The sequence below is a fragment of the Leptodactylus fuscus genome, chromosome 1 (genome assembly GCF_031893055.1).
Source record: "Leptodactylus fuscus isolate aLepFus1 chromosome 1, aLepFus1.hap2, whole genome shotgun sequence".
NCBI classification, from domain to species: domain Eukaryota; kingdom Metazoa; phylum Chordata; class Amphibia; order Anura; family Leptodactylidae; genus Leptodactylus; species Leptodactylus fuscus.
In genome coordinates this window covers 269776554-269920732 of record NC_134265.1, presented here as the reverse complement: position 1 = coordinate 269920732, position 144179 = coordinate 269776554, and positions in this window count along the sequence as shown.

Sequence of the window (144179 nt, the reverse complement as noted above, 5' to 3'; positions counted from 1 at the left end):
TGACCAAATACTTATTGTCCACCATAATTTGCAAAGAAATTCTTACAAAATCAGACAATGTGACTTTCTGGATTTGTTTTCTCATTTTGTCTCTCATAGTTGAGGTCTACCTATGATGTAAATTACAGACGCCTCTCATCTTTTTAAGTGGTGGAACTTGCACTATTGGTGACTGACTAAATACTTTTTTGCCCCACTGTATATAAAATCTACTCTGTCTGTCTATCTATCTATCTATCTATCTATCTATCTATCTATCTATCTATCTATCTATCTATCTATCTATCTATCTATCTATCTTTGCACACACACACATACACATATGGGTGAGTGTGTTATCCACATTAACATACTTTATGCCTTAGAATATTCTGGCGCCATATTTTTGAATACACATTAGAGATGAGCGAACACTAAAATGTTCGAGGTTCGAAATTCGATTCGAACAGCCGCTCACTGTTCGAGTGTTCGAATGGGTTTCGAACCCCATTATAGTCTATGGGGAACATAAACTCGTTAAGGGGGAAACCCAAATTCGTGTCTGGAGGGTCACCAAGTCCACTATGACACCCCAGGAAATGATACCAACACCCTGGAATGACACTGGGACAGCAGGGGAAGCATGTCTGGGGGCATAAAAGTCACTTTATTTCATGGAAATCCCTGTCAGTTTGCGATTTTCGCAAGCTAACTTTTCCCCATAGAAATGCATTGGCCAGTGCTGATTGGCCAGAGTACGGAACTCGACCAATCAGCGCTGGCTCTGCTGGAGGAGGCGGAGTCTAAGATAGCTCCACACCAGCCTCCATTCAGGTCCGACCTTAGACTCCGCCTCCTCCGGCAGAGCCAGCGCTGATTGGCCGAAGGCTGGCCAATGCATTCCTATGCGAATGCAGACTTAGCAGTGCTGAGTCAGTTTTGCTCAACTACACATCTGATGCACACTCGGCACTGCTACATCAGATGTAGCAATCTGATGTAGCAGAGCCGAGGGTGCACTAGAACCCCTGTGCAAACTCAGTTCACGCTAATAGAATGCATTGGCCAGCGCTGATTGGCCAATGCATTCTATTAGCCCGATGAAGTAGAGCTGAATGTGTGTGCTAAGCACACACATTCAGCACTGCTTCATCAAGCCAATACAATGCATTAGCCAGTGCTGATTGGCCAGAGTACGGAATTCGGCCAATCAGCGCTGGCTCTGCTGGAGGAGGCGGAGTCTAAGATCGCTCCACACCAGTCTCCATTCAGGTCCGACCTTAGACTCCGCCTCCTCCGGCAGAGCCAGCGCTGATTGGCCGAAGGCTGGCCAATGCATTCCTATGCGAATGCAGACTTAGCAGTGCTGAGTCAGTTTTGCTCAACTACACATCTGATGCACACTCGGCACTGCTACATCAGATGTAGCAATCTGATGTAGCAGAGCCGAGGGTGCACTAGAACCCCTGTGCAAACTCAGTTCACGCTAATAGAATGCATTGGCCAGCGCTGATTGGCCAATGCATTCTATTAGCCCGATGAAGTAGAGCTGAATGTGTGTGCTAAGCACACACATTCAGCACTGCTTCATCAAGCCAATACAATGCATTAGCCAGTGCTGATTGGCCAGAGTACGGAATTCGGCCAATCAGCGCTGGCCAATGCATTCTATTAGCCCGATGAAGTAGAGCTGAATGTGTGTGCTAAGCACACACATTCAGCACTGCTTCATCAAGCCAATACAATGCATTAGCCAGTGCTGATTGGCCAGAGTACGGAATTCGGCCAATCAGCGCTGGCTCTGCTGGAGGAGGCGGAGTCTAAGATCGCTCCACACCAGTCTCCATTCAGGTCCGATCTTAGACTCCGCCTCCTCCGGCAGAGCCAGCGCTGATTGGCCGAATTCCGTACTCTGGCCAATCAGCCAATCAGCGCTTAGCACACACATTCAGCTCTACTTCATCGGGCTAATAGAATGCATTGGCCAGCGCTGATTGGCCGAATTCCGTACTCTGGCCAATCAGTGCTGGCCAATGCATTCTATTAGCTTGATGAAGCAGAGTGTGCACAAGGGTTCAAGCGCACCCTCGGCTCTGATGTAGCAGAGCCGAGGCTGCACTTGAACCCTTGTGCAGCCTCGGCTCTGCTACATCAGAGCCGAGGGTGCGCTTGAACCCTTGTGCACACTCTGCTTCATCAAGCTAATAGAATGCATTGGCCAGCGCTGATTGGCCAATGTATTCTATTAGCCTGATGAAGTAGAGCTGAATGTGTGTGCTAAGCACACACATTCAGCTCTACTTCATCGGGCTAATAGAATGCATTGGCCAGCGCTGATTGGCCAGAGTACGGAACTCGACCAATCAGCGCTGGCTCTGCTGGAGGAGGCGGAGTCTAAGATCGCTCCACACCAGTCTCCATTCAGGTCCGACCTTAGACTCCGCCTCCTCCAGCAGAGCCAGCGCTGATTGGCCGAATTCCGTACTCTGGCCAATCAGCACTGGCTAATGCATTGTATTGGCGTGATGAAGCAGTGCTGAATGTGTGTGCTTAGCACACACATTCAGCTCTACTTCATCGGGCTAATAGAATGCATTGGCCAATCAGCGCTGGCCAATGCATTCTATTAGCGTGAACTGAGTTTGCACAGGGGTTCTAGTGCACCCTCGGCTCTGCTACATCAGATTGCTACATCTGATGTAGCAGTGCCGAGTGTGCATCAGATGTGTAGTTGAGCAAAACTGACTCAGCACTGCTAAGTCTCTGCATTCGCATAGGAATGCATTGGCCAGCCTTCGGCCAATCAGCGCTGGCTCTGCCGGAGGAGGCGGAGTCTAAGGTCGGACCTGAATGGAGACTGGTGTGGAGCGATCTTAGACTCCGCCTCCTCCAGCAGAGCCAGCGCTGATTGGTCGAGTTCCGTACTCTGGCCAATCAGCGCTGGCCAATGCATTCTATTAGCCCGATGAAGTAGAGCTGAATGTGTGTGCTTAGCACACACATTCAGCTCTACTTCATCAGGCTAATAGAATACATTGGCCAATCAGCGCTGGCCAATGCATTCTATTAGCTTGATGAAGCAGAGTGTGCACAAGGGTTCAAGCGCACCCTCGGCTCTGATGTAGCAGAGCTGAGGGTGCACAAGGGTTCAAGTGCACCCTCGGCTCTCCTACATCAGAGCCGAGGGTGCGCTTGAACCCTTGTGCAGCCTCGGCTCTGCTACATCAGAGCCGAGGGTGCGCTTGAACCCTTGTGCACACTCTGCTTCATCAAGCTAATAGAATGCATTGGCCAGCACTGATTGGCCAGAGTACGGAATTCGGCCAATCAGCGCTGGCCAATGCATCCCTATGGGAAAAAGTTTATCTCACAAAAATCACAATTACACACCCGATAGAGCCCCAAAAAGTTATTTTTAATAACATTCCCCCCTAAATAAAGGTTATCCCTAGCTATCCCTGCCTGTACAGCTATCCCTGTCTCATAGTCACAAAGTTCACATTCTCATATGACCCGGATTTGAAATCCACTATTCGTCTAAAATGGAGGTCACCTGATTTCGGCAGCCAATGACTTTTTCCAATTTTTTTCAATGCCCCCAGTGTCGTAGTTCCTGTCCCACCTCCCCTGCGCTGTTATTGGTGCAAAAAAGGCGCCAGGGAAGGTGGGAGGGGAATCGAATTTTGGCGCACTTTACCACGTGGTGTTCGATTCGATTCGAACATGGCGAACACCCTGATATCCGATCGAACATGTGTTCGATAGAACACTGTTCGCTCATCTCTAATACACATAAACACCCTAGCCAGGCTTCTTTATTGAGGATATTGAGATAACTAACAGAACCAGTTCTCTGGCCGAGCGTTTTCCAGACTAGGTCAGAGAGAGGTTACATGAATGTGATTCAGACATTGCACATGAAATCCCAACACAATTCATACAGTAAAACAGCTGCTGCTGGATTTGGGGATAAGATGCACTGAGGCAGCAGGAATGTATGTAAGTCACTGGAAATCTTTTCTGGGATGACGGAGATTAATTTCCCATTATCAAGCATTTTTTAAAATTTAAATTAAAGTTATATATAATATTAGAGTTCTATTTATTTTGATGTTGCAGAAAACAATAGTAAATCATGGATGCGCTGTCAGTGATTTCCATTTCCATGTGATCCTCTGGTATGTATTTTCAATCAATATGTATTATTAATATTTAATTACATTCCCTGACACTAGGATTTAATATCACCTTACAGTGAAATAGACTGCAATACATAAAAATGCAAATACACAACAGCTTCATTTCTTCAGAATCTTGGAGGTATTGTAACTGAAATTAAAATTATTTATGTCCCATTAACATTGATACATGTAACTCTGGTGATGGGGAGATTGTACTACAATGTAGAAGAAAAATGATATTGTTCACTGTGGTGGACTATTAGACCCCATGCACATGACTGAGTATGCTTATGATGTGGGGCTGAGTTTGTAGCAGAATGCACTCAGACAACACTGAAAGTGACATCCAAGTATCATCCAAATGTATTCTGTTGTGCATTCATGTCTATGGGGGCTTCTGATCCATTCCATTCCGAAGACACAGATGATAGCAAATCCTATCCTGCTCTGCAGCATTGGAACAGAATGAACTGAAGTCCCCATAGATGTGAATACATAATAGAATGAGAGTGTGATCTGAGTGGATTCTGCTGCAAACTTGGTCCCACATTAGATGCACGCCCCTGGGGTCTTAGTAGTTTCCAGAATTAGAAAATGCAAAATTTACCAATTTACAGAAACCAGTGTCACATAATAATGACTGCATTAGTGCAAAAATAAAAACTGCTATAACTGGTTTTGTGAATGAAATAAAGAGGGCTGGGATGTTAAGGGTGAATTTTATGCTTTGTGTTAAAGGAGTATTATGGTTTCAGCAAGATCAATGCATGGAGTCAATAAAAGGAAATGTCAGTGGATCAAACTCTGTCCTGATCATGTCTCGGACACAAAGGTGCCTGTCTCATTACAAGACACTATGATACAGCTACTGTAATGTAACTAGTTTTGTACCTGTGTTTCCATCACATAACCAGGACAGGTTTATTCTTTCCCTGGAAGTACAGTGAACAGAACAACGACTGTAAGTCAAGAGGAAATCTTGAGGAATCAATACAGAAATTACTGTAAATAGATATAGATCCTTCACCTAACCATTATATGCAGAATGAAGAAAACAGTAAAAAAAAATCCAGCATGCCCAAAAATTTGAAAAATAAAAAATAACTTTTACTTCAAATCATTAAAAACGAACAAAGCTCAATAGAGCATGGATCCAGGATAAAATCAACCGCCTACGCGTTTCGAGACCGATGTCATGGTCTCTTAATCATGGTACAAAAGACACAAACTTAGGAACACTTTTAAACCTTCAGGGGATAAACCCCTCCTTTCACCTTCAAATCAACCTAATAGATCACACCTGGGCGACTGGTTTAAAGTATTAACCCATGTGTGATACAAATGTAAACAGAGAATGAAAAAGCATAATGAATACAAAAATGCATGCAAATCAGAATTAAATATAAGGAAACACATAAAACATGTATATAAATTATGAATATCTGGTAATATGCACACAAACAAATTACTTAAACCACCAGGGACAAATAATATAATACAAGCAAGTACCGTATGTAAAACGTCCCAATCTGAACATCCAGCAATCAAAGGCAATGATACATTGATATGATACATGATTGGATTTCCTTTTTGAACTTTATTATATGCAGAAAGCTGGAATATCCTATAAATGGTCACCAACTTTTCATACAAAGTACTCTCATCTAATAGGACACATGATGCTGGATCAATGTGTTACTGTTCTGTTCCTTCTGGTTTCCATATCTTTTTCGTGGGTAGAATAACAGAAATTACTAAAAAAATGGAAAAATGACGAACTGGTCATAAGTCAATAAAAACTCATTGGATCCATGACTATGATTATAAAACCGTAGCTATATTTAAAAACTATAACAATGGGCTTTGTTTTCAGTCTTTATGTTTTTGTGAGGTCTTGGTTGACTTTGGTATTTTGTTCTGCATGGTTCTGAAATGAGAGTGTAGTGTTGTGGTCACATTCATTGCTGGGGAGCCCTGACTTTCTCATGAGGTAGACGTTACGGGAATATTGTGAGGTTGTATACGGTGATTAGATCAGTGGATATCCAAAGAGCATGAATATACACAGTGATAGATGACTTTCTTCCACAGGCATGTTGCTGACAGATGATAGAATTATGTACTCATGGAGAATCAGACACGTTTTATGTCTAGCAATGACCAAACTTCTTACTATTCCAAGGCACATTAAAATGTAGTCGTTTTCAGCCTTCAGTCTTTGTTACCCTCCTACAAAGTGATGTAATATTACTTTTTGAAAGTGAGCAGATTTTCTAAAAGTTGAGCACTTTTAAATATGATACATTTTAGATAGTATAAAACTTTATTAGATCCATGAATTTCTAAAGGTCAGCAATGGCCATGAAATTATAAACTTCATTTTATCCTTGCTAACATTTTCCAGTGCACTTTCAATGTTCTTCTCCATAAAAAGTCTCCTACCCCCAGAACTGTTTCTTCACCCTTTGCTGTATATGATGGCTTGTGCATGTAGACAAACAGATCATTTGCTTAGGGGTTAAAAGTTGTTTTTTTCTGGCAGAAGGTCCACTATGCTACTAACTACCCCCCATTAATTGCCCCTTTAAGAATCCATTCTAAACAGCTTTGATTTCTTTTTTGCTGGTGATATAAGCAAAGGTTGGCATTGTGCAGAGTGCAGGTTATCTTTGCTCCATTGAAATCTGAGTTATACCATACATACATCTGACTAGAAAAAGTGCCCTATCACTCTGCGGACTTTCTAGCCAGGGTTCGGTAACAGTCGAGCAATGCAGTGCCAAATCAAAGTCCAAAAGAATAGTCAATAGGGAAAGCCAAGGTCAGGATAAAGAATACAAGTAAATAAACAGCAAGAGAAACGCCAGCAAGCACGAGGCAATAGCAAGCACCAGTGTGAATGTAAGTCAAGCATAAATAGGGAGGAAGAACCCGCCCTGGAGTTAATAGGTAGACAGGCTGTCAATCACATGGCAAGAACAGAATTAATCACTTCATGAACAGCGGCAAACAAGGGCAGAAGACGGGTGTGGTGAAAATTCAATCACAGAACTAGAGCCAAGTTCACACAGTGCAGCCATAGACTTTAAGCAAGGAACCAAACTGCACACACCTCCTGCACCGCCGCATGTGAGCAGAGGGTGGTGCAGTGACCCGAACAGGCAGAGATGTTACACACCCTTTGTAAAAAATAACTGAAATCAATGGCTTCCTATAACCATTAATAAGCTTCTTACACCTCCCAACTGGAAATGTTGTCCACTCTTCTTTGGCAAACTACTCCAGGTCTCTCATATTTGAAGGCTGCCTTCTCATCTCCCAACAGCAATTTCAGATCTCTCCACAGGTGTTTAATGGGATTTAGAAATGGACTCATTGCTGGCCACTTCAGAAGTCTCCAGCGCTTTGTTTCCATCCATTTCTGGGTGCTGTTTGAAGTGTGGTTGGGGTCATTGTCCTGCGGGGAGAGAGATGACCTAGGATGCAAACTCAGCTTTGTGACACTGGGATCTACATTGTGACACAAATTCCTTTGCAAACAGTCAAGGCAGCGAGTGAGAGAAGGAACAAAACAATCCCAAAACATATTTGAACCTCCACCATATTTTATTGTTAGTACTGTGTTCTTTTCTTTGAAGGTCTCATTCTATTTTTCATAAACAGAAGAATTATGTGCTTTACCGTAGAGCTCTTGGCCTCAACTGTCCACAAGACATTATCCCAGAAGGATTTTGGCTTACTCACGTACATTTTGGCAAACTGCAGTCTAGCTTTATGTCTCTGTTTCAGCAGTGGGGTCCTCCTTGGTCTCCTGCCTTAGTGTTTCGTTTCATTCTCGCTGAAACTGATGTATCCTGAGCCTGCAAGACAGCTCGAATTTCTTTGTAACTTGATTGGGGCTGCCTATCCATCATCCGGACTATCCTGCGTTGCAATCTTTCAACATTTTTTCTCTTCCGTCCACATGCATGAAGATTAGCTACAGTCCTATGGGTTGTAAACTTCTTGACAAAGAAACATCAAGATCTCTGAAGATCCACTTGTAATCCTTAGATTGTTGATAATTTTCCACAATTTTAGTTCTCAAGTTCTCAGACAGTTCTCTTCTCCTTGATCTGTTCTCCATGCTTAGTGTGGCACACAGACACACAATGCAAAAATTGAGTTAAGGGTGAGTTTACACAGAGGAAAGTGGAGCGCAATCTGGCACGTATACACGTGTCAGCAGATTACGCTCGCAAAAACATCCCATTCATTTCAATGGGAGTTAGGATCGTATATGCCGAGTTATTTTGCGGCCGTGATTTTACGGCCGCAAAATAACGCGGCGTATACGATCCTAACTCCCATTGAAATTAATGGGAGCTTTTACATCGCGCAAACTCTGACACGCCGTATACGTGCCAGATCACGCTGCTCATTGAGCAGCAGTTTATTTAAACTTTTCCCTTTAGAGACATTCATTGCCTGAACTTTAGGGTATGTTTACACCGTGGAATCTGCTGTTGGTTTTGTGGCAGATTTTGTTCTAAATAGAGATGAGCGAGTAGTATTCGATTGAGTAGGTATTCGATCAAATACTACGGTATTCGAAATACTCATACTCGATCGAGTACCACTCGCTATTCGAATGGAAAAGTTCGATGCAGAACCAGCATTGCTTGGCCGAATGCTATACAGTCGGCCAATCAACGCTGGTTCTTCTCCTATCTTTAGAAGTCTTCTCCGTGCAGCTTCCCCGCGGCATCTTCCGGCTCTGAATTCACTCTGCCAGGCATCAGGCCTGGGCAGAGCCAACTGCGCATGCCCGCGCTACAAGAAAATGGCCGCTTTGACTGTAAGTGGCCATTTTCTTGTAGTGCGGACATGCACAGTCGTCTCTGCCCAGGCCCGATGCCTGGCAGAGTGAATTCAGAGCCGGAAGATGCCGCGGGGACGCTGCACGGAGAAGACTTCTCAGAGGATCCAGCCCGACCCTCACTCGTGGACTTGGTAGCTGTAATTTGATCGAATGTTGCCTACCCCTAAAACGAGCATTTTCCCCCCATTTTCCCCCCATAGACTATAATAGGATTCGATATTCGATTCGAGTAGTCGAATATTGAGCGGCTACTCGAAACAAATATTGAACATCGAACATTTTACTGTTCACTCATCTCTGATCTCTGATCTCAGATTCTGTCCTAATACTGCCTCACATTGTATTCAAAAGGAGGCAGAGATCAAAACAGCAGGCAGCTTTAGTGGCAGAGTCCGCAGCTTGAGCCTTCGCAATGATTAGGCCCAGTCAACTGGGCCCAATTAGCTGCGGAAAATCCTTGGTGGAATATCGATGATCTGCTTCGGCATGTCACACTGGAGAGCCAGAAAGGCGGAAAATGAAAATGAATCGCAGTTGGATGTCCACCTCAAATTCCTCTTTGTTTTCTGCTATGTGAACTTATCCTCATTGTTCTTTGGTTTGACTGTCCTTGGATTAGTACGCTTTTCCAACAGTCTGTGTGATGTCCATTCTTATCGTTATTTTGACTTACCTTTGGTTTGTCTTCTTAGTACAACTTTTAGCTGCAGCTCTTGGTCTGGTCTCAACGCATCTTTTGGTCACAACTTTGGTCCATTCTGGGCCACCTTAGTTCACAATGGCCAGTTGATTCCAGCCGGCTTCCCAGTTTCCAAGTAATAATTCTACCATTTTCACAGATGCCATTGAAGATTATGTCAGTGAATGAGCTACTTCTTTATCATTCCCTTTACACTTTATATTTGCTGAATTGGTGGCTGGAACAATGTTAATTTGACTGTTAATGCCGCTATTATCTTAGATCTATAAGGCAACCAAGGTCAATACCAACGGCTATTGAAGCTTTTGCAATGGGTGTGGTATGGAATATGAACCTCCATCTGTTTTTAAGCTTCAGCTTTTAGACTTAGAATCAGATGCGTAGTTTATTACTGTTGTGTTTGGTCTCCATGTCATTTATTTATTAAGCAATATACTACAATCCTGCAATGAAAAAGTATTTCTTAGCAGCTACTGGAAAGCTAAAGCCTTTAATTTTTGTGTGGGAGAGCGATCCGGGTCCAGCCCTTTCATCCTACCTCTTCGAAGCAATGTGTTTAATTAATCACAGCTGATTTCTGCCTAAGAATATCAAACATTTTCCATTCTCCTTTCCTATCTGGAACCTCAGAAGGTAGCCTCACACTTGGCCATAGTTCCAGTTCACATTTCATTTGCAGGTCTGGCTTTCATCTATCTGGTATGTACATTGCACAGAGCTGTCTCAGTGATGCTTCCTGCTCAGATAATTCAGTGTCAAACATATATACGTGGAGCAACGTTACTGCTTTTTTTTTCAGTGTTTCCATTACAGAACCAGTGAATGCTAATAATACATTTGGTGAGCATTGTTCCATATACCATACTAACCTCTATATCACAATGCATCTCTGTGCAGGGCTTCACTGATGAAAAGCATTACTAATTTTATTTTGGATAAATATGGCCATGCTATGATGGCATTGTTATATGCTATTAGAGGAATTAAACTGATTTTTGCCTGGGAAATCTTCAATCAAACACCTTCCAGCAGTGGACACTATAGGGAAAATGTTGCATATCATGGTGTAGTATTACAGTATATGTGAGACATGGACAGCTCAAGTCTTCCAGGACAGGATCAGCAGATCAATTACAGAATGTCTGGCCTTACTCATAGTGGGGGCAACTAAAGCAACTTCAATTATATGTATTATTTAATCATGTATATTGGGGTATGCTACATATTTAACAAAATTGAATGAAAATGTCCCCACAGAACAACATTTCCGTCACTGCCTAAACATTTAAGAATCCTCAGTCTTAGAGATAAAGCAAGTTTCAAATGGGTATATTGACTGTTAAAGGTGGAATGCAATATCTCAGGGCGAAAATATGGGCATCACCCATCAGTTAAGAGAGAACTACAAATTCCAGTTGTAGCATACAGGGGGAGACTGCAAATGAATGCAAAAAGTTATATATTGACCAGATATAGTGCTACTCCTCTTGAACACACATATAGCAACAATTACACTGAAACGACAAGCCCACTTTAATAAGAAAGTAACTGTTATTTTATGAAAACTTGGATGGTCTCCCTTGATAAGTTTTAATATGGGCTCTGTGGAACACAGTCCTAGACATAAAGGGGTATTTCCATCTCAAGGATCTTACCTATACAAGGATTTGAGTTTTCTAGATTGTGCTAGCTTCCAGAGCTGTTATGTACAGCTCTGCTGTCAGGACAATTAGGTCAGCTCTAGTAATCATGATAAAGGCACTGTCTACTGTATATCTACTGAGGTGCTTCATAATGTCCTGTCCATCAAACAGTCCAAACCTGCCCACCAGCTTGTGAAATAATACAGGAAGTGAGAAAAGGAGACAGCAGACAAAGAGGCTGAGAGAGGGAGACAGGAAAACCCCTTTAACTTAAAGAATACTTAGGATTTTGTGTATGAGGCACTGTGGCCCACATGAAAATGCAGAGATGTGGGTACACTATGCTTTGGTGTTCCAAAGGTTGGTTACTAAGTACATATATTTAATGATTGTACTGGGGGCTAAATGCATGACTTATCTTGACTGAGCAATTTCCCACTTTGAGGCAAGCAAGGAGAAGTACTAACATAGAATTTGAGATACAGAGTCTACATTCTAGCTACACTAGTTGCAGACAAATTAAATGGCGGTGCTGTTGTAATTGAGATGACTCCCAGACCATAGCTGGACAGCAATAAATCCATAGAGCTTGTAATGGGCTCAGAATTTGGACTGTAAATAGGGAAAGCATGCTAGGTGCCCACTATGGTTGTAAAAGACAGGAGCATTTGTAGAGTAATCCAAGCAGGTGGAAAGATTTGAGATACTCCTAACAATTTGAGCCACCCACTGTTATACATAGTTAGTTTTTGGAACAGTGCTGTTATGTATGTATGTATGTATGTATGTATGTATGTGTATTGCCATCTATTGAATATATATATATATATATATATATATATATATATATATATATACGGTATGGTGGCCATATTATAATCCTGATTACTAAATAAATAAACCATCAATGGGTAATTTAAAAAATTGCTACATTTGCTTATGGTACTAAAATTCTATTGACCTCATTAACATTTGCCTCAATGGTATAAACATTGAAGATGGTGAATGAACCATAATTCAGGATTCATGCTATATATTTATATAATCATATGTAAAAATGTAACTTTTATGGGCAATTTACAGAAGTATGTAGAAGTATGACATAATATGATAGTTTTTTTTGCCACAACACATGTATATACTGTATGTCTAACAAAAATTCCCAGGGACAGAAAGAATTCATCTAAACAGAAAATATGAGGACCCATATTTCTGAGATTTCATGAACTGGTTATTCCAAACTTTTAACCTTCATTTTTCATTGACCTCATATAAATGCATTTGTTGAAACCATGACTATCCGTTGAAATGGCGACTTTTTCTTCTCACAACTAAAACTTACGTATTACAAACTGCTCAATGTGCAAGGTTTAATCCGTGCAGAAATGAAAAGCTCCCATTTATTTTATTTTTAGAAATGATGACAAAATTCTTTGCTGTAGTTCAATATCCCCTATAAAACCAACATTTATCATTTGCATTCTGAAAGCTCTTACTTTACTCGACTTTCAGTGTAGCAGTTAAAAAAATGACTTTTCCGCTTGTGCATGCCTTGGAGTTCAGCCGTATGAAACTACTTTTTAAAATTCAGTTTTATATGTTGGTTTTTAAGATCTAAGCTGTTCCAACCATATGTCATTCTGTAAGACAAAGATTGTTGTGTGTGGGTATGTTATTAATGCACGTAAATGGAGGACATTATGCGGTCCTAATCTACGTGGCAAATTAAAGTAACAAATGTGATCATTATGTTTAGTATAACATCATTGGGAAAGAAATTACTTTTCATGAGATTAAACCGCTTATTCCAGCTTCTTCAACAATATAGAGACAGTTTCTGCTTTCCGTAGTCCAAAGCATATTGGATGTCAATTAAAATGTCACGCTCCATGAAAGTTGTGACTATACTTTAAATTGCTTTGAGTGAATCTTAAATGTTAATATTTTTCTTGACTGAAGCACTGTAAAAGGAAATGGCTAGCACACAAAAATAAGATGAAGTCAAGAGTGATGCATTAAAATAAAGTGGGAACAGCAAGTCACTTGCACAGCGATATAAAGGAAGAATTGAACTCTGCAATAATTTCTTTGGAAGTTTTCAGAACGTTCTGCTGTTCAGGTTATAGGAATTGTTAGGAGCAGGGAGAAAAAATTTATAGTTGATAAATGTCAGTAATTTTACTAGCAATTTATTAAGGGATTCCAATTTTACCAGGTTCTGTAGCGAAATTAATGTCCGTGGGGTTTTCCAACCATAACCTAACAGCAGATATTGTAGGAAAGAAGGATCAGACATGTTTTATTCCAGAATACCCAATTGTTCCCATGGGATTTAAGCTGCAGTCAGAAGTACCTGGCCTTAGTTTATTCCTCTCTTCTCAATGAATGTGCAGTTATGTATGTTTTTTTTACAGTACAGATAAAGGAGCAATAGCTAGTACTGATACTCATTTGACTAATTCTTATCTCTTGTGTATGGTCAAATTTACAGTTTATGCTTTAAAACTGAAGAATAACAGTATTGTCAGGTTAATACAGGGGTGCACATGTAGACTTCACAAACTATGTTACCCTGTTTCCCCGAAAATAACACATGTTCTTATAATTAATTATCTAATGAAATATATGACCTTTCTTATTTTCGGGGGATGTTTTATGCAGCGGCTGGAGCGGGGAACAATCGGCAAACAAAGCGGGGAACAATTAGCGGAGTGTCGGCATGACTGCCGGTTGTATGTGATCCAGAAGGTGAAGGGGGGGGGGGAGGGGTGTGTCTTATTTTCGGGGAAACAGGGTAGGAAACCAACTTGATAAAAAGAGAGTCTTGTAAAGAAACTTACTATTTATCAGTAAAATAGTCCATAGTCTAAACAATAACTTTATCACTTTAAACTCCTTAGCTTCCTCTACTGGTGCCTGCAAGCAGCTTTTAGTTTATTATTAGAGATGAGTGAGTAGGTATTCAACTGAATACCACGGTATTCGAAATACTCGTACTCGATCGAATACTACTAGCTGTTTGAAGTTAAGAGTCGATGCAGAACCAGTGTTGATTGGCAGAATTCTATACATTGCCAATCAACGCTGGTTCTTCTCTTACCTTTAGAAGTCTTCTCCCTGCGCAGCATTCCCGCGTCCTCTGTAAGTGGCCATTTTCTTGTAGTGCGGGCATGCTCAGTCGGCTCTGCCTAGGCCCAATGCCTAGCAGAGTGAATTCAAGGCCGGAAGAGAACTTGTATGGACTGTATGGGGATAGGCAGCCATGAGGCAGTTGTTCGGCCTCTATGGCCATGGTGGCAGGGCAATCTTGTCCCTAAACCACCAAGATGTCATGATAGCTATTGATCACAACATCTGAGGAGGACAGATGGACATCTTCATGAGATTGCTCCTTTCAACCTGACATCATACAAAAGAACTAGTATATTCATAGATTTTTGATTCCTAAATGTAGTTTGAATTTTGGATTCATGAACAAATTATTAAGGTTTTGACATTAGTTTTCAATTTTGAGGACCCAAGAAGGAAAGGAAGGATTTTTTTTGTATTGGACCCTAATAGATTTACCTTGTGGTCTGTTCTGTTTTTGTCACTGTGCATAATAGTTCAGTAGGATTGTTATAATGTCCTTCTAGGACAACCATGAATCTTACCCATGACATAGGTTCAACTGACAGTTTTACTTTTTTTTTGCTATGTTAATCCAGAGGAAGGCAATATAAAACCTAATGAGGTATATGCCGGGTAAGAAGAAAAATCTTTCCGATTGTGGCAATCAGAATAAATCCCCAGATCAACTACCCAAATCAAAGCAATGTAATGTTGTAATGCTGATATCATTTTCTTCAGTAATTTGTGAGCATTTCTCTGTATCCAGTTCCCTAGATTGGATAACACATTTTATGGCTTGTATCAGCAATACACAGTGAGGTCATAGAATTCAATTATTCTGCCACAGTGGGTTAAAGGGCAGAGCAGCTCTTGCCTCATGGTGTTTGTCATCTCACTTCACTGTATGATATTGATGGTATGAACAAAAAGCAATTCAATGATCCATTCTTCTGTACATTGATTTTATGCAAACTCTAGACAGATATGGAGACAATTTAAGGGTTAATATTTAGAAGTAAGGAGATAAATGTATAGTAGTAGAAAATGAGATGGCTTAGATGGTTATTAATGACTTTAAGGGGTGATAATGTTTAGTAGATCTCTTTGTTTTAGTGATTCTCTCATTGTGAAAACAAGGATCTTGATTACTATCATATGCTTTCAGTGACCTCGTTGCAGTCTTAGCTCTGTCTTCACACACATGAGTAATGCATAACTTATTTTTAGTTTACATTCTTTATAGCCCAATGATGGACAATTATTTGATTGGGTATTTTCTTTGTACTTTTTCCAAAGATATTACTTTTGAGGTACAGTGATGGGTGCAACATTTATACAATATGTAATGTTAATAAGCATATATTGTTATGTGAGATTTTATTTGGCATTTATTCTATTTGTTTTTCAGGCAGATGTGGGGTTTTTGTTACAAATGAAATGGTCTGGTATGGATATGGTCATATGAGATGACATGACAGGACGCTCAACATACAGCAAATACAATGTTTCAGATAGCCCTTGTCAGTGCTTGATGTACTACTTCCAGATACTGTGTCCTCATAACAGAAAAGGCGAGGGTCAAGTTTTGAAAAGGGGAGAGTCTTAAAGGGTACCTGAGTTTTCATGAAGAGTTGACATATGTGCATGGTCTTGCTGGGCAATATTTTCTATGACTATATAAGCTTTCATACATAGTTTCATCAGTTTTTCTGCTGCTAATGTTCCCATTTTAGCTGAAGCACATGTTGCATTTTGCTTTAAGGGTGTAGGGGTGTACAATAAGGAGCAGTCTCCCCCCCCTCCTCTTACATGCTTACATGTAATTCTGCTAGGAGTAACTGTACAACAGCAAAGAAATAGCTGAAAAAAGCCCAAGCCACCATCATATAAGGGATCAAGGAACATTGAACAGCAAATACAAGGCAAATACATGCAGGAAGCCACTCCATTCTAGCATCTATAATGCAGGCATGACACAGGAAAAAATCTACGAGCACAGTCAGAAAAGCTGCTGCTGTTTGTGAATAATATCCCTTCTGTAACCAAACAAGCAGCCATAAGTGTTATGGTTAGATGCAAGACCACAATAAATGCTTTAACAAGTAATCGACTGATAACCGCGAGCAGTAGAGAGAGCTATCTACAACCAGCACACCTCTGCAAGCCAAGACAGACCCCCCCAGATGCCTTCACCAGAGCTTTCTGCAAGGGAAGATGCGCTTTGCTGAATCTGGAGATCTGAATTGTCACCAAACAGATAAATGTTCCAACAGTAAGTGCACTGCTGCAGAAACCAAGACAAGGACCACTGAGACTTACAAAGTGGTGTGGACAGAAGAGAAAAACAGATATGTCTATTTTTGCCACACCAAGAAAAAATTCCATAGTGGCCACTGTATAATGTCCCGTAGTGACCCCTCCACACAGTATTATGTCCTACAGTGGCCCTTTCAAACAGAATTATGTCCCATAGTGACCCCTACAGTAATCCTTGCAAATATTGCAAAAATTTCAAGTTTGGCAGAATCCAAAATTTTTGGGGTTCACAACCCACAATCTATTATTATAATGGGGGGTCTTTTCAGTCTCTCAAGTATAATGATTGGAGGCAAAGGGGTGGTGACAAACATAAAAAAAAGTCACTTACCTCTCCTGGGTTTCGGTGCAACTCTCAGCTCAGTCATCAGTCCTCTTCAATGACATCACAACATTGGGTTACACCTGGAGAGTAACACTGGTTTGTATGTTTGACCATCTTCCCTGAGCCTCCGAACATTATACTGTGGAGTCTGAAGAGACACAAAATATAATAATAGCAGTTTCGGTTTGGATATATTTGGTCTGAGCAAAACCGCCAGGAGATCCAGGTCTTACTTACTGATCCCCGCTTCTGCCCATGTAATAGCCTATTTAAAAAAAACAGCCGCACTCAGCACGCCAGTCCTGATTGTCACCAACTTCTGATAGGCTGAATTTCATTGGAACTCATCCTCATTGTCTGGACACCTATCAGAAAGTGCTATCAAAATACAAAATGTGCTCTGTTTGCAATTTTGAGGCCAACTCCTGTAATTTATTTATTCTCCTACTTTTATAGCATCAACATATTCCACATCACTTTACTGACTTTGACGATCATTTTCACATATAAGGCTCAGATCTACATGTCTGTTTGTCTACTTTTTAAGTTATTCTTTTCTGTTTCAAAATTAATGGGATCCTTTTCTTCCATTGTGCCATATAATCTCATTCTGATCTGCTTTAACCATAGGGCTGTTCTGGGCAGTGGCTCAGGGCCATCCCAATTCCAATGAGTTGAATACAATGGGAGTCATTCAGTGCATTGAATACAATGGAAGCTGTCTCCTCCCTGCTATAACAATTGGCTTTTACCTCTTACTCCTGGTGTCTTGGCAGCAATAGGTGTGATGTAGTGATATCACCCACAGGAGGGATCATGAAACTGTGAGGGTAACTGGAAAGAAACATGAAACTATGGGGGAAATTAGGAGGGGGATATGAAATTGTCGGGGCAACTAGAGGAGGAATTATACCGTGAAGGGAACTGGAGGAGGAAACTATAATATAATGTCTGGGGGACCACTGGGAGGGACAACTTAATGAGTATGGACCATTATATTGTATGGGGCCTCTAAGGAGACATTATGCTGTGTGAGGGCCACTAAGGAGCATTATACTATGTGGGAACCAATGAGGGGGCATTATAATTTGTGTGGGTCAGGTATGTCTAAGTGGTAGTGATGGTAGGAGCCCACCTATGAAACCTTTACACTAGGCCCATCAATGTTTTGACCCTGATTATTTGTCTTTTTTATCTTTCCAAAAGTCCCAATCTCATTTCCTCTTTGATGAAGTTGCATTGACTGTTCTATACAGGTTCTCTGCAGGCTCTCCCAGTACCTAACGACAAAAGCCTCACTTCCTTCATCCCAACCCTGCAATGAGGTGCATCTATAATGGGCATGACAAGACAAAATACCTACACTGAGCTTTAAATTTCGGTCGGATGTAGATAGCTTTTAGTTTTCCTATTGAGTTGTCAATGCACAGGAATTAGGGCTCTCACAGGTGACTTTTGGGACTGCCCTTGTAAGACCATTCAAGAAAAAAATAGGGTGCAAGGCAAAGCAGAGTATAGGACTCTTGGTGATATCTTGGCGGACTATGTACTGAAACTATCTAAGGAAGCTAAAGTCTGTGCAAACTAATAAAATCTTAATGGAAAAACTAATTGGTGTAGAGAAATATTCAAGGATGTACTATGTTAGATGTCTGAGATTCCCAAAGGAGGTACAGGAAGCCAATGTGGTCAAGTTCATAAAGACTGGCTGGTGCAGACTTTTGGAGAGGAAAATGTTCTGTCTGTAAACTTTGTGGATAGACCACATAGAATTCCACCGACACAGCCGCCATCAGGAAGTAAACCAAGACTATTATTGCAAAGTGTTTGTCTTCAGAGGACAGCGACTACATTTTACTTAAGTCTAGAGAACTCAGTGAATTGTCTTTTAATGGCTCCAAAATGATGTTCTTTCCAGACTTCAAGAAAGAAATGCAAAAGAAATGTTCTGGGTTTATTAATGTCAAATCTAATCTAGGAAAATGCAGATTACAATGTGCAATACTGTTCCCCTCAAAGATAAAATTCATAGAGCAGGGAATGTATTTTTTTTTTATTCTCCAGAGGTGGCATCCTGGTGAGAATTAACAGTGAAATTGCCGGCATAGACTAAAATTTTATATTGCTCTATGGGCAGGAGTATTTTTTGTTCTCTTTGACTGTTTGGAATGCACAAGGTTGTGTTGGCTATGAGACTTTAAGGTGAAAGTTTTAAGTGGAGAGAGTATCAAGGTGGAGAGAGTCTCAAGAGGAATATGTGTTTTTGTTGTTTATTCATATTTTATATAATATGATATGTAATTCGGAAAACCTCTTTTTGCTGCCTCTAGGACAGCCCCCTTAAATAGCAGGCATGGCTTTTCCAGACAGCCTTTTATCATGATGCTGGATTATTGCAAAACTATTATATCTATTCCAAAAGGAACAGACTCCCAACTGTGGACAGTGCTGTTACAATCTGGTTGGATCTCATCAGCACAGCATAGGGAAACTAGTTTGGCTGGGTGAGAGACTATAGACCAGGGTCAGGGACTAAGAAAGCTCCTTAAGGAGAGTGCCATTTGCAGGCATATGGAGACTTACAAGCCATTGATGCTCCACAGGGACATTCTGGGGAATATGCACATTTGTTTTCCATGATGTAATTAGGAAAACCTCTTTTTGCTGCCTCTAGGACAGCCCTCTTAAACATCAGGCATGATGGCAAGAATATGTATGGAGAAGTGACAAAATTATGTCATTTTTTTTCAAACTACACTCTTTAGGATCCAAAAAATGTATACAAAATGAATTTAAAATACTTTAAACATAAGATGGTCATCTTTTGTGGCAATTTCCTAAATTTTACCTATGATGGACAAAAGTGATAGATGAATGTATGCACAAAAAGTAGGCCAACATTCTGAAGAATTCCAGGTACAGTATGTAATAGTTGTTTCTTACTTTGGTTGTGTAGGGTACAAGCAGCAGCATTAGAGGTTTCTATAAAATTTATATTATAAATGAATAAATGTTTTATCAATTTTAATTTAAAAACTTTTCTTTAAGTTTAAGTGGACCTATCATTTAGGTACATGGAAGTACTTTAGAATGAGATACATGACAGGCCGCATTGTACTGAATTGCACTTACAGTATTATACTACCGCTATAAGATATACAGAACCTACTCATGATTGGATCTTTACAAAATTATTTTTTACCTGGATATCGTAAGGAATATATTGAGCGTTTCTACCTAAATTATAGCTTTGCCATTAGTTATGTGAATTTCTTTTCAGTATCCTCAAGTGTCAATTTAGCTTTTCACTTACTGCAATAATCTATAGACAGACAACTTGTATAGTTTTAAGATGTATTAAATCAGACTTCAAAAACATGCCATGATTGTCTACTGAGCTTTATAGATTTTCATGATGTCCCTTGGGCGCAGTATTCTGCTGCTAACACACAAATAACACCAGAGGAATCTTTGTGGAATTTTGCAATTTGACATAAACAATCCAGGTTTACAATACCAGTCTTGTAGCACATTCAGTGAAATAGAAATGACAACCTAGGGATAACTGAGAAATGTTCAGCATGTGTCAGAGCTGTTTGGATGAAATGATACGACGCATGGTTTAATAGACTACTTGTATAATTTCGTACGATATGTAAATATCAGAACGTTCAAAGAGATCTTTGGCTGTACAGTCACAACAAGTCATTACTTAGGACCCCCATGATTTAGAGTTCTGCCTTTCATTATTATAATACCGTTGATGGTTGGAATATTTTCTTTTTACTTAATTTTATCTTTTAAAAGGATCCTATCGGAATCCTAGCCTTAAGAAAGGCTACTCTTCTCCTACCTTTCATTGTCTTCTCCGTGCCGCCATTCGCCTACAATCCCGGTTCTTGTCAACATGTAAATTAGCTCTCTCGCAGCACTGGGGCCCACCCCAGCACTCAGACAGCACTGGGGGTGGCCCCAATGTTGAGAGAGAACTCTCTCCAGCGCTGCCTCCATCTTTGTCAGGAACGTCCTCTTCATTCTCTTCTTCCGGCGGTGTCTTCTTACTTCTAGGCCTCGGGCAGAGCAGATTGCTCATGCCAACAAGCCCCGAGAAAAAGGCCACTTATAATACTATGCAAGTGGCCATTTTCTTGTGGCCTATGGGCATGCGCAGTCTGCTCTACTCAAGGCCGGAACCCTTAGAAGTTACAAGACACCGCCGGAAGAAGAGGCTGAAGATGACGCTGCTGAAGAAGAGAAGCGGTGCTGGAGAGAGTTCTCTCGCAGAACTGGGGATGCCCCCAGTGCTGTCTGAGCTCTGGGGCCTGCCCCCAGTGCTGCAAGAGAGCTAATTTACATACCAACAAGAACCGGGATTGTAGGCGAATGGCGGCACGGAGAAGACAACGAAAGGTAGGAGAATAGCCTTTCTTAAGGCTATTGCGACGTGGTACTTAGAAAAAATGTCATCTGAATGATAGGATCCCTTTAAGCTCCTGCTTAATGTTTGCAGGACAAATTGTTTTTTTTAATAACGATACCATTTATTATTCTGTACAATGTACTTGGAAGCTGGAAAAAATTGCAGAATGGGGTAGAATTGGAGAAAAAGTACATTTGTGAAACTTTCTTATAGTCTTTGTTTTTACAGCATTCAATCTGCAGCCAAAATGACATGTGGCCTGTATTCTATGTTTGGTACGGTTCTGAGGATACCAAATTTATATATATGAGTACTACTGTACATGACTATGGAAAACAGACATGTGAAGAACTTTTTATCAACAACTGTGACATGTCCTTTTTGACAGCACATTGTATTCAATGTGTCTATTTACATGTCTGTTTTTTGACAGTCTGTTTTTCACAATCCTGAAATGCACTATCTTTGTCCGTGAAAACGTATATAGATAGGAGCATGTGAACATACCCATTGAAAATCATGAGTTCTGTAATGACCATGTAACAGCTGATTAAGAAATGGCCATCAAATGGCCATTATTTACTGCCATGTCAGTGCATGTGTGCAAGTACACTAACAAGCTCACATTTGGTAGGTAGTATGGTTAGATATCTACACACTTTTGATCATGAAGAGTACTTACCCTGAATATAGAAATGAATGAGAGATTTTTTTTAATTTTTTTTCTCTGTTTTAGTACATAGTTTAGCTCTCACTGTGGTTTCAGAATTTTATGTGCTGGTTTACGTATGTTTGGTGCTATGCTCAAAAACTCTTGTATTTTACGCTATATTCAATTTTGGGTGGGAAATATTACCATTTCTAATTGTCATTTGTTTGGTTAGAAAACTGTATTTATTAAGTAGAATTAGATGTCTCTTTCTTGTTGCCTACATTTCCTAAATGCTTTCCCTTCTGCTAATTAGAGATGAGCGAACAGTGAAATATTCGATATTCGTTATTTGATTCGAATAGCCGCTCAATATTCGACTATTCGAACGAATATCGAACCCCATTATAGTCTATGGGGAAAAATGCTTTGTTTCAGGGGAACCCACAATTCGACTCAGGAGGGTCACCAAGTCCACTATGACACCTCAGCAAATGATGACAACACCTCTGGAATGCAACTGGGACAGCAGGGGAAGCATGCCTGGGGGCATCTAACAAGCTCAAGTCACAGTTTTACCCCACCATCACAGCCTATCAACTACACACTTTCCACACTCAAAAAAAAAACTCTATCAAAGTGGGAAAATACCTGGAAACCTTCTTTCCTCCCCAATTGGATGGACAGAAACCCAAATTTTACTCTAATGAAACCTTAACAAGCACCACTTTACATCACGTTGCCCATGACAACCACAGATGGAATAGGCAATGGGAAATCCAACAGTACCCACCCTGAACTGTCATTGTGTATGTGTGTGTGTGTGAGATGTGGTAAGACCTTCCAAAATTCACTTTTCTGGCCCTTAACATGAACCCTTCCAAATTAAGTTAGAGGCCCATAAGCTGAGCTACCAGAGATTGGGTCCCTTTAGGTGACTTCAGCTTCTTACCAGCAGAAGTTTTAGACCCTTTAACTTAGTTCAGCCTTGCACCAGCAAAGTTTTTTGCCCTTTGGATGAGTTGAGCCTTGCATCAGCAGAGTGTTAGCCCCTTTAAAATTGTTAGCTCCTAAAACGGTGGTTCCAGAACCATCACTCTCATTGTGTGGGATTGATGCAGTGGATTGGACTGAGGACCCAGACATTGACCTTGATTATGATTGGGAAATTGATAACATTTTGGCATCAAGTCCTGAGGGTAACTTTTATTTAGAGGACCACAAAGGTGGAGAATTGGCTGCAACCACTACTACCGGTAATGGTCCTTTAATATTGGACTCTACATTACCTTTACAGGGTTCTGATCAGGTGTTAATAGTCCAAACAACATGCTCCAGTACTTTAGATGTAGATCAGTAACCACTTTCCCTTCTGACACCAGATTTAACCAAGCTTCTTCTTCATCATCATCATCATCATCATCATCCTGCTGAGATGGAGCCACTAAAGCAGGGGTAGGGAACCTTCGGCTCTCCAGCTGCTGTGAAACTACAACTCCCAGCATGCTCCATTCATTTCCATGGGAGTTCCAAGAACAGCAGAGCAAGTATGCATGCTGGGAGTTGTAGTCTTGCAACATCTGGAGAGCCGTACGTTCCCTACCCCTGCACTAAAGGAAACCTTACCTTCCAAGGCATGTTTTGGAGCTGTGACTGAGCCAAATCTAAACACAGAGTCCTTTGGAACTGAACAAAATTCACCAGCAGTGTTTTTGACCCTTAGGGTGAGTTGAGCCTTGCACCAGCACGTGTCCCGTAACACGTAACATCAGGTGTAAGTTCTGCACTTTGCACAAAGTTCCACTTGACCACCGACACATGGACAAGTGCATGCGGCCAGGGACGCTACATCTCAATCACGGCACACTGGCTGAATGTAGTTGAGGCTGGGACCGGGTCGCAAACTGTGGCGGCCTGGCTTGTCTCCGCGCCCAATATTCTTGGCAGGAGTGCTGAAACACCACCCTCCTCCTCCTCCGCCATTAAATTGACCCCAGCTACAAGCTGGAAATGCTGCAACACTGGGGTGGGGAGACGTCAGCAGGCCGTGCTGAAGCTCATCAGCTTGGAGGACAGGCAGCACACTGCCTCCAAGGTGAGGGATGCCATCCTGGATGATATGGCAATGTGTTTTTCCCCACTGCAACTGGGGCCAGGCATTTTTGTCGTGTGTGATAATGAACCGAACCTGGTAGCCGCTCTGGAGCTTGCCAGCCTCCAACACGGTCCATGCCTGGCCCACATTTTCAACTGCGCCCTACACTTATTGGGTCTTCAGGTTGGATTTGTGGCTGGAGCTTGCGCTATACGCCTTGGAGGTCCTTTCCTGCCCTGATGCCAGCGTGCTATCGGAAAGTGTCTTCAGCGCAGCCAGTGGCATCATTACGGATAAGCACAGCCAGCTGTCAGCTGACAGTGCTGACCGGCTGACTTGCATCAAAATGAACAGCCAATGAATAGACCCATCATTTACATGTCAGTTACATGACAAATTTAGTGCGGTTTGCACACTTTGCAAGTCTAAACTGAGTAGGGGCTCTGAAAAGAGTAACCTTACCACCTCTTGCATGTGCTGTCATTTGGAAGGCAAGCCCTGGGCTCAGTGGGAGAGAGCAAATGCAGGACAATCGTCGCCCGGCGTTGCCGACACTGCCTCTTCCACTCTTTACAGTGCTGGTGCTGCAGTCCAGACAACCAGCCTGGACACCTACACATCTGTCTCTGACACTTTGGGGAGTTCACCCCCATCTGCCCTTTTTGCCTGCACCATCATGTGCTTCTTCCCAGCCGCTCCCCATCTCCCAGGCGTTTCATTGCAGGGAGAAGTACAGCGCAAGCCACCCACATGCCCAAGCCTTCAACGGCCTCATCTAAAAACTGCTGGCCCTGGAGATGTTGGCGTTTATGCTTCTGGATACTCAGGCCTTCCGTCACCAGATGGCAACTGTGGCACCTCGCTATGCTGGGCCTAGCCGTTACTACTTCTCTTGGTGTGCTGTCCCCACCTTGCGCCTGCACGTGTCCCATAACATCAGTTATGGTCACTTGACCACCAACGCATGAACAAGCTACTGCGGTCAGGGATGCTGCTTCTCTGTAATGACAGGTCGTGTGAATGTAGTGGTGTCTGGGCCCGGGGTGCAAACTGGGGTGGCCTATCTCCTCACCCAGCCCAAAATTCATGCTTGGGTTCTCTAAAAAGCCTACTCCTGCGCTACAACCTCAACACCAGCTACGAGCTGGAAATACTGTAATACTGGCGTGGGGAGATGTCAGCAGGCCGTGCTGAAGCTCATCAGCTTGGGGGACAGACAGCACACTGCCTCCGAGGTGAGGGATGCCATCCTGGATGATATGGCAATATGGTTTTCCCCGCTGCACCTGGGCCCAGGCATGTTTGCGTATGTGATAATGGCCAGAACCTGGTAGAAGATCTGGAGCTTGCCAGACTCAAACATGGTCCACACATGGCCCACGTTTTCAACTTGTTGGTGCAAAGGTTCTTTGAAACCTACACCATTGTGCCTGATATACTGGTCAAAGTGTGGCCATTTTTGTAAGTGAAAAGTAGCCTCTGCTAGGCTGAAAACATTCAGAGCACACTCCTGTCATCTTCGCACCATTGGCTGGCAGAGGAAGATGAGGGGGATGAAGTGGCATTTCATGTCACTGTCCCACACAAGGCTTGAGGAGAAGTTCAGTGCATCCCATTGCTTCAGCACGGATGGTGTGAAGGAGAGTGGAAAATGGAGGAAATGGAGAGTGACCCTTAAAGTTGGGGGCAGTGAAGTCATGCCAAGTAACACACTGTTGGGTTGCTTTTCAAGAGACAAAGGCATAGTTCACATCATGGAGAGCAAACAATACTGGATTGAATAAAAACCTGGATTGAGTTTATATAGCCTGACTGAATTGCTGTGTATCTCAGTTAGCTTTTGAGGGGTACAGCATTAAAAACTGGATTGAGCTTATATAGCGTGACTGATTTGCTGTGTATCACACTTAGCTTTTGGGGGTACAGCATAAGTAAAATTGGATTGAGCTTATATAGCGTGACTGAATTGCTGTGTATCACACTTAGCTTTTGGGGGTACAGCATAAGTAAAATTGGATTGAGCTTATATAGCGTGACTGAATTGCTGTGTATCACACTTAGCTTTTGGGGAGTAGACCCTTAAAAATTGGACTGACCATACATGGACTGAATGAACAGCTGTCTCCCATTTAGCTTTGGGGGGGGTACAGCATTAAAAACAGGTTTGACCATAAATGGACTGAATGAACGGCTGTCTCCCACTTAGTTTTGGGGGTACAGCATGGGAAAGTTGGATGTTGCGTATCTAGACTGACTGAATTGCTGTGCATCCCACTTAGCTTTGGGGGGTTGACACTTAAAAATTGGATTGAGCATACATAGCCTGACTGAATTTCTGTGCATCCCACTTAGGTTTTGGGGGTACACACCGTGGATATCTGGATTGAGCGTACATAGCCTGACTGTATTTCTGTGTATCCCACTTAGGTTTTGGGGGTACACACCTGGCATATCTGGATTAAGCTTACATAGCCGGACCTAATTGCTCTGTATCCCTGTTAGGTGTTTGGGGGACACTGCCTGGAAAGCTGGGTTGAGCGTATAGAACTGGACTGAATGCTCTGCATCCCTGTTTTCGGGGGACACCGCCTGCAAAGCTCAGTTGAGCGTATAGAACTGGACTGAATTGCTCTGTATCCCTGTTTTGGGGGGACACCGCCTGAAAAGCTGGGTTGAGCGTATAGAACTGGACTGAATTGCTCTGTATCCCTGCTAGATGTTTGGGGGGACACTGCCTGCAAAGCTGGGTTGAGCTTATATATCTGGACTGAATTGCTCTGTTTCTCTGTTTTGGGAGGACACCCCATGGAAAATTTGACTCCTCTCCCTGCAGTATATAGCTCTGAAAAGAGCTGTTGTTTTTTTTTTCCATTTTTCCCTGCCTACTAGAAGCTAATACCTATCTAGCCCTCAGCAGATCTCTTTCTCTCCCTATCTCTCACCACAAATGTCACGAAGATGGCGGCCGATGTTCTTATAATTCAGAGGTCACATGTTTTCGACAACCAGTGTTTTTTTTTTCAATTTTTTTCAATGCCTCCATTGTCGTAGTTCCTGTTCCACCTCCCCTGCACAGTTATTGGTGCAAAAAATGCGCCAGGGAAAGTGGGAGGGGATACGAATTTTTAGTGCATTTGCCGCGTGGTATTTGATTGGAAACGAATGCCTCGAACGGCCTGATATTCAATCAAACACCTATTCGATCGAACGGCGTACTGCTAATAAATCAATAGAATCTAGGAAATTAAAATGATTGATATGGCTTAGAGGTCCTCTACAGTTCTATCCTTCCAACTGCGATCAGGCTGTATAATCTACATCAGACCAAGCAAAGATCACTCCGCACAGAAAAGTAAATGATTATGATTATGAAGCCTTCCTTCTTTCTCTTCTGTTCCTTAGCTGCTATGGACTCCTAGTTAGAGATGAGCGAACAGTGTTCTATCGAACTCATGTTCGATCGGATATTAGGCTGTTCGGCATGTTCGAATCGAATCGAACACCGCGTGGTAAAGTGCGCCATTACTCGATTCCCCTCCCACCTTCCCTGGCGCCTTTTTTGCTCCAATAACAGCGTAGGGTAGGTGGGACAGGAACTACGACACCGGTGACGTTGAAAAAAGTAGGAAAAACCCATTGGCTGCCGAAAACATGTGACCTCTAATTTAAAAGAACAGCGCCGCCCAGGTTCGCGTCATTCTGAGCTTGCAATTCACCAGGGACGGAGGTTTCCGTCCAGTTAGCTAGGGCTTATATTCTGGGTAGGCAGAGACAGGCTAGGATAGGAAGGAGAAGACAACCAACAGCTCTTATAAGAACTAAATTCCAGGGAGAAGCTTGTCAGTGTAACGTGGCACTGACGGGCTCAATCGCCGCAACCCAGCTTTCCCAGGATCCTGAATGGAATACACTGACAGTGTATTCCCGTATACCCTATATATACACCCCCGATCCCCGTTCCAACGGTGTGCCCCCCCACCTTCACCCCAGAAATACCCAGCAAGTCCCCTAGCAATAGAATTGGGGCTATATACACCCACTATTTTTACTACTGCCATATAGTGCCATTGTCTGACTGGGAATTCAAAGAATATATTGGGGTTACATATAACTTCAATTCCAGGGAGAAGCTTGTCAGTGTAACGTGGCACTGACGGGCTCAATCGCCGCAACCCAGCTTTCCCAGGATCCTGAATGGAATACACTGACAGTATATTCCCGTATACCCTACATATACCCCCGATCCCCGTTCCAACGGTGTGCCCCCCCACCTTCACCCCAGAAATACCCTGCAAGTCCCCTAGCAATAGAATTGGGGCTATATACACCCACTATTTGTGCTACTGCCATATAGTGCCATTGTCTGACTGGGAATTCAAAGAATATATTGGGGTTACAAATACCTTCAAGTCCTGCCACTGCCATATAGTGCCATTGTCTGATTGGGAATGCAAAGAATATATTGGGGTTACAAATACCTTCAAGTCCTGCCACTGCCATATAGTGCCATTGTCTGACTGGGAATGCAAAGAATATATTGGGGTTACAAATACCTTCAAGTCTTGCCACTGCCATATAGTGCCAGTTTTTCACTGGGAATTCAAAGAATATATTGGGGTTACAAATACCTTCAAGTCCTGCCACTGACATATAGTGCCAGTTTTTCACTGGGAATTCAAAGAATATATTGGGGTTACAAATACCTTCAAGTCTTGCCACTGCCATATAGTGCCATTGTCTGACTGGGAATGCAAAGAATATATTGGTGTTACAAATACCTTCAAGTCCTGCCACCGCCATATAGTGCCAGTTTCTGACTGGGAATTCAAAGAATATATTGGGGTTACAAATACACTCAAGTCCTGCCACTGCCATATAGTGCCATTGTCTGACTGGGAATTCAAAGAATATATTGGGGTTACGTGCACCCACAATTTTTGCTACTGGTATATAGTGCCAGTTTCTGAGTGGAAATTCCCCAAATAATTTGGGGATTCATTCACTCTACATCTCAGGCTCTTGCCATATTCACCCAGGTTGTCAGTGCTGCACCAGCTCGTTCCCAGACAGCTCGGCCCGAAAAACACATTACCTATATAGAGGATTTGGACAATGAAGACAACATGTTCTAAATCTAATGTCTGCACCTTCTCCAGAATTAAAATAAAGGCAGCGTTTAACTTTCAAATAGCACTGCACAAAGGAAGATCTTATCAGCTTGTCTCATGACATGCTACTAAAAAGTGTCATTTGTGTATCTTAATGTAAATATAGTTGTATAAGCTTTTTGGGTTTTAGGCACTGCCAAGTTATTTATTACCACCCGCTCCCTTATAATGATGATGACGCCAAAGTCACTGTGGGTGTTCAGAGCTCACAGCTTTGGTTGACATTTGTCTTGCTCTCTGTTGGTACCAGCTGTCTTTTTGGATACCGTAAAGTTATGTTGACTTTATTAACAGCTATAGAAGCTTTAGCCAGGTTGTGACGGTGTGTAACCCTAACAACACTAAGTGGGATACACATTAATAGTCAGTCTATGTACGCTAAACGTATCACTGAAGTAATTTTTTTTCCCTCTCCCCTAATATAAGAAAGGAACAGACATTAGACCTAGACCGGGGTTCGAGGCTTGTAAAAATCCAGTATTATTTGTTCTTCATGATGTGAAATATGTGTTGAAAAGCAACCCAAGATGAAGTCAGCCATGTGTGCCAGTGTGTTACTTGGCATGCCTTTGCTGGCCCCAACTGTAAGGGTCACTCTCCATTTCCTCCATTTTCCACTCCCCTTCACACCATTTGTGGTGAAGCAATGGGATGCACTGAAGTGCACCCTCTAGCCTCGTGTGGGACAGGGACATCAGATGCCACTCCAACCCCCTCGTCTTCCTCCGCCAGCCAACGGTGCGAAGATGAGAGGAGTGTGCTCTGAATGTTTTCTACCTAGCAGAGGCTAGTTCTCACTTACGAAAATGGCCCCACTTTGACCTGTATATCAGGCACAATGGTGTAGGTTTCAAAGAAACATGGCACCAACAAGTTGAAAAACCATGCTACCAGATCTGCTACCAGGTTCCAGCCATTATCACAGGCGTAAAAATGCCAGGCCCCAGGTGTAGCAGGGAAAAAAAAATGCCATCTCAGCCAGGATGGCATCCCTGACCTCGGAGGCACTGTGCTGTCTGTCACCCAAGCTGATCAGCTTCAGCACGGCCTGCTGACATCTCCCCACGCCAGTGTTACAGCGTTTGCCGCTAGTAGCTGGGGTGGAGGTTGCAGCATTGTAGGGTTTCAGTCTACTCCTGCCATGAATTTTGGCCTGGGAGAGGAGATAGGCCACCCCAGTTTGCACCCGGGGACCAGACTCCACCACATTCACCCTGCCTGTCATTAAAGATAAGCACTGCAGCATCCCTGACCATAGGCGCTTGTCCATGTGTCGGTGGTCAAGTGGACCTTGCAGCAAAGCGCAGAGCTCTGGGCCCGACTGATGTTATGGGACACATGCAGGCGCAAGGCAGGGACAGCACACCAAGAGAAGTAGTAACGGCTAGGCCCAGCATAGGGAGGTGCCCCAGCTGCCATCTGCTGACGGAAGGCCTGGGTATCCAGAAGCATAAACAAACACCAACATCTCCAGGGCCAGCAGTTTATCGATGAGGCTGTTAAAGGCTTGGGCATGGGGGTGGGTTGTGTTGTACTTCTGCATGCAATGAAAAGCTTGGGAGATGTGGAGTGGCTGGGAAGAGGCGCATGATGGTGCAGGCCAAAAGGGCGCATGAGGGTGAACTCCCCAATGTGTCAGAGATGGGTGTGTAGGTGTCCTTGCATCATATACTTGCACCATACTTGGCTTTGGAAGTTAATTTTGTGCCAAAAAGTGGTTAAGACAGCGATACCTCAGCTACTCCCGTTACACTGTCTATTGACAACTCCAGCACTGAAATTACCACCTTTGGAAGTGGACCACCACTTCTAAGATCCCAAAGGAAGTAGGCAAGAGATGTGCAGTGCAGAAAAAAAGATGAAAAAATAAGTGTAGGCAGTAGAGCACAGAGGGATCGGAAAGGACAGAGCTGGTGTCGGCCAGGTATTCCCACAACATGCGCCTATACTTGTCCCTCCTGGTGACACTAGGCTCCTGAGTGGCAGTAATTTGTCCAGGGGGGGCCATTAACGTGTTCCAGACCTAGGAATAAGTCTTCCAACAGGGTAGAGTTTTGCATGCCTTTGTTTCTACCCACTGTTTTTGCTGCTTAGCTTCCCTCCACATCTACACTGCTTTAGCCCCTAAACATCACCCCAGTTTATGCCTTTGCTTCTACCCTGTTTTTTTGTTGAATTAGCTTCCCTCCACATCTACACTGCTTTAGCCCCTAGACATCACCCCTGTCCATGTGGGGTCGGTGGCCTCGTCATCCACCAACTCCTCTTCCAATTGCGCACTGCCCCCTTACTGCAAACCGCACATGACCACAGCTTGCCCTGATGGCAACTGTGTCTCATGATCCCCACTGAGGTCCAGACAAGTCGGTGGTGGGTCCAAAACCCCAAAATTGGAAGGAAATGGCGGATGCTGCAGTATTTCTAACACCTGTTCCTGGTGCTCGGGCCTGGTCTGTGTTGTACCCTGCACCCTGCTTAACGCAGCTGCCATATCCGGAGTTGTGCTGAGCGCATGCTAATGTTTCGTGTCCAGTGCAATGGATGGGATGGGATTTCACATAAGTCTGCCACCCATGGCCACTCATGGTTGAGCAACTGAGGGAGTTGACTTTGACGAACCCGAGGGTTTTGGAGTTGGAACTACATCAAAGGTCTGTGCTGCTCACACACTCTGCTCAACATATGATATGTTTAGTGCCAGCAGTGTGGAGATGTCGCACAACAGCCATTGTTCCAGCAGGTACAGGCGTTGTAGGAGTGCATAGAGGCTAGCAGCGGCAACTATAGACTTTAAAAACTATCCGCACAAGCGCCACACTTTCACCAGTAGCTCAGGAACATTGGGGTACCTTTTTAAAAAGATTAGCAGCAATGAGTTAAAAACGTGGCCCAGGCATGGAATATGTTGCAGGCTGCCAAGCTACAGAGCCGATCCCAGGTTACGGCCATTATCACACATGACAACATGCCTGGGCCCAGGTGCAGTGGCAAAAACCACATTGCCGTCTCATCGAGGATGGCATGACTCACTTTTGTAGGCAGTGTGCTGTCTGGCCCCCAAGCTGATGAGCTTCAGCACGGCCCGCTGACGTCTCCCCACACCAGTGTTGCAGCGTTTCCAGCTCGTAGCTGGGGTCAATCTAACAGCGGAGGAGGGTGGTGTTTCAGCCCTCCTCCCAGGAATGTTTTGTGGGGAGACAAGTCAGGAAAATTCTTGAAACAGGGGAGAGTTTTGCATCTTTGCCCTTGCTGCCTATGGACATCCTTTTGCCTCTAGCCACCATTTTCCCTGCTTTGCTTGCCTCCACATCCACACTGCTTTTGCCCCTAGACATCACCCCTGTCCATGCCTCTGCTTTTACCCCCAGTTTTTTATGCTTAGCTTCCCTCCACATCAACAATGCTTGCGCCCCTAAACATCACCCCAGTTTCTGCCTGTGCTTTTCCCCAGCTTTTTTTGTCGATTTAGCTTCCCTCCACATGCACACTGCTTTTGCCCCTAGACATCACCCCAGTCCATGCCTCTGCTTTTACCCCCAGTTTTTTATGCTTAGCTTGCCTCCACATCCACACTGCTTTTGCCCCTAGACATCATCCCTATCCATGCCTCTGCCCCTAGCCATAACTCTGCCACCCCTGGAAACTCATGGTGCAGAAACTTTGGGAGCTGACTTTGAGGAACCCTTGGGTTTTGTAGATGGAACTCCATCAAAGGTCTGTGCAGCTCACACACCCTGCTCAAGATATGGTATTGTAGGGTTTCAGCGTGTGTGAATGACGGACAACAGCCTGTGTTTGGACAGATGTAGGCCTTGCTAGAGTGTTTTTAGGCTAGCAGCGACTCCTGTACACTTGCAAAAGTGGGCGCACAAGCGCCGCATTTTCAACAGTAGCTTCGGTACATTTGGGTATGTTTTCAAAAAACGTTGCACCACTAGGTTAGACGTGGGCCAAACATGGAACGTGTTGGAGGCTGGCAAGCTCCAGAGCCGCTACCAGGTTCCAGCCATTATCACAGGCGTAAAAATGCCAGGCCCCAGGTGTAGCAGGAAAAAAAAAAATGCCATCTCAGCCAGGATGGCATCCCTGACCTCGGAGGCACTGTGCTGTCTGTCCCCCAAGCTGATGAGCTTCAGCACCGCCTGCTGACGTCTCCCCACACCAGTGTTTTAGCGTTTGCCGCTAGTAGCTGGGGTGGAGGTTGCAGCGTCGTAGGGTTTCAGTCTACTCCTGCCATGAATTTTGGCCTGGGAGAGGAGATAGGGTACCTCAGTTTGCACCCCGGGACCAGACTCCACCACATTCACCCTGCCTGTCCTTAAAGATAAGCAGCATCCCTGACCACAGGCGCTTGTCCAAGTGTCGGTGGTCAAGTGGACCTTGCAGCAAAGCGCGGAACTAAGGGCCCACCTGATGTTGAGTGACACGTGCTGGTGCAAGGCGGGGACGCCACACCGGGAGAAGTTGTGACAGCTAGGGACGGCATAGTGAGGTGCCACAGTTGCCATCAGGTCCGGGAAGGCGGGAGTTTCAACAAGCCGGAACGCCAACATCTCCTGGGCCAGCAGTTTAGCGATGTTGGCGTTCTAGGCTTGCGTGGGTGGGTGGTTAGCGGTGTATTTCTGCCGGCGCTCCAATGTCTGAGAGATGGTGGGTTGTTGTAAAGAAGTGCCTGATGGTGCCTTTGATGGTGCAGGAGAAGGAGATAAGACAGAAACAGGGGAGGATGAGGGAGAAGTCAACAAAGTGGCGGAGGCAGATGAAGTGATGTCCTGGCTCGTCCTCTGGAGTGCATCGCCAGCACTGTGAGCAGAGGCAGTGGCATGAACGGCGGGCGACGTTTGTCCTGCCGTTGCTGCCTGCCACTGATTCCAGTGCTTGGATTCCAAATGACGGTGCATTGAAGTGGTGGACAGGTTGCTCTTCTCAGGGCCCCTACTCGATTTCGAGAGGCAAATTGTGTAGACGACACTATATCTGTCCTCGGCGCATTCCTTGAAAAAACTCTACACCTTCGAGAAACGTGCCCTCGATGGGAGAGTTTTTCTGGGCTGGGTACAAAAGGGAACATCTTCGGACATTCCGGGTCTGGCCTGGCTTCGGCAAAGCAGCTGACCTCTGCCTCTGGACATGTCTCTGCCTCTAGCTACCCTTTTTGGTGCTGCACCTGCCTCAACATCCACACTACTTTCCCAGCTTGATATCCGCCTTGTCCAGGTGGGGTCGGTGTCCTCGTCGCCCACCACCTCCTCTTCCAACTCCTGTCTCGCCTCCTCCTCCTGCACAATGCGCATGTCAACTGGCTGCCCTGACAGCAACTGCGTCTCATCGTCGTCGATGAGGGTGGGTTGCTGGTCATCCGCCACCAAATCGACCGGAGATGGAATGGAGGAGACTCTAGTGTTTGACCATCTGGACACAGATACTCGTCTGTTAGGTCCGTGGAATCGCGAAATGGAGGGGCAGGTTGCGGTACAGTCAAAGGAAGGGAGAACAGCTCTGGGGAGCAGGGACAGTTGGGGTTATTGTTCTGGGAAGATTGGGAATTTTGGGTGGAAGGACGACAAGACTGTTGGGTAAGAGGAGGTAGAGGCTGACTGGCTGGTGGACAATGTGCTTTAAGCGTTATCCGACAGCCATTGCAAGACCTGTTCCTGGTTCTCGGGCCTACTAAGGTTTGTACCATTCAGCCTAGTTAATGTGGAACTTTTGTGCAAAGCGCAGAACTTAGGGCCCGCCTGATGTTAAGGGACACACCCTGGTACAAGGCTCAACTCACCCTAAGTGCCAAAAACACTGCTGGTGCAAGGCTCTACTCATGCCAAGGGCCTCAATCTCTGCTGGTAGCTCAGCTTAAGGTCCTGTAACTTTGTTTGGAAGGGCTCATGTTAAGGGCTAGAAAAGTGAATTTTGGAAGGTCTTACCACATCACACACACACACACTCAAAATGACAGTTAAGGGTGAGGGCTTTTGGATTTCCCATTGTCTATTCCATCCGTGGTTGTCATGGGGAACATGATTTAAAGGGGTGGTTGTTACTGTTTGTTGAGCTTAAATTGGGGTTTGTGTCCATCCATTTGGGGAGTAAAGAAGGTTTCCAGGTATTTTCCCACTTTGATAGAGGTTTTTTGGAATGTGGAAAGTGTGTAGTTGTTAGGCTGTGATAGTGGGGTAATAGAAGGTCTTTGGGGTGTTAGATGCCCCCAGACATGCTTCCCCTGCTGTCCCAGTGTCATTCCAGAGGTGTTGGCATCATTTCCTGGGGTGTCATAGTGGACTTGGTGACCCTCCAGACACGGATTTGGGTTTCCCCCTTAACGAGTATCTGTTCCCCATAGACTATAATGGGGTTCGAAACCCATTCGAACACACGAATAGTGTGCGGCCGTTCGATTTGAATTTCGAACCTCGAACATTTTAGTGTTCGCTCATCTCTACTCCTAGTACATCTACTCTTCTCAGCATGTGTGTGTCTACTTCCGTAAGATTTTACTGTGTATTATCCTGTATCTGTATTACTATGCTGCTGTAACATGCTGAAATTTCCCCACTGTGGGACTATTAAAGAATTATGATTATTAAAAAAAATATGACTTAGGCAAATCAAAACATAGAATTCCTCTCTCCAAAAATACGGAAACATGGTTTGTTTTTTCCACGTGCACTTACTCGTACCTACCTAGTTTCTAATATATATATATATATATATATATATATATATATATATATATATATATACACACATATTCTATTTGTAACAAAATATAACAGTAAGGAATCTCCTTCACAGTATTTTCTAATGATGTACAGTACTGAACTATACTGTATATCTAAGCAGATATATTAAGTGTGAAATGAACGAGTACATTAAAGGCGTGCTTTTTGAGTTAAATCTATAAGAAGTTCAGTATGCTTATATTTTCATATCCAATTAATTTAATAGATTGAAGTACAGTGGAGCATACATAATTTTAATTTCCTGAAAGTATAAAATGTTGGATTCCTGACCTGTTTCACTACCCGTACAGATACCTCACAACTCATGAGATAGACTAGTTTCGAAAAGACTGCAACACCTGCTAAATATGAAATAAAAATAACTCTAAAGTTAATATTCATTTTTCTTACAAAGAATAAAAATAATTATAGGTTTTTTTTTCTTTGTGGGAAAGCTTCTGTTTCTTTTCTTTTTTTTTTTTTTTAAGAAAAGCATCAGTGACATGTATCATTCATATATACAACTCATCATACAACATTGAGTAATTATCTGTACTGTATAAATTATGTACTGTGGATACTGTAATTTGAATTGGTGGCTTACACTGGGCAACTCTTTCCATATAACCTATCAGAGAAAACCTGGTTAATTGAGGGCCATCTCCTAATTGGATCGTCTATTGGATGGAGAGCTAGAACTGTTTTTGTAAAGTAGTCCTCACACTGGAGCATCAGGCCTAGAGAAGCTAGGCATAGTGAAGGCCTAGTACCATAGTAAAGAGGAGTTGGCGGTTAGCAGCACAGGATGGGTCAAGGGAGGATTTCTTCAGTAGTGGTGTTATAACAGCTTGTTTGAAAGAGGAGGCAAAAGATTCCAGAAGAGAGAGAGCGTAAATATTTTAGTAAGGTAGGTAGTGACGGCAGGAGATAGAGACGGGAGAAGAGTCACTACTGCAGATCATAGGGCGAGAAGAAGAAAGGAGGTGGGAGATTTCCTTCTTCTGTAACCAATTCAAAAAGATGAGAATGAACAGGATAGTTGTGTGGTAGGTGAGGGGATCAATGCTGCCTGGGGGCTGAGCAATTATTTCCTGTTGGATATTCTCAGTTTTGTTATGGAAATAAGTGGCCAGGTCCTCTACACAGAAGAATGTGAATGGCAGCTGCACCTTGGAAATGAGTAAGTAGTGAAAGGTTTCAAAGAGTCTTTTAGGATTACTGGAGAGAAAAGACAAGATGGGAGCGGTGAAATAGGCTTGTTTGACAGGTGAAGGGCAGAGCTACAGGTTTTAAGTATAAACTTAAAGTGGAGAAAGTCTGAAGATTCTCGCCATTTTCTCCACAAATGTTCAGCACATCTAGAGCACCGCTGAAGAAAACACGTCTGTGGTGTATGCCATGGTTACTGCTCCTACATTGACATTTTTGAGTGGAGGAGGGAGTTGTCTCGTCAAGTGAACTTTTAAGGGGTTCATTATAGTCACTGGTGGCCATATTAGGACAGGAGAATGTAGAGATGGGGACAGTGAGGACTGTAGAGAGTCTGAGAGGTGCTGGATGTTAAGAGCATGTAAACTCCTATATGTATGATGAGTAGATGTGTCCTGTGATTTTGAGAGACAGAAGGTTATGATTAGAGAGGGCAGAGAAGAGTTAGTAAATTTAGAAACGGCAAGGAATTGGAGGAAGACAAGATCAGTTGTTTTGACGTCTTCATGTGTGGAGGAAGAGGAAGGTTGTGAAAGACCAAAAGAAGTGGTTATTGAGATAAACTGTGAGACAGCTGAGGAGACAGGGATGTCAATGGGGATGTTAAAGTCACCCATAATGAGCGTAGGAATTTTACAGGTTAAAAAGAGGGGAAACCAAGAAGCAAAGTGATCCAGAAATTTGTATGATGAGCCAGGTGGATGGTAGATCATGGCTACACATAAGGAGAGCAGGTGGGAATGTCTGCTGGTGTGGACCTCAAATGATGAGAAGGCGAGTGAGGTTACTGGGGGAATGACCTGAAAAGTATACTGCAGCGATAGATGTTTACCTACTCCTCCACCCTGCCTGTTGTTTAGGCCTAGAAGTGTGTGAGAAATGTAGACCGCCATGAGAGAGCTGCAGGGGAGGCAACAACTGACTGCTGCATCCAGGAAAGATTTACTGTGCAGTAGGTCATTAATATATTCTCATTTGTTACATGCTGAGTGGGTGATCCAGACAGAACAGTTAAAGGGGACAGGAGAAAGATAAGGAGAGAGAACCCGGTGAATATTGATGAGGTTAGTGGGACTTCTATGTGAGCAGGAAGAGAAAAAGTTTCGAAAGAAGGAGAACCTGGGCTAGGAGAGATGTCCCCAGCAGCTAGTAGGAGCAAAATAGGCAGAGGCATAAGGTGGTTCAGTGATTTATGTGGGCGCTTCTGTTTAGTTTCACTGATAAAAGAAGTATATGGATTAGGGTGGTTAAAGAAAGTGAAAAGTGTGTGATAGCGGCCAATCTTTTGTTAATAGCGTTTATCCCTTGACGTTTTATGTTCACTGGTTGATGATTTTATCTTATGAAAATTAAGTTATGGTTTTGCTACAGTATATTTTTTCAGTTGAACAACATAGCAATGTATTTAAGTTTAATCTTGGAACACCATAACTAATTGAGCGTTGTCTCTATGAGTGCTCTCTTCTACCATCTGATATACCACTGGCACATAGCAAGATTAGAAATATGTTACTGTCTGGTTTGTAATGATGTGTCACAACAGGGCCTTCATATTACATTGTTTATGATATTCTGATTAAGAAGGAATATGCTAATAGAGGACAGACCGCTACGACTGGCTGACTATATGAATGGAGCCACAAAAGCAACATAAACCACATGCAGACAGTCTTCTTACACTGTGCATCTGGTCTTAGACATAAAACCATTCCCGTCACATTGTGCTTCCCAGATGATAATCTAGGACTTGAAGGCAGTTGATATGTTTCCATGTTTACTTTTCAGCCCCATAACTGGAGCATCTTTAACTTTCATCTCTTTCTGGCCATAGAGATGCAGGCTAGGAGCCCAAGGCTGTTCAGCTACATGATATATTTTTACAATTCATGGCAACAGTTGATACATAACATTGAACATGTTACTCATAGGATGCCATCACTGTTATGAGAAATTTTCTCTCTGGTTTGGCTGCCCCTAGTGGTATTTAGGGATGGTGCCTACTAGCATATTTGTCCCTCTTGCTTGGACAACTACTTCTCATTTTGCAAGGCCCTTGCCAAAAGCTGATTGCAGAGTCTCTAACTACTGATAGTAGTCTGTGCAATCTGTTGGTGAACCACAGTCTATATGTTTGCTTCTTAAAGGGGTATTCCCATGTACATAGTTTTTTTTAAATTTGTAGATAATTAAAAGTTAAACATTTTTGCATATATAAGTATTTAAACATTTTGCAGAGTTTTAAAGATTTTCTCTATATATCTTGTGGTCACAGTCTGTTATCTTGATCGGTTGCCAGTGGATGCGACTACGAATGCAGGAACTTTCTAAGGTCAGAAAATCAGCCATGATTTCTTTACTGTGGCCGGGATATCTTCTGATACATGTAGTGTCCCTGCCTGATGATCCTGGTACAATAAGAAAATCATAGCTGGGTTCCTGACAAGTCCCAGACCATAGAAAGTTTCTACATTAGTGGTCATATCCACTGGCAACTGATCAAGATAACAGACTGTCATCACTAAGAAAGTTAAAGAAAATCTTTAAAACTTTGCACAATTTTTAATTACTTATATGTGCAAAAATGTTTAACTTTTAATTATCTACAAATATAGATATGATTATGTACATGGGAATACCCCTTTAGGTACTGCTGATACAGAGATAGCAAGACTGAGCTAACTGAAATGGAACAATGATGTTATTGGATCAAAAGAAAGATGCTTTATACTGGGCCCATATTAGAAATATAGATAAATGGTTGATAAAAACGTGACAAGCTAGCAGTGAGAACACAAAACAGCTTATTGCGGAATTCCAAAATAAAGAACAAAAGGTGTTCTAAGATAATTGAAATCCATGTGATGGAACCTTGTTGCATTTTGTTGGAAAAACAAATTGATCCTAAAGAGGTAATCAAGTGCAACCCCCCCCCCCCCATAAAAGGTCCTATTGTGACCTAGAAACCCTATTTTAACCTATCTATAAATAGTGAATAGCTAACTACATAAAACAAACATACTAGCATCTTTTAATGCACCTTACAAATAAAATTAAAAACGCAATCAATGAAGTTTGATTGCTATTAAAACCATTTTTGTTTATGCGTCACGTTTTGGGCTGTCTCTACTTTTTCCTTCCATTAGGCAGTGGTGAAACTCCCCCCACTCGTCATCTGGATGCCTTTCCGTTTGCAATGGGACATGCCAAGGCTATCCCCTCCCCCATTATTCTTGCCCTCTATATCAAACCGCTGGCTGAGAGGATTCAGCAGATCCTGGATATTAAGGGTATCACTGGGCAGGATAAGGAATTTAAAGTCTCGCTTTTCACAGATATATCCTCCACACCCCCACCTCTTCTCACACTAACCTGCCTAACCTATTACAAGCATTGGACGACTATAATCACCTTTCTGGATATAAGATTATCTCCTCTAAAACAGAACAGACCGACAAGTATTATATCTATGTGCCCTCCATTGACCCATTGATTCTTGCTGTGAGCCCAAGCCGCAGAAAGAACAGGAATAGAACCCTGTCCTGAATTCTGTCCCCGACCTCACAGTCCTGTACATGGACCCATGATAATACACAGGTGTGTATGGGACCATAGGAAATAGGCTCCATGCACATGAATGTGGGCTTTGCTAGTATGCTGATCTACTAAGTAGAGTATCGTACACTTTTTGTGAAAAAGTGGCAACTTTTCTACTGGTACAACTACAACTACACTTTATCATTCATTGCTTACATTCGTGTGTTGAATCCTGACCTAGTGTTTATATAATTGTATCCAGGCTAGATAAGCCTCTGGACTGTTCTCTTGTGCCATGCGACACCTTCCCTAACCCACTGCTCTTCGGTAAATACTCTGTATTAGAGTGGCAGACATGAAGTCTGACCAATACGTGCTTAGACTAAGTAATAAGAGCTAACTTTTTGCTTGCTGCTTCCTCTTGTTGAGTTTGGCCACAGTGACTACTCCCACAATGACTGTTGTCAGAATCTGAATGCTGTTAAAGTATGAGAAGTTTGGGGAAATACGAGTGTCGTCCTGAACAAAGCAACCATTTGAATAAAGATGTGAAGAAAACAAAAGAGCTTAGAAACAGTACAACTATTTTCAATATGACGTTAAATCCTATGTTGATTACTGACAGCCAACATTCTCTAATTTGCCTCATGCATAAATGACTTGTGTGGAGACATATGTCTGGAAATAACTATTGCTGTTACATCTGTGGGGAGCTTATCCAGGCTTGCTCTGCAACTTAAGATTTTCCAGTCCCACATTTTAATCAGAATTTTATTTAGTTACCGGAAAGCACACTCTTCCTTGTAGGCAGCTTACAAATCATTGAAGGGTTGTTCCATTTAGCCACCCCCTTAAAATTTGCAGTTTCTTAAGGAGTGAGCTGATTACAAGGAGACCTTCAGCTGGAACTCCCCACAGTTTATGTTTGGGGCACGTTTTTTGCACCTGCACATATTACTTGTATTTGATCTGCAGAGGAAATGTTATATCATACAGTGATCTTGGAAATCAGTGGGTTACCTGGATAGGTGTAGTGGGGGGTTAGAGGGCCAGAGGTGTAATTTAAAATACTTGGGTCCCAGTATAAAGTAAGTGACATGCCTCCCCATCTACAATATGCAATTTATAATACTTATGTCTACTTACATGGCTGAGGGTCCTTTGAGTTCCATTACACACCAGCTCACAGTTATGACTGCTATCTGTGTACTGTTGTGTTACTGATACGCAGTATAGACATTTTATAATAAGGATTTAGTCTTTGCACAATGAGTTGTATTATTAGTTGACACCATTTCGATGTATATATAATATTTTAATTAGCTTTAATTAACATTTTTGGCATGGCCCACATGACAAAAATGAACAATTGTCTCATTATTTTCATGTTTTGTTTTTATGCCTTTCACTCTGCATTAAAAATAACATGGCAACTTTTTCTGGAGGGTCATTACGATTACAGTGATACTATATTTATATCATTTTATTGTGTTTTTTTTTACCTTAATTAAATAAATTGCCAAATAACAAAAAAGCACAATTTGCCCTGATGCACCAAATTCTGAGGTCCATAACAATCTTTACCATTCTTTTTTTTAATGGAACTAAGTGAGAACTATTTTTTGTGGGGAAAGTTGTAGTTTTATTTGGTTCCATTATCTGGCACGAACAACTTTTTAATCACTTTTTATTGATTTTTTTTTGGGTGAAGGGAGGTGAGAAAACATTAAAAACACATTCAATTGCACATTGTGGTACTTTTTTTTCCTTTTTACAGCATTCGCCATGTGGGATAAATAACACTATTTGGATAAATTTGATTTATTTATTGTGATCTGACAGTATGTGTGGATGGGCTGAGAGGGTGAAAGAAGGGTCCACCCAACTATCCAGATGCCGTGAGCATTATTGGGAGTTAGGGTGCATTCACACTACGTAACGCCGGGCGTGTATGAGAGCCGTACACGCCGGCATTACAGCAGACTGCCGAACACTTCCCATTCACTTCAATGGGAGCGCTCGTTACAGCGGCGTTTACGAGCGCTCCCATTGAAGTGAATGGGAAGTGTTCGGCAGCCCTGCTGTAACGCCGGCGTGTACGGCTCTCATACACGCCCGGCGTTACGTAGTGTGAATGCACCCTTAGAGTGATTTCTGACTCTAGCAGTTAGTTCTGAATCCTACTTCTGTAATACAGCTAGAATCTGAAAGTAGTCTAACAGGCACAGATCCTGCATTGAGATTTAATTATAAGCTCACAATATTATAATAGCATACCTCCTTTTCAAAGGATAGAAATACATACAAAATGTGTGGCAGGCTTTGTGCACCATGGTAAATTTAACTATGCACATTTCTATGTTGATTTGCCCCCTTTCAACTTCCATCAGTTTAATGTCCCCCTTCCTCTGCCACTAATTTAATGTCTCCCTCCATCTGCCACAGTTTAATGCCCCCCTTCATCTGCCACCAACTTAATTTCTTCCTCCATCTTCCCCCAGGTTAATATCCCCTTCCATCTTCCACCAGCTTAATGTCCCCCTGCATCTGCCACAAGTTTAATGTCCCCCCATTCATCTGCCACCAGCCTAATGCCCTCTTCATCTGCCCACAGCTTATCTGCCCCTTCATTTGCCCCTAGTTTAATTGCCCCTACATCTGCCACCAGCTTAATGTCCCCTTCATGTGTCCCCCCACAATCTGTTCCCTGTTTAATGTCCCCCTCCATCTACTACCAGCTTAATATCCCCCTCCATCTGCCACCAGCTTAATGTCCTCCTTTCATCTGCCCCAGTTTAGTTGCCCAAATTCATCTGCCCCAATTTAATTGTCCCCTTCATCTGCTACCAGTTTAATTGGCCCCCTACATCTGCCACCACCTTAATATCCCCCTTCATCTGCCCCCAGTTAAATTTCTCTTCTTCACCAACTCCCATATCCAACAGATGAGTTGAATCCAGGACATACCTCCCGCTAACCGGGACAGCAGGACAGGACTCACAATCCATGACTATCTTGCAAAATCTGGAACTTTTGGGATGATAAGTACCACAGAGGGGTAAAAGGTGTTAAGCGCCACCCATTTTCCCAGCTTGCTCCACCCCTTCTTACAAATGTGCTTGTGTTTTTATTAGCCACAGGATTGGCTGATAGCCATTAGGATTGAATTTGGCAGAAGAGAGAAGTTTTAGTGGTTTTTGTATGTATCTCATTCCTGTTGAAGCCACTCCTGTCTTTGGCTCCATAAAACAACAAAATCTGTAAGAAAAAACACAGCTTTTCCACAATATGGGGCCATAGCCTAAAACATATGTTAAATGTGGTGCACAGCATGTAGGTCAGTTTGTAGGTATAAATTAACCCCTTCCCGACATGCGCCGTAATAGTGCGGCGCATGTCGGGTCTGTAACTATGGTGACCGCCCGGGAGCCGGGCGGCCGGCCGCCATAGCCGCTGGGTGTCTACCGCTTTAAGCAGTAGACAACTGACTCTAATGCCTCCGATCGGTCCCCGGACCGATCGGAGGCATTAACCCCTCCGGCGCCATTTTCCCGGCGGCGCATGGCCGCATGGCCATTTTGGCCGGGATCGCCGGCTCCTGGAGCATGCTCCAGGGCTGACGTCCCGTTGCCATGACAGCCGGGAGCCTTGTACAGGCTCCCAGACTTGTCTGCAAATCCTTTCTTTTGCAGGCTGGTCTATGCAGCCTGCAAAAGAAAGGATGCTTTTTTGCAATGCATTGCAATGCATTGCATTAGTGATCAGACCCCCTGGGGTTCAACACCTGTAGGGGGTCTAATAAATGCAAAAAAAATAAATAAAAAAAAAGTTAAAAAAAATATAAAAAAATATAAAAAGAATTAAAAGTTCAAATCACCCCCCTTTGCCTAGAACACATATAAAAGTAGTTAAAAGCTGTGAAACATATACATGTTAGGTATCCCCGCGTCCAAAATCACCCGCTCTACAAATCTATAAAAATATTTTTCCTGTTCGGTAAACGCTGTAGCGGGAAAAATAGTCGAAAGTGCCAAACTGCCGTTTTTTCACGTTTTGATTCTGATAAAAATTTGAATAAAAAGTGATCAAAGCAATAACATTTCCCGAAAATGGTAGAACTAAAAAGTACACCCGGCCCCGCAAAAAAAGACGCCCTATGCATCCCTGTACACTTACGTATAAAAAAGTTACGGCCGTCGGAATATGGTGACTTTTAGAAAAAAAATTTTTTAACACAGTTTTGGAATTTTTTTTAGGGGTCAAAATGTAAATAAAACCATATAAATTTGGTATCCCTGGAACCGTACCAAAACACAGAATATAGGGGACATGTCATTTTGGCTGCACAGTGAACGCCGTAAAACCAAAGCCCGTAAGAAAGTCGCAGAAATGCATTTTTTCTTCAAATCCACCCCATTCTGAATTTGTTTCCTGCTTCCCAGTACATTATATAGAATAATTAATGGTAGCATCATGAAGAAAAATTTGTCCCGCAAAAATTAAGACCTCATATGGCTCTGGAAGCGGAGAAATAAAAAAGTTATGGGGTTTAGAAGGAGGGGAGTCAAAAACGAAAAACGAAAATCAAAAAATGCCATCGGCGGGAAGGGGTTAAGCCAACATTTAGGCACATTTAGCTAAGTAAATCTTCCCCAGTATATTTAAAAAACAGGAGCAACACAAAACTGACAGATATGGGTATAAGGGTGGAACCCAATGTAATATTGACCTGTTCACACTTACTATTTAACCCATTCCACTGTAATAGCATATATATCAAGTGTTTAAATATGGTGGCCAATCGAGACCTGAGCATCTGCCATAGCCGCCAGGTCTCCACTGTATTATACATCTGTGATGTCTGATCATTATGGCAATGATCACAACTAGTACTGGCAATGATCTCAGACATTCACTCCCCAGGCTGCTTGGTCAAAGAGTGAGATTCGGGGCTGGTGATCCATTATTTTGACCACTGGGAGCCTATTGAAGACTCTCAGGCTTATTACTGTAAGCATTCTATCACAGACTGGTCTATGCAGCCTGTAATAGAAGTATCAGTATTTGGCATTGCATCAGCATTGCAATGCTTTGCATTAGTGATCAGATTCTCTTTGGTTCAAGACCCCTAGGGAATCTAATACATACAGTTAAAAAAAGAATGTTAAAAAAAAAAGAAAAAGAAATAAAAGTTTAAATCACCCTCATTTCCTTATAATGCATGTAAAAGTATAAAGAAAAAGTTAAAACACTTAGACATTAGGTATCTATGTTTCCAAAAACACACACTTATAAAAACATTTTTCCCAAAATATAGGAAAAAAAAGGAAAAGGAAAAAATATTCGAAGAGCCGGACTGCTGTTTTTTCGTTATTTCACCTTCCATAAAATTTTGGATAAAAAGTGATCAAAGCAATAGACCTTTCTCGAAATGGATTAACTAAAAAGGACATATGGCCCTACAAACAAAGACAACCAATGCATCCAATCAAAGACAAGAATAAAAAATGAAAAAATGCTTGCGGCAGGAAGGGGTTAAAGAGCAGTTCTGGAGCACAGTCTAGGGCTCTTGTAAATAAAATACTGTGCAGACTTAAAGCAGAAGAAATCATGAACTCATATTTTAACAGATAAAAAAGGTGCTTTAAGATGCTGATTTTTATTTCTCCAGAACTGTAGCTGTTTCTATATGTTCGTCATCAGTTGGAATAATTCCACCCCAAAAAATGGTTATCTACAGCAGCAGACCAACAAATGACATAGACATAAAGTAATACTACGTTCTTGTTACCAATCAAGACACTGTAAATTAAGAAAATAGAAAGAAAATGAAGATAAACTGTTCACCAATTAAACTTAATTTCCTGAAACTTAAGCCAAGTACACACTGACTTGTAATAAACTTGAGTGCTCATTAATATGTATGCCACATCTGTTAATATGTACCAGATGCTTTATAATGTATGGGCAGAAAGTTTTTTAAATAGTTAAGATGCAATGGCAAAGGACTGTAAGAGATCTCAGGACAATCCATATGGGATGTAGAAAGTGCACCATTCTCTATTATTGATCTGCTACTTCAGATGCTTATGAGCAGCAGATTCTTTTTATCACATATCTTCATATCATTCTAAGCTTCTAAGTTCATCCGCATTCTAAGTTCACCTGTATCACACCTAATGTAGTGTATTTAATAATATGCACCAAAATGTTCCACTGAAAATTTGTATGTTGGAGAGACGGGTCAGAAGCTTAGAATGCGGATTACCTCATGCTGTCATACAATTAGAGAACAAAGAATGGACCTTTCCGTGTCAAAACATTTCAGCAATGAAGATCATAATATCACCAATGACATGAAAATTTTGGTTTTAAGAGGGAATTTTAAATCCGGGAAAGAGAGATGGATTTATGAGTACAAGTTTATGACCCTGCTTCAAACATTGCAGAAAGGGATGAATCTGTCACATGGGTTCATGGAATCCTACAGAAATCACTGAACTGCGACAGCCATAAAAGACACTCTCTGAACTGATAAGGACTTGGGAACTGAGGAATTGTTTATTTGTATGTACCAATAACCAATAACCTTCTTCCACACTCCCTCTTAGAATTCTATTCCTATGTGTCCCTTTGTACATAAATATGCATCCTTCAGAAATAGTTTTTAGATATACCTGAAAAAGAATCCGAGAGCTTCGAAACATAATCTGTCATCATTATGAGTTAGCCATTAAAAAGGGTATCAACTACTGAAGACTCTCAAGCAATAAGTACTGGCATGGTATGCTGAGAAGAAGAACATATAAACAATGTTGTTTGTTCCTTTGGCAGCCTCTAGATGAGGTAGCTAATCTTATGAGAAACAACTGTTGCAATTCATCATGGTTTGACGTGTTTATTAACACACCCCCTCAAAATATTTCATCCCATTTGAGTAATAAGTCATCGGTATAGACCCTTTTGGCAGTATAAATTTCAGAAGAGAATATGCTGTGTACAACAGAAAGGAAGGTACAGTATGTGGAGTTACTGGTTTCACCTGACATATCAATGTCATGTATTTTATTATATATGCAGCACCATCCCATGGTAATCAATGCAAATATATTTATATTATATTATATAGATATTATAATGTCTAGGATCATCTTCTTGCCCTGACGTCTCATCATGAGGCTCCCACCAAACAATACTTAATTATGATACTTCCAGATTGTCCTATCTAATAAAACACAGAATTCTCAACAAACAAAATAAAATCTGAAAGTTGGCTGCCAGTTGCGGGAATGAAGCTTGAGCCATGGAAATAGCTGAAAGAATTCTTTAGGGAGGGATATATTTCAGAAAACTATTGCAAAGTTGTATGTCTATATTAGGGCAAATCTCATCTGAAAAGGTATTCACAAGCTGCTTATTGTTTTTAGATGAAAACAATTTGAGACATTGCAGTTTTAGAGTTATGTGGTATGCCATAGAAATAAAATTTCACCACTGTTTGCAAGACTTGGACACAAAAAGTGCTGTTCGTGCTCGTGATGTTTTGTATCAGTTTCAGGGTATTTTGTCCCATTAACAAGCATGGCTCTTCTTTTGTAATGCACGCAGTAACACTTATCTATTGTGTGCTGACATATGTGTTTGCTTTTCAGTATATTTATGTGTGCCTACAAGCAGACATGTTGAGCGCAAGCGTGATTATAAAAGCCAACAAATAAATCTTTATACTTACTATCTTTGTTAGAGTGCCAGAGTCTCAAAACAATGGCTTTCGAGGTTGCTGAACACATTATGATGATACATGGAAATGGCCGATGTGTATTTTCAGAATGAACATTATGACTAGATTTTCAAAAAAATATATCGGTTTGATATACGGTTGTATGTTACTCAGGTATGCAGATTAAAAAAACTAGGAACTACTAGGAACAACTGTGGACTATATCGACTTACAGAGCAGAAACCAGAATCCCTTCCTGTCTACTCCAGGGCAACATTCATTGTACATTCTTTTAGTAATCAGAAATGTAGAAACCATTAATGATAAACATCCATACCTTTATTATATTACTAAGTCAATATGCCATGACTATCTCATGAAGTAGGACATTCAACAAAACAGTGAAACCATAATTACAGTAGGCAGAGTTAGTGCTACTATATTTGCTGTACTCTATTCTGGTATCCAATTCAAGTGAAGGAAGATAAACTACAATAATTATTTCTATATAATACATTAGGGATGGTTCTGTTTTAGGCAATTAAATGGTTTCCAGGATTGAAAACAATTCTCTAAAGGTAGGGAGTGCTGTAATATACAGTATATACTGCTCAAAAAATAAAGGGAACACTCAAATAACACATCCTAGATTCCTAGATCTGAATAAATGAAATATTCTCATTGAATACTTTGTTCTGCACAAAGTTGAATTTGATGATAACAAAATCATACAAAAATCATCAATGGAAATCAAATGTATTAACCAATGGAGTCCTGAATTTGGAATCACACCCAAAATTAAAATGGAAAAACACACTACAGACTGATGTAACTTTGATGTAATGTCCTTAAAACATGTCAAAATGAGGCTCAGTAGTGTGTGTGGCCTCCATGTACCTGTATGACCTCCATATAATGCCTGGGCGTGCTCCTGATGAGGTTGAGGATGGTCTCCTAAGGGATCTCCTTCCAGAACTGGACTAAAGCATCTGCCAACTCCTGGACACCTCTGATGAGATGTCCTGGCATTGATCTGCCAGTGACATTGAAATGTGTAAGGTGGTTTATGCAGTACCAGCAGCTTTAGGTCTGAGACTATCTGATCCTCATACCTGTAGTACTACGGGGGAGATAGTTCATACAAAATTGGGTATTTAAAACGATAGATAGTTGATCGAGACCATAAAGTGAAACTTTGCAGAGTCGTCTGATTTTGTTGTGGGTGGCTATAGCCAGTATATTGTAAAATTTGATTAAGGCTAACCTAATAACTGTGCTTGAGGGTCAGTTTATAGAGTCTGGTCTATTCTGCTCTGTGGGTTAAGGGAGCCTCTACATCTGTGAATGGATTTTAATCCTGAATGCCCAATATTTTAGATACTCACATGGGGTTTCTTTTAATTGAAATTATCAATAAAGATGTGTTTTTAAGATGTCCTTCTGGATAGGTTCACCGTCCTATTCATTGATTTTCATATTTAGTGTGGCACGTCACATAGGATATCTGTAGTTTAATTTTCCCTATCCCATCCTTTAGACATAACTGTATGTCCATTTGTGGAAAGGCAATTGTACAATAAATGTAAAATTATGTCCATTTGTGGGAACAGATTACATTCAGGGTATACACCCCTACAGGGATCAAGTTGATGTATTTTTAAAACTCTAAACAATTTAGAAGATTTCTTCATAGTCTGCATTAAGAAAGGATTAAGAAATGTTTCTTTCCTTGGTTTATATACTTTTATAATAAGCCTGGTGAAATGCAGCTAGGAGGTTTGTCCTTTGGCTAATTCATTCAAGTATGGTGTTAAAGAGGACCTTTGCCAGCTTCTATCAAGTTCAGCTCTTTGCACCATTTAATAGGCGCTTTTGCACTGATTCTGGTGTAATACTTCGACCATTCCTGCACAATAAATGCTGTCACAGTAGTTTTGGTGCTTGATAGCCTAATTAGGCTCCTTAATGTCAGGTGGGTGTGACTGACACTGTATGGCTCTCATTTGAGCTCTGAATAAAAGCCCCTTTCTGCTCCTCCCTGATACTGCCACCTGACAGTACAGAGTCTTATAAGCATATCAGACACAAAAACTAACAGCACTGATTGCTCAGGAATGGTGGGGGATAGATAAAACATTTCAACTGTACCAAAATCAGTGGAGAAGACCACATTAACAGATGCTAAAAACTTGTGAAGATGGTGAAAGGTCCTCTTTAAAAAAAAATCTAATAGATCTAATAGATCTGTCTCTGATATATCCATTGCAGTCTCAGGCCTTGCATGACTCATGTGGAGTTCTCATGGCAAGCACACAGACCCCATTATAGTCTATGGGATCCGTGTGCTTTTACTGCACACTACTTGCCAATGCGTTTGGTAGTCCGTTCGGGGGGTCCCCATGCAGACTCACTGAATGGATTACCAAACGCAGATGTGAATGAGGGGTAAGTACAATGGTAACAAAAAAACATTCTCAAAATCACTTGTGTAAGTTAAAGCATCTCAAAGTTATTCCCATATACACACTGCAGTTTTGAAAAATGGGACTGTGTTCTTACGGTTAAGGCGGAAATGCAGCAGAAAAAAACTGTGGAAATGCCATGGGAAAAATCGCGGTGTTTTATAGTACTAGTAAAATGGATGCCACTTTGTGGAAAAAATTGCAGCACGGACACGCTGTGATTTTCAAAATTGTTGCCTTTTTGAAAATCGCAGCATGTCATTTATATCTATGGAAATGCCGGCGGCTTTCCCGTAGATATAATTGTAACAGAAAGTCCGTGGAGGAAAACTCTGTGAACTTTCTGTTCAAAGCGCTGCAGGAAGAACCGCGATGCGTTCACGCTGTGGTTGTTCCCGCAGCGCTTTAGTGTGGTGTTTCTGGCCTGTGGTGCCTTAGCCAAAATAAGGAAAAAAAATGCAAAGAAAACCACAGCAAAAAGGCAATGAAAAACGCAGCGGAAAAAAATAAAATGCGTTTCTGCTGTGGTTTTTTTTGTAACATTTTTTTAGCGGTGTTCTGCAATGTGGGGCCTTAACCTAAAACATTTTTTGACCTTAAAGAGTTAAAGTCGGCATGCTATAGCCATAGACTCACTTGGCTGGGATGCAAATACTCAAGGACTAAGGGTGACGGATGGATTTTTTGTACTGGCTTTAATACAGTAGTACAGCTATAAGTGCTATAATATACTGAAGTAACTATATAGCATGATATAACTCTTCTTCATACTAAATCTCACCCGACTGTCATGGCTTTGAATTACAGCTTGCTAACAGGTAAGCTAGAGTCATTGTTGATTTGTAGCTGGAATAAAATAACTTGATATATTTTCTTAGGAGATTCCAATGAGTCCACAAACCAAGTTCAGACCCTATATAATCTTTGTTTTCGCGCTCTAGTCATTTCATTCAATGTCTCCATTTACTTACAATTTGGAAAAGACCACTCCCTAAAACAGATGAAAAACCTCAAATAAACATACAGTAAAATAGATCACTTAAGTTAAATGACCCCAGAAAAACAGCATTTCTGTTCTCTGTACGCACATACCTCATACTGTATAATGATTTGCTCTGTGTGGATGGTGTCCTAAGAATTTGTCTTTTTTTACTACAAGTAATTATATTCCAGGAGAGTCATAATGATAAGAAAACATCAAAGCTTTAAGTGCTTGACCTTTCCCAGCAATACTAAAAAATACATGGATTGAAATCTTCCAGGTGGCCTCAGCTGTAGATGTGCAGATATATCAGTATAACAGGCCTGTTGACAGACCGATAAAAGAGATAAAAAGACAAAGTAAATGGATCTGTGATTAGGACTAGAGATGAGCGAGTACTGTTCGATCGAGTAGGTGTTCGATCGAATACTACGGTATTCGAAATACTCGTACTCGATCTAACACTACTAGCTGTTCGAAGTTTAAGGTTCGATGCAGAACCAGCGTTGATTGGCAGAATGCTATACATTCTGCCAATCAACACTGGTTCTTCTCTTAGCTTTAGAAGTCTTCTCCGTGTAGCGTCCCCGCGGAGTCTTCTGGCTGGAATTCACTCTGCCTAGGCATCCGGCCTAGGCAGAGCCTACTGCGCATGCGCAGTTGGCTCTGCCTAGGCCCCGATGCCTAGGCAGAGTGAATTCCAGCCGGAAGACGCCACGGGGCCGCTGCGCCAGGAGAAGACTTCAAGGGGAATCCAGCCCGACTGTCACTCGTGGACTTGGTAAGTATAATTGTATCGAATTGTGCCTACCCCTGAAACGAGCATTTCCCCCCATAGACTATAATGGAGTTCGAAATCCGTTTGAACAGCCGAACAGTGTGCGGCTGTTCGAATCGGATTTCGAACCTCGGACATTTTAGTGTTCGCTCATCTCTAATTAGGACTTGTTTGGTCAAGACTCATGCATATGGTTGTATAATTCTCTGGTTGTACATATTCATAATAAGATTGCCATGGAGGTCTACAAGTCCCCTTCTGTACCCTGGTATGCTTTAGATGTCTTATGATAGCACACAGAGTATTTTCTATCAATTTTGTATGAATTTGAAAGGAAAAAAAAATCATGGCATGTTCCATGGATGGTAGTGATATTGTGTCCTGGAAGTATTGCCTTCCTGACACATATATTGAATAAATCCAAGTAAGGGTGCTTTCACACGGAGTTTACACTCCGCTCATTCAGACACGTAAACACGTGTCAAAGTGACCGCTGTAAAACACAATCCCATAGACTTCAATGTGTTCCGGTCTTACGCGCGCTACACATTGAAATCAATGGGAAGCTTTTAAACCCATTGATTTCAATGTGTATCACGCGTAAGACTGGCACACATTGACACATGTTTACGCGTCTGAATGAGCGGAGTGTAAACTCCGTGTGAAAGCTCCCTAACAAAGTGTGAACAGTCTAAGTCAGATTTTTAGCAGTTATGACTATTATTTATTTACTTATATAGCGCCATTATATTCTGCAGCGCTTTACAGACATTGTCAGTCAGTGTCCTATATAGAGCTCCCAATCTGCTCTCCCTATCAGTATGTCTCTGGAGTGTGGGAGGAAGCAGGAGTACCCGGAGGAAACACACACAAACACAGGGAGAACATACAAACTCCTTGAAGATTTGGTCGAATTCAAATCTAGGACTCCATTACTGCAAGACAACAGTGCTGATCACGGCAATGAAGCATTAGCTAAAAGAGATATAACTGGAAATATGTTAATTATTATTCATTATAAAGTCTCTCAATTTGTATATTTCATTATATTTTCTACTGGTGTTTGAGTTAATTGGTAAATACTTTATTGCACTTCTTGCAAGTGCCGTCATTTTTTCTGTAAAAGCGAACATCTAGCAGGATATGTACAATTTATCAAAAGTCTACACGCTTTATTCTGGCTTAACAACATAGACATGACAATTATTGCTTCTTTTATTATGTTTGCTAGTGAGCATAATTATTTTCATTTGTCATGTAGATGGTTGTTACTCCTCTTTTTTTAACCTATTCTGTGCTGTCCATAGACTTTATATGTCCGGTATGTCCTGCAGCTGCACGAGATTTAAGGAGACAACCATTACAACAGCTGGACCTTCCTGAGAGAATGCACAGATGCTTTATTACTGTCTATGCTTTCCTGGTTGCTGTATACACCATCCTCAACATTACTGCGTGTACAGCTATGGAAGTTGCCATAATGCAGCTAACCTTCTGGTCTGCTGCTCATGTGATTCACCAGGGGCCCCTGCTATATGAGCTGCTGGGTCCTAGGGAACCTAATTTTAGTCCACATTGTAGCCCAGGTCACTACATTCCTCCTGTAACAATGTAGAAAATATATATAGATGAATAAAAATAAATAAAATAAAAATATTGCCACTACCAAAACAAATCACAGGTTCTAGCCATGCTTTCATTTTTTTTCTAGCACTTTGCTTTATTTAAAAAACATGTCGTCTGTGGTCACCTGTGCATCAGCTGTGTTTCCGTGGCCCATTCATTTAATGAATAGGAGCTGTGGAATCACAACTGCAAAACCAGACAGGAATAGGACCGTTCCAAAGTTTTGCACCCGGCTGACGTCCCACACACTTCTCTGTGTAATATGTCTATGAGCTGACAGAAATGAATGGGTCCGTGTACTATCAATGAAAAACCCGGATATCACACTGACCTTGTCTGCAATGGGCCTTACCCGGAGAACTCAGACCCACCTTCCCTCCATAGAGAAATGAATCACTTTATCTGTCCTATAATGCTTGATAAGGAGAGATACAACCCGAGTTCCTTGACAACGTTGTGTAAAGAATGGGAGGAACAATATCACATAGATTTAGAAGAACTCTTTAATTTACATAAACTAGCAGTTAAGATAGGATCATTGAGATGGGAGTACCCCTTTAAGGAGCCTTCTTTTCTTCACCCATAACCTTGTAAAGAGGTATAAACTTTCATGCAAAACGACAGAACGTTCCTCTGTTTAAAGTACAGTAAGAGAAGTGTTGCCTTATCAGTCTCTTCCACCAGGGCTCATGCCACAGTCTCTGTGCGGTGACATTGGTGTCCATCTGGCAAACATGACCGCTTTGTATCCAGATCAAATCATTTGTAAAATAGCATAGAATAAGACCTAATGGCCTTCCAGGATATTTCTAATAATCATTATTTCATTGAAAAATGGTGCGTTTCACACCTAAATAGTAGAAATAAGTGTCATGTCAGCTATGTTCTACATCAGTCCTGGCCTGAAGAATTGAAGAGATGAGGCATTGCGAGCATCAGATGCAGAACTGAAGCCTTTCATTGAGGCATGGGGTGGGTCGCACAGTTTGCCAGATAACTAATGTTGGATATTCTCATTAGTGAGGCTAAATGTCTTCCTTGCACAATATTCTACAGTGTACTTTCATCATTTTAGTATGAACTCATATGTAAGACATTAAGCTGAATGTGGAAAAACCAAAGCAGGTTTTCCTGTCACTGAAGAGCCCAAAACATCATCCTTGTTGACAAATCTAATTTCCAAAATAGTTGACATCATCGTATCGGATGATCATTTGGATACTAAGTAAGCACAACTTTTGTGACTGAAGCCTTCAACGGGAAACAAACTGTAAATGTAAGCAAAGTCTCAGAAGTGATTAATGTGAGAAACAACCATGGCGAACACTGAACTAATAGCGTATAGAAGAAAGCACATTGTAAATATAGACAACCATCCTCCAACTCCTGCCAACAAAAATCTATATTGTTTTTTACTTTTCTAGGCCAAATCTACTTACGAATGTTGTTGCCAAACTCTCAGTCGCTGGGATAAAATCTCTGCAACAAATAAATGTGTATCAACCTGTTTGTTGGAAATGTTGAGGAGATACTCCATAAAGAGAAAGGCAATCACAATCAAATAAATGATGTCATTTTTATTTTCTGCGTGTTTTTTTCATTGGTTTGGGTGTGTAAAGCCCATTATTCATTCTGCTAATTAAAATTACTTTTTCCTAATCCAAGATTCATTAAATAAATTAGCCATAAATCCACATTGATGGATAAGTCATCAATATGAAATCAATGGTGGTCTGTCATGTGGCACCACCACTGATCATCTGGTATTTGCACAGTTTTTCCATGGCATTTCCACATGTTCGATCCTGATGACTAACAATATGAGATCAGTGGGTTTGACACCTACCAATACAATAGAGCAACTGGCATTAGGAGAATGCACAGGCAACTCTGTTCACTGTGCAAATACCAGCTGATCAGTGGTGGACCATCACAGATCTCATATTGATCACTTATCCTAAGTTTAGATCATCAATATGAATTTATGGAATGCATCATTAAATCATTTGGTACTTGATGATCACTGGTACAAATAGTAATATCGAATAACCAACCATTAGCACCTGGTAGTCAATGAAATAACCAGGATCTGTCTGTGTCTGTACCTGTTCATTGGTAATTATAGTATCTCATATGCCAAGCAAGTTATGGGCAGTCAGTAGCACTGTGATCTTCACATAAATCTGTGACATGGAAACTAAGACTGGGTTCAGATGTTTTTTTTTTGGTCAGGATTTTGACGTGGAATCAATGGGAGCCCGCCATTTCCTTTTTCCGCGAGCGGTTTGTTCCCGCTCGCGGAAAAAAGAAGCGACATGCCCTTTCTTCTGCCTTGCAACACCTCTCTCCTGACTAGGCCCATTCATTTGGACCTAATCTGGAGCGAAACGCTGCAACTTGATGCCTGTGCACTGCAGGCACGGCTAGCCATTTTTTGGTCCAGAATCTGAGGCGGTCTCCGCGTAAAATTCCGGACCAAAAAACCCTGTCTGAACCCGGCCATATTTCCCTTTACACACATTTTTTTTTTAAAGTAGTATGTGGTATTTCTTTCTATATTGGAATGCTAATGATACTGGATGGGCAGGCATAAGACAGAGCCCTTGAAGATCTAATGAAGAAGGATAGTACAGTAAAATGGTTGACAAGTGAGTAGAAAGACTCAGAATGGGGAATTGTAGCAAGTAACTGTCAATCTCTATAGACAAGGCAAAGAGTATGGAGAAAAGGACACATTATAAAACTCATTTGCAAAAAGAACACAAACACAATATGTGTTCAGGAGCTACTCTGGATTTTAGTATAGAACAGACTGGTAAACTAGGACCTGTTCATATTATACTGCATTGTCTCCCTTTCTCAACTGAGTCATAAAAACTACTATATAATGTATTTGTTTTCAAGCATATAGATATAGCCATCTTTAACTTGTATCCAATTCAATGCTGCAGTATGATATCACACAACAAAAACCATTGAAATCCTTTGAAAAAGTCCAGTGAAGTGTTAAAGCAACTGTTTATTGCACTTGTTATGTGTTAAAGGAGTATTACAGGTAGAAACAGTAAACTTGATTGGGAGGTAACTTGCTGATCAATGGTGTCCCACCATAGGGATCTCCATCAATCTCAAGAACTAAGGTGTTTGGCACCCTAGTTCCAACTGGTGTGCTTGATGATACAGGTCACACCACTCCATTCATATGAATGGAGACTGCCGAAGGAAACATTTGGCTATCCCTTGTGGTCCCCATTTAAAAGGAATTCAGTTGCACATTGTTTTACCACTGGGCTCTCAAAAAACACTGGTTGTTGAGATTAGTAGAAGTCTTACTGGAATACCCCTTTAAAGGTTGCTACAATAAATCTTGACTGATACCATGATGTTATAATGGGATCCTGAGCTTTTTGTTGGGAGTCCTACTATATTCAAGGGCAAGATTAGAAGACTATTCTCATGATGAAATGAATAGAGCAGGAGTATTAAAATAGGAACAAAATCTAAATGTAGAGGTCATAAGGTGCAAGTAACAGAACTGGAAGATGATGTTCATTAGTCATGAAGAGACAAAACTTCATGTTTAGTGAAGTCATCTTGCTAAAAAAGATTCTCTTTAATTTTACTGCCAAATTCTCATCTCTACAGATGTTTAGTACACATGGAAAATACTGTAAATGTGTCCCAAAATTAGTTAACAAGTAAAAAATAAAGCTTTTTTTTTTTTGGTGAATTACAGTATTCATTATAAGGTCAAAAGTGTGTGGACACAGAAACAGTAGAACCACATGTATTTAGGTGACCCCAGAACCATGGGCATTAGTATTATGTAACAGCCTTTGAGGTTCGGGCTGCAGGCCTGCTTTTTCAGAACCATTGAATGACTAATATGGTTCTTCTTTTGTGCTATTTACTATTGTCTTACTGAAACAAAGAAGTATGCCATAAAATTGACGGCACATAATTCTTCAGACTGTTTTTCTGAGTTCTTTTCACTGGAGTTAATGGTTTGGTATTATTTTTATAATTTGTGCTGGGTCCTACAGTGACATTGTCCCATGTTAGTTCCATCCACTCTTAGTACATTCAGTCACAGGTATCCTATTAGTGCCACCAGCTACAGTGCCACCCATTTATGTCATTTTCCACATTGTTCCTTTGAAAAGCAGAGCCTGAGAGTTACATTTGGTGGCTTTGGTGGCTTACATGTATCCATCCATTTCCAGCCTCTGTGTCCTGAGGATTGTGCGCCACTCAGTACTCCTTTACATCTCGACATACAATGCTCATTGTTACAGATTGTCACATCACTCCTACACTCAGCTACTTGTACATGAACATTCCATCATGAAGCTTTGATGGACAGTTCTTGTGCTGTCATTCTTTACAGCCTCATCTTGTTGGCTTACGTAGGATATTGTTTTCTGGCTATTGCTTCTAACTAGAGATGAGCGAGTAGTATTCGATCGAGTAGGTATTTGATCGAATACTATGGTATTCGAAATACTCGTACTCGATCAAGTACCACTCGCTATTTGAATGGAAAAATTTGATGCAGAACCAGCGTTGAATGCTATACAGTCGGCCAATCAACGCTTGTTCTTCTCCTACCTTTAGAAGTCTTCTCCTTGCTGTGTCACAGCGGCGTCTTCCGGCTCTGAATTCACTCTGCTAGGTATCGGGCCTGAGCACAGCTTACTGTGCATGCCCGCGCTACAAGAAAATGGCCGCTTTGACCGTAAGCGGCCATTTTCTTGTAGTGAGGGCATGCGCAGTTGTCTCTGCCCAGGCCCGATGCCTAGCAGAGTGAATTCATTGCCGGATGACAACGCGGGGACACTGCGCAGAGAAGACTTCTCAGAGACTCCATCCTGACCCTCACTCGTGGACTTGGTAAGTTCAGTTTGATCGAATGTTGCCTACCCCTGAAACGAGCATTTCCCCCATATACTATAATAGGATTCAATATTTGATTCGAGTAGTCGAATATTGAGGGGCTACTCGAAACGAATATCGAATATCGAATATAGAGTATTTAACTACTCACTCATCTCTACTTCTAACCATTTCCATGTCCATATTATAGTATGCTATATTGAAGTGCATAGTTTCCAGCTTCAAGTTTATGCTGACTCTATTGATATATATGTTCATAATATCTGCATGACTGATATGTTTTGAAATCAGGACATCTTCACCTGGTGAAGATTTTGAGACGAATTCTGCCTCAAAATCAGTGCCAAATGCTGCTTCCAATGAAAGGCAGAGACTGAATCAGGACAGTGAACAAACAATCGTCCTACTCGATATTGCCATGGATTCCATGACTGATTCAGCTACAGAACTTGCGGTGCAAGGGGGCCACACGGCAGCTCAGTGGTTAGCACTGCAACCTTGCAGCACTGGAGTCCTGGGTTCGAATCCCGCCAAGGCCAAAAAACCCATCTGCAAGGAGTTTGTATGTTCTCCCCATGTTTGCATGGATTTCCATCCCGTACTCCAAAGACATACTAATAGGGAAAAATGTACCTTGTGAACCCTATGTGGGGCTCACAATCTACATAGAAAAAAAAAAAGAACTTGTGGTGCAAGACAATGCGCTGATCATTCATCTGCATCTAATCTGTGTTATAGCCGGGGTGGAAAGTGGAGAGGAATTGAGGTGGAAGTCTACCTTAAATTCCTCTTCTTTTTCCTCTGTATAAACATACCCTTAAGATTGACTAAATATAACATGAAGTTACCGGTCTGCAGTTTCTATACATCCTAGTGTTCTGGATCCAGATAATGCAAGGCTGGACAAGGCTAAAATACATCTCTGTACACTGTATAGTGGCCATTCTAAAGTTACTGAATCTCAGCTCCTATTCAAGAACATGGGCACTGAGCTGCAATAACCAGACATGACCATTACACAGTGTATGGCGTTGTCTGCTTCACTGTGCTAGCTCCCAATATCAGCTGACCTCTGGGGGTACCGGTTAAGAATAAAAACGGCAATACAAGTACAGCTGGTCTCAAGGCAACTAAGCAGGGTAATTCCTTAGAGGACAGACCGTGTGATGTAAGGGGAAACTAATGTGCTGTGCAAGACATTATGAAGCAAGCAGGAGAATCATGAAAAATTACTCACCTAAAAAATATTTGGTCTGTTCATCAAACACTGTTGTAATGCTGTAAAAGCCCTGATAAAGCGTTAGTGTGGGATCAAAGTATGGATGTTTGCCCTTTATCTCCTTGTGCTGCCAGATGTGGCAGCTATGTTCTGGTGCAGCTGATAAAATACATGAGTATGGGTTCAATTAGGGACTGCAGCCCAGACACAAGGCTTACAATATTCCTCTGTATTTCTTCTGCAGACTGTTTACTGCAGCAAATCTGTAAATTACCCTTTTGTTCCGCCTGGAGAACATTATTCTATGGCCATCATATACTGTATTTTTTTTTACATGTCAGGGAGATCTTGTTCCAGTCATTGACAAGTGACCTTTCGTTTGTTTGAGCAAAGCTCAAGTAGTTCCCTAAAAGCTGAGTTATTGCAGGCTTCAATTATTTTGTATATCTCACGAGGTGGCCAAAACTATCCATGATAACAAAAGAATATTTTCCAAATTGTTACCTTCAGGTCTTGTTCCACCTTTGCTTGATCTTGAGAACATGCTGTGAGCCGTTTAAACCGCTAGAGACAACCCTGTAAGTAAATACAGTAAATTTATGAAACGTGTATGCCACACAAATACTTTCCTATTCTGATGTTCGTTTGCAGTAGGAAGTCTCAAGCCAACAATTATTGCACACATAGCTATGATTGATGTTTGCAATGGATACAAGAATTCCAATCCTCCTTAAAGTAAGCACTGTGTAAATTTTAGGGTCAGACTTTAAAGGACACATTTGACCTTATTATACAATGCAGACTACTGACAGAAATACAACTGGATGTCTGACCAAATGTCGAGACAACACACTTTGAGGCACACCATGGAATCTTTAATGAAGTGTATAAAATTGTCCTTAAATCAATCTTCCCTGCCATTAACACATGCGCTGATGACACTACACATACGGTTCACAACAACTGTCTATCATGTCTCTTATATCAAGTGAGCGCTAGTATTCTGCTGTATTGTTCATTGTTTCTTGTGTATTATATTTATAATCTCTTCACTATGCATATACTTTATTTTGTAGTTTCAATTGTTTTTGCTACTTGAGAATGTAGACATATCGCAATAATCACTGACAAAATGACATCTATAGATATCCATAGACTATAGGTAAATAGATGTCTATAGATATCTATATATCTATAGAAACCACCATTATTAGACAGTCCTGCAGAGTTTCTGTTCATAGAGTAGAGCAAATGTTTAATAATAATTAGAGATGAGCGAGTAGTACTCGATCGAGTAGGTATTCGATCGAATACTACAGTATTTGAAATACTCGTACTCGATCGAGTACCACTCGCTATTTGAATGGAAAAATTCAATGCAAAACCAGCGTTGATTGGCCGAATGCTATACAGTCGGCCAATCAACGCTGGTTCTTCTCCTACCTTTAGAAGTCTTCTCCGTGCAGCTTCCCCGTGGCATCTTCCAGCTCTGAATTCACTCTGCCAGGCATCGGGCCTGGGCAGAGCTGACTGCGCATGCCCGCGTTACAAGAAAATAGCTGCTTTGACTGTAAGCGGCCATTTTCTTGTAGTGCGGGCATGCGCAGTCAGCTCTGCCCAGGCCCGATGCCTGGCAGAGTGAATTCAGAGCCGGAAGACGCCACGGGGACGCTGCACGGAGAAGACTTCTTGGAGAATCCAGCCCGACCCTCACTCGTGGACTTGGTAAGTTCAATTTTTTTTTTTTGGTAAGTTCAATTTGATCGAATGTTGCCTACCCCTGAAACGAGCATTTTTCCCCATAGAGTATAATAGGATTCGATATTCGATTCGAGTAGTCGAATATTGCGGGGCTACTCGAAACAAATATCGAATATAGAGTATTTAACTACTCGCTCATCTATAATAATAATAATAATAATAATAATAGTTATTAATTAATAATTAATAACAATATACTGTAATATAATTATTATACAAATAATATAATTAATTAATAATTATATTTTCAAGTCAGTTTTAATATAAAAATGCATCAAATAACTGCTCTACTTAACAGTAATGATATATGTACATACACACGGTCATAACTGTAACATGAACTTTTTGTTAGCAACAACATAAGGACCATCATCACTAAGAAGCATATCCAGGAAAATGTTCCGACTATCCTTGTGGTGCCAGGGAGTAATATTTTAGTCAGTCTCTCCACGGTTTTTAATTTCTCTTCCTCTCAGTCTCAGTTGTTCCTCTTAGTAAAGCTGAAGTTGTTGTTTCAATGTAACTGTGTACTGAACTATTTCAGCTCTGGAACACACTGATTTTGGCACTGAAAATCCTTCTGAAGGAAGCAATGGAACACTGATATGCTACTGTCAACTCCGTGATTTACATTATATGAGTGTATGATTCTCACATTTAATAGTCCAAACGTTCTTCCAGCATTTACTGTATATCACATTGTGATCCAGAAATTCCAGATCTACAAGAATATCTTTTAAAATAAATAGTGAGCAACAATGAAAATATCTTAAAAATGAAAAATAACAGTAGATCCTGGGTCATTCTAAGTTCATGCCCGAATAGACATTATCAACATATCTTTTCAATACTTAGATTTAATTTAACATATTTGGGACTGTGAATAGAGAAACACAGCTTGATAGATACATGGAAATCTGTACAAAGCCTGGCAGACATAATCAATATCATAAGTAGTTGGGTGCAAATCTGGAAATGTCTTTAGATAAACCCTGGAATAGGGTGCTGTCATTACAAAGGTGAAGGGCAATTCCTTGATACTCATAATATCTGTTCCTGGTGTTAGAGGTTATTTTCTATTGATGCGTGTAAGTATGGAAGCTCTTCTGGGATCAAGCTTGATAAATATCTGTGGTACTTTGGCCTTTGGAAATACTGTAGGTATTAGCTGTAAAAGCTTCACACTTGACAGTTGAACTCCTTATAGGCAAAGATGGAAAACATCTTTTCTATTCTGCAGAAAAAAATTAAATATGTTCCTAATAAGTTATGCAGAAGGATTTCCTGGGAAGACTTGGTTTTGCAGTGACGGTACCTAAGATGGAACTATGCAAGGCACTCATTTTCGTCATAGCCTTGATACTAGCCATCTACTTTTCTTTCTGAAAGACTGGCAAATGAGTTCTAAAAACTTGGGAAAAAAAAATTGTGAGAGGGTCAGGGCCTCAAGCTGCAAAAACTGCGTTTTACATTACTTGCAAAGTGGATGGGATTCTGGCTAATCCCATCCACGCGTTGCAGAAAAAAGTCACAGCCGAAGTGCTGCAATTTCAGAAATGTAAATCACAACATGTCAATGACACCTATGGAAATACTGGCATATATGTATAATAGAGGCAGAGAGTCCACACAGTAAAACTCCGAGGACTTTTTGTGAAAAATGCTGTCTAAAAACTGCAGTTTTTTTGCAGCGATTTACTGTGTGGTGTGTTGCATGGTTGTGTTAAAATATTAAAGGGTTTTTCTGGGAATTTTTTTTTTTTGAAAGGTCTGTTAGTGCTATTCTGTGTGCTGAACTATTTCGCAGTTTAGCAGCGCTTTTAGTGATTTCTGAGCTTCTCTGGGAGCTTCTGGCATCTTCTGCATTTGTTTACTTGGTGTAGCTTCCTGTGCTTCTAGCCTACAACTACCATGATGCTTTGCTCCTTCCCTTTGATGGAAAAGAAATATTAATGTAAAGTTGCAACACAGGATATTCTAGATGGTGGATAAGCAGTCCCAATCAAGTTCCAAAGAAATTCAAGCTGTCCTTCAGTCTCAGGGTTCATCAGTGTCAATGCAGAACACCCAGAAAAACCCCACTGCAGACAATGCTAGACTGCAGTTTGCCAAAATGTACTTGAGTAAGCCAAAATGCTTCTGAGAAAACTTCTTGTGGACCAATGAGACCAAGATAGAGCTGTTTGGGAAAGTACATCATTCTACTGTTTATCAGAAACACAGTGAGACCTACAAAGAAAACAGCACCCCCCAACCCACTCCAACTTCCATCCTCCCACCCCCTCGCTCTCTCCCCCTTTTTTAATACTGAAAATTACACGTGTTTGCCTTGTTTCACGCAGCTGCGTTTAGCTCGCTTGTAGGCTTTCAATTAAACCTTTTTGTTTCTGTATTTGTTACTTATACATTAAATAAAGATTTGATAAAAAAGGAAAGAACACAGTTTCAACAGTCAAATATGGTGGAGGTTCAAAGATGTGTCGGGGTTGTTTTGCTGTCTCTGCTACTGGGTGCCTTGAGTATGTGCAAGGCATCATGAAATCTGAAGATTACCAAAGGATTTGGGTTGCAATGTAGGGCCCAGAATCAGATAGCTGGTTTTGCGTCCTAGGTCATGGGTCTACCAGCAGTACAATGACTCCAAACACACTTCAAAAATTACCCAGAAATAGATGGACACAAAGTGCTGGAGAGTTCTGAAGTGATTGACAATGAGTCCAGATCTAAATCCACTTGAACACCTGTGGAGAAATGGGGAGAAGGCAGTCTTCAAATATGAGAGACCTGGAGCAGTTTGCAAAAGAAGAGTGGTCCAAAATTAAGATAAATTAAGAGTTTGTTGATGGTTATAGGAAGTGATTGATTGATTGATTGATTTCAGTTACCGTATTTTTCGGACTTTAAGACGCACTTTTTTTCCCCAAAATTTGGGGGGAAAAGAAGGGTGCGTCTTATAGTCTGAATGTAGCGCCTGGCACCCGCCGTAATAGAGAGGCGAATGCCGGAGAGGGATAGATGCCGGCACAGGTGCCGGGGCCTGAGACATCGCTGCGCTCCTCTGCCCTGCATGAAGCCAGCAGCGGCAGGGGCTATTCCACTCCTCCGTCCCCCCGCCGCTGGCTTCATGCAGGGCAGAGGAGCGCAGCGATGTCTCAGGCCCCGGCGTCTATCCCGTGCCGGCATCCGCGTCTCTAGTACAGCGGATGCCGGGTCAGTATCGGTGGCCCCTTCTCCCCCGGGGCCGGTCCCCACCGGCCCCGTACCTGTAAAGTTGCAGGCCGGCTCCTGCGTGGCGATAGTGCAGGAGCCGACCTGTTCGGGTGACAGCCGGGAGCCTAATGAGGCTCCCAGGCCTGTCACTGCTGTATTAGTATTGCGGCTGGTCTCTATGACCAGCCGTAATACTAATAGACAGAATGTCCCATAGACGGCAATACAGTTGTATTGCCGTCTATGGGACTTGCAATCAAGTGACCGCAGGTTCAAGCCCCTGGGGGGGAATAAAATAGTAAAAAAAAAAAAAAAAAAAAAAAAAAAAGCTTTAAAAATATATAATAAAAATATAAAATAAATAAAAGTTCTAAATCACCTCCTGTCCCTAGAATATATATATATATATATATATATATATATATATATATATATATATATGTAGAAAATCATATATCATAAACCACCGGGTTTTTTTTTCAATACAAGGTGATCTAAGAAATAGATATTCCCCAAAATGGTATAACTAAAAAGTACTTCTGGCCCCGCAAAAAAAAAACACTCTATGCGTCCCCGTACAGCTGCAGGGTCACCTGTCAATGTGGCCTTGCAGCTGTTGCAAAACTACAACTCCCATATGTTAAATATTTTACCATTTTTTGCTTCAAATTTTTTTTCCCCTATTTTCCTCCTCTAAAACCTAGGTGCGTCTTATAGTCCAGTGCGTCTTATAGTCCGAAAAATACGGTAATTTTTCCAAAGGGTGTGCAACCAAATATTAAGTTCAGAGTGGCAAAAATTTTCTCCAGTCCATTTTTGGAGTTTTGTGATTATATAATTTTTGGCTTTTTTTTCTTTGGTTTTTTTTTGTGTTGTTCCAATAAACACAAATGAAATAAACATATGTGTATAACAAAACATGTAATTGCAATAATTTTCAGGGAAAAACACTTCATTTTCTGGAAAAATTTTGGGGGTGCCAACACTTACGACCATGACTGTATGTATCATGTGGCAAAATCACACTGAAATGGTAGGAACACAAGACAATGTTGCTTTTGTGCTCTGAGTGCTTTGATGTTAAGTGTAATGTTCACAGTATACATGAGACAACAGTGTGAAAAATATTAATTACAGTAACATCTTAATCTGGCAATGCAAACAGCTATTGAATCTTTATGAAGGAACGCTATTCTCCACTGACAGTACGTCATGTGAATTGGTACTGGAAAGAGTAATGTTATATGAGGACAGCCTATGTTAATATGTTGCTGTGTCTGTATGTCTTAGTTCCCAAGTGCTGAGTCAGCCTAAGCAATCCCAATCTGCCACCTGCTACATTATAATTATTTTCCACTCATCGCCTATGATTCTGTCTGCTTGCTTCTTTGACAAACGGTAGTGGAATGCAGACAGTGGTCACACAGATTTTCCCCTTTAACTCATGGGCTAATACTGTGAAATCAATGAAGGAATTTCGGCCATCTGTTGTAGAACTGTTGGGGGGAATACCCCCTGAGGTGATGGAGCATTTCAATGCACTTCATGTTATTTCATTTCAACCAGAAAGCAGCAGAAGACACAAAATGACACCTCTGCTTTTTAGACTCCATGCTTTGATGGTTCTGCTGGCAAGAACACAACCTGGCAAGTCTTTCACATCTCTTGTATATTCATCTATCAACATTTTGGTTTAATTTCTGTGCTGTTTTGCTGTCCAACCATTGAATTAAGAACCTTATTGGGTGGCAGCCAGAAGTTCTCTAGAATACTTGCCAATGTCACCAGCTGCTACTGTAAGTAAATATAAGGTACAAAGACATACTTATGATGAAAAATGACAGGAAATCCAAACATAATATAGGTTTGGAAACACTAGGGTTTACTTCTAAAAGCTGATGCAGATAAAAATTAGATATGACTATAGTAACCAATAACCTAACTGCTAGAAAAAGGAGTGATCTAATGGATTATGATGGGTGACTTCTAATATATAGTACTGTGTTCACACTTAATGTGATCCATTGGAGTTCTCTCCAGTATATGTTAAAGACAGAGTAGCATTGTCTTTAGTGTTGTTCTTGCCATAATGGATACTCCAGGCATTATATTAAAGTCCTTCTGTAAAAAGGTCCGACATGGTAGTCAAGGCTTCATCATAAATAGCCATGAAGTTAGTATGATGTTAGTATGAATAAAGCTGGACATACACATTAGGCTGCATGCACACGGAGTTACGCGGGGCTTGTAAAAATACTCATTCACAGCCGTAAGCATGAGCGCTGTGGACAGCTCCTGAACACTTCCCATTCACTTCAATGGGAGCGCTCGTAACGCCGGCGTTACAAGCGCTCCCATTGAAGTGAAAGGGAAGTGTTCGAGAGCCGTCCGCAGCACTCGCGTGTACGGCTGTGAATGAGTACTTTTACAAGCCCTGCGTAACTCCATGTGCATGCAGCCTTACATGCTTATTAGTCAAACACACTGACCGTTTGTTCCATCTGCGTTCGGTATTCAGTTTGGGGAGTCTGCATGGGGACCCTCTGAACGGAATACCGAACAGAACTGCAAGTAGTGTGCACTGAAAGCACGCTAACCCCATAGACTATAATGGGGTCCGTGTGCTGGCCATGCGCTGTCCACACGAATCACGTGGACAGAAAAGTAGATTGTGAACTACTTTCCTGTCCACATGATCCCTGCAGAGATATGGTGGCAAGCACACGGACCCCATTATAGTCTATGGGGTCTGTGTGCTTTCACTGGCACACCGCTTGCAGTTGCGTTCAGTATTCCTTTTGGAGGGGGGGGGGGGGTCCTCATGTCGAAATACCAACATAGATGTGAACGAGGCCTGACCGACTGACTGTTTTATGTGTATGGGGACCTGCCAACTGTTTTCCAACTGCAGATTTCAAGGGAGATAAGGATCTAACAAATGGACTTCAGCTGCCTGATCCTTTTCTTCTCAAGGAGTTAAACTTTCTGTCTTCTCCCCAATCAGGGCACATGCACCATTTGGCTAAGCATTCATGCATATTGGGGGTTAGGAATGATAGCTATTGGCTGAATATTCCTTTGGGTGACATCTTATCTGTATGGGAAGCTTTAAACTCAGAAGGGTTATAACTGATAGTGTTGTCAGAATATGCAGCAACCCAGTAGAGAAAGCAGGGAAGCTGGTAGTAGTAGTTGGTCACAGATAGACTCATCTCAGGGCTGGTGCACCAAAAGGATGCTTGCAGATTGGAAGATGGTGGTTGTAATACCACCCAGGGCAATTCCCTATGTAAGTCTCTCTGGGCCTGATGGTGGTTGGAGTGCCTTTAAAGGTGAATGCAGGATAGAGAACCCAGTAATATTGAATAGTATAGCAATTCATGTTTTATCTGGAACAATGCAGGTAACACAACAGCAACTCTTACAAGTAGTTCTTGGGAACTGAGGCTAAGGCTAAGTCATGATACTCCCTTGGGCCAGTCAGTGTCTCCCTTGCTGGGGCAGTCTTCTACTCAAAATGTATGCTCAATTCACACAATTGACATAAAATTACTGGAATGCTCTGGTTTTGCAGCCTGGGTACATGCCAGAAAAAGCGGACAACCAGTCCTGAGACTAATAGGCTGGACTGTAGCTATGAGGTCCATCCAAGATTACTCTCAAAATCTTAGACACGCACACAAGATTATATAAAAGTGAGCAGGGTGATGGCCTATCTCCTGGCAGAAACATGGCTCTTCTGCTAACTTGTAGTCAACAGGTTATTAGAGTAATGAAGCTAACTCCAGCTTTCTCCTTTCTAACATGGAGAAACTGACTAGTCTCCTCTCGCTAACTAGAATGTCCTGTCAAGGCTGTACCATCTGTTCTTCATCATCTAAAATGGTTTGTCCCACTTAAAGTAACGCTCATTGATACAATAATAATACAGGTTACAGTGCAAATTTACTTTAAGTGGCAATAGATAAACCAGTTTTTTCCCCCCAATGTTTTACAGGGATGCTGCAATACAGACAGGTAACAAAAGAATGTATTCTTGGGCTGATAGCTGAAGTCACACAAGAATAAATACTTTTAACCCCTGGAAGGAGGTATGGACTTGTCTGTTGGCAACAATATATGTGAATGGTTTAACCAAGTGAAGTAGTAAAGTGGGTGCCAAGTTGTCAGGGTGAGTTAGTGAGGGACCTAATAATCAGAACATTAGACAGAAGTGTAATGGTGCGGGTCTGGACAGCATAGAAAAAGAGCATGAAAACCTAGTTAGCAGGCAAAACTCCAGAGCTGGGTCAGCAACAAAAAGTCAAGACAAATATGGAGAAATCTCAGTACTCAACAAAACTGGCCTAAGGAGAAGGTAAAGCCAGGATACATCTTCCAGATCAAACAGCCTTTCATTTCCAGCCCTTAGATGACCTAGGTTTCCTGCTAGATAGGTTATATCTTAGGAGACCATGATCAAGATTTTGTGGCAACTAGTTCCTAACATCAGGAGGGTACCATAATAAATATGTAAATAAAAAATCCAGCCCATGGACCAAAGCCAGCTCATTGCCTCTGTTCCCATATGAAAGGGGTTATTTGACATCAGACAACACCTAGAAATTCAGATATTTTAAAACAGTGGAAGAATTTATACACATTTGTTTAAAGAAAAAATGATCAATAGATACATTATTAATTTGAAAGGGAAATGTATACATTATAGAAATCATGGACTAATAAGCTACAAAAAATAAATCATTCATTAAATTAAACTATGTTCAGAGAATCCGCTCTTAGGTCTCCGGTCCACAACCGTATCCAGTGTACAAGTCAGTAAAAATGACATGGATGACAACATGGATCAGTATCTGTGTGTCATTCATGCTTTTAACCTACCCTTATATTAAATTGAATGAAAAGAGACGTAAGTTCGGATATAGTACCTGCTCCATATTTAGTGACTACAGCTTTGTGTGTGGGTCCATAGAAATTCATGTGTCTGTACTTTGATCCCCAATTGCAAATCGTAAATACAGTCGTCTGAAGGAGTCCTTAGAGTGTGGTCTGTGGTTTATGTAGTTTGAAACTTTGTAACACATAGAACGACCTACGTGGTTTATGTTCTTTTCTGTCATGTAAATTCTATTATGTAGGGAAGACTATGGGGGGGGGGGGGGGGATTTATCAAATCCCAAACTCCAGAATTCTGGTATTAAGAAGTTACCACTCACCTTTTAAAAAGTAGGTGGAAAAGTTGTGTTGGTGAGCCTGTCTAGCCGTCTGTTCTCCAGAGTTGTGCTCCAGCGTGTCAAGCTGTACTCCAGATATGTAATCTGTGTTTGTTTGTTTTTTAAAGCATTGGTGCAATCTGTGCATCTCATGACAGAAGTGGTAGATTTAAGCCCCTTGTTGCGAAAAAAATATTCAAATTCTTTAACAAATAAGGCTAGTTATTTCAAGCCGTATGTGTGCTGAAAAAAAAAATGGTAAAAATAATTGAGATATGCAAAGCCATAAAAAGATATTGCTGTGTAAAACAATGCATACCAAAGTGTTAAATGTGGCCAGAGCATTGAGGCATCAATGGCGCTTGGTCCTGAAAGGGTTAAAAGGGAATGTCTGATGTCTTCATCTCTTTTTATTCCAATTTTTATGGTAGATAAAAAGGTGGAAATATGCCGGTATGGACTCTTCTGAATTTTTTTCTCCATCTATGGCGCTCGCTGTATAGGAAAAATATTTTTATACTACTTCGTCTGCGGTGATTGTAGAAGTGGGTATATACAGGCGTGGGTAGGGTTTTTGTAGTGTGTATAAGGTATGGGATATGAAATGTAAGTTTGTAGTGTTGTGAGAAAATTTACATAGTGACTTTGGGACAGAGGTATTTGAAGTTAACCCTTTCCCGCCGATGGCATTTTTTGATTTTCGTTTTTGACTCCCCTCCTTCTAAACCCCATAACTTTTTTATTTCTCCGCTCCCAGAGCCATATGAGGTCTTAATTTTTGCGGGATAAATTTTTCTTCATGATGCCACCATTATTTATTCTATATAATGTACTGGGAAGCAGGGAAAAAATTCAGAATGGGGTGGATTTCAAGAAAAAATGCAGTTCTGCAACTTTCTTACGGGCTTTGGTTTTACGGCGTTCACTGTGCAACCAAAATGACATGTCCCCTGTATTCTGTGTTTCGTTACAATTCCGGGGATACCAAATTTATATGGTTTTAGTTACATTTTGACCCCTTAAAAACAAATCCAAAACTGTTAAAAAATTTTTTTTTAAAAAGTTGCCATATTCCGACAGCCATAACTTTTTTATACGTGCATGTACGGGGATGTATATGGCGTCTTTTTTTGCGGGGTTGGGTGTACTTTTTAGTTCTACCATTTTCGGGAAATGTTATTGCTTTGATCACTTTTTATTCAAATTTTTATCAGAATCAAAACAGTGAAAAAACGGCGGTTTGGCACTTTTGACCATTTTTCCCGCTATGGCGTTTACCGAACTGGAAAAATATTTGTATAGCTTTGTAGAGCGGGCGATTTTGGATGCGGGGATACCTAACATGTATGTGTTTCACAGTTTTTAACTACTTTTATATGTGTTCTAGGGAAAGGGGGGTGATTTGAATTTTTAATCCTTTTTTTTTTGTTTTTAATATTTTTTTACTTTTTTTAAACTTTTTTTTTTGCATTTATTAGACCGCCTAGGGGTATTGACATGGGTGGGCGGTGTCGCGGATTGTCAATGCGGTGGGGGTTGGCAAACATGGCTGCTCCAGAGCGTTATAGAGAGCCTCCTGGAGTATCGTTAAGGTGAGGGGCAAAGTGGTAAAGTATCTGTATATGTGATTGTGTGGGGTTAGGGGCGAGGCTGTAGAGGGCAATATGAATTTTGTGGCTTGCTATGGTCTAAAGTGTGTGAGATTGCAGAGATGGTGATGTGAGTTTGGGTTTTGTGGGGGTCCTGGGAAAAATGTATGTGCGCTATTGTGACGAAAAGTAGCCTATTGCGCAATGGGGTGTATTAACTATGTTTGTGGAAAATTTCAGCCAAATCGGTCGAGTGGGTTTTGCGTGATTGACTAACAAACATCCGAACACACAAACCCACAAACATCCAAACTCACAAACTTTCACATTTATAATATTAATAGGATGTTTGTACACCGGGTATTTTCGGACATAGGGATGTATAGTTAGTTTATTTGTTTTGGTTTATTTGACTTTATTTCAAATCTAGGAAAAAGGAGGTGATTTGAATTTTTAAAAAAATATCTATAAAAACTTTTTTTTAAATATATTTTTATTAAACTATTCCATTATACCCCCACCCCCAGGAGGCTTGAACCTGCAATCTTTTAATATAGGTGTATAGGACTTTCGCTACATTGCTATTTATATTATATTCCTGTTAAGGCTCTGAGTTGCCATAGGAACAGAATAACTCCCATGTAAATGGGAGCCTTGAGGGTGTCTATTTGCCAGTATTAACTCTGGGTCTCTGTAGTATATTTCATCCCTGCTGCATCTTTAAAGATCTGACATCCGCCGTAATAGTCAATATACCAAACAACAACATATCATACTGTGTGTAACAACATAATCAATGACCGAGAAAATTTACACACAAAAAAATTGTAAAACTACCAAATGTTATTAATTACCACAGATAAAAAAACATAACACAAAAACATAACAAAATGTACATATAATGGGGGAGACACAGTAGTTCAGAGCCAGAGAATACCTGACCTGAAATGACTATGGACATAACACTGATGGGGTAGTAAAAATGTGTATAAATATGGGGTAGTAAAAATATATATAATGATGGTAGTACATAAGGAACAAATATAAGACTGGGTCCAGCCACAGGTATATAAGTATATGAATGTATAAGTCAAAAGGTATATAAACATGGAAGGAGGTATCCACAGTAATGTTACTAACAGGCAGACCAATAAATGCCCTTCAATGCTACATAAACAAACCCCAATGAAGTACTGATAACAACAGTAAGTACCCCTTTCAGTGATGTGCCACCCGTCTGAGGAAAACCGCCCCAGCCTATATATATTTTTACTACCCCATATGTATACACATTTTTACTACCCCATCAGTGTTAAGTCCATAGTCATCTGGGGTCAGGTATTCTCTGGTTCTGAACTACTGTGTCTCCCCCATTATATGTACATTTTGTTATGTTTTTTATCTGTGGTAATTAATAACATTTGGTAGTTTTTAGAGATGAGCGAGTACTGTTCGGATCAGCCGATCCGAACAGCACGCTCCATAGAAATGAATGGATGCACCTGGTACTTCCGCTTTGACGTTGGCCGGCCGCTTAACCCCCCACGTGCCGGCTACGTCCATTCATTTCTATGCGAGCGTGCTGTTCGAATTGGCTCATCTCTAGTAGTTTTACAATCTTTTTGGGTGTAAATTTTCTTGGTCATTGATCCACCGTAATAGTATAGCGTATGTCAGGAAGGGACCAATATGCCAACCCTTAGGGGATTTTAGAAACAAAAATTTAAGACAGAAAAAGATCACATCGTCCATCTAGTCTGCCCTTATATTATTTACATTTTAACTTATAATAGATGTATTATCTCAGGTATACGTAAATTCACTTACTGTTATTTCCAAATTACATAGAAGAACTGTACATAAAAATATTAATGGTAACATATTTTATTAAAATATTTACATCAAAAAGTTGCTTAAAAAATTGCAAGGAGTTGCAGTTGTTTTTGGAGCATGGATAATTTTTGCAAACTGGGTTCTCTGCCACAGGTAACAGAAATGAGCAAACCTTAGATAGGCCAGTATCAATATCTCCAAGAGAATCATAATGTGTGATATAAGGGCCACTGGTTGGTAATTGCTCAGATAGGAAGGGGCTGTCTTTGGAGCACTGGTGCTCATTCCTGATGCAGGCTAACATTGAAAAGATGCTGAAAAATGCAAAAGACATAGCAGCACAAACTTGTAGTACCCTTGGCAAATTCCTAAGACCCTACAGTTGTGCCTAGCTGTGCCTGGTTAGCTGTCACTACTAAATGAAGATACGGATGCTGCAAGTCAGTTGATGACTGTGAAGTAAAGTAAGATAAGGAAGAGTAAGGCCGTGCTCCTCGTTGCAAAAATGCTGTGTTTAAGGCTAAGGCTTCACTGAGTAAAAGGTCGTACCAACACAGTTGTTTTTTTCCCACAGTGCTTCAGAGGTTTCCTCTGCGGACTTTTGGCTTCCATTATACCTATAGCGAATCCTGCTATTTTCAAAAGAGAAGGAAGGGGGCGTTATACTAAACCTGCTGAAAAACTCATTCATCCAACTTGCCCCCATCAGATTGCTGTTTCAACTTGAAGCCTGGACATTTCTTGTATAATTCTACCGTAGCCTATCCCTGAGTTTCCATCTATAGGTTTCCTTGTTCTCCCTCAATCTAACTTTAACCCTTTCTGCTCCCCTTTCACCTGTTCCTAGACAGGGCTAGATGTTAACTATGTTTATTCACAAATACTCCATTTAATAAATCTGCCCTTTGTGTCAAAACCAAAAAAACTGTAGACATTTGTAAATGTTTAGTGCGCGTGTCTATAAAGTTATGGTGCTACACCCTTTAAGAAAACAGGGCATTGTTCCAGCTAGCTTAAAGATTGAAGATGGAGACCATGATTTTCTATCTCTAATTCCATATTCTCCCTTGATGTAAAGTATATTCTGTCCTCCTTTTATTATCACAAACTATGGTAAATCACTCAGTATGGGTAATAAGTGATATCTCGAATTATATCCTGGCCCACAGACCGTCAAATTATATTAAACACTTATGCGAGTTATAATGCCAGAAACATTAAACGGCTCACATAGGGATTGCAGGAAAGTATGCATTCATCTCCTTTGATATAAATACACTGACATAATATGGCTAACACCCTTCCACACACAGTTCTCATACTGACTGTTTAACAGTGAATTGCCAACTGGAATTACTAGAAAAATTGAGGTAGGCAACAACACCTTTCAGATTTCATGGAAGTTGCAGCTGGCTGTAACAATAGTGCCATTTATATTGCATTGCTAAATCCATATGCCAAGTAATGGGGCCCAATGATTGAAATAGATGAAGGTGAGGAATGCAGATTTTGATATTTGGATAAATCTACAAAAAAAGTGGCTACACAATAACTCACTGTATAGACTCACCCGGTTCAGTTGGTCAGTGTTGGGATACATTTGGATTTAATAAAAAAAAACATTCATATGGTAGTTCTGCTTTCTGAAGTTACTGCAAACCAGAACTAGGTAAATGTATAGCAAGTCTTCAATGAGACCCTCTGGGAAAAACAGAAAATTCCATTTCTGTTTGGAGAAAAGAAACTCATCTAACATCATACCTATCTAGAACCTACCATTCTAGAGGTCAGTGGTGGTCTCCTTCGCTATGGTTGCATATTTATTCTATTATCAATGAGCTATCTAGGACTCTGTGCATATTATAATTCCTTAGATAAGGTCATCAATATCTGATCGGTTTGTATCCGACACCTGGAACTCCCACGAATCAGTTACTTGAAGCTTCACAGACAAGTGACGTAACAAGAGATGAGCGAGTAGTATTAGATCGCATAGGTATTCGATCGAATATTATGGTATTCGAAATACTTGTACCACTCGCTATTCGAATGGAAAAGTTCGATGCAGAACCAGCATTGATTGGCCGAATGCTATACAGTCGGACAATCAACGCTGGTTCTTCTCCTACCTTTAGAAGTCTTCTCCCGTGCAGCATCCCCGCGGCGTCTTCTGGCTCTGAATTCACTCTGCCAGGCATCGGGTCTGAGCAGAGCCGACTGTGCATGTCCGCTTGTAGATGCCGCAGGGACGCTGCACAGTGAAGACTTCTCGGAGGATCCAGCCCGACCCTCACTCGTGGACTTGGTAAGTATAATTTGATCGAACATTGCCTACCCTTGAAACGAGCATTTTCCCCCCATAGACTATAATAGGGTTCGATATTCGATTCGAGTCGTCGAATATTGAGGGGCTACTCGAAACGAATATCGAACCTCGAACATTTTACTGTTCGCTCTAGACGTAACATTCATCTGTCACATGGCATGTTTGTAGCTCCGTCCTATTCTAGTGAATGGACCTCAGCTGCCATAGCCTGAGCAGCCACAACTTTGGTTTTCTGACCCCAAAGATCAGATATTGATGACCTATCATAAGAATCAGATAATACAATACACTTACCTATATTTTTATATAGAACCTCTGATAAAATGTTCAATTTCAATATGATTTTCACAATTCAAGGCAATCTTCTAACTTAACCTTTATAGTTAATTGTTCATAATATAATTATAAGTAAGATTTCTTCAGACGTGACCTCATTTTGCACTGTATATACTTCTCACTATGCACTGCAGGTATAAACAACAGTCTGCAGAGTAATGATATGGTGTTACGAAGTAATGAGCGCAAAAGCAGTGCCTGCTACATGAATATGTGAGTAGGCATAGTACTGGCTATATTTCTACTAGGGGAACATGGTGTTTATGGATAGAAAAGGTATTAACCATCAACAGGATTAAGCAATATAAAACATGTATGATAAATAGGATTTCTGTTTAATTGGTGTTATTTCTATCCCTACTAAGGGCTTGTAATGGTGTTACATCATTATAAAGTATGTTTTAGGTGTATGCTTAATACTAAGTCTAAATATATACGTGTAAGTACTTTATATGTTGACTATTGCCCGGTTTATCAGCACATTCTCATAGTTCCACTTTGGTCCTCACACAATAAGCATTTATTTTCCACCACATTTTCATAATTTCCATTTCTAATAAATAGTTTAGTTTTCTCGGAAATATTGTATATATATATATATATATATATATATATATATATATATATATATATTCTGCACATTAATAGAGTCAGTGTCAAAATAACAGACAGTTATTAAACTTAACCAATAAGTCTAACTTACACAAACTTATTTTTAATGGGGGTGGGGGAATTCAAGGTCTATAAAATAAAATAGAAGGCAGTTCACTTACACCTTGTTGTCATTGGCCAACTACACAACTCTACTAGTTTTAATGGTGGTATTTTTTAGAAATATGGAAACTGAGGTCACACTATTAAATTCTTCAGAATATTTTTATAAGTCTATCCTGATTTTGGTTGAACCTTAAATGAAAGAACTAATTGACACCAGCCTGGCATATATATTCTCTTATATATCTCTTTTTTAGTTTTATTTAAAGGGATCCTATCATTGGATTCCCTTTTTTTCTGACTAACACATAGGAATAGCCTTAAGAAAGGCTATTCTGCTCCTACCTTTAGATGTCTTCTCTGCGCCGCTGTTCGTTAGATATCCCGGTTTTCTTTGGTATGCAAATGAGTTCTCTCATAGCACTGGGGGCAGTCCCCAGCGCTCAAACAACACTGGGGGCGTCCCCAATGCTGCGAGAGAAGTCTCCAGTGATGCCTCTTTCTTCTGGAATGCCCTCTCCCTGTGTCTTCTTCCATCCTGGGTTTCAATCTTCTAGGCATGCACAGTCGGCTCTGCCATTGAGCCTCAGAAAGAGCTGACTGCGCATGCCTATGGCCACAAGAAAATGGCCGCTTACACAGTAAGCTGTGTAAGCGGTCATTTTCTTATAGGCACTTACACAGTAAGCTGGTGTAAGCGGCCATTTTCTTGTGGCCATGGGCATGCGCAGTCGGCTCTGCCTGAGGCTCGATGGCAGAGCCGACAGAGCATGCCTAGAATATTGAAACCCAGTACAGAAGAAGACACAGAGAGAGGGCATTCCAGAAGAAGATAGAGGCATCACTGTTGATTTCTCTCTCAGCATTGGGGATGCCCCCAGTGGTGTTTGAGCGCTGGGGACCACCTCCAGTGCTGTGAGAGAACTCATTTGCATACCGAAGAAAACCTGGATTTCTACCGAACAGAAGTGCGGAGAAGACATCTAAAGGTAGGAGAATAGCCTTTCTTAAGGCTATTCCTACGTCTTAGTTAGAAAAAAAAAGGGTATCCAATGATAGGATCCCTTTAATGTACTTTTAGGCTGTGTTCACATGGAGGAATTTTGGGGGTGGAGTTTGCCCTCGAATCCGGAGCAGATTCCTCCTGTTACCGTCTCCCGTTGTTTTTAATGGGTGGCAGAGATCGCAGCAGGACGTAGTAAAAAGAAGCATCCTTGCCGATTCAGCCACAGTGTCTGCGGCTTGAGACTCCCTGCTGATTAGTCCCATTCATCTGATGAAAATGCCGGCGGTGGAAAACGAAGAATTGCTCTTCATTTTCCATTGTGTGAACATACACTTAGGTATCTGATTAGCATAAATATTAAAATCTTTTGTAAAACTTGTAAATCAAGACTTGGAATTCAATCAGTTCATTGTATAAAACATTCCATTTGTGAAGATAAGATAAAAAATTCCATTCTGGTACATGTATGGCAAAATTTCAAATCACTCTAAGGCCATTTTCAGATAAGCATAATTAGTCCATGAAATACAAAGTATTTGTTGGCTGTATTTCATCTATGGTGCTGTAAGCCATAGGAATCAGACGTCACTTGGTTAAAGGGGCTCTATCAGCAAAATCATGCTGATAGAGCCCCACATATGCGTGCATAGCCTTTAAAAAGGCTATTCAGGCACCGTAAAAGTTATATTAAACTACCCCCCCGTTTTAAAATAATAACCTAAAAAAGAATGTGCTCTACTTACCGAACGTGCACCCTGGGCGGGCATTCAGGGTGTGTCTTCATCTTCATCCCCGCCTCTTCTTCCTCCGATGTCCTCTGGTCCCGTCCTCCTCCGGCGCTTGCTCGCGGACACTGATGTAAAAAAACGGCCTGTGCGCATGCGCAGTAGCATGCGGCTTCTACTACAGCTACTGCGCATGCGCCCAGGCTATCACTGTCTGTTCGCGAGCGCTGGAGGAAGACGGGATCGGAGGACATCGGAGGAAGAAGAGGTGTGGAAGAAGATGAAGACACACCCTGAATGCCCGCCCAGCGTGCACGATCCGTAAGTAGAGCACATTCTTTTTTAGGTTATTATTTTAAAACGGGGGGTAGTTTAATATAACTTTTACGGTGTCTGAATTGCCTTTTTAAAGGCTATGCACGCTTATGTGGGGCTCTATCAGCATGATTTTGCTGATAGAGCCCCTTTAAGCTATATGGCTAGGTCCTTGGACATTGTTCAATCTGTGAAATATAGTCAACATAAAGTTCATCATTAATGGACTGAATACACCCATCTAACACTGGTCTTACTTAGTCACCCTTCCACCATATTTTTTCTCCCAATGTACAGTTGAACCTTTCCAAGAGACCACTTTTTTTCAGAAGACTACCCCTTACCTGGACAATATTTTTAGTGCCAGATTTTTAGTTTTAACATATTCAGTATAATGCATCTTCTTTGACAAGACACGCCTGTATGTTCTTAATACTGTTTCAATTCAGTCTACTGATTAGTTTTAAAAATTCTTCAAGTAGCCTCACAATGAAAGTTAAATAATGGTAAGTCTGGTATAGGCGATTGTTATGGTCAGCAGGGTTTATTAAAAAAAACAACTTAAATGAAAACCCTACGGAGCCCTCTGGACCACTGACTACTAACCAACCTGGTGTGAACGAAGGCTAACAGTTCCTGTCACTGCAGCTAAATTAAATGACCAGGTGTGCTCTGTTGCAATTCACAGAGCCCTGTGCAGTCAGAGCAGCCGCACAAATAAACAAACTGGCTAGTCTGAACTCCAGGACTAGCCAGAGACCAAGTAAACCCTGTGTGCAGTTCCACCCAGCCACCCAGCCAACTACTGCCAAGCCCACTCCCAGTCACCCTGTCTGGGAAGTATTGCTAGCTGCCCCTACAGAGTTGCACCACAAACATACAAGGCAGCATGCTGCCTGACTAACAGTGGCATTGCTATCTCAGGGGTCATTTACTAGCTAGGGTCAATTCAGTTTTACAGGCTGGAACCAATACATGCACACGCGCGCACACACATCATTTCAGGTTTCAAATGTGATCATAGAGCGCCGGGCGTCCAGACCAGCCCCCTTATATAGGCAAGGGGTGGTCACCAGCAAATAGCCCAGCTGCCCAATCCGAGCATCCATTGGTTGACACACATGTCGCTCAACCAGTCGACCACGCCCGGCTGTTGCAAGGCAGGTTAACCCTTGCAACCCTGGATTTTGCAGAGGAACAGACAGCGACACCCATATCATGGCCGCAGTCTCTGCACAATCTTAACACTACCCCCCCTCCACGGCGCAACGACGCCATGCGTCTCCGGGTCGGAGACGAAAATGGCGAGGAGTGAGCCAGACACGATCCCTTGGGGAAAACTCCATCCCTGACCTATGTCTGATGTCAGCTGTTGCTCTTCTCCTGCCTTGGCCTGACTCATGTCAGAGTGCTCAGGCCATGGAGCCTTGCCATTTAATAAAAGATTTGGCAAGTCAGGGGTGTATACAAGTCTAGTCCCTTTATTCTGCCCAGAAACTGTGCCAACACTCTGCTTAGTGTTAGGTTTTTCCCTAGCTTTCCCTTGCTGGCAAAAACCCTGGCTGGCACCAGATGGCAGGGGACAATGAGACTTTCCTGCAGATTTACGCCTCCTGTTTCTGCGTTGAGGCGGAGTTGCCCTTGGCAACAGGTTAGTGGAGTAATTTTGAGACCTAGGTATTGGCAGAGTCAGTGGCGTAACTAGGAATGGCGGGGCCCCGTGGCGAACCTTTGACATGGCCCCCCCCCCGGCTGACGCCGAAAACCCCGCACGACCCCATCCCCCGCATTCCTACGCACACTATTACGCTCCATAGTGGCCCCTGCACACATTATTATACCCCATAGTGGCCCCTGCACACAATATTATACCGCATAGTGGCCCCTGCACACAGTATTATACCCCATAGTGGCCCCTGCACACATTATTATATCCCATAGTGGCTCCTGCACACAGTATTATCCCCCATAGTGGCCCTGCACACAGTATTATGCCCCATTGTGGCCCCTACACACAGTATTATCCCCCATTGTGGCCCCTTCACCCACTATTATGCCCTGTTGTGGACACCCATTAACAATTATTATACTCTGGGGTCTTTTCAGACCCCAGAGTATAATAATCGGAGACCCGGGGGAAGAACAACATAAAAAAAACCAAAAAACACTGTAACTTACCTGTCTCCCGACTCCCCGCTGGCGGCCATCTTCAATGACGTCAGGGACGTCATATGACCGGGAGCCTGTGTCGCGACGCATAAGGACGCAGGCCCCGATCATGTGACGTCTGAGACGTCACACAAGTAGGCCGAAGCCTGCGCGGAGCCTGGAGAGGTAAGTAACACAGTTTTTTATGTTCAGTTACCTCTCCTGCACTTCCGATCATTATACTCGGGGGTCCGAAAAGACCCCCCGAGTATAACAGTGCTTGTGGGGCCCACAGTGTCACTTACCGATCCCGGCCCCTGCCAGGATCGGTAAGTATATGGGGCCCGTTACCGGCTGGAGTAACTCCAGCCGGTAACGGCCTATTAAAAGAAAACAAAAAACGCAGCGGTAGCGGCTGCCACCGGGCCCCCAATGTCCCGGGCCCTGTGGCAGCTGCTACTGCTGCTACCACGGTAGTTACGCCACTGGGCAGAGTCTTAGTAGCATTTATAGCAAAGATCTCTGCAGGCTGAGGGAGTAAGCCCTCCTGCTTTGAAGGCCTCACTGGAGGGACGGCTGATGGTATAGCCTCCATACACCTGCCCTTGCACTCAGGACTCCACTTATTAATCTCCCCTTGCCTCCAGTCTATGACTGGTGAGTGCTGGCGTAACCAAGGGAGACCTAACAATACTGCATCAGTTAAGCCCTCCAAGATTTGAAAAGAGAGCTTCTCTGTATGCAGTGTTTTACACCGCAGAAGCAACGGTGGCGTCTCAAATCGGATCTGCGGCCGAATTTGAGACCCATCTACCACCGTAACGTTAATGGGGTCTTAAGAGCTCTCATGGGCACACCATTTTGCTGGGCGAATTTGGCTGACATGAAATTCCCCATGGCCCCAGAGTCTATCATTGCTCTAGTGTTTACCCAACCATTACCCAGCTTAAGGGCTACTGGGAGATGGACACGATTATGGGACTTTTGTGTACCAAGTAACCCACCCCCGATGGACACTTGGCTAGCCTTCTTTTCCAGTGGGGTCGAGCATTGAGGAGCAATATGCCCTGGCCTGTTGCAACGGTAACAAATTACCCCCTTAATTTTCCTACTCCTGCTGCCACCAGGAGTGGAAGCACGGGAGGTGTCCATAGGTTCAGTGGACTCCACAACAGGCGAGGCAGTGGTAGATTTTATGACCCCCCTCAGAGACATGAGGTTATGCTCACTAGTCCACTCTCCTATCAGACAACTGTGTATCCACACAAGTAGCTGAATTTATTAGGGCAGAGAGGGAGGTAGAAGGCTTTCGGCCTGCTAGTTCGTCCTTAATATTTGAGGACAAACCTTCCCAAAAAATTGCCACCAGTACCTTGTCTGGCCAATCCAGCTCGGATGACAAGGTTCGAAACTCGATAGCAAAGTCCGCTACTGAGCTCTGGCCTTGCTTTAAACGTAAGAGCTGTGAGGCATAGGTAGACTGGGGCACTGGGCCATGAAACACCAGGCGTAGTGCTTCACACAGCGCGGCTAGTGTAGCCAAGTCCGCTGCGTCCCGTTCTTTTAACGGGGTGACCCAGGCCAATGCTCTCCCAGTGAGCAAAGAAACCACAAAGGCTACTTTAGACTTCTCATCTGGGAAGAGACTGGGACAGGCTTCAATGTATGTTTTACACTGGTGTATGAATCCCCGACATCCCTGTGGCTCACCCGCATACCGCTCCGGAGGCAGGAGAGGACACGGTGACGCTACAGGGGTTGGCAGACTACCCACCAACTGAGCCATAGCCTGAACTAACCCTTGAGACAGGTCAGAAAAATTAATTGGGGCAGCAGGTGGAGATTGCTGCAAGTGTTGCTCCACCGCTCCCAGGCGTGTATTCAGGCTCTCAAAATTCACTAAATGTGTTTTTGAAGCCATTTTGTGGCGGGGGTCTGGCTCTATGATACTGTTATGGTCAGCACGGTTTATTAAAAGAAACAACTTAAATGAAAACCCTACAGAGCCCTCTGGGCCACTGACTACTAACCAACCTGGTGTGAACGAAGGCTAACAGTTCCTGTCACTGCAGCCAAATTAAATGACCAGGTGTGCTCTGTTGCAATTCACAGAGCCCTGTGCAGTCAGAGCAGCCGCACAAATAAACAAACTGGCTAGTCTGAACTCCAGGACTAGCCAGAGACCAAGTAAACCCTGTGTGCAGTTCCACCCAGCCAACTACTGCCAAGCCCACTCCCAGTCACCCTGTCTGGGAAGTATTGCTAGCTGCCCCTACAGAGTTGCACCACAAACATACAAGGCAGCATGCTGCCTGACTAACAGTGGCATTGCTATCTCAGGGGTCATTTACTAGCTAGGGTCAATTCAGTTTTACAGGCTGGAACCCATACATGCACGCGCACACACACATCATTTCAGGTTTCAAATGTGATCATAGAGCGCCAGGCGTCCGGCCCAGCCCCCTTATATAGGGAAGGGGCGGTCACCAGCAAATAGCCCAGCTGCCCAATCCGAGCGTCCATTGGTTGACACACATGTCGCTCAACCAGTCGACCACGCCCGGCTGTTGCAAGGCAGGTTAACCCTTGCAACCCTGGATTTTGCAGAGGAACAGACAGCGACGCCCATATCATGGCCGCAGTCTCTGCACAATCCTAACAGTGATAATATTTTTCTTACTATACATTCTCATGAACTTATTGTATGCAATGTGTGACAAGTCACCTCGTCTTGCTGATCAGTTATTCGAGTGTAGAATATCCTGTGGATATCTATGTACATGGCCGTGGTTACCTTCTCATCAAAGAATTTTGGACACACAAACCATTTAACCAAAGACATGCAAAAATGTCAATTTTTGTATCATGAAGTGGTTGTTGGTGCAGTTTGTGTGACTCTTATGTGTGCCCGTACCTATTGTTTTGGAAATGAACACAACTGTTCAGAGCCAAATGGACATGATATATCACAATAGGTTCTTATGGCCAAATACAATCACATGAAGTAGCATATTGCAATACACATATGCTTCTGTTTATAACCCTCCTTTAACTTTAGCCCTGTATTCTGCTTTTTGGTGGAATGGGTAGGTCTGGAAAACCAGGAAAGCAACCTTGTACTTCTTTTAGAGCGATTTAGTCCCACACCACTTTTGCACTAAGTTGGACACACCAGTACAACAAAATTTGTTGCAATTGGCATTTTTACGCTGTCCTCACTACTTTCCAAATATGTTTCTTAAACTGCTCTTGTAAAAGGAGAACTAAGATCTGAATAGGCGCTACTATAAACGGTGGATATAGTCAATAAGCAACACTAAGAGAATTAGAGGTTTATAAGCTGTACCATTTTGTGAAGTCTACTGCTTTCAATTTCTAAGCTCAAGGTGGGCAACAAAAGGGAAGACATAAGCATGATACATGAAAAGTGTAAAAACAGAATACAGAAACCATTATACCTTTTGTACATGCAACTTTTGAAACAAAGTAGTGTAAAAAAAAGTTTACATCATGGAACAAGTGTCGGAAATGGCCCTGGATCCTTGCAAGGGACGCCTGTCGGCCCCTCACTAGTCAGATATTTATGGTCTATCCTAAGGATAGGCCATACTTTAAACATTCTTGGATAACTCCTTTTACAAAGCCCATAGGTATACAGTACATGAAAAATATACAGCATTATTCATCACAAACAGATGATAACACATTGTATCCAAAGACATTGGAATGGCAATAAATATGAAGTATCTGCATTTATTAACCTCATTAGGAATTCCTTTTCAGCGTAGGGACTTATAGCATTTATGGTGTTTGCAGCTTGCACCTCAGTGTTTGTACTTTTGATCAGCTGATGTTTGCCAGCCTTGACACACAATGAATCCATGTACTGAGCACAAAGCTAAGCTCTCATACACGAAACTCCTTTGTAATATGGCAACTCAGCATATCTTTAAATGTGTAATGTGTAATTTCGGCCCTTAGAGAGCAGTTTTCCATTGTGATTGGATACCTGAAATGTTGTGGTCTGCAGTAATAGTTTATTCTGCCAATTATTTTGACAGGGGAATGATAGAATATGAAGCAAAAGAAGAAACTGTACAGTACTACTAAATTTGGCTTTTGTCTACCAAATTATCCTCTACTTTTATGGAACTTAGAAATAACACAGATTTCTGTAGCATTTCCAGTGATAAAAATACATTTAGTTTCCATTTAGGAGAAATTACCTACTATATGATCACACGGTTTTCACTCCTTCAAGACTGAGCAAATGTCTTCTTAGAGAAAGTAAATTTTAGAGTCTATGCCGGAAAAAGAAAATGTTAGCATAACGTATTTATTTATTTATTTATTTTTTTAAAATGTATATTTTGAGCCCCATGTAGGGATCACAATGTACATTTTTTTTCCTATCAGTATGTCTTTGTAGAATGGGAGGAAATCCATGCAAACACGGGGAGAGCATACAAACTCCTTGCAGATGTTGTTCCTGGTGGGATTCGAACCCAGGACTCCAGGCTGCAGTGCTAACCACTGAGCCACCGTATTGCCCCAAGTGACCCCTTCTTATGGCATAACAACACCTCCCCACCCAGGGGTTATAGTGGAGAGCAATGGATAAAGTTGTATAAGTGTTATAGTTCACAAATGGATACTATAATGCTTATATGAATATAGTCTAATATGGTGGATTCTTGTTGAGTAGAAGCAGTAAAGTTACAAACAGAAAATAATAATACAGTATTAAGAGTGCATTGTGTCTCATTGGCTGGAGGAATGAACTATTCTCTCTCTGCTACTTGTTGCAATAATTCACTTTCAAGATGAAATATGGTCAGTATTTACTGTAGCAGAAATTTACCAAAGGCAGATTTAAGTGAGGTTGCACAGTGACTTTGGGCATGATTCCCATTGCACAACTAAAGATCGTTGTGTTACCTTGTATCTTCATCACCAATTTAAGTGAATAGGGTCGTATTGTAACCCCCGTGGGTACTAGAAGTCGCAGTCGCTGTACTCGTAGAGGTGCAGCGCCACACCTTTCACTTACATTAGCGAAGGAGTTGATACAGATATTATACAGGTATCAGAATGTTGGAAGGTTATCCAGATATAAAACAGTCAAGGAGTCTTCCCCCCCTTATGTGCAAATCGTTGAAATCCTTAAAGACAATAAAGATGTGTAGGTTAAAGCTGAATTCTAGAGATAGTCATTGGGGAAGAAGAACATTGTGTTCTCTGGCAATATTTGGTACTGAAACAGTTCATTTTACATAAAAGAAATAATGAGATCATGTGCAATACACAAATCTTTGTTATTTCTGCCAAGCAGCTACTTTTTGTAAGCCCTTTTGTTGGATTTGATGGTAATTAGTGCTGGTATACAATATATGATCAAACACATCATAGTGCTGGCACATATGCCTAAAGAAGCTTCACAAACAGAATAAATTGGATAAAGGTGCACAGCTTATTGAACTTTGGTTTTCTAGATGTTGCTGTTGCACTTAGGATATATTAGCATAATCCCTTATGACTGATAATTGAAGGATGGGATGGCTTTGTTGAAATATTGCTTTGTGTGTATACAATGCTTTTCCAAATCCTTTAATTAATTTGTCTGTTTTCTGTTATGAATTCCAGATGGGATATGGAAGACATATGCAATATATACTTCTCATGCTCAAAAAATATGCTTGTTTAAATTTGGATATGCCTTTTAAACCAAGTAATGAATAGCAAATATGTGCCACGGTGTGTGGGATTTTCTAGGGGTAGCAGTTTGGGAGAAAAAAATGGGGCACTATTGTTGGAGCCGTGATGTGCGGCACTATTTTTGGAGACATTGAGGCAGGTTTATTATATTTATGTTTCAAACCTTAGGTTTTTGACTTTTTCTAAAAGGATTTGCAACAAAATTTTGGATTTTACAATGTCCTTACTCCTTTCTGAAAAGGGGTGTGACAAGAGTGTAATATAGGCAGAGCCATCAGCCCCACTAGATTTATCGCCATTTATGACAGTCTTTTAAATAATGCCTGAAATTGACATCAGATGTGAGATGGCATGGATTTAGTATTTAGTAAAGGCACAAAGATATGAAGGCAGACATTATTCATCTTTATAAACCTCCCCTATTGCAAATTCTTATGCAATAACTGGCAATTACCACTTTTATGTGGCAGAATAAAGTAACTCTGTCGGCAGCAAAGTGCCCTTAGTAAATAGGGGTTCTTTTACCATCATAATGGAAATGTATAAGAGTTGAATGAATGCAATGGCAAGGTATGCAAAGCCAAGGTAAAGAGTTGCTGATCAATGTGTTATATCATCAATTAGTGCTTGTCTGACTATTGTGCCATGTAAATAGTGCCCTAAGGGAGATGCTGGCTCGCCTAGTTCTCTATTCTCAAAGATTTCAATAGAGAGGGCTTTGCTCTACAAATTACATTATAGTGAATTTATTCTGGTCTTGTGTCTGAAAATATGTATATTATTAACTTAGTGGGTGATTATAGCCTTTATCTCTCTATTTTCACTGTCATCTATTTTGCTGATGGGAAGTTTCCATATGTCAATGACACTGTGAACATATAATAGAATTTACTGCATTAACCACTTAAACCCAATAGAAGTGAATAATGTGTACTTGGCCAGCGTACTAGTGGTACTGTGAATCACTGCTTTCAGAACACTGTGTTCTAGCTAGGTGATTCACTGAAAATAGTGTCTGTCAAGATGTGCCTGCATGTTCTGCTTAAGATTCAAATGATGTGTCTTCTGAGAATAGTGGACTATTTACTAGAGAAACATTGAGAGAAAGCCTGCTTTTCATTGTAAAAGAACTTGTCCTTTACAAAGCTGATATATTGTACTAGCAGAATGCATAAGCTGGGTCTGCATCCCACTGCTTTCGTGGTATGATACTAGTATATGCAGCATTTATATTACTTTTAGCTTATGAGCAAATATAAAATTATCATGTAATGGATTAAATGTGGGCTTATAATATCACTGAATAACACTTTACAGAGGCATAACGTGAGGTTCATGGGGCCCAGTGCAAAATCTGTAAATGGACACTAACTATTTTAAACCATATAAAATAGTTGTATATTCTATATGGCAGAGGAATCTTTGGGGCCCCCTCAGGCTATGGGGCCCAGTACCTACAACCCTGACTCTTTATATTTATAGTATCCACAAAAATGGTGTGTGAAAGTTCAGGGTCGGTTCACAACAGCATTTGGGCACATCGTCCTCTATTCTGCTTACAATAGGTCGAGAAAAAATTCTGTGGGTAACCGCTTTTTAAGCAGATAGGGTTTCCATTTTTCGGGTCCCTAAGAACAGAAACCCAAATGCTAGTTTGAACCTAGTGTCAGTCTCTAAATACGCCCATACATGCAACTTTATTAGGAAACTTTGAGTGACTGACCTTACAATATATTAAGATAAAAACTAGGTCAAAACTACCCATATCTACTAATATTATTCTGGGTGTTACCATTTCCCTGTCAAATGGGACATGTTTGATTATATCAGAACTTATTGGAAATTGTCAGACCATGCAGGCAGACCCTCCATAATGGTAACACTCAGTTGTCAATGAATGCATACATTTCTAGGAGGAAAAGACAGAGAAATAACATAAAATAATGTTGAAAGCATGCTCCAGTTTGTTTTGGCAAAGTATTTACGAAAGTAGGTATTTTAGTAAATCTGATAGGTCCCCTTTAAAAAATTTTGTTGAAGAAGACACTTCACACTGCACAGGCAGAAGGTAAACAAAGACCAAAAATCCAAATTGGAGACTTCCTGTTTGATCCTTAGCCAAACAGACAGATTAACATGTGATATTTATGATTTGAAGCTTCCTTATTCCCCGGAGAGAACCAGAACACCCATTTGACACTATATCTGTACTGTCATTGCTACTGCTACTAAGCAAATGCTTCATAGGCACCAAAACAAAATTCACTGTAGAATGTCTAGTAAAATTTACCTTTTGCTTTTTCTCTTAAAAATTTCTTTGCAATTTGAAAAGACAAAGATTAACCTACTAACTGTTGAGAGCCATGAAAACTATTGGTGTACTAATGAATATTTTCAGCAACATTTGACTTGTTTGGCAATAGCATGTGCATTGGTTTGGGAAATTTCCCACAGACAGCACAAAAATATTCATTTTGGCAGAAGTGGTTTCTCAGGGGCTAAGTGCTTGGATATAAAATGTATCGATGAAGCTTCAGTTGGGGTAATATAATGATCTAGCTGCTCCAATGGGGATAATACTGCCTATTGTTGAAAAATGAAATTATTATATCATATAATTAACTTTTATGCAAACATTTCAACGATTTATAACTAGATACCTTTTTAGGGTCCTAGAAATTATAGGCTGCTCACTTCTTAGAACCACAAAATAAATGCACGTCAAGTACAGTATACATTAGAATAGAAATACGCATCAGTCTGGTGTTGGTAAGTATACAGCATAAATTGAAATCCATGTAAAGGAAAAAAAAAACCTTTCCAAAAAGTTTCCCTTTCAAAAATACATCAAACTATTTCAGCTATATGGTATCTCAACTATATAACTTTTTTACTGTTTAACTTTTACTCTGGTTATTAATGTTTTAATCCTTTGTGTGTTTGAGATCAACACTGCAATTGTATCAAGTATCAATGTAGGTTTGCTGCAAACATGCAAATCTGAAAAAAGATTAAAAAAAACCTCTGTAAATAAACAGTATCTTATAGATGTGTTTCCACTGTTCCCAAATATGCATCTGTTATACAGCTTCTATTCTACCCCCTGTGCTGCCTGAAGACTCTCCAGTGATGCCTCCATCTTCTGCAGCCCCACCTCTCCACCACGTCCTCCGTGTCGTCATTGCCGGGCTAAGCCTGCGTTCGGGATGGAAATCCTGCGCATGTTCAGTCAGCTCTGCCATTGTGCTTTTGGAAGAGCCAACTGTGCATGTCTGTTTGACCATTTCAATGTGGCCACTTAAAGGAACAGTATGCTCGTGTAAGCAGACACAGTAAAATGGCCGAATAGACATGTGTAGTTGGCTCTGCCCAAAGCCTGATGGAAGAGTCGACTGAGCATTTGTGGGATTTCCATCCCGAACGCAGGCTCGGCCCAGGGATGACGAAAAGGAGGAAGCGGCGGAGAGGCGCGGGTGAAGAAGATGGAGGCGTCACTGGAGAGTCTTCAGGCAGCACAGGGGAAACCCTGGAGACTCATTTGCACACAGGGAAAAAAACGTAATATCAAAGGCGGCATGGAGCAGAATTATAAAGGTAAGGGACAAATAGCCTTTCTTAAGGCTATTCTGACATGGTATTATCTCAAAAACGGATTCTAATGATAGAATCCCCTTAACAGAGGTATATTGTTTCTCATTGTAAAGTGCTCTGTAATGCGATTATAGCAGCTGAATATTCTTGGGGGGGGGGAGTTTATCACAAAGGGACATTTTAAAATCAGTATTGCAGCAGTCTGTCTTGGCGTAATTTGCTCCAAATTTATCAAATGATGTATAAATTTGTTGCACCTATAAGTCTAGCACTTATGTCCTGAGATGTTACTTCTCTTTATAAGCCTTACATTTACTGGAGTAAGACTATGACTATTTTTGTAACCTTTTAAGAAGATCCTGCAGATTGAATAATAATAATATCCGATGGTAAATCAGAAAATTTTATGTGGTCAGTGTCAAATAGAATAATTACATTCTTTCTACTATTAGTAGATAGGACAGAAATGACAGACAGATATGAGTTAATAGGTTCTTAACTGCTTTGTCACATCAAGGCTTGTCTTGACTTCAGGACTCATGGGGCAGACCATTAATGTATTGGACACCAGATTCTAGATTCCAAACCCTTATACAACAAGACAGCTGGACATGAAACCACTCTACACCAGGATTGGATGTTATCCATCTGAAAGTTGAGTGGTAGGATGGCTCGCACATGGGTACATTATGCCAATTTCTCTTTGGACACTAAAAGAGCTCGTTCTGCATCTGCTCACTTGGGTAAACATGGCATACCGAATTGTAGAATAAGTTACCACTCCCATGGCATGGTGTGCGTCTTCTGTTAAATCAATACATTGACACATCAAATGACTCAATTTTCTGTCACTTTAATTTTAGATCATTAATAGTCTATTTGTAATATCGTATAGCCTTACCTCCAAAACTGTACACATAGGATTTGTACAAATTACATTTACAGACATATCAGTTGCATTCACAACCAAGTAGCTCAATAAACCCTTGCATACAAATTCATAAAACACTGCTCACTATCCAAACCACAAAGCACTAAAGCAAGAATTAATATATAGGGTGGATGTTTGGATTCAGACGTGTTTTGGAGCCAATGGCGCAATGATTGCAAAGAGACCCATACATTAGACATCCCAAAAGAGAGACAGTTTGGAAGATTGTTCCAAAACAGTTACTGTTTCTTTTTACTGAATATCATAAAAATGAAAAAGGAAAAGTACCTGTTACACCATAAAGTGGGTTATTTTTATACTTATATTAAGGACTATAATTGATACACCAGGTGAGTAGTCCTAGTACCGAGTAAAGGTTATAAGGCATTTTATAGCAGTAATGACATTGCATGCTGGCAATATAACGTTACATATACTAACATCTCTAGTACATAAAATGTTCTGCAGCAGTGCAGTTCTTCATGACAGATATGATGTGCAAAATCCCAAATTTTTTCTACAGTTCTATAATTTTATTACACAAAGCTCCGTGAACTCTATTTTGCATTTAGGTCATCACTTATGCTAGCCATACAAATATATGATAACTGACAGCCGAATACTTGTTCTTTCAACAGCTATATCTCCTGATCTACCATACACGTTGGTGGTCAAAGCAGATTGTGAACATGTTCTAGATGGGTAGAGGGGAGAAAGCAGCTGCCAGACTCCTGTGGTGGTGGTGGTATATCCTCCTGCAAAAAATATTATTATTCTGTTGAAATAAAAGTAGGGAGGCCGGCATTAGATGGTAGGTTTGGTTGTAGATCATCTATGCATGTGTTTATGGCCATCTTAAAGGGTTTGTCTGGGATTTTTGTTTTATAAGCCAGAGAGCTGCCCCTCAAACAAATCAGCTTTTCGGGTCTGCCTCCCTTTACTATACAGCATATGGAGCTGGAAGCAGATAGCGCTGTATACCGTATACTGGCCAGGCAGCTTAGCTCCTATTGATGTCGAGGCCATAACAAGAAAAATGGAAACTTCTTAAAGCACTGAAACTGTGGTACTTAACCAAGGACTGAGGCCAGAGATTGCAGACTAAACCATTCTGGAAACACATGGTGTGGAAGATGAGTTTTGTAAGCTTTGCTTTTTGGCAAAACAGCTCTTGTTACAATAGTCAATTAGTATACCAAATTCTATTTTGGTGGCCTACCTATAAATATTGGCAGCCAAATGTACAGAGTATGGCGGAAGGAGGAAATTTCAGAATTTACACTTCTGTTTTTTTTTTTTTTTTTTTTTATTTACCTTCCTCATTTTCTTTTCCTTACATTACTTGGATATGACTCTCAAAATTTGCTACACAATAAAGCCCCCTAGAGCAATGTCATGAAAAAGTAAGCAAATCAGGGTGGATTCAGCCTCTAACCAGCAGAGTTTGGGGAAATCAGGGTGGATTCAGCCTCTAACCAGCAGAGTTTGGGGAAATCAGGGTGGATTCAGCCTCTAACGAGCAGAGTTTGGGGGAATCAGGGTGGATTCAGCCTCTAAAAAGCAGAGTTTGGGGAAATCAGGGTGGATTCAGCCTAGAAGGATCAGAATTGTGCAACGTGGATGGTGGAGGAATATGAGGAGGAATTATAGAGGTTGAGTGCAGACATGACAATTCATGTTGGGGTGCTTCACACTGGTGGGCACGAAAATGATGGGTCTATCCAGTAGCTGTTTATTTTGATGAAAGTCAGCTGGTCGGCACTCTCAGCTGAAAGCCGGCTGCGCTAATCCGTGGTGATACCACCGGCTGTGCTGAAAACCCTTTCAGATAGCATGCTGGCGGCAGGACAGGACAGCACCTCCAAGGGCAAGTTCAAGCTACAGGTCCAACTTTGACACCCAATACGTGTAGAGCACAGAGGGATCGGAGAGGACAGAGCTGTGGTCGGACAGGTATTCCCGCAACATGCGCCTATGCTTTTCCCACCTGGTGGCACTAGGCCTCTCAGTGGCGGGAGTTTGGTGAGGGGGTGCCATTAACGTGTCCCAGAGCATAGACAATTTACCCCTTGTGGGTGTGGACCGGACGATACTTGTTCGCCTCATGAAGGAACTGTCCTCTCTGATGCCAACGACACTTGATGGAAACATCTCCATCATATTCTGCACCAATTGCTTGTGGAAGTCATTAATGCGATTGGCCCTCCCCTCTACCGGAATAAAAGACGAGATGTTTTTTTTTACCATGGGTCAAGGATTGCAAATATCCAGTATTGGTTGCTCTCCATTATTTTGATTACGCGCTTGTCACTTGAAAAGCACCCCAACATGAAGTCAGCCATATGTGCCAGAGTGTTACTTGGCATGACTTTGCTGCCCCCAGCGGACCATGCCTGGGCCCAGGTGCAGCGGCTCAAACCGCTGTCTCATTGAGGAGGGCATTCCTCACCTCGGAGGCAGTGTGCTGTCTGTCCCCCAAGCTGATGAGCTTCAGCACGGCCTGCTGATGTCTACCCACACCAGTGCTGCAACGTTTCCAGCTCGTAGCTGCAGTCAATTTAATGGCAGCGGAGGAGGAGGAGGGTGTTGTTTCAGAGCCCTGCCAGGAATGATAGGCGGGGAGACGAGGAAGACGAGGTACACCAACCCAGTTTGTGACCCAGTCCCAGCCTCAACTACATTCAACTACCCAGTGTGCCATCAGTGAAATGTAGCGTCCCTGTCCGCATGCACTTGTCCACGCACCAGTAGTTAAGTGGACCTTTGTGCAAAGCGCAGAACTTATGGCCCGTCTGATGTTGAGTGACACGTGCTAGTGCAAGGCGGAGACAGCATACCAGGAGAAGTAGTGATGGCTAGGGACAGCATAGCGAGGTGCCGCACTTGCCATCAGGTCCCGGAAGGCCGTAGTTTCCATAAGCCGGAACGGCAACATCTTCTGGGCCAGGAGTTTGGAGATGTGCGCTTTCAAGGCTTGCGCATGTGGGTGGTTAGCACTGTATTTTTGCCTGCACTGAAATGTCTGAGAAATGGTGGGTTGCTTGGAGGAGGCGCATGATGGTGCAGGAGAAGGAGCTGAAACAGGAACAGGGGAGGATGAGGGAGAAATCCCCAAAGTGGTGGAGCCAGATGTTGCCGTGTCCTGGCTGGTGCTCTGGACTGCAGTGTCAGCACTGGCAACAGTGGGAGAGGCAGTGGCGGCAACGCCGGATGACGATTGTCCTGTGTTTTGCTCTCTCCCACTGAACCCAGTGCTTGGATTCCAAATGATGGCGCATGGAAGTGGTCGAAACGTTGCTCTTTTCAGAGCCTCTACTCAGTTTCGAATGGAAAATTGTGAAAACCGCAATGTATTTGTCCTGCGCGCATTCCTTGAAAAATCTCAACACCATCGAGGAACATGCCTTCGATAGGGGAGTTTTTCTGGGCTGGCTATGATAGGGAACATCTTGGGCCATTCTGGGAGTGGCTTCGGCGAAGCAGCTGACCTCTGCCTCTGAACATGCCTCTGCCTCTAGCTACCCTCTTTGGTGCTGCACTTCCCTCAACATCGACACTGCTTTCCCTGCTTGACATCCCCCCTGTCCAGGTCGGGTCAGTGTCCTCGTACTCCACCACCTCCTCTGACAATTCCTCTCTCGCCTCCTCCTCCTGCACACTGCACATGGCAACAGGCTGCCCTGATGGCAACTGTGTCTCGTCATCGTCACTGAGGGTGGGTTGTTGGTCAATCACCACAAAATCAACAGGAGATGGAGGAGACTCCAGTGCATTGGCATCTGGACACAGAAAGTCGTCTGGTAGCTCAATGGAATTGGGAAATAGAGGGACAGGGAGAGGGACAGTTAACGGACCAGAGAACAGCTCCTGGGAGCAGGGAAAAATGGGATTACTCTGCTGGGAAGATTGGGCATTTGGGAGGAAGGTTGACCAGAATGTTGTGTAGGAAGAGGAGTTGAAGTAGAGGCTGACTGGCTGGTGGATAATGTGGTGGAAGCATTATCCACCAGCCATTGTAACACATGTTCCTGGTGCTCGGGCCTAGATAGGCTTGTGCCCTGCACCCTACTTAATGTGGCCAGCAAGCCGAGGACTGTGGAGAAGCGCAATGCTTGCTGCCCCTGAGGAGTAGGCACGGAATGTGCTGCGGCTTCACCGCGACCTTGCTCCCGAGCAACATTCCCACGCCCCCGGCCTTGCCCACATGCCTTACCGGTAGCCTTGCAAATTTTTAGATGGTTTTGATGGTTTGGTGGGTACACACCGTGACAACCTGGATGAAGCGTCTATAGCCTGAGAATTAGAATGTATATCCCACTGCTTTTTGGGGGATACACACCGTGAACACCTGGATGAAGCATCTATAGCCTGAGAATTAGAATGTATATCCTACTGATTTTTTGTGGGTACACACTGTGACAACCTGGATGAAGTGTATATAGCCTGAGAATTTATATCCCACTGATTTTTTGTGGGTACACACCATGACAACCTGGATGAAGCGTATATAGCCTGAGAATTAGAATGTATATCCCACTGCTTTTTGGGGGGTACACACCATGACAACCTGGATGAAGCGTCTATAGCCTGAGAATTAGAATGTATATCCCACTGCTTTTTGGGGATACACACCGTGACAACCTGGATGAAGCATCTATAGCCTGAGAATTAGAATGTATATCCCACTGCTTTTTGGGGGGTACACACCGTGACAACGTGGATGAAGCGTATATAACCTGAGAATTAAAATGAATATCTCACTGCTTTTTGGTGGGCACAGAGCATGACAACCTGGATGAAGCATATACAGTGTATATGGGCTGAGAATTTCAGTGTATACCCCTTAGTTTCGGGGGGGGGGGGGATAACACACTCTTGAACCCTGGATTAAGCGTATATAGGGTATATGGGCATACAATTCCAGTGTATCCCACTTAGCTTAACCCCCACCGCGGAAAGCTGGGTTGTGCAGATACAGCCTGGCTTAATTGCTGTGAATCCCACTTTAGCGTTTGTGGGTAGACACTGTGCCAAGCTTGTTTCAGCTTCTCCCTTTAGTGTAGATCTTAAAAGAGCTGTTGTGGTTCTATTTCTTTGCTATTCCTGCCTAGTAGAATCTAAAACCTAACTAGCTCTCAGCAGATGTCTGTCTCTCTAAGTGTAAAACGCAAATGAATCGGAGATGATGCCGCCTGTTCTTTTGAATCTGAGGTCACATGTCAATGGCTTTTTCCTAGTTTTTTTAATACCTCCGTTGTCATAGTTCTTGTCTCTCCTCCCCTGCGCTGTTATTGGTGCAGAAAAAGTGCCAGGGAAGGTGAGAGGGGAATCGAACTGTAAGTGCATTTTCAACGAGGTGTAAGTATGAAATTGAACATTGTGAACATGTACTCGATTGAACGCTGTTTGCTCATCTCTAATAATAAAGTTTGCTTTTGTCAACATTTGAATATGGAAAAAGGCCTCTAGTGGAAATCTAATATTGTAGCATATTTCTGAGAGTGATTTCAGACACCTACTAGGTAAGCTATCCAAATCAAATGCCTTCTGTTTCCCAGTCTCAGTCCCAGTCAGTAAAATGTACAGCACCATGAAATTATGTAATAATGTACAGCACCATTGGATTATATAATAATGTACAACACCATGGAATTATACAGCTGAGGGAGTAGAAATAAAACATAACTTTTATTTTTTAATATATTAAAATTGTGCCCGTTATAGCATAAAATATTCCAATAGGGAGTGAATCTCCCTATTGGAATATTTTATGCTATAATGGGCACAATTTTAATATATTAACCCCTTCCCGCCGATGGCATTTTTTGATTTTCGTTTTTCGTTTTTGACTCCCCTCCTTCTAAACCCCATAACTTTTTTATTTCTCCGCTCCCAGAGCCATATGAGGTCTTAATTTTTGCGGGACAAATTTTTCTTTATGATGCTACCATTAATTATTTTATATAATGTACTGGGAAGCAGGAAAAAAATTCAGAATGGGGTGAATTTGAAGAAAAAATGCATTTCTGCGACTTTCTTACGGGCTTTGGTTTTACGGCGTTCACTGTGCAGCCAAAATGACATGTCCCCTATATTCTGTGTTTCGGTACGGTTCCAGGGATACCAAATTTATATGGTTTTATTTACATTTTGACCCCTAAAAAAAATTCCAAAACTGTTAAAAAATTTTTTTTCTAAAAGTCTCCATATTCCGACGGCCGTAACTTTTTTATACGTAAGTGTACGGGGATGCATAGGGCGTCTTTTTTTGCGGGGCTGGGTGTACTTTTTAGTTCTACCATTTTTGGGAAATATTATTGCTTTGATCACTTTTTATTCAAATTTTTATCAGAATCAAAACAGTGAAAAAACGGCGGTTTGGCACTTTCGACTATTTTTCCCGCTACAGCGTTTACCGAACAGGAAAAATATTTTTATAGATTTGTAGAGCGAGCGATTTCGGACGCGGGGATACCTAACATGTATATGTTTCACAGTTTTTAACTACTTTTATATGTGTTCTAGGGAAAGGGGGGTGATTTGAACTTTTAATTCTTTTTATATTTTTTTATATTTCTTTTAACTTTTTTTTTTATTTTTTATTTGCATTTATTAGACCCCCTAGGGGTGTTGAACCCCAGGGGGTCTGATCACTAATGCAATGCATTACAATTGCAAAAAAGCATCCTTTCTTTTGCAGGCTGCATAGACCAGCCTGCAAAAGAGAGGATTTGCAGACAAGCCTGGGAGTCTGTACAAGGCTCCCGGCTGTCATGGCGCCGCCGGGAAAATGGTGCCTCCGATCGGTCCAGGGACCGATCGGAGGCATTAGAGCCGGTTGTCTACTGCTTTGAGCAGTAGACACCTGGCGGCTATGGCGGCCGCCCGGCTTCCGGGCGGTCGCCATAGTTACAGACCCGACATGCGCCGTACTATTACGGCGCATGTCGGGAAGGGGTTAAAAAATAAAAGTTATGTTTTATTTCTTCTCCCTCAGCTGTATATACAAAATATTTTAAATAGAATACCCATCAGTGAATTTAACACCATGGAATTATATAATAATGTACAGCACCATGGTATTATGTAATAATGTACAGCACCATGGGATTATATAATAATGTACAGCACCATGGAATTATATAATAATGTACAGCACCATGGAATTATGTAATAATGTACAGCACCATGGAATTATATAATAATGTACAGCACCATGGGATTATATAATAATGTACAGCACCATGGAATTATATAATAATGTACAGCACCATGGAATTATGTAATAATGTACAGCACCATGGGATTATATAATAATGTACAGCACCATGGAATTATATAACAATGTACAGCAACATGGAATCATATAATAATGTACAGCACCATGGAATTATATAATAATGTACAGCACCATGGAATTATGTAATAATGTACAGCACCATGGAATTATATAATAATGTACAGCACCATGGAATTATATAACAATGTACAGCAACATGGAATCATATAATAATGTACAGCAACATGGAATTATATAATAATGTACAGCACCATGGAATTATGTAATAATGTACAGCACCATGGGATTATATAATAATGTACAGCAACATGGAATCATATAATAATGTACAGCAACATGGAATTATATAATAATGTACAGCACCATGGAATTATATAATAATGTACAGCACCATGGAATTATATAACAATGTACAACAACATGGAATTATATAACAATGTACAGCACCTTGGAATTAATGGTGATATATATATATATATAAATAAAAATAATAATGATAATAAGAGCACATGGAGGGGCCATCACTGAGTTTACCTGCACGTTGATACTCTCAAAGTAGCACAAAATCAAACATGAAATAATCCAGAAGAGATGAGCGAAGTCATGTGAATTGGGACCTATGTCAAAATATGGCTTATTTTTGCCCCATGGACGCAGGATACTCATAAAAAATAGATGTTTTTCACGGCCATTTTGCACATCAATTGTGGGAATCTAGACTGAGAACCTCGCTCGAAACGTGTAAGTACTGTGGTGGTGATGTTTGTGACTTTAATGCATTGATTAAAAGTTAAGTTTTATATTTTTGACTCTTATCTGTGCTGGACCATTTCATGTTTGTCTTTGGCTTATCCTTTGTTTGCCAGTCCTGCCAACAGCTTCCTAGCACATATTCTTGCCTTGAGATTCATTATCCACTGGAGACTGGTGAAGTGAACTGTTTCTTTCTTTTTGTATATTACTTCTGTAGCACAGCTGTGAGTAAGGAATACAGTAGAGAATCTGATATTTTGTTTTTCACATTAATTTTGGCATATTCTAGTGATATTCTAAGAAAGAAAAAACCTCTAAATTATAGGATTTTCTTCATATTGAAGACTGGGAAACAGAAGGCATTTGATTTGGATAGCTTACCTAGTAGGTGTCTGAAATCACTCTCAGAAATATGCTACAATATTAGATTTCCACTAGAGGCCTTTTTCCATATTCAAATGTTGACAAAAGCAAACTTTATTATTAGAGATGAGCAAACAGCGTTCAATCGAGTACATGTTCGATCGGACATCACGCTGTTCACAATGTTCAATTTCATACTTACACCTCGTTGAAAATGCACTTACAGTTCGATTCCCCTCTCACCTTCCCTGGCACTTTTTCTGCACCAATAACAGCGCAGGGGAGGAGGGACAAGAACTATGACAACAGAGGCATTGAAAAAACTAGGAAAAAGCCATTGACATGTGACCTCAGATTCAAAAGAACAGGCGGCATCATCTCCGATTCATTTGCGTTTTGCACTTAGTTAGAGAAAGACATCTGCTGAGGGCTAGTTAGGTTTTAGATTCTACTAGGCAGGAATAGCAAAGAAGAAGAAACACAACAGCTCTTTTAAGATCTATACTAAAGGGAGAAGCTGAAACAAGCTTGGCACAGTGTCTACCCACAAACGCTAAAGTGGGATTCACAGCAATTAAGCCAGGCTGTATTTGCGCAACCCAGCTTTCCGCGGTGGGGATTAAGCTAAGTGGCATTAACTGAAATTGTATGCCCATATACCCTATATACGCTTAATCCAGGGTTCAACAGTGTGTCCCCCCCCACCCCCCGAAACTAAGGGATATACACTGAAATTCTCAGCCCATATACACTGTATATGCTTCATCCAGGTTGTCACAGTGTGTACCCCCCAAAAAGCAGTGGGATATATATTCTAATTCTCAGGCTATAGACGCTTCATCCAGGTTGTCACGGTGTGTACCCACAAAAAATCAATGGGATATACATTCTAATTATCAGGCTATATACGCTTCATCCATCCAGGTTGTCACAGTGTGTACCCACAAAAAAGCAGTAGGATATACATTCTAATTATCAGGTTATAAACGCTTTATCCAAGTTGTCACGGTGTGTACCCACCAAACCATCAAAACCATGTAAAAATGCGCAAGGATACCGGTAATGGACGTGGACGACGCAGTGGGCATGCTCCTGGGGAGCAAGGTCGCGGTGAAGCCACAGCGCATTCCGTGCCTACTCCTCAGGGGCAGCAAGCATTGCGCTTCTCCACAGTCCTCAACTTGCTGGCCACATTAAGTAGGGTGCAGGGCACAAACCTAACTAGGCCCGAGCACCAGGAACATGTGTTACAATGGCTGGAGGATAATGCTTCCACTACATTATCCACCAGCCAGTCAGCCTCTACCTCAACTCCTCCTCCTACACAACATTCTGGTCAGCCTTCCTCCCAAAATGCCCAATCTTCCCAGCAGAGTAATCCCATTTTTCCCTGCTCCCAGGAGCTGTTCACTGGTCCATTAACTGTCCCTCTCCCTGTCCCTCCATTTCCAGATTCCACGGAGCTACCAGATGACTTTCTGTGTCCAGATGCCAATGCACTGGAGTCTCCTCCATCTGTTGATCTTGTGGTGATTGACCAGCAACCCACCCTCAGTGACGATGACGAGACACAGTTGCCATCAGGGCAGCCTGTTGCCATGTGCGGTGTACAGGAGGAGGAGGCGAGAGGGGAATTGTCCGAGGAGATGGTGAAGGATGCGGACACTGACCCGACTTGGACAGGGGGGATGTCAAGCGGGGAAAGCAGTGTCGATGTTGAGGGAGGTGCAGCCCCAAAGAGGCTACCTAGAGGCAGAGGCATGTCCAGAGGCAGAGGTCAGCTGTTTCGCCAAAGCCAGGCCACACCCAGAATGGCCCAAGATGTTCCCTATTATAGCCAGCACAGAAAAACTTCCCCATCGAAGGCACGTTCTTTGATGGTGTGGAGATTTTTCAAGGAATGCGCGGAGGACAAATATAGTGCGGTTTGCACAATTTGCCACTTGAAGCTGAGTAGTGGTTCTGAAATGAGCAATGTTTCGACCACTTCCATGCGCCGTCATTTGGAATCCAAGCACTGGGCTCAGTGGGAGAGAGCAAACACAGGACAATCGTCGTCCGGCATTGCCACCACTGCCTCGCCCACTGTTGCCAGTGCTGGTGTTGCAGTCCAGAGCATCAGCCAGGACACCGCAACATCTGGCTCCGCCACTTTGGGGACTTCTCCCTCATCCTCCCCTGTTCCTGTCTCAGCTCCGTCTCCTGCACCATCATGCGCCTCCTCCAAGCAACCCACCATCTCTCAGACATTTGAGCGCAGGCAAAAATACAACGCTAACCACCCACATGCACAAGCCTTGAAAGCGCACATCTCCAAACTCCTGGTCCAGGAGATGTTGCCGTTCTGGCTTGTGGAAACTCCGGCCTTCCAGGACCTGATGGCAAGTGCGGCACCTCACTATGCCGTCCCTAGCCGTCACTACTTCTCCCGGTGTGCCATCCCTGCCTTGCACCAGTACGTGTCACTCAACATCAGGCGGGCCCTAAGTTCCGCGCTTTGCCCAAAGGTCCACTTGACCACCAACGCGTGGACAAGTGTATGTGCACAGGGACGCTACATTTTACTGACGGCACACTGGATGAATGTAGTTGAGGCTGGGACTGGGTCACAAACTGGGCAGGTGTACCTCATCTCCCCGCCTATCATTCCTGGCAGAGGCTCTGAAACAACACCCTCCTCCTCCGCCGCCGTTAAATTGACTCCAGCTACGAGCTGGAAACGTTGCAGCACTGGCGTGGGTAGACGTCAGCAGGCCGTGCTGAAGCTCATCAGCTTGGGGGACAGACAGCACACTGCCTCCGAGGTGAGGGATGCCCTCCTCGATGAGACAGCAATCTGGTTTGAGCCTATGCACCTGGGCCCAGGCATGGTTGTGTCTGATAACAGCAGGAACCTGGTAGCAGCTCTGGAGCTTGCCAGCCTCCAACATGTTCCATGCCTGGCCCACGTCTTTAACCTAGTGGTTCAACGTATTTTAAAGACATACCCAAATGTGCACGAGCTACTGGTGAAAGTGCGGCGCTTGTGCACCCACTTTCACAAGTCTACAGTAGCCGCTGCTAGCCTCAAACAACTCCAACAACGCCTACATCTGCCAGAACACCGGCTGTTGTGCGACATCCCCACACACTGGAACTCAACATATCATATGTTGAGCAGAGTGGTTGAGCAGCAGAGACCTTTGATAGAGTACCATCTCCAAAACCCTAGGGTACCACAAAGTCAGCTCCCTCAGTTTCTCAACCATGAGTGGCCATGGATGGGAGACCTATGTGAAATGCTATGGGTGTTTGAGGAGTCCACCAAGAGGGTCAGCTGTGACGACGCACTAGTGAGTGTAACAATCCCGCTCTTGTGTGTGATGCGAGAATCCCTCATTACCATCAGGGATAACGCAGATAACACTGAGGAGTCAGGGATAGCAGTAAAACCATCACAGCACGAGAGTAGTTCCACAAACCTGTCTGCTTCACAGCGTTTAATGACAGAGGAGGAGGAGGATGAAGACATGACAGATGATATGATTATGACACAGGAAGCTACCGGGGAAGTTCAATGCGTCCCATTCTTGCAGCGCGGATGGGGCGAAGGGAGGAGGAGGAGGAAGAGGAAGAGGAGGAAATGAAGAGTGACCTTTCCGGTGGGGGCAGTGAAGTCATGCCAAGTAACACTCTGGCACACATGGCTGACTTCATGTTGGGGTGCTTTTCAAGTGACAAGCGTGTAGTCAAAATAATGGAGAGCAACCAATACTGGATATTTGCAATCCTTGACCCCCGGTATAAAAATAACATCTCGTCTTTTATTCCGGTAGAGGGGAGGGCCAATCGCATCAATGACTGCCACAAGCAATTGGTGCAGAACATGATGGAGATGTTTCCATCAAGTGTCGTTGGCAGCAGAGAGGACAGTTCCACCATGAGGTGAACAAGTGCCATCTGGTCCACACCCACAAGGGGTACACTGTCTAAGCTCTGGGACACGTTAATGGCACCCCCTCGCCAAACTCCCACCACAGAGGGGTCTAGTGTCACCAGGCGGGAAAAGCATAGGCGCATGTTGCGGGAATACCTGTCCGACTGCAGCCCTGTACTCTCCGATCACTCTGCGCCCTACATGTATTGGGTGTTGAAGTTGGACCTATGGCTTGAACTTGCCCTATACACCTTGGAGGTGCTGTCCTGTCCTGCTGCCAGCATCCTATCTGAAAGGGTTTTCAGCGCAGCCGGTGGTATCATCATGGATAAGCGCAGCCAGCTTTCAGCTGAGAGTGCCGACCGGCTGACTTTCATCAAAATGAACAGCCACTGGATATACCCATCATTTTCGTGCCCACCAGTGTCAAGCACCCCAACATGAATTGTCATGTCTACGCTCAACCTCTACAATTCCTCCTCATATTCCTCCACCATCTGCGTTGCACAATTCTGATCTTTCTAGGTTCAACCCACCCTGATTTCCCCAAACTCTGCTCAACTAAGCCCAAGGGCCAAAAACACTGCTGGTGCAAGGCTCAACTAAGTTAAAGGGCCTAAAACTCTGCTGGTAAGAGGCTGAAGTCACCTAAAGGGCCTCAATCTCTGCTGGTAACTCAGCGTATGGGCCTCTAACTTAATTTCGAAGGGCCAGGAAAGTGAATTTTGGAAGGTCTTACCACATCACACACACACACATCCACATTGACAGTTAACGGTGGGTACTGATTTAACGTGATTTAAAGGGGTGCTTGTTAAGGTTTCATTAGAGTAAAATTTGGGTTTCTGTCCATCCAATTGTGGAGGAAAAAAAGGTTTCCAGGTATTTTTCAACTTTCATAGTGCGTTTTTTGAGTGTGGAAAGTGTGTAGTTGATAGGCTGTGATGTTGGGGTAAAACTATGACTTGGGCTTGTTAGATATCCCAGGCATGCTTCCGCTGCTGTCCCAGTTGCATTCCAGGGTGTTGGCATCATTTGCTGAGGTGTCATTGTGGACTTGGTGACCCTCCTGAGTCGAACATTGGTTTCCCCCTAAACGAGTATTTTTCCCCATAGATTATAATGGGGTTCGATGTTCAATCGAACAGTCGAGTATTGAGCAGCTACTCGAATCGAACTTCAAACTTCGAACATTTCACTGTTATACAACAGTCCAGCCGTTTTTGTGTTACAGTTACAGTCTGATACCACATCATATCATGTGGGGGTAATGTGGAAGCGTGAACAGAGGACAGTACGTTTTAGGGATTTTAACTGTGGAAGGGTTTATGTTTGGAATTGTGTTAGTCCAGTCTGTTATTCTACATATTACTGAAAATTAGTAGATAGAATAGAATTTCACCCTTGCCGGATTCAGCTATATTTTTGTCATTTAATTTGGGTGCACATGTAAACCATTGGTAGTTCTTCATGAATTGTTGAATTTTATAACCCAAAGAATTTGCCTGGGCAACAATGTCTTTTGTCATAGAGGCTGTAGCCACAAACATGTTCAGTCTTATCTACATGCAGATACTCTATAAATGGCCGTTTATAAACCATATTTGGATTAATAATCTCTCCTACTTTATTCTTTATTAATCTCTCCTAGTATTATTCATGCTAGGCCTGGGGGTGGAAATCTTTTCTGTCAAATCTTTATTTACTGTATGTGAAAGTACAAAGCAAAGGCACTGAAAAGGACTGAAATTTACAAGCCATCCTGATGAAAACTGCCCGTTGACTTTAGATGTCAGCTGGTACAGGTCCTAACCTTGCAGCAACATCTTTTAGGGTCCCTGCACTTAACTCTCCTGCATCCTAGAAGACGCTGGTCATGTCTCTGGCAAAAAGAGACAAATTTATTACTGCTCTTGTCTTACTCCTACATACTACACAGCGCAAAAAGAGTACTATGTAGTAAATAGAGTAAGTGGCAAGTTGCTGCCTCTACTAGACCTGCTGTCACATGATCAAAAGGTGTTTCCTGAGGTAGTAAAGTTGCTGGGCCTCAGTAGACCCAGATCTGCCAGTCATTATGTGTTAGTGGAACTACCGTGGATACCCTAGATACAGTGCAAAAATGTAATAAAATAAAAAATTGTAAATCATCCTGGGTAACATACTATGCAACAAAAGAACAAACACACAAATAACAGAAATGATGAAAAAAACCCAATAATTAAAATAAATTCCTAGTTGATGCAAAACACTCAGTTTGTCTGAGACTATAAATGTAATATATGAAAACATACATAATACTACAGAAAATCCATTTAAATACGCTATTGTACTGTAAATTTGCAAGTAAAAAAAATACTTTCAGTTGAATTTTTTACTTTTGTTACAGCTTACACTCAATAAAAATTAAATAACAGTAAATAAAAGTCTAAAAAAAAGGTGATAAAGGACAGCCGCAGAGGTTGTAGATAACAGTTATGTAAAAATTACCTTGAAAGCCCAAGACTTAAAAACAACATGTGTGCAATGGCTCTAAAATGTGTCTGGTGATCATGGCCCTTTCAGGTCTGGTCATTAAGGGGTTAGCTTAGCATTTGCAGTATGTGTGTGTCTTTTCCAGCATCTTCCTTTTCCCCTTCCCATTTCCATAGACTTATATATTAGCTGTAACACAGCCGGATAAATTTAGATTGATGCATTTGTCTTTAATAAGGTATGGTAGACTGAGGCCCCACATTGCGGAAACTCAGCTTCTTTGGCTGCAGATTTTGTTGCGATTTTTTGAGCCAAAGCCAAGAATGGCTACAAAAGAAGTGGGGAATGTATAGGAAGCTGTTATACTGCTACCTTTTGCTCAATCCACTCCTGACTTTGGCTTAAAAAAACGCATCAAAATGTGCAACAGAAAAAAGCTGCGTTTCCGCAAAGTGAGGCTTTAGCCTTACAAAGATTCTTCAATTCACCTGTACTATTCATTTGGGATAAAATGTTTAATTGGAGATATTAAATACTTCATATTAGCATTTATGCTTATACTCACTCTGATTCTGAAAAATAAGTTATTGTTAATTTTCTGTGATCTTTTTGCCTAGTTTTTGACTTCTTCATGAATTACTGTACTAGTGAATTCAGACTTGAATAATATGTTACTACAGTATAAGACATTTTTAATGTTATTACTATATATCACTATCTTCCTGATTGATACAACTCTGTATAATGGATTATGTAGTAAAAGAAGTGGAAGAAAAGATTGAAATTTAAGAAATCATTTGCCTCATTAACTTTCATTGGCTTCTGTTATAAAAGAAGTGTATTAGGAAAAAATTACCAATGAAAATGTACTACTAATAGGAGAAAACTAAGCCAACAAATCAGTGGTGTTTATAGTAGGCAGTGAGTTTAGACAGTTTGAAGATGCATCAGATTTACAGTTCAGCATCGGCTACTTTAATAAATCTGGTGGATTTTAAAGCTGTCTAGTCTAAGTGTACGCCATCTATCAGGTGTAAATATGTATGTCTAAATATGTCTCATTTAGTATGCAGCCAAGTTTAACATGACTATTATCATGTTAAGTAATTAGTTGCTACACACTTTAAATTAACTTTTTCCATTACTTTCATTGCATTTCTTTTCGGGAGAGATCAGGGTGAAGCTGAAGATGGCTACATCTGTACTTTTTTACAATTCCATATAATAATGAACAGTTATTCAAATTTCCAATATACTCCTGTATCAATTCCTCATGGTTTTCTAGATCTCTCTTGCTGTTATTCACTCAATCCGCTTACTTCTAGTGGATAAAAATCAGACCATGGTCATGTGATATATAGTCCATGGTCATGATGAACACATGATGGTATGATTACTGTGATGTAAGCACAATGATTGACATCAACTGATATCTAGAAAACTATGAGGAATTGATAGGGAAAGTATATTAGAAAACTGTTTCAATTTTTATTATATAAGACTGTGATCGATATCCAATGTCCCTTTAAGAGATATGGAGAACATTTTATATTCAGCTTGGCTTATTCTAAAAATATAAAGATTTGCAGAAAGAGATGCTTGCATTACACCATATGATTTCACAACTCTCTCCTTCCTCTTTCGATTCTAGCCATTGAAGTATCAGACACCTTGTGTCAGCATAACTGACCCAGGGCAGAAGGGGGGCAAAGGAGAGTTGTCTGAATCTAGATATCTAGGCCAAGGGTGAAACCTAACATAAGCTGACAAATGATCTTTGCCATGATTATTTTTAGGACTAACGGAAACTGTTAAGATTAAGGCCCTATAAGGAATATCATAAGGATTGCTTATAGAGATATAGAGATGATTAGAATGGGACGGTCACGGAACTCATCCCGCCAATGATAAATCGTAATCATAAATTGTTGGGCATGTTTCATTATAATGGACACGACCATTTACTCTACTGTATAAAATCTTATGCGATGTACAATAAAAGGGGAACTTGCTGATATCACCAATTGTGTGTGTCAGGTTGGTTGATTTCCACATGAGCTCATTATATGTATATATATACATACAACTATACATAATTTGGCACCGCTTGACAATCAAGATGATGAACCCAGTTTGGGGTTCCGATAACAAATGGAGGCACTGCTGAGATCAACAACCAATCCATCAACCACTGGGCCCGAGATCTATGAGGAGATGATTCGCGCATCCGAATGGACAGATTAGCAGCTGCAAACAAAACAAAACGGTAACATTTCCCTCTCAATATTTGTCTGAAACTGGACAACCCCTTTAATATGTTTATGGACTTTAATATGGGAAAAGAGCAAGAAATACATATCTCATGACTGAGAATTTTTTTTGTAGATAGTTTTGGAACCAGTGATCTTACCCAAAGCCTACAATTTAATTCTAAATAGGAAAGCTGTGACTAGTCTCCAGACGGCTATAAATTGAAGCAGAATGTTCACTCTTTTCCCAGGGTGAGCGTTTGGACCCAGCATTTTGCAATATTCAGCCCTTGCTTGAAAGTAAAGTATTTTTCCAATCTCCAAAATGACTATCTGGATTTATTTTTACATTCTGGATTATATTTTCTAACTGAGGGTTTATGACACTGTAATGCATTTATCATACCCAGAGTACCACAATCGTGTCATTGTACAAATGCAAAGTCTAATAGATAAAGCTGGCCTGGCTTCCAAATGTTTAGTATGTTTTCACTTCACAAGACCGATACAAGACAAAGGGGATCTTGCATGTACCAAGGAGGCATAAATCTCTTGTATTTTTTCTTGCATAAATAGAGTTTAAGTCAAGTATGTCAATGATGCTTGTAATGAGCCTCGGTGGAGTTCTAAGAACATAACTGAAATTCAAATGTCTTCAAAGTACATAGTATAAGAGACAGATTCTCCGATGGATATGTGAATGTATTTATTTTCCATTTTCCTGATTAATTGTGGATACATTTACAGCAGTCTCTGAAGGAATCTAAAGCAACGAGGAAAGAATTACTAAGGTCTTGGACACAGAATAACTATTAACACCACAAGCACAGGATTAGTAGCACAGGTCATGATTCATTTGCTTGTATACAATTAAAGAACTAGTAGCTTTAAATTACTTTAACATGCAACATTGCTGTTACAGATATACTTGGCTCAAAATCAGTTCTATAGTTATACATTTAAGGGTCACCCTGTGATGGATGCTTATCCCCATCCACAGGACAGGGGATTAGTGTCCAATTGCTGGGAGCCTGGTTGGGGCCCCCAGTGATCAGGAGGACAGGGGACCAGGAGTTTCCTTGAGGCCTCCTTGTGAATGGAGCATCAGTGCACTCATGTGACCGTTGCTCCATTTTCTTCTATGGGGCAGTAGTACACCCACAGCCCCATAGTATTGAATGGAGCACCAGTCACGCAAAAACAGGCATGTGAATAAACACATTACAATCAATATGACAAATTTATTAAGACTGGTGTTTTGTACATCAATTTTAATAAAGGCTCCCACAAGTTCAGGGTATGGCTGATTCATGAAGATGGTCCGGCCTGTTCATACATCAGGCGTACTCCCATGTGCCAGAATGGACTGGTGTAGATTTCCATTATAACATGTTAGAAATCAGGCATAAGATGGGGCAACAGTGGTTAGCACTACAGCCTTGCAGCACTGGAGTCCTGAGTTCGAATCTTCCCAAGGACAACATCTGCAAGGAGTTTGTATGTTCTCCCTGTGTTTGTGTGGGTTTCCTCCCATGCTCCAAAAACATACTGACTGGGGAAAAAATGTACACTCTACATTAAAAAAAAAAGAAAAAAAAGAAATCTAGCATAAATTATAATGAATATGTTGGGCCCAAGCACACCCACATTCCCACAATATGGATAGTGAGGTGCAAGACGGACTTGTTGCATATGCCTGGCACAAGAAAAAGGCTGTTTGCCACAATATTATCCTAAGGCCAGGGTCCCATTTGGTGTAAATGCCGCAGTTTAGCCACAGCAGAAACGCCACGGTTTTTGCCACAATCACTGCAAAGGGGATGGTATTTTAGAGCATCCACATTGTAGAAAAATATTCTGCAATTTCTAAAACATAGCCTTACCATTTACCACTGCTCCCTCTCACTCAATGTAAGGTAGACATTTCTGTTACACAGGGCTGCCTGCTTTGTATGTATAGGCAGCAGTCCTATGTAAGTAAAGTTATAGGCAATGGAGTCAAGGCAGTGGTGAACCTAGCCTCTCTGCTGCCTGAGGCGGACGATCAAAAGACGCCCCCCCCCCCTCCACTGGTATTGAGTCCGGGGCGCGGGGGGGTGTTCATCTTTTGATCGTCCGCCTCAGACAGCTGGGGGGTTGGGGATGCTAGCGGCAACATTACAATAAATACAATGCAGTACTATTTTGTGATGATATACTCACAGGAGACGTCTTCTTACATTTCCCGTCTCTTCCCTTTGGACTGCCATGACCACTTCTTCCAGCTGTGACTTGACTCGGTAAAGTTTGAAACATCTTTGACTCCTCACTTCTCCATGCACCCAACTATATATATATATATATATATATATATATATATATATATATATATATATATCACACAGCGGCCCCTGAAGCCTATATTATGTCCCACAGTGGCACAATAGACTATGGGCCATAATAGAGGTTGCAGAGAGGCCATTGTGGGGCATAATAGAGGTTACAGTGGACCCTTCAAGCTCTATTATGCCCAACAGTTGCACACCCATGAACTATTACTATACTCAGCGGTCTTTTCAGACCCCTGAGTATAATGATTGGAGCCCCAGGGGAGATGAGGGAACATAATAAACAGTGCTACTCACCTCTCCAGGATCCGATGTTAATCCTAGCAGGCTTCAGGCCTATATGGTAATGTCCAGACATCACTTGATCTTCGATATTGCCATTTAGGCCCAAAGCCTGTGCTTGCAGTACCATGTAGGCCCAAAGCCTGTGGTAGCAGTAACAGCCTGTTGCCATACAGGCTCAAAGCCTGCTAGCACAGGCTTTGGGCCTAAATGGTAATATCCCAGAACACGTGACGTCTGGGATATTACCATATAGGCCCAAAGCCTGCTAGGATTAACATCGGATCCCGGAGAGGTAAATAACACTGTTTTTATGTTCCCTCACCTCCCCTGTGGCTCCGATTATTTTACTTGGGGATCTGAAAAGACCCCCGGGTTTAATAATAGCGGTAGCGGGATCACGGCCTGGGCCCGGGCCTATTCACTACTGCCTGCCACGGCCTATAGTACAATGTGAAGTGGGGGTGGCAGTGAACAGGTCCGGGGAGGTTGGTAAATAGGCCGCTACCTGCTGGGGGATACTCCAGCAGGTAGCAGCCTATTATAAAGCAAAAAAAAAAAAAAGTTGTTTTACTTACCGACTGCGCCACTGCTGCCTCCTTTTCTTCCAGCAGTAAGATGTCTGCGTCTCAGCATAGGCAGCGTGATGAGCGTGATGCGCTGGTTCAGAGAAAAAAAAGTAAGAAAAAAAAAATCACCCGTGCTGCCGTCCCCCTCCAGATTGCTGCCCGAGGCGGGCGCTTCAACTCGCCTCATCAGAGGTGTGGTGCTGGGTCAAGGTGGCAATTAATGTGTAGGTGCAGCAGCTGCTCACATCAGACTCACAGCCCACTGACTCCTCAATCTAGAGGCTTTCAGATTTTGGACAGGCTCCGAAGGGACTTGGGTAGGTGTAATATAAAAAAGAAAAACATACTGCCTAATACAGTCTAGTGCTGCATTTGTTCATGTGTGGTGTGTGACTGAACAGGCTGTGGTATCAGACACTGCAACGCTTGGGGACTGCTGAACTTTTTTTCTTAGTGTCCTGACACCTGTCCTGATACCTCTGCAGTTTGTCCAATTCCAGGACAAGCTCTTTATGAATAATGTCCCATAGTGGCCTCTCCACACACTATAATGTCTCACAGTGAACTCCATACAGTATGCACCAGAACAATCCTGTGCATATCCTCACTATAGAACAGCATACTGAGCAGTATGCTGAGTCCTATAGGTAGCTATAAGAAAAATGGCACTTGGGCATGCGCAGTAGCACTCAGAACAGAGCGTTACTGCGCATGCACAGGATTTGAAGCGCCAGGAGCGAGACAACAGAGGATGTACAGTAAGTGTGAAGGAGGAGGGAATAATGGAGCACAAGCCATGGAGGGGCGTTACTGAGGTATGACGTGGGGGGTGCTCGCTAACCCTGGAGAACACCCAGGGTGCTCGGTGAGCCTCATTTGCATATCATTTTTATCGATTTTTACTAAAAACGGGGAGTTTTTGGAAGAATTGGAGGTAGCACCTGAATAGCTATTCAGGCATATGCTTAGCTCAAAGTCAGTTTTCTGATGATAGAGCCCCTTTGATGGTGAATACTCAGACTGGATCAAAGTCACCAGTAGAGTGATATTGAGTCCTCTCCTGTTTAATATGTTTTTAATGACCTTGTAGAGGGCGTGTATTAAAAAAAAAAAAAAAACTTTTTCAAACAAAAAGAAATAGAAAGCAGAGCAGGATCTTCATATCTGCAGAACATACTAAACTCTGTAATGTAATTAAAAAAAGAGGAGAATAGTAGAATATTACAGGGCAATCTAAGGAAGTTGGAAGCATAGGCAGAGACTCACTAAATGAAATTTAATGTCGACTAATGTAAGGTTATGTATTTTGGTTGAAGTAATGTATGATTATATACTTAATGATAAATTACTGGGTAATACTGCCAATGAAAAAGGTTGGGGGATTTTGATGGACAGTAAGCTTACCTTTAGTGACTAGTGCCAAGCAGCTGCTGCCAAGGCAAATAAAATTATGGGATGCATGAAAAGATATCTAGATTCTCATGACAAGAATATAGTTATGCCTCTATACCAGTGATGGTGAACCTATGGCACGCGTGCCAGAGAGGGCACGCAGAGCCCTCCATGCTGGCACGCGTTCGGTCGCCCGGATCGCTCACCAACAGGGAATCCGGTACAGGATTCCCCGTTGATGAGCGATCACTGCCTTCAGTTGTATGTGCAAATGCACATACAGCTGAAAGCTGTCAGGGTAGGCCGCGGATCGCGCGACCGCGGCCTACACTGGCTGCAGAGTTTGACCTCTGCCCCGACGCGGGCGCGATGACGTCATCAGCGCCGCCAGTGACAAGAAGGTGGATGCCGGCGGCTCTTCAGGGGTGAGTATGAGAGTGGCTCACTGTGTATATGATGTTGGGGGGAGCGCTTATAATACTTGGTGGGGTGTATGATACTGGGGGGGAGTGTATAATACTGGGGGGGCTTATAATACTGGGTGGGGTGTATAATACTGGGGGGAGTGTATAATACTGAGGGGGCTTATAATACTGGGGGGAGTGTATAATACTGGGGGAGCTTATAATACTGGGTGGGGTGTATAATACTGGGGGGAGTGTATAATACTGGGGGGAGTGTATAATACTGGGGGGAGTGTATAATACTGAGGGGGCTTATAATACTGGGGGGAGTGTATAATACTGGGGTGGCTTATAATACTGGGGGGTGTACTAAAGAGCATATAATACTGGGGGGGGGGCTATTTCTAAGCACACAATACTGTGTGTGGATGCCACTGTGGAGCATATAATCCTGTGGGGGGGGGACACCTACTGCGGAGCATATAACACTGGGGGGCTACTGTGGTACTGTGGAGAATATAATATTGTGTGGTGGGCCCACTGCAGAGCATATAATACTGTCTGGGGTCCCCTCACTATTTATATCACACAGTATCTGTTTTATAGCAGACGTGATATTAGTACAGGATGTAAGAATATTACACGGTAACTATAAAACAGATCCTGTGCGATGTAAATAGTGAAAATTAATTGTTCAAAGTACCAAATGCCGAGACCTTTACATTTCAGTACAACGTTGTTTGTATTATTGAAAGCTCTGTAAAGCCCCACATGACTGTAATTTTTGGTCAGTAACTGTCCGCAATTGTGGATCCGCATAGTATTAAGTCTATATTGTCGTTTTGGCACTCCGCGAAAATTTTGTGGGTTTTGGGTTGCAGTTTGGGCACTCGGTCTCTAAAAGGTTCGCCATCACTGCTCTATACAAATCACTGGTACGGCCACACATCGACTATTACATGCAATTTTGGGTCCCAGTATACAAGTAGGACATAATTGAATTAGCGAGAGTGCAGAGAATGGCGACCAAAATTATTAGAGGAATGAGTGGATTGGAGTACAATCATAGATTGATAAACTTGGGGTTATTCAGTTTAGAGAAAAGACACCTACAGGGAGACATAATAACAATGTACAAATACATGAAGGGACAACACAAAGTGACAGTGACAAGAGGACATCCTCTACGTCTGGAGGAGAGAACATTTTACCAGCAACATTGATTCTTTACTGTAAGAACAACACGGCTATGGAACTCTCTGCCCCAGGAAGTGGTGATGGTGGATTCATTGAGCAAATTCAAAGATAGCCTGGAAACCTTTCTTGAACCGAAAAATATTATGGGTTATAGTTTTTAGTTTCTGTTAAGGACAAGCTGATCCAGGGTTTTATACTGATTGCCAGACTGGAGTCGAGAAGTAATTTTTTTCTCTGACATGGGGCAATTGGCATAAGCCTCATGGGATTTTTTGCCATCCTCTGGATCAACACTATAGGGTTATTGGTTGGACTAGTGTCTTCATTCAAGCTCATCTACTATATATATAAAACAACAACGACATGTGGGGTTCTCCTGAAGCGGCTTGAGGCTTCCAGAGCCTATTATATTGGAAAAAATGGTCTCTTGCGAGCATTTTATACTGTGTTCCCCATTGTGGGGAGCATATTATACTGTGTGTGGCCACTGGGGAGCATATTATACTGTGTGGGCCATTTTCAGGGTATATTATACTATGGGGGCCACTGTGAAACATATTATACTGTTTGGGGCCACTGTGGAGCATTATACTGTGTGGGGCCACTTTGGAGCATTATACAGTGTAGGTTGGGATCTGGGGAGCATAATATACTGTGCGGGGACCACTGTGAAGCATTATATTGTGTGGGGTCACTGTGGAGCATTATACGGTGTGGGATCTATGTGGACATTATATTGTCTTGGGTCACTGTGGAGCATTATACTGTGGGGGTAGTGCTCTGTGGTTCATTACAATGTGGGAGCTCTGAAGAACTGTGTGGGGCCCCATCACTATTTACATCACAAGCCATCTGTTTTATAGCAGCCATGCAATATTACTAAACACTGCAGTTACATCTTATGGCCACTATAAAACAGATACTGTGCAATATACTGTATATAGTGAAGGGGTCACAGTGCTCTCAATAGCACCACATTCCATTCAAAGAGCTGATTAGTATGGGCCCTAGGTGTTACTCATTTCTTAGATCTCTTAGCCTAGGACTGTGCAGCTCAGCTGTTTCCCCAGTATTGTTTACATGGCAGGCGCTGCACTGTTCGTTCACTGTATTTTTGATAACTGTAGATGTGGGTACTATAGCTGTATCCCTTCGAAGTATCTGAGATACTGCTGCAGTACACATAACTGTTGCTATTAAGAATACATTGTAGGGAGGGGGTACGGGCTCTGGTCAGAGTTTGCACGGGGGCCTATAAGAATTTAGTTACATCACTCGAATGCAGTTTTGACAATGGGCTGATTTATGAGGGATTTCTAATATATAGGCCTTTAAAATGTTTAAATGTTAATAAGAAAGTATCAGCACAGTATATGGTTAAATTGTCAGTTTGTATCTACTGCCTATGGTTTGTTTTCCATTACACATACATTACATGTCACTGTCACTTCTTTTTTCCGCTCTTGCATCTACCTCCCGACTAGGCCCATTCATTTGGGCCTAATCTGGAGCGGAATGCCACAAACTCAGCATTAGTCAAACTTATTTGACCCAAAACAAATCTTTAGACCGAAACACAAAACCTGAAACAAACTGTATTAGCAAACAAAGTATAAAGCACACACATAAACAAATTAAATAGACCAGTGTAAGGGTGCATGCACACTACGTAACTCCGGGCGTGTATGAGAGCCGTACACGCCGGCGTTACAGCAGGACTGCCGAACACTTCCCATTCACTTCAATGGGAGCGCTCGTAACAGCGGGTAATTCTGCTCATATTTTGTAAAACAAGTGAATAAAACATTACAATTTGATGGACATATGTCTTTATTCAGCCATACAAGCTATGTAATTATGTAACTATGGTATAATCATTTCCACATATTATCATACAGCATAGACTTTTTGATTGGTGACCTTTGACCATTGCAGTCTCAATTTGATGATGTCATTTTGTCTTATATGTACACATTTTAGAAAAAAGATATGGAATACATATCACATATCCAAGTATTATATGTAGATCTATGCTTCTCAGCAAATCTACAAAAATTAACATAAGGTTCTTTTTATACAGTTTGATAATTTTTGCCTTTATATTTGTACACATGAACAGTTTTCTGTATGATTGGTAAGTTTAGTAGCCAAAATGTTGCATCACTGGATAAAAAACAAATAAGTGCTGCTGCCATATATTTTCTATGGATTATATGTTTGGGGAATATGGAGCTGGCCCAACAGTAGACATTAAAGGGGCTCTATCATTGGGAAAACTCATTTTTAATTAAGGATATACTTACATAGCTTTTAGAAAGGCTATTCCACACCTACCTTTTGTATGGTAATCCCCTCAGTAGTTTTTGAATGAGCCCGCTTTTATTCATATGCTAATTAGCCTCCAGCGTGCACCTGGAAGTTTCAGTGAGCACTGTCTGCTGTGTGTGTGAGAGCAGGGAAGGCTGATGAGTCATCATCATCATCAGCAGCCTCCCTGCTCTCCCACATACATAGCAGAAAGTGCTCGGTGAGACTTCCGGTGCTTGTTGCTGGCATAGGCCATTAATATCAGATTGGCAATACAGTGGAGTCACAATTCATGGTATCATATTATGTCCTGTAATACCACATCATGCTTCTGTGTACCTTGAACTTCCTCTTCTCATGTCTTCTTTAGATCTGCTCGTCCTGCTGAACATATTGGAAAATGATTTTGTGTTTCATGTTTTGTCTATGTTTTTACTGCTATTTTCTGTTTACAGTGTTCTCTTTATAACAAGTTACAGTTGACCAGCCTCAGTCAATGATTCTGAATGGGCATTACCAGTCATTTCCAGTTCAGAAGGAAATTGGAACTGGAGACCAGCAGGGACCTGGGGGCATCAGAATGGCAGCAATGGAAGATCAGTGAGATGAGCATAGATTTTTTTTTATCAACTTCTTATTGAATTTTCACAAAAAAATCATGTTAAAGAGATTATTATTATTATAAGGACACATAATAAAACAGGAAGGGCAAGAAATGGCGTAACAATGAACATCATAATAGCAAAAATGCAGTTATTATAACAAAAAGAGAAAAGCAAATCGGGGGGGGGGGAAGGGGAAGGAGCCAACCGACTGTAGAGTATGGCATATGTATTGGAAATGAGGTGTGAGACAGCACTGAGAGTACTAGTGGAAGATTAGAACCATTTCATTAGGAACCAGGGACTGGGTGGTAGGATAGCCAGGAAGCTCAATGGAAGTAAAAAATCTTTAAGCATTCCTTTCTGGCAAACAATCATATGTTCTTGCATGCAGTTAGTCGAGACAATACAAATAAGTGACAAGGGAAGGAATATAAGAGTATTTCCAATGGCGTGCAATGAGTAACCGGGCTGCATGAGGTAAATGACAGGTAATAGTACGAGATGAGGCAATGTGTATATCTGCTAAGCACATTGAGAGCTGCGTGTTAGAATGATGCAACACACGGACAGCTCCAAAAAATATGTAAAAGTGAGACGATTTGACCAAAACCTCTCCAGCAATAGGGTGAAGATTTAAGGAGATAGAGAGGTTTCACACCTCTAGATTTTGAAGCTAGAGGGCTTTGTGTGAAATCTCCTAAAACTGCTGGGAAGGAAAAAGTGGCAGAAGGTTTAGCTAATAGAAAGTCCCAAACTTGAATTTCCTGGAAAGGGAGTGAGAATTTTGACTGGAGTTGCTGGAATGATATGACGGATTGATTGTGGAACAATTCGGAAATGTAACGTATTCCTCTAGCGATCCATGTTTCTAGTATATTTTTTTCTAAAACTTTTAACCTATTTTGAACCCACTGTCACCATTTTTGTGGCTGAAACACACCCTAAAAATGGAAATGAAGTGGTGGACTTGAAGGCAGAATTGTTGACTGAAATCCACTGGCCGGCATAGAACTTCAGATCCAATGATATTTTAATAGTTTTATTGGGTAAATTTTAAATAAAACCTGTAACTGATTCTTGTCCAAGAAGAGAATTAAGGATGTGTGGTATAGGTCATATTTCCATAGGGCAGCTAGAAAGCAATCACTATTGATGATAAAGTGTCAGTGTCTGCTGTCTTCTCTAAAGCACGACCAGTAGCGACTCTTTGTTAAGTTGTGCTACACATTGACCATATTGAGCTTTGAAAGTAATTGCTGAGCTGTAACTGGTTAACACGATGGTGCCAATGTACAGTCAAGCTGAGAAAAGGCAGCTTCTGGAAATTCTATTCCCTGGCACCCAATAAGTTTTCTGTCTGTTTTCTACGCAGGTTCCCATTAATTTAATTCAGCTGCTGATGGTTTTACATTTACAGCACTGCCTGAAACTTCATCTACACGGAGGTATTTTCCAGACACCACAAAAACAAATGCAATCGTTCAGTTTCAAAGCTGTTTATATATTGACTGAAATAAACTATTCATCTATTTGTTTGACTGGCTGATATTAATGTAAATGTTTAATAATTAGAGAGCTTTTCAGGTTGAAAAATCAAAACGTGTATAAATATCTGGAAGACATTTACAGGATACAGATGCCGGTGATGGCATGGGGGCGATGTCTATGTATTATTTACATGCTGAGATTCACGATGGAATCTTATTAATAGAGTACCTTGGGCAGTGTGAACACTGCCATTCCTGTCATGCAAACCTAGCCAAAGAAGGTATACATCAGCGCTACTTAAGAAAGGTAATAGAACTTTACATATTGTGGGGAAGTTAGCTTGGTAGAACCAGTGGTGCGGACCCAAACAGTCAAGACAGGGACATAAATAGGAACAGGAAAATAAATAAACCTTGACTTCAGACACAAAATAAATAAAACAAAAGGCAGCCTTAACTTTGGCAAAAACAAAATAAATACCTGCTCATCTGAGCACCTAGATAAACAGAACTGATAACCTAACTATACATGTGGCTTACTTCCAGCCACACGAACAAAACAGGAGTAATATATAGTAGTCTCACCGAACTCAGGGTTACAGGACAGAACCATACACGTCCTTTCACCTCGTGGAACTGCCATGAACTGCAGGCTCTGCAGTCTTTTATTTCTTTATTTATACCCACAGGCACCGAGTAAGACATTGTAGCTAAACCAATGATAAAAAAAGAACCAAGCACAAAGCATTATACTAGCCACTGTATAGTAGATATAGAATGTGATCATATGCAACTGTAGTATAAAAATCGCCAATCTAAGGTTGGCCATGAATGTTAGATTTTGGATTGCTGTGATGTGGACATTCAGTTGCTGTTGGTATTGTTCATACAAACAATCTCACAATCAATATTGAAAACTACATTGGCCAAGCCAAAATAGATGCAGTAATTCTGTACAAGTTGGCCAACAAAAAACTGATGTGTAAAGCCAGCTTAAGCTGCATTGATATAGTTAAAGAGGAATTATGCAATAAACTGGACCCTACAGAAGGGATATACTACCCTGACCACCAGAAGAAGGACATACACATTATTCTGGTCTCCATGAAGTGTTATTTTACTGTATGTGGTAAAGTGAAAAAAATACAGTTCCATGAACCAATAAAATGTAACATTTTGGAGCTGTTGCTAGGGTCATTATCGGTTTGCCAAACCTATTTCCATTGCAGGTGCTTTCAAAGACCTAAAAAGGTTACATACTTAAACATTAACATATTCTTTCAATAACACAATGCCGTGCCTTTTGACCTACAAGCTTTTAACTCTAATTATTTCCAGGTTATCCAATAGTTATTCACTGTTTTTTCTTCATATTTTCACACTGGTGTGCTTTCTTTAATATAAAATACCGATATAATGAACCAAATTCAATCCAGATGAAAGGTTGGAACTTGATATCCCATTCTTGAATCATGGCTTCAAGCATTACGGCAAACATTCCTCAACCATATTCAGCCTGTGTGTGGGACAGAGACCTAAATTCCACTAGGTAGAAGACGGCTATGACAGCACAAGGAAATAATCTACTATGACAGGAGAGTCAAGGTTCATTGTTGTTTGGACGAACGAGTCTCCCCCAGACATTCCCTCATTAAAAATGAGCATTATAATTAGTATTGTGTCTTTATCACAAGAACAAAGGATTTGGAACAAAGCAGACCTTACAAAATAAGAAGTCTCAAGATACTTCATAGGATTGGAACCTGGATGCTGCGTTTTTCCTTAGGCAGAGATAATAAGTTTTATGTGTTTTGTTTTTTAATAGGCACCATTGTCAATTTTTGTTCTGTCAGAAGAGATGGGAGATTACAATTTTGAAACAGTAATAGACACAAGACATGATCTCATGTCCATGGCCAAAAACTAACCAAATCCTTACTCGAATTTGCTTTTCAGTTAATAATACTTTTATTGTTAATTGGTAAAATTCCAACATTTTCTACAGAGCAGTAGATATCATAAATTTATGCAATATGGCATATAAACATTAAAGAGATATGCTAGTGAAAACTAAAGATGGTAGAACAAAGAGAATCACTTGGGTAAGAAGTGTTCTATTCTACTTTGTAGCAGTGGTGTGTCTACTTGAAGACTTGAAGGCCTTTCTATACTATGCCCGTCTCCCCTGTATAGAGTGGTGACAATGTAAGGCTTTTTGCACACGAATGTACTTTTACGGATCCACAATAGCGGATCAAAGTACGGTCACATTCATTCCTATAGGTTCATACACACTTATCAACCTACATAGTGGGGCATATTTACCAATACTTGATAAGTCATACGACACAACTAAGGCCTGTTTCACATCTGTGTTCGGTATTCCTATCAGGGAGTCCGCTTGGCGACCCCCCCCCCCCCCCCGAACAGAATATCGAATGCATTAAAAAGCGGTGAGCAATGAAAGCACATGTACCCCATAAACTATAATGGGGTCCATGTGTTTTCTGTGTGGTGTCCACACGAATCAGGCGGAGAGAAAAGTAGCGCTCAAGCGGACTCCCAGAATGGAATACCGAACGCAGATGTGATTCGGGCCTCAGGATCACAAGTGATTGTCTAATGCAAACATATGACCATTTGTAAGGAGATTAGTTTCATGCACCTTCCTAAGGGGCCACAAATTTAGATAAAAAAATGTGAGAGTGCTTTTTTATGGTCTGGTATAAAATACACATATTTGGAAAATTTTGTGTGAATGGCATTGCTTAATCTTCTAAAAAGCATTGTTCTGGCAAACAAAGCAGGTCTTCAAGAAGTACGGAATACAAAAGTTAATATAATTTAAATCTATCTTTCTTGTGTATTTTGTTGTGCCAAAAACGTCTATAGGTTTTAAAATGATTCATTAGACAATTGAAGAGCTCTAAGCGGCTGACTGCTGCTGAAAAAGGAGGAATTGTGAACTCAGACTAAGCCTAGATTCACATGACTATAATTTAACGCAGCCAGTGAAAAATGTCCATTATTCAGAGCCATTTTACTCACAAGGGACACCCATTTTCATGGATCCTTCATACACCGCAGTGTATGGGGATCTGTGAAAACGGACAAAAATAGAAGACTAGCTATATTTTGAAGGTTTGTTACAATGGGCCATCAAAATATTAGTTATATGAATATCTCCTTTACAGTTAATGTCAGTGAAATTAAATTTTTGAAACGGCCATCACATGGCCAATATAAAACTCATCAATTTCAATGAGTCTATGTAAAGGAATTTGTAGTTGAGCAATTCCCCAGTGCCACTGAAACCAGGGATGATGGGAAAGATGGAGACAGTGAGTCCTAAACTCGAACCAGACCCTATTCTTACCTACTTGCCTCAACTGTCCCAATGACAGGGACAACTGGCGGACTGTCTCTTCTCTGAATAAGTGTTACACAGAACAGGACAAGACAAAACAACACAGAAGCAGAGTCAGCAAGCCAAGGGTCAAAGCCTAGCGAGACAAAAGCAGTACCAAATGGTCATCCAAAAGAGTAGTTAGAAGAAAAGACAAAAGTCAGAAGTCATTAAGTACAACACAATAATAGCAAGTAGAATGCTTAGTAAGGACAGAGTTGCAAACCTGTGTGGGCTGATGACCTTTTTATAGGAAGTCCAGAGGCCACACCAGACTTGATTGGCTTTTAATAACACAGGTAAGGCTAAGATTGACTATTTGAGGAGCAGAGGGAAACAGAGGTATAAGAACTGGATGTGGTGAAAAAAATCAATTATAGAGACATGCGAATAGAGCATCGTTCAGACAGAGAAACAAGAACCTAAAGCAAGGAATAACAACTGAACACGTCTCTCGCGCCACAGCGTGTGAGCGGAGAGTGATGCAGAGACCCGAACAGACAGAGACATTACAGTCTATTCACATAACACTACCTATATCTGTTTTGATGAACAAAGATAGTGCATGTAAGTTTTTTTGACAGCCATAAAAAATAGACTATGAAAAATATAGCCATGTGAATATACACATTGAATTTAATGTTTTGTTAAAATGGCCATTTTATGAATGCTGCACAAATGGCTGGCAGACAACCATTTTTTGTGGTTGAGTCAATAAGCCCAGTATGATAACACAAGATTTTTGCAGGAAGATTTTGAGGTGAAATCTGTCTCAAAATACAACTCAAAAAATGGCTTCTATGCACATGCGAGTCAATTGCAGTTTTTTCTACCTCCTATTTATTTCAATGGACTTTGCAAGGTAGCATATAATGTTTTTCCTCTTGTCCCATTGAAAGTAATAAGAGAGTTGAGATATTTTCTTTTAGGTAGATTCTGCCTCACATCCGCTGAGGCCCAATCACAGGCCCTGCAGTGATGTATGGCAAGTGTCACGTCAGTTGCAAGCAGAAGAGGACCATGAAACATGCTGGAGAGAGCCAGATGAAGCAAGGAAGCCCAGGTGAGGTAAGGCCAGGTGAGAATAAGTGTTCGGTATTTCTAATCACTTCCCCTGGACCTCTACTTATTATACTCAAGGGTCTGAGGAGACCCTAGAGTATAATAATAGCTCCAAAGAGGAGGGCCGAACCTCATAATTATTCTTTGAATTTTGTGATGTTCAACTGAAGCAGTTCTAGAGGGGGCTTTCGAAGCATTATACTGTGTGGGGAGCACTGTGGAACATATAATACTGGGTGGGGCTACTGTGGAGCATATAATACTGGGTGGGGCTACTGTGGAGCATATTATACTGTGCAGGGGCCACTGTGGAGCCTCTTCACTATTCACATTAGACACCGTCTGTTATATAGCAGCCATGCACTATTATTACAGGGCTGTAATAACATTGCAGGTGATTATAAAACAGATACTGTGCATTGTAAATAGTGAAGGAGCCATGGCACTTGCCAAAGCACCACAGTACCACAGTACCTTGAAACAGCAGGGGCCCTGAATGTTGGTTCCCCACTGATCTTTTACATCTCTTAGACTGTTAGGGCCCTGCAGATCAGCTGTTTCCCACAGCACACAACTTTCAGTATTGTTTACATGTCAGGCGCAGTGTTGCTTACACACCATATTCTTAATAACTGCAATTGTGGTTACTAAAGCTATATCTCTTTTAAGTATCTGAGATACCTCTGCAGTACCTGTAACCATCATTATCAAGAATACGCTGTAGGGAGGGGGTCCACAAGACTTTAATTATGCCACTGATCCTAGTGTCCACTTCTCATCTATGTGTCACCCTTGCTACTGGGGTAGCAGCTTGGAAATACCCATTGGAAACGTCTGTATGAGGGCCACAGGACAGGAAACTGTAAGGGTCCATTCACACTGAGTAAACGCACGCTCATTTTGTCAAAATATATGTGTAAAAATAAGACTCCCATTGACTTCAATGACATTTTTTTTACACATGTAAAAAAACACGTCAAAATACACGTCAAAAACACGTCAAAACACACATCAAAATACACGTCAAAATACACGTGTAAAATGTCATTGAAGTCAATGGGAGTCTTATTTTTACACGTGTATTCTTTACACATGTGTTTTGCCAGAATGAGTGCGCATTTACTCTGTGTGAATGGACCCTAAGAGACATCAGTGAGGAGAGGGTCAAAAATTTTGTTTGGGACTCCAAAATATTTTTAATGGCAGAATGAAATAAATGCAGAGTACAGTACTCAATGGCAAAATAGAAGGAAGATTACAGTGAAATAAGAGGTAAAATACAGGTCGGAACATTTATTTTTCAAATGTGATGGTAGTACGGTAGAGTGGGGTCCCTGGCAAAATTCTTGTCCAAAAGTAAATCCTACCTTCAGAAAGTTTGGAAACCACCATCTTAGACTTTTCTGCCTGGTTTAGCCCTCATTCAAATCCTTTACTGACTTTGTGGTCCAAACCTGCAATAGGCTGTTACTATTGTAGCTAAATTATTATCTGTGCTATGGACCCTTTATCATCTGTGTATTCCCTGATCTGAAATTTTTGGTAGTCTCAATTTAGGTAAATACATCTCTTGGGAATTTTAGATGAAACTGTCCTACAGATTCTTCAGTGGAACAGACACAACCTCATTGCAGAATTTCAGCACCTTATAGACGAATAATTTCTTCCTCCTGCTCAGATGAGAATAATAATGATGTGAAAGAACGGACTGGCTGAATACACACAGTACATTGCCTAGAAACAGTGTATGAATACTGAGACTGGGCTATTTGTTTTGAAACTTCAGCTTCCATAAAACTCGCACATAACTGGAGCAAGCCTTTAAATCAGGTAGACTCTAGGAAAGGGAGGCATAATTAGAAAAAGAGGACTTTTCTAGAAACTGTAACTAAACAAGGCACAGCTCATGTATTCAACGTATTTACCGTGTCACTATTTATTACTACATAATCCATTACATCTGAGAAATAAGCATACTGTTAGAATGGCATTTCCTGAAATGTATCTTTATATCTCCTGTTTACCACAATGGAATGAATATTCAACAGCAGCAGCAGCAGCAAACCAGCAGACATGTTTTATACATCATGAATAAATTGGAAATAGTGAGGCTTTCCAAAACCATACCGTGTCAGGTTTTACAGTAACATAGTTCTGTATATGGTTTTGTTTCCCTAACTTTTGCCTATTTGTTGTTATTAACCAATATGGTGGAATAAAGTAGGTACAGATGTATCAAAGTTTAACTTAACACATAACAATTTAACTACTGTACACTGTGGTGCAAGACTTTAAAGAGGTATTCCCATCTCAAGGATCCTATCTATACTGCTAGCTTATGTAAGTGGAAGAGTTTTCCTAAATACTTTGCTTTAGGATTGCTGCTTCATTTTCCTGCTATGTGAAATTATTTCTCCCATTATTTACACAATGTTGCCATGATGCTGGACCTGTGTGATAAGGCAGGACAGATGACATCACTCACTGTTATTTACAGCTCTGCTGACAGGATAATCCTTCAGCTAATTGCAGTTTGCTGATAAAGCCCTGTCTGTTATTGCTGTTTAAGCACACAGCTAACACTGAATCAGTTCTCTAGAAGCATGTGCGTATTATTTGATCAGCATTTATATTAGATTTCTAGTATTCATAATAAGTGTGATATTGTGATACTTCATAGTATCCTGCTCAGCAAGCTTGGGGGAGGTGGCTTTGACTGGTTGATAAGGAATACAGGAAGTGAGAAGAGACAGCAGGCAAATCTGCTAAAAACAGAGAGATGGAAATCCCTTTCACATAATGATTTTTCAATAGGTTTTCAATGGTTTTTGTTCTGGTCTGTGATAAGATATCACACTGCAGCAACTTAGGGGTGTCAAATTAAATTTTGCTGCACCTTTATATAGAACAGTTATGTTTACATACTTGTATCAACAAGCATCACACTACAGATGGCCAAAGCTTGGGAGTTTCCTTTAACAAATATTCTCGAGGTTCTTCTGCCATTTTTGTTAAGTTTGGTCCAAAAGTAATTGCTATTATTATACGCAGGGGTCTTTAAACAAGCCAAAGTATAATCAAAGGGCGAAAATAGGTGTGAAAAAATAATAAACACTCATACTCACCTTCCGTCACCTCTCCTGGGCTTCCTCACAGTGTCCGGTGATCTTTCTTGGGTATCCTCCAGTTTCTTTTAAAGGGATTCTACTATTAAACCCCTTTTTTTTGTGGATAAGACGTCGGAATAGCCTTTAGAAAGGCTATTCGTCTCTTACCTTCAGACCTCCGCCGCGCCGTTCCTTAGAAATACCGTTTTTTACCGGTATGCAAATTAGTTCTCTTGCAGCGATGGGGGCAGGCCCCAGCACTGGAAATGCGATGGGGGCGTCCCCACTGCTGCTCGAGAACAGGTTCCAGCGACGCCTCTATCTTCAGCTAGATCCTCCCCTTCTTTCGTCGTCTTTCTTCGGCGTTTCCTCCGATGCCTGCGCAGTTGGCTCTGCCAGTGAGACACTAGTAGATATTTCTTTCCTACATAAACATATGAAAATTTTATTCCTCAATGGATGGAAACCAAACCATATTTTTTATTTGCTATCATTTATATTGCCTATATCAAGGTGTCAGATATCTTATGTGAAAACCATATAAAGTACTTGTAGGTTTTCACTAATTCTGCTGGAGTGTATCACTGACTGGACATGGCAGGAGAAAGACAATGTTATTTTTAGATTAATTCACATGAAAACAGAGGGGTCATCATGTATCAACATTTCTTTGGATCATACTGCTGCGTGTAAACATACCAGATGTAAGAACTTCTTTGCTCTCAGTAGGATTATGCTTTGCAACATCTGATTCATTAATATTCTTTAGGAAGAGACCAGATTTATATAGGAAAAATGGGATTAGATAACCCCAGTGGATCTCAGTTTTCACATATTTATGCATTGTAATAAAGAGGCTATTTCAATCCACATATAACAGAACAAATAAAAATGTTAACATTTACAGAAGATTCTCATTACAGTTTCTACAGTAAAGGGGGAATATATACAAGAGAGACACGCAGCAGACGTTGGGTGTATGTTTTTAAAATGAAGTTGCGGCATAAATTGCAAGTACTGGCATTTTCGCACCATCCATGCTACTTTCCCTAAATGGTGAATGGTGAGGGTATGCTGGGGAGTGGCTATCAACCCCACCAGATTTATTACCATTTACACAAGAACACTGATAAAGGAGATACCTGAAATCTATACTAGTTGTGAGCTGATGTAGATTTCACTCCAGGCACATGACCTAGTAGAGGGCAAGCCTCATTTATAAGGAGGCATGTGCCTTCCACTGGTAATGGGATATGATGACTAGTATTGATAAAGCCAGTCTTCTTAATTCTCCCCCAATGTCTCTGGTAGGACTTACTAAGTGCACTATCTGTATACCTTCAGAGTGTAGGAGGAAACTGAAGGACACCCATACAGACATGGATGCTGCTAGGCACTGAGCCACTTGGCTACCTTGCTGTCCTTAGATTATAGTGGTTTTTCCATCACCTTCTCTAACTACAGTAGTTTACCTGCTCTCTCTTCTTTTCCGTGTTTCCTGAATTCTTTAAGAAGCTGGTGGGTTGGCTTTAACTGTTTGCTAGACAGGACACTATGAAGGACCTCAGTAGATATAGACATCGCCTTTGCCATGAGAGATTATTCATTATTAGGGTTGAGCGATCGGGATTGGAAAAGATCGGATTCCAATCGGCGATCGAGTAAATTTCACGATCGCGATTGGAATTCCGATCCCGATCTTTTTAGGTGGGATCGAGGTCGGATGTTATTTCCCACAATGCTTTCCTACTGGCCAAGCATTGTGGGAAAAGCTAACAATGTTAGCTACTAGAGATGAGCGAGTACTATTCGAAACTGTCGTTTCAAATAGCACGCTCCCATAGGAATGAATGGATGCAGCCGGCACTCAGCTTGTGCCGGCCACTTAACACCCTGCGCGCCGGCTGTGTCCATTCATTCCTACGGCATAGCAGGAAGAAAACAGAAGAGTAGATAGTATCTATTCTTCTGTTTCGACTCTGCTACATCTGCATTACTGTACATTGACTTGCCTATCTACTGTTCTGCTTCAGGGACGAAGCAGAAGAGTAGACAGACAAATCAATGTACAGTAATGCAGATGTAGCAGAGTCCAGTATATGGCACTGCAGAGAGGAAAGAGAATAGTATAGTCCACTAGAAACAGAATAGTCCACTTACCTGCACAGATCCGCTGCCGCTGTCGCTCCCTGTTCTTCTTCTAGCTCCAAGGTTAGTGTTACAAACCTAGGAAGAAGGCAGGGCTTGTGGCTTAGGAGAGTGTGCACTCATGTCTCCCTGCCATGTACCCGCCCACACTCTACTAAGCCACAACAAGCCCCGCCTACTTCCAGCATCAGTAACACAAGCCTGAGAGGTGGGGGCACATACAGTGCTCTCCAGACATGCAAAGTAGAAAGAAGAGAGCGGGCGCAGCGTGGAGCGGCAGGGGCAGTGCTTCTGTGCAGGTAAGTGGACAGCAGGGTTGGGACTTAAGTAGCTGGGGGATTTTTTAATTGGAAATTGGATTTTAAAAACGATCCTGAAATCTCAAGATCGGTTCAACCCTATTCATTATGATTACTAGAACACTATAATAATGCAGATCAAATATGCACAGTATATGTATATTACATTACACAGAGTTAGAGAACACTTACATCCTACCAGGTCAATCAATGGACTTGTAGTAAACTCAATGTTATCTTTATGTTTACATAGTTTATTATCAAACTACAATTATCTGACCTTATTGCCAGGAAGGAAGAGAAGATAATAGCTCTGAAAGTAATACAATGAACTCAGCCCTCAACTCATATCATCTTCCCTAGAAGCCTAAATAAGGATATAGAACTAGCAAGGTTCCTTGACGATGATGTGTAAAAAATGGGAGGAATAATTTCACATAGACGGCAAACAAAGTAGCATTGCTAAAGGAATGAATTAAGGAAAACTCTTCAATTTACATAAGTTAGCAGTATTGTTGGATCTTTGAGATGGGAATACCTCTTTAAGTATTTATCAGTATGCATGTGATATTGCATTGTGTTTCTTTTCACCATTTAAATTATAAGGAATATTCCTCAGAGTCCTAAGTGAAGACAGGCTGGTACTCATCACAGTCCCTTTTCACTAGTTCTAGTCTTCGCTAGTACTATGCCTATCATGACAGATGTCTGTTGGACTAATGTTCAGATGTCTTGAAAAGTACCATGCCAGTTTTTCCAAAATATGCACAACAATCAGTCTTGATAAATTAGCCCCATAAAGTCTTGAAAACAAGAATGTGAGTTTATGTGAGGGCTAGTGTTTAGAGATGAGCACAGAGATGTACATATTTAAGTATGTCATTGTGAGAGGTTGTTGCACTAGCCTATAACCAGTGCTTAATTTGGAAAAAAAAATTTAGGGGGAACAATGGAATAATGGCTCCCCTTCCCCCCCGGCAAAACTCAACCCCTCCACCGCAACCCTGACCCATGGACACACACATTCCTGCAGACACTATTATGCCAAATAGTGGTCCCTGCACACGGAGTTATAACCTCTAAGTGGCCCTTGCACACAGTATTATATGCTCCAAGTGGCCTTTGCACACAGAATAATATGCTCCAAGTGGCCCTTGCACACAGTATTATATGCTGCAAGTGGCGCTTGCACATGGTATTAATAATAAGAAATAATAAGAAATGGAAAATGTAAAGGAACAACTTATACTCCTCCCTTCTAAGTCAACTCCTGGCTTTGACAAAAAAAACCTTAGCTAAATCTGCTTTTTTGGCAAAATGGAACCTCAACCTGAGGAAACCCGGCAAAAGAGATACAATGTTAGAGTAAGTTCACACGGTGGAAACCTTTTCCGCTGCGTGTCTTTTCTGCGTGGCTTGCTGCGACGGGATGCCGATGCAGTACAATGAAAAAATGCTACAGAAAAAAATGTGATACATTTCCACCACGTTTTTTTTCTACAGTGTTTTTTTACACAGCGCTTTTTTTGCTATTCTTCGTTACGTGGAGCCTTAGCCTAAACATGAGGAAAAAAGGAAAATGTCATTCCCCCTCCTCATATTATTGACCTATCCATTAGGGAATATCTTTAAGATAATGGGGTTTGCACTGATGGTACGTGTAAACCTGCTGGAAGAGGATTTCTACCTAAAATGTAGACATTGTCAGAAACTTTTAAATCAGAAAAATGATGAGCATTGTAATGGAATTATGTTTATTGCAGAGATATTGATTTGTTTGTATCACTTTGTTGTAGCAGTTATGGTCTAAAATCTGACAACAGGGAATGCAATTATATTGACCTGTTACGCTAGGTTCACAGTAGCGTTCAGGTCTCCGTTCTCAGCTTTCAAAGCTGTCAGAGCAGGTCCGGCCGTGTGCTGTGGTGAGCGTTTTATGCTCTCCGCCGTGAAACCTGTTTTTTAAAACTGGACGCAGAGTGCTGCATGTCCGACTCTGTGTCCGATTTAAAAAAAAACGGTTTCGCGGCGGAGAGCATAAAACGCTCACCAGCGCTCACAGCCGGCCATCTTTCAAACCCATTCAAATGAATGGGTATGAAAGAGTCCTGCAGGTTTCCATATCCTGCCTCTGTTTTGTGCAGGAAACGGAAACCTGCAGAACGGAGACCGGGCGCAGATGTGAACGAGCCCTTAATTCTAATTTAACTTTTAAGCCTTATGACCATGTGACACTATCTGACCATGTAACTTCTGATCTATCATTATACTTAAAAACCGTGATACATATATGTTAAATTTCCAAATTTAGCCCCTTCTTTGTACTGCAGTTATACCGCTGGTTTAATAATACATTTCAAAAGTTTACTTTTTCTTATTGGTAATTTTCTATTTTTTTGTAGTTTGGCTTTTTGCAGTATTTCTGTGTAGGCTAAATTCCATCTTGTTGATGCTATGCCCTTAGCTATGCCATATGATATGAATGTGGCAATATCATTGGTTAAGTTACAGCCTTTGTATCAAAATCCAAATCTCATTTATCCTATGTTATGTTTTATATTATTCTTGGAAATAACAATTCATAAGTGGGCTTTCCTGATAATCACAGGTTTTTCAATAAAATCCCCTAAACTTTTTATTTGGAACATGTCAATTGATGCAATGGACGGGGGTCTGAGGAATGATTTGCTCAGAGAAGAACCTGCAATACATTTGTTTGAATGTCAGAGATTCAGAAGCCAAGATCTTGTTGGCAAACAGAGGGTTGATAAGATTAAGTTCTCTCTGTCCTACTTGATCTTGCTTGAAACAGCCTGGAGCTTGTGTAACTAAATACATATTTATGGCAGCTGTACTCATATTTTATTTACATTGTGTTCAGGAAGCAACTCTGAGATCCAGAAAAAGGATGCTTTTTTAAGCAGCACATTGGAGTGTTGGGATTAACACGTCTCCAAAGTAAGGGGAAGAATTTCCTTAAGAAAGACACAGAAAGAAATAGATACATTACTTTTATTTTCTTGTATGTTTCCTCTAAACACTGGAAAATTAACTGAGAACTTTAAATCTGTATGGCAGCATTACGTAGAAGTGAATATATTTGAGAATATATTTTATCATGGCATCAATAAGGCTTGTCCTGTACCCAATGCTGTTGATATTGTAGGGAATTAGGCACACATACTGGGGCAGATTTCACACTGACAGGCGCAAGGCATGACAGCTGCCCAGCACATCTCAGGGCTCTGGCCCTTAATGAATTAGGAACATACTCATGCGCCAGAATGGAGCGCTACACCAATTAGGAACTGGCATAGATTTCCATTATAACTCATGGCAGAAAACTGCTGGAAATTATAATTAATATGTTTGCCCAAGGAGTCGACGAGCGAGCTGCAGAAGGGTGCACTTATGGTGCAGGAAAGGGCCTTGAATATAATTGGTATATATAGGAAAATAAATTGCCCCCACTGTATGTGGAGGTGTGTTCAATGTGCAGTATGCATTAACCTATGTGTCACTTTAATGAAGTTGTATGTCTATTAGTTTAACTGATTTTTTGGTTTATAGTTATACAGAGTTGATGCATATTTATTGGATGAGTTTAATAACTTAACAACATTAGCTTATACAGTTTTGCTGCACATATCATTTTTTGACATGGGAATGGTTAGATCAGATTTGAAGATTAAACTGGCCATTGCATAGCAAATACATTCCTAAAAAGGACTCAAACAGAAAATACCACACTTAAAACACAGCTAGAAGGCTTATTAGCAGCCAAAGTTTGCTTGAACAAATCTGCATTGTTGTTTCAATTGGAACCACATGCTTACTGCTGAATATTTGACATACTGTTGTGCAGCCCCATTGTTAGATAGACAGATTATTAAAATACAATTCTCAAAAAAGACTTTCTTTCTGTTTTAACAATTTCTATTCTTAGATCATTATTCACTCCTTGACCTATAGTTATAGTTTGGTATATCACAATTTTGAAATGAAATGTCTTCTTTAATTCAGGTAAAATTGGTTTATTTCCACCATGTGTTATCTGTTTTCCATATGAAATATAAGCTTACCTATATTGTTTACAAGCTATGAATAATACCTGAATGGTCTAAAATGTGTATAATTTATGGACATAATGTAGATTTAGTAAGACAGTGTATAAGGACACTCACATTTGGCCTTGTACATACTAGAAATACACTTCTGAAAAGGGATACAGTTGCTGCTGATGGCCTACTGTCAGATTTGAGTGGATATAGCATAGTTGTTGTCCTTGTAGAACAAACCACTATGTGTACAGTCAATCTATATTGATAACTGTAATACCTACAGTTTTACTCACCTCTCCTAGGCTCCGCTGCGACTCCCTGCTGTCTTCGGTCCTCTTTAATGACATCACAGGCATCACATGGGTCAGGCTGCGGTCACAACACATAATGACGCCGGCTTAACCCACTGTTGTGACATCATCGAAGAAGCCTAAAGACTGAGCAGGGAGTTATGCTGGAGTCCACAAGTTTTTTATGTTTGTCGCCTCTCCTGGGCCTCTGATCATTATACTTGGTGGTCTGAATTGATACTCCAGTATAAAAATAGCTTAGATTGGGGTTCTGCCGAGCCTGAATTTTTTCCAATATCTGCAAGGAACACTGTAGGGCTTCTATGAGATGTTATACTGTGTGCAGGGACCACTATGGAATATTACACTCTGTGCAGGAACCACTATGGAACATTATACTGTTTGGAGGGGCTATTTTGGGACATTATACTATGTGTACGGACCACTGTGGGACATCATACTATGTGCAGGGGCCGCTATGGGACATTATATTGTGTGCAGGGGCTTCATTGGGACATTATAGTGTTTGCAGGTGCACTATGGGACTTTATATTGTGTTCAGGGGCTTCTATGGGACATTATAGTCTTTGCAGGTGCACTATGGGACTTTATACTGTGAGGAGGGGCCAATATGGGCTGTTTTGGGACATTATACTGTGTGGTGGGGACACTATGGGACCTATACACAGAATAATGCCTCCTTAGTGGCATCTACATATTATAATAAAGTATTGTCTCCCCCACACACAGTATAAATCTCCATTGGTGCACCCCACTCAGTGTAATCCTCTTTAGTTCCCCCAGAAACTGCGGCTGAGAGAAACATTCATCTCTTGACCACTATTCTCTCCAAGCCCTTACAGTAGCAGCAGGGATCATCAATCGTCCTTGCTGCCTGCACAAGACACTCTCCTATGCAATCAGCAGATAAAATTGTAAATCCCCGCTGTCATTATTGTATCATGGTACCATTTGGCAGCTTTTCAATCATGGAGGCTCAGTCTGTTGGCCACTGTAGGACAAGATCCACAAAGTAGGGCATAAATACCTGACCCTATCACTAGGAACTCTACCTTCACTGTAAGAAAGGTCCAAAGTCCCCATTCCGTGTAAACCATGTAAAGCCTACACTTCAGGACGCTACTTTGCTTACTGTTAGTAGTGGCTCTCATAAGAGGCCAGATAATCCACACTCAATTTCTGCAGGGTATGGTAACAGTTTCACAAGAACAAGCATCTGCTTTTGGAGAGCAAATATATGTATAAGCTTCAGTCCATTGAGGTTAGTGACATTTGTTTCTGCACAGCTCCCCTAAGGTTCTGCCACAGCAGGGGCAGACATATTGCACTGGGAAGATTGTCAATTGTCTTAAAGGGATCCTATCATTAAAACTCATTTTTTTCTACCTACCATGTAGGAATAGCCTTAAGGAAGGCTATTCTTCTCCTACCTTTAGATGTCTTCTCTGTGCCATTTGGTCTATAATCCGGTTTTCTACGGTATGCAAATCAGTTCTCTCGCAGCACTGGGGGCGGTCCCCAGCGTTCAAACAGCACTGGGACATCCCCAATGCTGCAAGAGAACTATTCAGCGCCGTCTCCATCTTCTTCAGGAACGGGTCTTCTTCGCATCTTTTTCCGGCAGTGGCTCCAAACTTCTAGGCCTCGGGCCTAGGGCAAAGCCGACTGCGCATGCCTGCCGGCCACAAGGAAAAGGCAGCACTGGAGAGTATCCTGTGGGGTATCATATCCTGTGAGGTAGGGTGGGAGCGGGGACAGAGGAGGGTTCGTTTTAGGGGTTTCAATTATGGTACAGAAGGGTATACATTAGGAATTGTGATAGGCCTGTCTGAAAAGATGTGTCTTTAATTTGCGCTTGAAGCTGTAGAAATTGGGAGTTAATCTGATTGCCTGGGATAGAGCATTCCAGAGGAGTGAGGAAACCCGGGAGAAGTCTTGTATATGAGCTTGGGCAGTTCTGATAGGTCCGCTGTCCTCCTGATCTTTGGGGGTTCCCAGCAGCTGGACTTCCAATGATGTGACATTTATCCCCTAGCCTGTGAATAGGGGAAAACTGTAATTGGGCAATCCCTTTAACCCATTATAATCAGTTTTCTCAAACATCGGGCCTTTAGGAGAACATGCAAATATGGTATATGCTATATGAATTTGGCAAATGTGTGTAATTTCTACTGCCAATATACTCTGTAAGTCTCCTCTGGTTTTTATAAATGTGGTGTAATGTTTTATTTTTTAGAGTATTAAGCATATCTTATCTGATCCAACAATACTTATCAGTAGTCTCTAATTTTTGATGATGTTTAAGTTTCTAAGTTACTGGGGTTTAGGAACGCTATAAAAGCCATCACACTAAATCCCAGTGTCTTTCTGAGTGCTATGGCACTATTACTGCATGTTTTTGTACTGTGCTAAAACTGGGTTTTATGTCAGTAGACAATCTTGTTAACATTACAGTGACTTATTTTTAATAATATATCATTTAATAAAAGTATGAAACCAGCAACAAAAAATGCAAAGATCCCAATGAAGTAGTTATCTTGGACATTATATACCTTGTTTCCAGCTCATATTATCTATAAAAGAAACCACTAAGTGAAAGTATGGTATATAAATCCTTTGTCTAATGAATTCTGGGCCTGCTCTCAACAATGCAATGCTGCTAGGCCGACAAAAGGAGCAAGCTGTGTCTGAACTGAAGTAATTCCCTTTTTTTCGGCTTGTGGTCAGAGGCATCTGGTCACCCTCCAGAGTAAACACTGCATTTTCCATTTTCTCAATCTACTCTGATGAGGTACATTTTGTTTCAATAATACAAATGCAAACGAAAGGGAGTTTCTTTAAAAGTAGAAACAAAAAAATATGTTAACTTCTATAAAGACTTTGAACCCCATAGGCCTCATTTCACAGATAGTTCCCCTGAAATTGCTTTTATTATTGGTCAGGCTTTTAGATGCTTTGCCAAGGCAGGGGCATAGCTTGGCGGGACTTGTGTTCTGTGGGTGTTGAGTGCCCGGAGGATCCAGCAAAAAACATTCTTCTTTTTTTTTTATTAACTGTAATACAGGGCTAGAGCACTCAACTAAAATGTAACCTGGTGAACGAAAGTCTTGCTGCTGTACAACTGTCTGTGACCAAGGGCAGCTTCTATTAATGTTGCCATTCACATGCCAATTGGGTTGTAACTGTGGCTAAGAGAGTCCTGATAACTCCCTATACAGAACGTAACAATTTACAGTACATATTCAGTCTAATTGCAATCCTGTACCAGCTATACTGTTTGTTCTCTTGGATCATGAAGCCTTCTGGACTTCAATTCCCATAGGCTTCTTCCTCTTCTAAGAGAATCTGCATGAAGTGGCAAGAGAGCTAACTGTAGCCTCCTTTCCCCATTTATACATGAGGGCTGTAGTGCATACCCTATACTGCTAGATTTAATATTATATGAAGTCCACTTGGTACTATGCTATTTTCATTTGGCTTTCCTGTGACAGGATTTCCCACCAAGTGACAATATAATCCTTATATATGCTAAGTTTACATGATCTTGGGCAGCTGTTGATCTCTATAAGGCTATACCTGTGTTGACCGCCCAGGGCTATATATCCAATTTCCTTGCAGAATTATTCTACAAATATTTTTCACAAAAGGGATACCTCTATACCATTAGGTTTATTGGAATATCTGTGGAAACTATACAGATAGAACTGCATATCATAGATGATTTTCCTCTTTCATATGACACCAAAGACAGGTTTCTACGTCTTACAATGCTCAAGTTATAGGTGTTTGAAATGACTTTAACTCACTCCGATGTTCTCTTTCACACAACCCGTACATGATATACAATGAGAAGCAGGGACAGCTTTCAATAGAGAAGCAAGGAAAAGAGTGAAAATTTGCAGGATTTCACAGAAAGAAGCCAGCATTTGTTAATAAAGTATATTACACAATGCCTAGGATCCTTAGGGCTGCCTCTTGAACAAGTCTATTAGCTGCACATGCTGACCCCTGTCCACCACAGAAAGTATATATAATGGGCATGTGAGCATTAGAACCTGACCATGAAGTTATAGGAAAAGATGGCCTTGTGTCTTGATGTTTCTTTTACATCATTTGCACTTATGTGGACACCAGTGGCGTAATGATCGTGGCCACAGGGTTGAGACTGCACAGAGTCCACGGCCAGCTGGAAATGGTCGGGTTCCCCGACCACCATGATAGTGGTTGGGGAAAGCCTTGTTCCCTGACTGTTTTACTTATTGTTAATGGAAAGGAGCCCAGCTGAGCCCATTCCATTAAAGCCAGTCCAGGTGTATAAAAATAAAAAAATACTTATACTCACCTGTCCTAGGCTAAACATCCACTCCAGGGCTCTTCCTGCCGGTTACTGAGGTTACGCCAGTGGTTATATGGTGTGCGCCGGCGTAATGACATCATCCTGCCCCATGTGACCACTGGAGCGCAAAACCTCAGTCATAATACAGAAGAGGATGCTGCAAACAGCAGGACGGAGGAACGATGCCCCAAAGGGGTGAGGTAAGGGGAGTGTATGTTATTTTTATTCACTTCCCTGGGCCTCTAAGGAGGAGACCCCAGAGGGGACGAAATGCACGTTGGGGCTGCAGGTGGAGGTCACGGTGTCACTTCATGTAAGATATTTATACATTCTTTATATGTCAGTCTATGTATGATGTTCCCTGTTAGAACTACGTGCGGGCTGGGCTTGTGTGGATATCTGGCTCTATGAGATTTGGCTGATAATAGTGTGCACACCTCTATAGGGTGCTTATTAATTAATGAATTAATTTATTTATTTAATGAATTAAATTTATTTATTTAAATTTACCATTTTTCTGCTCAAGTTGGCCTTGGATGATAATAGGAGACAAATGATTTGTTACATGGGGAACTATCTAATATAATTGTATAGTGTTTGATGATGGATATATTTTTTTCATCTGATGTATGTTTGTGACACCGTGACCTTTTTTTTTTTTTTTTTTTTTTTTTTTTAATGTAGATTGTGACCCCCATATAGGGATCACAATGTACATTTTTATTTTCATATTAGTATGTCTTTGTAGAATGGGAGAAAGCCACGCAAACACAGGGAGAACATACAAACTCCTTGCAGATGTTGTTCCTGGCGGGATTTGAACCCAGGACTCCAGTGCTGCAGTGCTAACCACTGAGCCACCGTGTTTCCCATTGACACCGTGACCTTGCCTTTATATTAACTGTTTTTAGTCTAAGGTATTTTTTTAATCGAGTAGCTTTGTGCATTGTAATAAATTTTTTAAATCAAAATTGTGTGTTGTGTTGATTTTTTTCTGATTTATGAACTATTCCAGATAGGTAAATTATATAATAGCATGGATCTAGGACAGGGGTGCTCTTGGGAGCATATAATACTGTGTGTGGTCCACTGTGAGCATATGATATTGTGTGAGGGCCATTTTGAGCATATACAACTGTGTGGGGCCACTGTTGAGCATATAATATTGTGTGGGGGCCACTATGAACATATAATACTGTGAGGGAGCCACTGCCAGCACATAATACTATTTGGGGTCCACACTGCTAGACCCAAGTGGCCGTACTCCCCTCCTCTATTTGCTGACCCAGAAGCAAATTAATCAAAATCTTTCAGTGTATCTGCAGAATGCCAGTAGACACTGCTAAACTGTTTTATTTTATGTGCCACTATATGTATATACTAGCTTTTACCCGCGACTTCGTCTGCGGTGATTTGAGAATTGGGTGGACACAGACGTGTGAAACTGTAAAAGTGCTTTCAAAAGTTTGGTGGGCTAGCAAATGTGATGTGATGTGTTATATTGTGTATCTAGTGATACAGACAATGTGATGTGTTGTATTGTGTATGTCGTGATACAGACAATGTGATGTGTTGTATTGTGTATGTCGTGATACAGACAATGTGATGTGTTGTATTGTGTATGTCGTGATACAGACAATGTGATGTGTTTTATTGTGTATGTTGTGATACAGACAATGTGATGTGTTGTATTGTGTCAGACAATGTGATGTGTTGTACTGTGTCAGACAATGTGATGTGTTGTATTGTGTCAGACAATGTGATGTGTTGTATTGTGTATGTCGTGATACAGACAATGTGATGTGTTGTATTGTGTCAGACAATGTGATGTGTTGTATTGTGTCAGACAATGTGATGTGTTGTATTGTGTATGTCGTGATACAGACAATGTGATGTGTTGTATTGTGTCAGACAATGTGATGTGTTGTATTGTGTCAGACAATGTGATGTGTTGTATTATGTATGTCGTGATACAGACAATGTGATGTGTTATATAGTGGAAAGCTATATGTAAAATGTGAGTGAGTAGAGTGAGGGCTACTCCTGAGGTGACAGTAAGGAGTGTGCAGGCAGGTTGAGGCTGGAAATGCCAGGCAGTGTGTGTGAGTCTATAGCTGGGGCTAGGAGTCCTGCTTTTGTGATTCTCCTGCTAGGAAGCCATGTTGTTTAGTGGCAACAAAAGTAGCCTGTGACTCAATCCTAAGGGAAAACTATGTTTGTGGAAAATTGCACGCAAATCCGTCCAGGCGTTTTAGCGTGATTGAGGAACAAACATCCAAACTCACAAACATCCAAACATCCAAACACACAAACTTTCACACTTATAATATTAGTAGGATGTATTTTGTAATGTTTTAAATGTCTTTTCTTTTTAGTATTGTATTGTATTGCAGCTTCCCTTATGTTTTGTCTTCCCCATTGGACTTTTCCACTGTATCCAGCTACCCCTTTGCATTAGAGGACTTGGTACATCCCTGGTCAATCACTGGCCACTGGGTAATGGGGAGACTGGAAGTCTCCAGTGACTGCTAATTCAGTTGTGTGCTACCAGCAAAGGATCATCTGATGCAAATTCTCTGAGGGAAACAAAGTTACCAATTGCCCCGCAGCAACCGGTTACAGCCCTGAGACAGGGAAGATATTGCTGTCAGACCATAGAGGGATAAAGGCTGTGGTTTATAGAACCTATCAGCTAGAACCCATTCATCTACAGGTATCTGAGTTCCTGGGAATTCAGCCCCCATAGCCATAGTGGGTTAGGCAGAGACCTTATATTATCACAGTGGAGAAAGGCCAAAGTCTGGGAATAGTAACCTGGGAAGTCCTAACCCCAACTCCCATCATGAAGCTACATGAATTATTGGTTGCTATAGTAAAGTTAAATAATGGTTCAACTGCACCACTGCCTCCTAAGTCCTCTGGGGAAAACTAACACCACCATCATGTAGCTTGCAGTGTTCCAGCATGGGAGGTGAGGTGGAGGAGATGGTCAAGTGTCTTTGGCATCACCAACACTACTATGCCCATCCTCCGGTTCCCTCCATTGAGTTGTGGCATATCCTATAGTCCAAAAACACAGTATACAATTTAGATTATCCCAAAAATATGAAACCATTCTTTTAATTGCCTAGCTGTTATGGTCTGGGGATCCCTGACCACGGACTGGCCCCTGACTGATAACTTCTCAGTCCAGTAAGGAAAAAACATATATAAAAAAAACAATAAGTATGAGCAGTTTGGATTTCTAGTGTGGATACTCCTACACCCTGCCTCGCACAACTAGAAGTAGCCGTGGGCCCGACTAACTTGCCTGAATGGGCACGAGCACAGCCGGAGAAGTAGCTAACCTGCAAAGGCAAATAGAGCCCCTGTCTAGCTTCACGTTTACGAAGGAGAGGCAGATACAAAACAAGCCCCCCACGGATGTCCAGACTTGGACTAACGGTGAACATGAGAACACAAAAGCATAGGGAGAAAATAAACGTGAAACACAGAAAACTGAACTAAGCAAGGGATAGGAAAAAACAGAACTGAGTATCACACACTATAAAAAAACCCTACCAAAAAAATTCCAAACCTCCAAACAGAAAAAATACCTAGGGCTCGCTGCGCCCGGAACACTATGTCTGGATAGGAGCTCAACACTTAACGAACCAGTCCTGTGTGAACAGGAGCAAGAAACTGGATGGGCCGGGATGCAGATGGTAGCAGCTTCAGACAACAGACCATTACTAGGAACAGACATTTAAGACCGGCATCAGATAGCATGTGCAACAGCCTTATATAGTAAGGAGAAGGCCTCGCCCATGGCCTGTAAAGTATTCAGCACTGCAGAGAACTTAACCCCTTCAGAGGCCAAGACACACCAGGCACTGATCCATCAGGCCACTCACCACGTGATCCACGCCCGAGTGCCAGAGCAGAAACAGCATGTCTGGTGTGAACATTCCCCTGCCGTGCATCAGGTGGTTCACGCGCTAAATGCCGTCCGGACACTCTGCGCCTGAACCTAACAGGCCGAGACTGCTGAGACCGGGTCATAACATGACCCCCCCCCTTGATGAGGGGTCACTGAACCCTCAAAGGCCACACCTGGTTTCTCTGGGAATCTCCAGAAAAATTCCTGCACCAGTCTAGCCGCATGCACCTCAGACGCCGAAATCCAAGAATTATCTTCTGGTCCATAGCCTTTCCATTTAACCAGAAACTGTAACCTGCGTCTACGCCATCTAGAGTCCAGGATATTCTCCACTTCATATTCCAGATTACCATCCACCAGAACTGGCTCAGGCGGAGAAACAGAAGGAGTCAAAGGTGGAAGAAACTTCTTCAACAAAGACTTGTGGAAGACATCATGAATCTTAAATGAATCTGGAAGTTTCAAACGGAAAGAGACTGGATTGATCACTTGTGAAATGACATATGGCCCAATAAATCTAGGTTTAAATCTAGGTGAGGGTACTCTCATCTGAATATTTGACGAGAGCCAAACCTTATCACCAACCTTAAAGTCATCCCCTACAATTCTTTTACGATTAGCGGACTTTTGAGCCACTTCCTGAGATTTCTCCAGATTTTTCAAAGACATGTCCCAAACAGAATTCATTCTATCAGTCAGGGCATCAACTTCGGGACAATCCGAAGACAATGACTGACCAGAGGAGACCCTTGAATGATAGCCCTGATTACAGAAAAATGGAGACACTAATGTAGCGGAGCTAGCCCCGTTATTAATGGTGCAGTCGTACTCCCTATGAGGAGGCAATTTTTCAGATTCGGATTTGGTGAAAACCGAAGAAAAATCAGACAAGAATTCCGGAACTTGATCATCTTCAGTCAGTACAGTAGACAGAGTAATAGTTGAATCCATACATTTACACCCCCAACTGGTTAATTTCTGGGATTGCCAGTCAATTACTGGGTTGTGGGCTTTCAGCCACGGGTACCCCAAAATAACTTCACTTTGGAGACCCTGTAAAACCAAGAAAGTACAAAGCTCCTCATGTACCCCTTCAGTCACCATTCTCAATTTGACTAGAAACTGGGGCTTGGATTCTGCAATAGAAGAAGAATCAATAGCCTGAAGATTGATCTTCTCAGTTACTGGAGCAAGAGAAAAATGACACTGGCGTGCAAAATCATAATTCATAACATTAACCATCGCCCCGGAATCAACCAAGGCCTTAGCAGTACATGAGGAGGACAAACTACAATCAGGAAACGTCACAGACAAGAAAAAGCGAAAACCTGGCCCAAGAGAAACCTCTGGGTTGGACTTCACTGGAGGGTGTTTCAAACATTGCGACATTAAATGACCTGGATCTCCACAGTAAAAGCACCTTTCATTTTTGCGCCGATACTACCTCCACTGTTCAGGAGTTTTGAAATGATCAATTTGCATTGGCTCAGAAAACTCATTATTTACGGAAGGGAGCGCCAAATTATTTTTCCTTTGGCGTAGTCGTCGGTGTACCTGTATGGCTAAAGACATAGATTCCTTAAGCGATTTAGGCTTTGGGAACCCCAACATTACGTCCTTTACCGAGTCAGATAAACCCTTGCGGAAGATGGCTGCCAGCGAGGAGTCATTCCACGTAGTCTGTACAGCCCATTTTCTAAATTTCTGACAATACACTTCTGCCTTATCAGAACCCTGCTGCAAATTAATGAGAGCATGTTCAGCAACACCTTCAGAATCAGGTTCGGAATAAATCAACCCAAGGCTCTCAAAAAATGAATCCGGATTTAGCAAAGCTGGGTCATTAGGGAGCAAAGAATACGCCCATTGCTGGGCATCACCTCGCAGTAGGGAGATGATGA